At 46.1% G+C, this 122,076-nt stretch overlaps 2 protein-coding genes across 15 annotated transcripts; both read right to left on the reverse strand.

Moving 5' to 3' along the window:
* Positions 1–46,854: 46,854 nt before the first annotated feature.
* LOC114911892 (ras association domain-containing protein 10-like) lies at positions 46,855–49,147 on the reverse strand. The gene is given in 2 exon segments (XM_029256358.1): positions 46,855–47,890; positions 47,892–49,147. Coding segments are annotated over 2 exon segments (1,764 nt in total). The 5' UTR covers positions 49,094–49,147; the 3' UTR covers positions 46,855–47,328.
* A 4,239-nt stretch (positions 49,148–53,386) lies between these two features.
* On the reverse strand, positions 53,387–121,668 carry tead1b (TEA domain family member 1b). Of its 14 annotated transcripts, none has more exons than XM_029256420.1 (14): positions 121,413–121,668; positions 96,897–97,151; positions 71,292–71,356; positions 69,281–69,343; positions 69,128–69,190; positions 65,338–65,349; positions 64,069–64,203; positions 63,781–63,827; positions 63,509–63,570; positions 62,313–62,437; positions 61,616–61,789; positions 59,181–59,321; positions 58,876–59,028; positions 53,387–56,661 (listed from the first exon to the last, which is right to left on the reverse strand). In XM_029256420.1, the coding sequence occupies exons 2-14, from the start codon at positions 97,051–97,053 to the stop codon at positions 56,548–56,550; spliced, it is 1,311 nt and encodes a 436-aa protein (XP_029112253.1). In that variant the 5' UTR covers positions 97,054–97,151; positions 121,413–121,668; the 3' UTR covers positions 53,387–56,547. The 14 variants fall into 14 exon arrangements, with proteins under 14 accessions (XP_029112253.1, XP_029112260.1, XP_029112254.1 ...); XM_029256427.1 differs by having other exon boundaries at positions 96,897–97,137; positions 121,413–121,461; XM_029256421.1 differs by lacking the exon at positions 69,281–69,343.
* Between the last annotated feature and the right edge of the window lie 408 nt (positions 121,669–122,076).

A 122,076-nucleotide genomic window follows, 5' to 3' on the forward strand; every position in this document is an offset into this window, starting at 1 on the left:
GATTAACATGTACTCTTTTCCGGCAAATTTGACATGCTGGAAGAAAGCTGTTACGAGAACTTGGACAGTTAGTGGAAGTATTCAAAGTGCTAAAGGCAGGCAGACAATGAAATGGCAACCAGTGAAAGAAGCAGCTCGATCGTACATGTTAATGTAATGCACACATTGTATTTTCTCTGAGATGTACATCGCTTTGAAGAAAAGCATCTGCTAAATGAATAAATGTAAAGATAAATGTAACAGGGGGGTGGAGGGGCACAGCAGGCTTGGTCGGGTCCTGCTCTCTGGTGTGTCTGAGGTTCAAGTCCCGCTTGGGGTGCCTTGCAATGGACTGGCGTCCCGTCCTGGGTGTGTCCCCTCCCCCTCCAGCCCTTTGCCCTGTGTTGCCGGGTTAGGCTCCGGTTCCCCGCGACCCCACTTGGGACAGGCGGTTTCAGTCAATGTGTGTGTGTGTGAATGTAAATGTACACGAATGTAGTACACACACGTGCTGACTAAATGCACACCTCAGTTTAGCAGCACCAGTGTATGATGTTGGGCAGAGTCTCCAACAGTGACTGTCAGGGCTGCAGTGCAAAGGGGCTTAACTTACCCTCTGACTCATCATTTACTGGTGCTTATGAGATTTTAAAACCACCCAAAAATTAATCACACATCATGATCGTATCTTGCAAGCGTAACTGAACACATCGATCTTCCATTGTTACAAATCCCTTGCAAAAATGTGGAGGACAGAAAAATGTGGGTGTAATGCTTTGCATGTTGTAACTCCCCACTTTTGCGGAGGAAGAACAGAACCCTGCATTCTTCTCCAGATCTTAGAAGATGTATGATAACTGTACTGTATTAGGGAATTAAGTGGAATTAGCTTTCCTGCCATAGCTTCCCTTTCATTTGTGTACATAAAGGGGTATGTTCGACTGTTTTGGGCTTCGGTCTGAAAGTAACCCGAACCCCATTTATCTGTGTGGTCTTTGCAACCATTCCCACTATGCCTCACAGACCGTGTGGGGTGTGGGGGATCAACAACATACTCGACTTAGTTCCCAAGGTTGCAATTAGGACTTAATCCAAAGGTAAACCAAAGCGCTGGTAATTATTGATTTGGCCTTGCATGCACCTATCCATCACATATGTCACCGGCAACCATCTGTAAAATTGTCCACAGGTGTGGGGGCCCAGCCTGCTTGAGCACGCCCCGCTGTGGGTTTTTTCCTGCGGGCGTGTTGAGGTCTTCCGCCCTGGTTCTCCTTGCACGAGTGTGCACACATCTCAGTCCCGTCCGTAAACCGTCAGCTTTGTTGTAATTGGCAGCGCATGCATTTCACACCGGGAGCAACACTATGGCATCCCTGCAGAAGTCCACCTCTGTCTTTGTGAACTTGATCTTCACACTACTGGCTAATTACTAATCACAATTATATTAAACTTCCAGCCGTCAACAGCTGAACATTAGAGGGACATCACCACCAGGATCTCCAGCATTCAGGAATCGTGAGGTTAAAACATCACTGTAGGACCTGACTAACACTCCATAACTACTCACCATGTGGCTGGCTCCATGTGCCACCATTTGACAAATGTGGGGAGGGAATGTCTCTTCCAGTCCTGTCCGCTTGGTCAAAAAAGCATGTTATCTGCTGGAAACACTTATTTTAATGCAACTGCTGAAAAGCCAATGTTAAAATTCTGATTTTGTCCTTGTTTCACCCAAAGCAACCATCTCCCCCAGCATCGTGCCCTTGGGGTACTGAGCTGAGCATCACCTGTGAGCACCCCCATCCAGGTCACTAAAGTCTCCATTGAACCTTCGTCCTTCACAAAACATATACAGTGCCTGGCCTGTCTCCAGCATGTGAAAGATTAAATTACCCAAGAGATTAAGTCTTGCTAATATGCTAAGCCTAAATCCCATACTGGAGCAGAGGGCTTGGCAGCGGACGTAGAGGAAAATCCATCAGTTTTGATTTGGTTTAAATGAGGCCATTTCTCTGAGAGTTATTAGTCTTTATATTACTAAAATAAGCAGTGAAATACTTAGATTTGTTCATGTAGCTGATGCTTTGCTCTAAAGGAACTTACAATGTAGACTTTAGAATTATTTACCCGTTTATACAGCAGGGTAACTTTACTGGAGCAAGTTACAGTAAGTACCTTGCTCAGGGGTACTATAGCTGGAGGTGAGGCTCAAACCTGTAACCTTTGGGTGCCAAGACAGTAGCTCTAACCACTACATTACTAGCTGCCCCCACTACTTCCAACTTGATGTGTGCATATGACTGCAGGATGGGAAATGATACCAGGTAGAGAGATGGTTGAAGCCCTGTAATCATGACTTTGGGGTTGAGTTCAAAGAATGACCACTGATGTTGTAGCATTAAGCATGACACAACATGAAATTTCTATGGAACGAAGTTACTATTGATGCAGTTGTTTGCTAAAGAACAGAGCAGCTAAACATGGTTGTAACAGAACCTTCCAGAAATATCTAATTGTGTCTTTAACAGTGTTTTCAATGCATTTGATGCAATTGTTGGTATCTACCTTAAAAAGAGGTGCAATTCTTTGCCATCATTGTGGGAACAACCATTGCCTATCATCTCACCACATCGCTGAGCTCATCCCCCGAACTGGTTTTGCCCCAAGTTCCTCCTTTACCTTGTAATGTGTACACCTGGCATAGTGGGTAGTGTAGTAGTTAGACCTGTTGCTTTTAGACTCCAAGATCACAAGTTCAGACCCCACTTCCAGCTGTAGTACCCTTTAGCGAGGTACTTAGCCTAAGTTGCTCCAGTAAAATTACCTAGCTGTATAAATGGAAAAATAATTGTGAACACCTCAACATTGTAAGTGGCTTTGGAGACAAATGAATGTAAACTCCCTGTTGCACTAGGTCTTCGGTCTGTCCCACACAGTGCATTGCTCTCCCAATGTAAATAACTAAATAAGACTGTTTAATATCAGCTGAAAGGTATGATGATGCATTGCACTCAGTCTGAAGTGCGGAGGCCTTGCAAATCAGTAATGGCAGGAAAGCACTGCTTGGATGAGGGGGCTTACAGCTTGGTCAGGAGCTTCTGCTTAATCCTTAATGAAGGCAACCCATTTGGAATGAGACTTTCCACCACACACAGGAATGGTTTTCAATGGCTCCATATTCAGCCATGCAGCTAACAAACCCAAAAAGAAATCTTCTCTACCTGTGTGCGTTCCCCTCCCACTGGAAGGAAACCTCAAACCTGCTGCAAACCTCAGATTCAGCAGCTTTGCTAACAGCATCCACTGCTCTCATCGGGCAGTGGGAAAACGTCCCATTTAACCTCCGTCACCCGGAGTTTCTACTCTGAGATGCCATGGTACCAGCATGGTACCAGCATGCCAGACTGTAGAGTTTAAGTAAGTGCTACAAAGCAATGCATCCTTGGCAAGGGAGCTCAGTGTGCTTTTCCATTGTGATCCGGACACACACATGCTGTTGGCACCATTATAACGTTAACGAAATCTGTAGCATTTATTGACCCTTGTAACGGACACACTGTACCAGCACAGCAGTGGACAACGTACTCTCCATCAAGAAGAGCACTTCCACTTGATCCTGGACGCGGATTGGCTATTGATGCGGATGGATGCAGGCACACCAGCCGAGGAGTCGAGAACAGCTTGCTGGTCACCACAATGACTTTATTCATTGCTATGCATGAATATACAAATACTTTGAGTTTGTCATAAAAGAGCTTCCACCGCCTTTACGTCTACAGGCATGTAGAGGTCAAAGCAGGTTGTGGAATAAAGAAAATGGCCTTCGGAAAGCGATGAATGAGCTGAAAATATATCTATACCCTGGTAAATCTAATAGTTTCAGAGCAAAGGCAAAGTTCACAGGGGCAGGAAATTACCTCGGTAAAATAGAAATGTTTGTTATCAGCTTGCTGCATATTTTATGTGCTGAAGAGGTTTGCGGGAACACGACGCAGCTGGTGGCGAGGAGCACCGCGACAGCTCTCGTACGGCTTATGGAAGGCCTGTTCCAGTCTGTCTCTGAGCTTCCGAAAACAATACTGTATTTCAAGTACGTAGAACAACAAAACTTTTTCATGCGTAATATAAAATCTCATTTATATTAATTAAAGATTTCATTTAAATCCCATTAGTTAAAATTTGCAGATGAGATTCAGGCAACGTTGGCAGTGCCGTGTTTATATATATATGGATCTTATCTGCAATATTCTTCTCATTTAAATTTCTTTTTCAATAAGCCATTGTAGTTTATGCTGATGCTGCTCGATTTTAGGGCGACACAGTAATCTCAGATACGGTGTCCCTCCAGTTTATCCATCAAGCTAGTTATTCTGAAGAAGTTGGCAGGATGAAAGGGAACGAGACGCATTACGGCACAGCACAGACATGCAGAAAGCATTTTTATCAAAGGCCAAATAACCCTTCGCTGTTCTGCTGATTTGATCTTTCTTCAGGTCCCTTTCAGGCTGTTATATTAATGTGGTCGGCATATTGCTGCAATGGAAATATGAAAAGGCTGCTGGAACACGTGACGGGCAGCCATACCCGCACTGCCTCCAACAGGCACCCGCAGGAGCTTTGGTTGTGCGTCCTCCTGCATGGGACACAAACGAGGAGATGTGTGCATCCCTGTGCTGGATGGGCAGTGTCCTGCATGTAATATGAGCCTCAATGATCCTGGGTAAATGTTTGGTTAATTTATTATTATTATTATTATTATTATTATTATTATCACACAAACTTACACATTGTCCGAAAATGCTTGTCCTGAGCGGGGTCGCGATGAGCCGGAGCCTAACCCGGCAACACAGGGCATGAATTATTATTATTATTATTATTATTATTATTATTATTATTATTGTATTTGCAGAATGAGCACAATATCGCAGTAACATTCGCTTTCAGTACTGTGCTCTTTCGGGGCCTCGGGGGCAGGTTTCTGGCAGTCTGCACTGTTCGTGTTTGATGTGGGTACTTCAGTAGTTTAAAATATCAAGCCCATGAATCAGAGAGGTCTTTAAAACCATAACTGGAAAGTCGAAAAAAAAAAAAGAAAAAAGAAACCTCAACCAGCATATAATTTTTCACTAATGGTTACACGATTGTCAGTTTGGTTGTAATCTTAATTTAAACCAGGGACAGTCATACTGCGTTTATTTACCCCGGACAGAAAATGATGCCATTTTTACCAGTTAAAGTGCTGTTAATTACTGTTTCGCTGCTCAATTGGTGTTTTTTTAGTCCAAAATTACTTATAATTGTTAATTACTTACCATGTGTTAATTTTCCAGTAAAATTAGCACATGTTAAGTAATTGCTCAACGGTACAACAGAAGGACCCCTTCTAGGACTAACAGCCTGAAGGTTATCACTTAAAGTTTGTTTGGTGCTGCTGTTGGAAATATGGAAAAAAATGTATATTTTCATGTCTAAATTCAGCAATTCAGTGCAATAATCACTGTTCGAGACTATATTTAGGTAAACTCCCAAGCTGTCACTGGGGCTCAGCCTCATCTTGGGCTCATGTCCAGACTCGCTGCATCCTCACATTTGACTCATACGTCCACACTGTCCGTCCTCGCCGATGCATACACCTCTATGATTCATAACTCCGATGCAGCGGCTGCTACAACACAGAAGAAAGGCCTTGAACTTGTAAAGACATCAGTCCAGATGTAGTCATTTACATCAAAGTGTATGAGTTTTCATAAGGGCGACACCCACCATTCCCACCCGCGTTGCCCACTGTAGTGTGCCACGAAACCATCAAAATGACAATTATTGTTAATTATCAAGGTGAATTTACCTCAAATGTGTTGTGGGAGCACGTGTGCCAAGCACCCCGACAGCTCCGCAGCACGACACGCACATCAAAAGGCGAGCGTGTAATTTCAGCCGCGTGTCGGCAGAGTCACAGCAGCTCAGCCGCCCCCCCCAAAGTGTCTGAGTTAACCGTGGCTACCATAGAGCATCCAGACACGGGCCATGTGCCAGGTCTGCCTTTCAGCCACACCCCATTCCAGGCGTGCAAAAAAACTTATTACAGACACACCATTCCAACTGATCCCCAGATTTAGGGATTAGGCCTAATTTAAGCCTGAGACACAGTGAGCTAAAAAAAAAAAAAGAAATATTATGATTTTTTTAAATCTCTGCATGTTATCCTGACAGGTTGACATGCAGCAGCTCAACATGCTGTGCAAGTTTAAATGATGTACAGAGTCAATCAAATATAATTATCAGATTTAATTGACACTTGCAAAGACTGCGAGCAGTACCCTTCTGTATCTCTCTCTCACACACACACACACGCACGCACGCACGCACGCACGCACGCACGCACACACACACACACACACACGCAGATTCCTCCCACTCTTGGGAGCTGTAATGTCCAAGCCCAAACGATTCCTCACTTAACAGACATTTTTTTGTTCCGAATGTTACGCACAGGTTAGTGCCATAAAAACCTGTAAATGCATAAAATATTCATTTCAATGAAAAAAACTGAAACAACAAAGCAAAGCCTTGCTTCATATTGACATGTAGGCATTTAACTAATCCCTTTGTCGAAGGAGAGTTGCAATGTAAGGTTTGTAATCTAATGTTTTAAATTGATTTGCCCATAAATACAGCACAGTAATTTTTACATTATCAACTCAATAAGTATTGTGATCAAGCCAATAACATCGGGAGCAGGGATTCAAAACCAAGTCTTCTTGATTGCAGTGCAATGGCTCCAACACACACCTTTCATTCCACTATACACACACACCCACCCACAGGGTGAAACCGCTTGTCCCAAGTAGGGTTGCGGCAAACCGGAGCTTAACCCGGCAACACAGGGCACAAGGCTGGAGGGGGCACACCCAGGACGGGACGCCAGTCCATCACAAGGCACCCCAAGTGGGACTCGAACCCCAGACCCACCAGAGACCGGGATTCGGCCAACCCTGCTGCACCATCACCTCCACTCGACTTTATGCAAGAAATAAATATTTTATTCAAGTGGCAATAGGAAGCGCTGAGAATTTTAAGAGTAAAGTGAAGCCCTGCACCCTGCTGACACAGTTTTACAAACACAGCCACATATAACAAAACTCTCAGCGCTTCATTAATACTTAATACAACAGTGGCACTTACCTCAGCCTCCTTGCCTTGCCGAAGAGCGTAAGTGCCCAGGAAGTCAAAGTCTGACAGTCACCCACAGACAAAGTTTGCAAACCCAGATGCACACTGTATTAAACAAACATGATATGAGTCTGAAGGGACGTTCAGTCAGCGCGGTCGCCTCTCGCCACAACTCCTCGCCCTAAGAATAGGTCTGTGCTTCTCACCATTCTGTGTCAAAGAAGCCTCACGCCAATTCAGTTCAATTTCTTTTTATAGAGCGCTCTTCTCACGCGGTGACACAGAACAGTTGAACACAAGCATAAGGGCAAAGAAACAAAAATGACTGTTTACTACAGACTAGCGTAATACATTATAAGTGCTTTAATAGAGCTATAAGTATGTCTACTGGTCACGGAGGTAAGGTACAAAAACTCCCAATTGAAAGTCGAGGGAGGAAAAATCCTCTAGGGGTCCAAGTGCCAGTGGCTGCCCAACCCTCCTGGGCATTCTAGACTAAATAACAATTCTAAATCAGATTACAGGTAATAACAGCATTGTTGCTGTATGGTGGCTTGATTTCACAGTTCAGAAAGGTACATCTCGTCCATCCTGGCCATTGGTCATCATCTTCAGTCAGCATGGGGTGCTTCTGTAACGGCCGGCCGACCTTCTCGGGTCTTATTGTAGGGAAACAATGCTCAACAAGAAGAAATTGTTAGAAATTTATAGCTTAAAGAAATGTGGCCGTTCAGTTAAAGTCAAACCCTGTGTTTCAGAAGCCATGAGAGGCTGCAAAACACTCTGTGACAACAATAGATGGAGGACACCTTGAAGGAAGGAACCGGAGTGGATGCGATGGGGAAGGCAGCTAAGCCTCAGATCTTTTTTTGTCTTTACTGCTCTTTTATCCAAAAGTGACACCATTTATCCAAAGGGTCTCATACTTTTATAGCTAAAGATTATTGTGCAGCAATTCAGGTGAGACGGCGATGAAAACCGTTGCATTACAGTGCTATCCAGGACTCAGTCCGTGAAGCCTTCAGGTCACATGTTTTGACGCTACCCATTATTCTACACGCTTATCCTTAAGACAAATGACTAAAGATTTTACAGGCCCGTTTGAATGACACAAGGACCGTGAACAGCTGAGCTGCATTGAGATCCAACTAAGACATGACAAAGGCTTGAGCATGTTTAACAGGTCTGAAGAAAGTTATGACAGGTCTTCTAAATCCATTGACTCCTTGAATCTTCCAGAACTTTGCTAAGTCTGAGCTGTCATCATTAGATCGCAGAACATCCCTTCAACAATGTATTCCTGTCATCGTTCAATCCGAATGCCAGCTGCTCTTTTATTTGGCATTAGCCAGTCGGAACATGGGCTCCAGAGCTGTTAAACTGCAAAGGCACCCTTGCCAATAATGCGCATCCCCACAGCAAATTGCATCCCCGCAGTGGTTAATGTGCTATAAAAACTCCTCTTTAAGAGCGCTGATCCTCAAGGAGCTCTAAAACAAACGCCATAATGCTTTAATGCGTTTGCCCAGAGCCATGGAGAAAGTCAACACGGAGCCGAGTGCCAGAGTCTTCCCGAGGCCGGATATCAGGATCCAGCACCTACATATTTAATGGGAGACGAGTTGCTCCTCCGACTCCCCTGAAGCTCAGGATCAGACGTGGTGCACATGCTGCCACTTGAGATCTTCAGAAGTTCTCAGGCTGAAAGAAGAGTAAGGAGCAACTTCTGAGCTGCAACTTCAACGTCTGTACTTGTGTTGGACTTGGAGAATAAACAGCAATCTCAGGGCATTTTTCATAAGAGATAAACATGTAAGTTTCAGCATGTAGACATCATTTCTTCATGGTGTAAGAACAGGTATCCCAGTTCACCGTATCATCACATTTTTTGGTCTGGTGACCCAGTTCGACAATTTTATGTGAGACAGACTACTTTTTTATACACACTGTCTAAAACCACTTATCCCAAGCGGGATGGTGGTGAACCAGAGCCTGACCCAGGAACACGGGGCGCAAAGCTGGAGGGGGAGGGGACACACCCAAAACAGGACACCAGTCCACCGCAAGGCACCCAAGCAGGACTTGAACCCCAAACCCACCACAGAGCAGGACCTGGTCAAACCCGCTGCACCACCACACCTCCCTGACTACTTTTTTATGATTTATTAAATTATATAGAAATTATTTGTGAATTCTTATAATGCATTCACACATCTGTCTATCCAACCATTTGCTCAAAATGTAATCAGTAAAATGTAATCGTTTACAATACCAGCGTGACAAAAAGCCTGGTTTACGGGACAAGTTGACACCGACTCAGGGCTTCTGCACCCAGTAGTCTTTATTTTGGAACCCTCAGGTTGAATAAGGTATCGAGGAGGTGGGAATGGTCTTAGCCTCTAGTCCTTCACCATCTCACACCAGGAGAAGTCTCTTCTCACTGTCAAGCAGGGGTTCCAATAGGGGAGTCATGGCAACTAGATGTTTCTAAACAGTAACTGGGTGTATATGCTAGGGTGTCATGGTTAACAGCAAGCAGGTTGTAGATGCTGGTGTATAAGTTCATGATGTTGTCCATATGATAATAGTCATGTGTTATTCTCTATAGTGGGATGTTCATGTGTTTTTTCATACTGTATACATGTGTGTGTTTGGTTTTACCATCTACCACAAACAGTAAGTTCAACCCTCTGTGCATACAAAGATTATCATTGTAACTGTAATATCAACACCAAAATTAAAATCTTAGAAGTTTCAGAGAACAGTTGGTACAAGAAAGGCCATTTTTCTTTTTCATTTTTCATTTTCCTTCTTCACAAAAGGAAAATGTGTGTGTGTGTGTGTGTGTGTGTGTGTGTGTGTGTGTCTTCAGCTAAGGCTCCAATTGCTGAAAGGTAGGTGACATGCCCTGTGAGATGAAATGCAGCATATCAAGTAGTATGTGACATGTAACAAAGAGCACTGCTCTTACTGCCTCTAAGAATGGCAGTCACAAGTTGCTACAGGATTACTGCCACTCTGCCCTTGGACTAACAGGAGTGGAGCCCCTGGGGGAATTTATCACCACCTCTCCTTCCATTGTCTGAGGGCACTTCTACCTGGAGAGAAAGCCCTCCTTCACAGTCCATGCACAAATCAAATATCGCCCTTTGAATGGTACCCTAATTTATCTCCCTTGACTAAAGCTCTGATAAACCCATTGCTGTATTTAATTACCTTGAATTTTATTTGCCTTGACATGGTTCTTCCACAACATGGGTAGAAAATGAATTGAGAAGCAAGCTGCATAGGTATTTGAGGGTTAAACAAAAGACTTTGATCCCATGAATGTAGTAAATGGCCCATGATAGAGTGAAGGCAAGAGCGAGATTGATGTTCACTGCATCCTATGGGGCCAAAACCCTCAGACACATCTCAGCCAATTCTGTAGTCAATGAACGATCAACAGACAAGAGACAAGGTGCATCTCAGAAAGGTGAAGGATCTGCCCACACCACCCATGTAGAGCATGGCATTATCTTCTTCCTTGCACACCTTGCATTTTTCACCGCAGCTGTAGACAAGATAGCTGAAGTGTGATAATCACATGCAGCTGCACTCAGATATCCTTGTCACTGTGTGTGCTCTCCTCACTGCGTAAACAGGTCACTGTGAGGCTTCTCAAAGGTCAGGCCTCACTATACAAATGCTCCGTGACTTACGATGGGGTTTCGTTCCAATAAACCCATCGCAAGCGGAAAAAGAATGCAGTACCACACCTACCGAATATCAGAGCCTAGGCCAGTCTACCTTAAACGTGCTCATGACACCTATCATAGCCTACAGCTGGACAAATTTAAGCAGAGACACACATGGGCATTTAGTAAACATGATAGGATGCAAAAACATAAAATAAAAAAAAAAGCTTTCAACACAGTATCCGCTGTTTACACTTGCTGGCATGATCGCTACAGAGACTGCAAGTGTGGTTGAGTGGATGCTGCAGCTCCCTACCATTGCCCAGCACCAGGAGAGAGTATCGTATCGCATGTCGCAAGCGTGGGAACGGCTCGAAATTCAAAATTCAAAGTATGGATTCTACCGAATGCATACCTCTATCGTACCATCGTAACTTCGAAAAATCATAAGTCGAGGAGCATCTGTACTTCATTGGCTCCTCCAAATGGAGCAAAGAGCGGTGAAAAGTTGACACTCCTGGTCCTTTGAAGGTATTCACTTCAGCAGAGTTCAGGTAGCTACAGCAAAGATGGCTGAGAGGCTATACTGTGACTCCTCTGTGGCCAGTGGGAGACTGTCACCCTCATACATAAATATACCTAAATATACCCTCTTGTTTCCTTTGTTCTCTCCATTTCAAAGCTCTAGGAGGAAATATTTTGCCAGAATGCCCCAGTCCACATGCTTCTTCATACATCCTTGAGGGATATACCTTGACTCAGTGAACTGAATTCTTCCCGCACAAATTTATCAGAGCAGAGTCAGTCACCAGAACTCTGCATACGAGCTCGTATGAGACCATGCTGGTCATTTCTACTTTCAAGAAAATGTGCAATCGCCCCATTTTCACATCAACACATTTGTATTATCCTCCCACAATGTCAACCATCAAACGCATGGTATCTGACAGCGTAGCGGAGCAGGATTCCGATGTCAAGAATGTAGGGTTAATAGCTACTTTACTGCACTTATCACATCCATTTCGATATGGCGTCAGTTGAAACCTCAGTGCTTTCAGATATCATGACGTGCTGCACAAAACCAGCCAAGAAGAACGATCCAAAGAGGATCTTGTAATAACAAATCTACCGGGTTTTCTGGAAGCACGAATCCCAGCTGAATGGAAGTCAGAAGGCCTTTTGTGGCAGATCGACAGCACAGCACTGCGCTATTGTGCCAGATGATGGGTTCTCGCTCCCCGTTATGACAATAATTTCACTGAGGAATAACAACCAGATGCACAAACTCGCCTTCACAAGCACTGGGTCCCCATTCTTTTCTGTAAACGGATAACATGACAAAATGACTTGAGCAAGCCGGGAGGGTTTTGGCAGTCGGTTCTGAGATTTCATTGTGCGGAGCTATTTTTCACACTGGTTTCCTGGCTTGTGATGTTCGTGCATCAGCATGATGTGAGAACATTTGAGTTTTGTTTACACACCAAGAACGGCAAACTGTAGGGAAACTATTGAATGTAGTGTCGGCGGAATGACGGCACTCTTCCTGGGAACGGCGTGGGGGTCCGTGCCATTGGGCTTCTATGAATTGCCATGTGTGTTTACTGTAACAAGGCTGCGGGTATTTATCACGTGCCTGAAAACCAAACTGCCGTGACCCGGTTGTTTGAGGTGCTGTTACCATGTTCTGCCTCTGTTTTGATGCTCACCTTGAGAGTGCAAAAGGTACCTTTATAGGATTTAGCCGGTAAATGTAAAAAGTGTTTAATTTTTCAAATATAACACCTCGTCTGCCTAGAGGAAAATTTCAGACCTTGCCCCTGTGCAAACAAGTGCCAGCAGGTGGTGTAGTAATGAAAGAAATACTCACTAAATGTGAAGGCTGTTGGTTCAAATGCGGTGTTAGCCATGACTGCTGTACACTGCTCTGCTCTAGCAGCAACACTTAGCTGTACAAATAGGTCAAAGCTTTGGTTGAAAGTGTCAGCTGCGTAAGTAAGTAATACATGACAGTGTGCCAAAGAGAAACTGCCGGAAGACTGTAGGTATATCTGAGTTGAATTGTTTTCAGTATTATTAATATGGACCAATAGCATCCCTGAGTGAGTCCAGCCGGCTGTCTCTCATCTGCAGCACCCCCGTGAACTCATCGTAGCTTCTCTTCAAGAAACATGTAACTTCTTTTAGGAGGGTGAAGGAGCAAACTACATGACATTGTCCAGAGATGAGATTGCAGAGACACAGCGAATGGAAATGGGAAATGTCCATTTATCAGGAGGAACTTGAGTCCAGACAGCGCGTGATACCATAACGGAGAACGAAACGGTGCTGTGTTCTCAACCCGCTGCCGTAATGCGAGTTGACGGGAAGGAAAGTGTACAAATGGGAAGATGATAGCGAGACGTCGGTATGTCTCCCACAGGGCGTCTCTCCCACAGACTCTTACACTTGTTCAATATTGAACTGGCCCACATTTGTTACTTCTTAGCTCCCCTCTTTGCTTTCAATACACTTACAGAGTGAAACAGCAAAAAAAACACTAGATACAGTACATTCCATGAAGTACAGATAGATATCAGAACAATAACCGATATCACAATAATCACAAATGTTTGTTAATCACCAATGTCAACAGTCAGAAAGCTAAACTCCTAGGCCTAAAGTTATTTAAAACATTTTACAGCAAACCGGGGATGCGGTGGTGCAGTGGGTTTGACCGAGTCCTGCTCTCTGGCAGGTCTGAGGTTCAAGTCCTGCTTGGGGTGCCTTATGACAGACCGGTGTCTCGTCCTGGGTGTGTCCCCTACGCCCTGTGTTGCCGGGTTAGGCTCTGGCTCCCTGTGACCCCAGTTGGGACAAGCAGTTCAGACAGTGTGTGTGTCCAGTCATGGCCCCCATTCTTGTGGTAAGCTGTGTAAAATTCAGCATGGACAATATTTATGACATTGAAGTTTCCTTTGTCCTGGGGGGGGGTCACAGTTTGTGATATTTCTTTCAGTTTATAATCCATACCTTAGTAACGACATTTAACTTTAAAATACATTTTGTTGTTACATTATTATACCCGAGTTCTTTTTTTTTTTTACTGTTTATTTCATCTCATGCCTGAACATGCAAAATACTACAACTGCTGAAGTACCATTTTATCTAGTAAAATGTACTGTATTTTCTAAGCCACCTTTAAAAGCAGCAGCTGAAAAGTGCTTTAGAAATAAAAAGACAGACATATAAAACAATTAAAAAAAAACAACGTAAGTAAATTTTCTTTTAATAATATTTTCTTATATTGCACAGCAGACAGGAAAATATTATCAAAAGAAAACAGTAGAACAAATTATGAGAAAGAAAGGAAAAGTTAGCTGAAAGATAAGTTATGTGCAGGTGGTTGTAAACACACACACACTTTCAGAACCGCTTGTCCTATACAGGGTCACGGGGAACCGGAGCCTACCCGGCAACACAGGGCGTAAGGCCGGAGGGGGAGGGGACACACGCAGGACGGGACGCCAGTCCGTCACAAGGCACCCCAAGTGGGACTCGAACCCCAGACCCACCGGAGAGCAGGACTGTGGTCCAACCCACTGCGCCACCGCACTCCCCCTTGGTTGTAAACATGTAGGTCTTAAGCCTGGATTTAAAGATGCCTCCTGTTGTTGCTCTTGTTGCTGTTATATACCATCAATGTCAACCTTGATTCTCAGCCACCACATAAATAAGTGTCTCTAGAGCATTTTGTCCTCCCAGATGCTTAGAGAAGGAAAGTCTCCGACAGCCTTAGGAACAGAATTCCTCAGTTTGGGCTGCAGCAGGAGAAAACCCTGCACAAATAGCCTTCAACTGCTCCATTTATGGCATGAAGCTTTCCGTGAGAAAGCCATGTGACTCCTACAGAAACTCGAGATGCGTGCGTTAACCACCAAATACAGCACATACTGAAGAGTGCAGTGAATCAGGCAGACAAAGGACCTGTCACCCTGGACTGTCACCAGGGCTATTTCACACGTGTCCATCAGCTGACCCCATCCTGGTGGGAGGGGTTCCCACCTTTGTTACCCTGCTGTAGAGGCGAGGTGAGGGACGGTGTGGGAACTACCCCGCATGGGTCACCCTCCGCACCCACTGTGAAATCAACAGGCTTAGCTCGGGCAAACAAGCAAAAAGACAGAAAAGAATCCGACCACAAAGGTGAGGAAGGTGAACATTGGCGAGAACAGACCAGCACATCGGACGGGCACAGTGAGAGCAGACATGAGAACTGCTCCGCACACAGAAACACACCAAGCCCTGGATGCCAAAGCATCAGAAATATCTGAGTTCATCAGTATAAAATATCTGAGTTTATGAGTATAAAATCAAAAAATAAAATAATCCAAAAGTTTCCAATTGGTCTTGTCATAAAAAAAAAATTTGTCAATGTTCTTCCTTTCCTTTCCTACCTGTCAGCTTGCATTACAGCAGCGGGTTGAGAACACAGCACCATTTCGTTCTCCATTATGGTATCATGCACTGTCTGGACTCAAGTTCCTGATAAATGGACATTTCCATTACCATACCTACTATATTTATTTAGCTGACGCTTTTCTCAAATGCTCACGAGTGAGGGAAGAAGGGAGCGTGAGATCGGCCGCAGACTGGGAACAGCGGCAGCAGTAATGCGGTCGCCGTACCGGACTGTAGTGGCGAAGGGGGAGCTGAGCCATAAGGCAAAGCTCTCCATTTACTGGTCAATCTATGTCCCCACCCTCACCTATGGTCATGAACTTTGGGTGATGACCGAAAGAATAAGATCGCAGATACAAGCAGCTGAAATGAGTTTTCTCCGCAGGGTGTTGGGACTCACTCTCCGTGACGGTGAGGAGTTCGGACATCCGGGAGGAGCTCAGAGTAGAGCCGCTACTCCTCCGCATTGAGAGGAGCCAGTTGAGGTGGTTCGAGCATCTGATAAGGATGCCCCCCGGGCGCCTCCCTTTGGAGGTATACTAGGCACGGCCAACTGGGACGAAGCCCCGACGTCGGCCCAGGACCCGCTGGAGGGATTATATCTCACAGTTGGCCTGGGAGCGGCTGGGAATCACCAGGCTGAGCTGGAGGAAGTTGTGGGGGACAGGGATGGCTGGGCCTCTCTGCTTTCCCTACTGCCACCGCGACCCTACTAGGACAAGCGGGAAAGAAAATGAATGGATGGATTTTCTCAAATGCATTTTTCATTTCTGAAGCAGTCGAGGTCGAAAAAGGTTTACTACATTAAAGTGGGTATAGATATGAAATCCCAGTACTGACAGCAACACCTGTGTGTGTGTGTGTGTGTGTGTGTGTGTGTGTGTGTGTGTGTGTGTGTGTGTGTGTGGGTGTGGGTTGGTACTTACCAGGTCTTTTTCAATTGCCTCTGTTCCTGTAGCACTTGTATACTTCTAGTCTGAAAGTGGTTTTGGACAAAAGTCTCTGCAAAGGAAATAATTATAAGAAAACCACTGTTTAATGAAAACTCGTGATTTAGTCAATAGTTTAGTGAAGCATGAGACCCACTGTGCTAAAATATAAACACTGTGAAAACTTTCTGTAGCAGGATTGAGGGCACAGAAGTGTTTTTGCCTGTTTAAAATATTTTAAGTGACTTTATTTTCCTTTGGGGCTACGCAAGTCATTAGCACCAGGCTGTGGGAAGGTTAGAGGTCTAAGGGCAGAGCACAGAGGTCAGAGGTCAGTGTCTTCAGTATTAGCGTGTGCAGAAACAAAGACGAAAGATATTCTGTACTTCCAGTGTGAAAGTGCTGGACGTAGGTGGGAAAACATGCAGAAATTTCCGGATAATTGCACTCTAATGAGCAGTTCAGCACGACTAATCTGAACGCTCAAAGGTCCCTTTTTTCCACTTCAAGCAAACACGACAGGCAGGAGACTGAGAAAATCAAGGCAAAATCTATTAGTCAACAGGTGACGTAGCGGTCAGAGCAGCCCAAGGACTCGGGTTTGAATCCCCGCCCCTGTGGTAGTACCTTTCATCAAAGTACTTACCCTGAACTGGCGCAATAAATACATTAAATGGGTTTATTGTTAAGGGGGGTGCGGTGGCGCAGTGGTTTTGGACCAGGTCCTGCTTTCTGGAGGGTCTGGGGTTCAAGTCCCACTTGGGGTACCTTGCGACGGACTGGCGTCCCATCCTGGGTGTGTTCCCTCCCCTTCCAGCCCTACGCCCTGTGTTACCGGGTTGGGCTCCGGCTCCCCGCGACCCTGTACGGGACAAGCGGTTTCAAATTGTGTGTGTGTGTGTGTGTGTGTGTATGGGTGGGTTTATTGTTATAACCAGTTTACTATAAAAACCAGACAGTGTATGTTGCTCCGGCGAGGGAAAGATAAAGTGGTAAGGTATAAAATAAGAAGCGTTTCTCAAAGTGAAACTTCTCGAACAGGAGAGGGTCTTTCAAGGCAGTGTGTAGGCAATTTATTTATATTCTTAGAAGGCCATGTGTTATCAGTTTTGCTGTGCCTATCATTTCATCTCAAGGGAGCCTCTGGCCAAAAAAAACACCCCGTTGTTGTTCTCAACCTGCAGCTTGCAAGTCCGCGCTTGCCCGAGCGACTGCGTTCCCGCTGTTTTTCGACGAGAAAGAAAGCCAACAGTTGAGAACGTTCCAGTCATTGTTTATCACCTGCCAATATCGGCGCTCCATCCAGCCGCCACGCACCACTTGAAGGCATGTTTCCTCCGTACCCACACACGGAAGGGCAGCGCAAGGCACCGCAGAGCCGTTTGGCTGGGCTGCCGCCGCACCCCCCGCCGACTGTTTTGACAGCCCGTTTGCGAAACCACCCTGGCCTTACACATCTCACCCAAACAGTAAACTTCCTGTGGGGTGTTCGGAATCAGGTGAAGCAATCTACTGCATCTCCATCAGTCACTCCTTTATTGTGAATTATTGTTTTCTTTTGCAGATGACCTTTTGCTTGTGACCCTTCTCTGATTCTTCATGTAGGAGGACGCTTGAACTCCGGTGCGTGCTGAGCTCAAAGACGGGGTTTCTTTGAAAGATCACAGTACTGGAAGGTGCGGCGGGAAAAAGCAAAGCAGGAGGCAAGGACTCAAACTGAACCTGGAGCCTCTGGTCACTCTCTTTACACATCAGTCAGCGAACTGGACAATTAAACAGCCAACTGGGAGTCATGGCAACCAGAAGTTTGTTTTCGGTAGCTAGGTGCATGCATTACAAAGGCACGATCACCAGCTGTAGGTGTTGACATGTCCCACAAAGCAATGATCCACAATGTTTTTTAAAGAGATTTAAACAATTCTAACTGAAATTTAGACTAAATTTCTACGAGAACATTAACATTTACAGACTACAAAGAAGTGCATCCGGTCGCACTAACGGAGAACAGACTAAACAAGTAAAAAAAAAAATAAAAGATTCTCAGATCTATTCCTTGCCAAATTGTACTTGAATGCAACATCATATTATGTTTAATTAGCTTTCAGATTTATGACATTGTTCCTTCTTCTCAGTACATAACTGGTTTCATAACACAATTGATCTCTAATTTTGGAAAATTACAGCGGTTCTTAGAAAACGTTCTCCTGAAAATCAAAGACATTCATAGAGTGTGTTCTTTTGGGCCAGTGTGCATGTACAGTATGGAATGTGGGTTAGTACTTTGAGTCTCCGCAAATATAATATCCTTCTGATGTGCAGAATATGGTTAATAAAACATAACTTTGGGAAGTGGAATGAAGCGTCACTGAGTTGTGTGTTAATGTAGCTTTAGGCATGTTCTAGACCAGCGGGCACCCTTGAACCCGAGCCTAAGGCCGTCTGCGTGCTAATGTCTCGAGGAGCCGTGAGCATGAAGAAAAGCTTCAGAGAGCCCCCCCCCACGTGTCATTTCTGCACTGAAAAAAAAAAATCCGGCAGCAGTGACAGGCTTGTCTATTGTCTCCTCCGCACACAAACAAAGTGCATTCTGGGTTGTCAAGTGCACTGAATAGCGAGTCTATAAAAAACTGCATTCGCCAAATTCTGAGATCTTGTACTGCAGCCAGTATTGCTTAAATTCGTGAAGCTGGCCTCATGCACAAATTACTTAAACATCACTGTCGATCTTTATCATAAGAAAAGCTAACAGCCCTTTTCAATGTATTTTGCCACCTGCCAGAAGATAATGTCATCATGTGTCTCTGAAAGCTCACTTAAAACTGAAAGGCCTGCTGAATAAAGCTTTTCAAATTCCTCAGGCAACATAAACGCCCGACGGTGTGTTTGGTCTGGTTGCATCCAAAAGCAGTTCTGTTTGTGCGTTTCAAGGACAGTTAGTATATCTTGGATCACGCTCTCCTTTCCGGTTTTCAGGAAGCTGTGCTCTCAATCAGAACATGTCGCACGTCCTTGCATGCACACCAAATACCTTCGAGCGGATCGTTCCCGAACAGGTACATACCTGTCATTCCTCACCGTTGCAGTATTAGTGTCAAGAGGTGGAAATTGTCTGAATGAGGGCCAGGTCACTCGGGGTCACTGGGTGGATTAGGCTAATTTGATGCGAGATTACGAAAAAGAGGCTTTAACTCTTGCAGTTAGCACTGCTACCTTTGGACTCAGAGGCTGCAGGTTCAAACTCCACCTCCTGCTATAATTGCATTGAACAGGGTACCTGCCTGGAATTAATACAGTGAAAACTACCCAGCTGTATAAATGGGTATATTTTTGAAGCATCAGCTAAATATGTAACATACAATCTTGTCATATATATATATATACATATATATATATATGTAGACGGGGGATTAAATCAGTGCATCTGCTGAGCAAAATACTCACCCAGAACTGATACAGTAAAAATGGCTTTGCTGCATACATGCGTAAATGAGTGTAAGTAGCTTTATGTACAAACCACTTATTTACGTAATTTATTTTAGAGGAAAATGCTTGATGATGATAATAATAAAAATAATAATAATAATAACAGGAACAATACCAGAGTGAACTCAGAAAACAGGTAAGCTTCTCACTGTGTCCCTGTGACAGTACAGTAATGTTAATTAATGTTGTGTGTTACCAGGGACGGCCGTTTACTCAACAGATCCCTGAAGCGAAGTTACACGGATGATCTCCATGCAGTCTCTCCTCCTCTTCCTATTCACTTTGATGCCATTACTTTCTCTTCTTCAGACCCAAGTAATGACTTGTTAATTTCAGAATAAGACTGCATTATTCTCCCGATTTTTCAGTTAAGGCAGTTGTGCGCACTGGTTGTAATTAGAAGCCATACAACATTTTTTTCCCCCAAACACTTCTATGCTTTAGATACCAAGTGTTCCTGTAACAGAGTAAGAGGTTGTGAAGTTCTTAATTATCGAGATCAAGCAAATTGTCCTATTTAATTAGTTCCTCACTGAGCAATGATGCCAATGAAAGATGGATTTTTTTCAGGGGGGCGGGAAATGTGGAAAAATGCCATCTCGAGTGATCGGATGAAAAGGAGGTTCGACAAAAGTTTGAAGAATGTAGCCTTGGAGAGCTGCGTTCACAATGCGGTTCGCAGGCCACCATCTGCCCACCCGGCTGTGCGTTTGTTTCCAATCAGTCTAGACTTTGTGCAATTAAATAGCAAATGTTTATCTGACAACCCGCCTATAGTTTTCCACGACTAATTGGTTCAAAATGAAACGAAGCATCAGTAATCTCTTGGTGTGTTTCAAGCAGTGATATAAAGGACCCGCAGGAGCCTTGAAAAGCCTTGGATGCAATTAGGCCGAAGCTGCACCGTGAATAGGGCCACGGCACACCCAGGCATCTGTATAAGAGAAACTGTGTCCTAACTGAGGGCCAAGGCTCTACAACAAGTGGGGGAACTCGACCTGAAATCCATTCTCTGCCATCTATCACTAATTTTGTTGCACAGCTGACACTTATTCCAAGCCATTTATAGTATTTCATCCATTTGTACAGCAAGAGCCTGACAGCAAGACGAACCAGCCTTATGAGTTCTGTTATTCATAATCAAGAGAAAAGGGGATATTCCTACTACAGGTGGTCCTCAGATTATGAGGGGTTTTATTCTAACCGTCATAAGTCAACATCATATATTAAATAAAACATAACGATATACAGTACGAGCAAACATATGTGAATGCTGCATTGCACATAAGGGCTTTGTTATATTTTAACAAATTTAATTTCACACATGATTCATGTGATAATAATACTAATATAGAATAATAATTATACAAATACAAGAGGCTTTTGTGTTTTCATGCTGCACTGTTATTTTCACCGTCAATTCTAAATGTATCGTCTTCCGTTTTTTCTTTTCAGCACCACCAGAACACTCACTTCTTCACTTGCCAATCATTTTAAATAAAAAAGTAACTTGAAAGGAATCACAAATCCCAAATTAAGTTGTCTAAATAAAACACAGTCGCTGCTAGACACCCGAGCAGTGGCTGAGACCCAAACGGTAACACACATGGTACCTTTGCTACCACTGAAAGGTGAAAAGTAAACTTTACCAGCCTCTTTTGAGTTTTTATCAGATGTTTAAAATAATGTTGAAACAAGCTTTCCCTTAACTGTATGACCCATACCCTTGGCATTGCAGGCAATAAATTTAAGTGGGTAACACATGTAACCCTGCTGTAAAATAACAGTGTAACCGCGGTAATATAATATTTCATGTTAACAAAAGCAGTGCAGACACAAACATGTGATCCACCGAAACGGAACGCTGAACAGACATATCAATTGTTATGTTATCAACAAAACCCCAGCAACACACAGCCCTGCCCCTTCTCCAGCAAACCTGTGGATCACCTCCGACCCATTCCGACTTTCCAATATCAGTTTTTGACCCATTTGTACAACTGAGTACTTTACTGCATCAGGTCAGGGTAAGGACCCTGGTCAAGGGTAACGCAGCCGTAGTGTGTAATAGAGCAACATGCATGGAACAGATGTTAACCACCACACTACCGTTGCCCCTTATCCACCAATTGCACCAATTCACACAAAGATATAATGTGAAACACAGCAGGGGGGTTGTGAAAACATGGAATGCCCATGTATTTGAAGCTGCTGTACAGTAACACACAGTTTCTGGGGTTCAGAGGTCACACAGGGAGTCTTATCGAGTGACACATCAGCAAGAATGGTTTGTCACTTACTGGTGAGCGCTAATGAGTGTGACGGTCTTGGTATAACCCCAGCTGGCCATCACAGACCTGTCAGAGTTCATTTGGGCCCTTATATAACCAACCCGCAATGGATGTTATTGACATGAGCTCCAGGTTTCTGGGCGTTTGATGCATGCGGCTAACAGGGCCCATCGCAAGCCTGCGGTCCCCATTAAAGAGTGATCTCGACTAAGGGAACTACTGACGACGATTACAGCGTGCTGATTGGCGCCCTGCGGAACCCTGATCGGCCTGAATAAAAGGCAGTCCCTCCGAATTCCTGTCTTAATTAGTGGCAAAGCCACGGGGCTCTCCCTTCAATCAGGCAGCGAGTTAGCGCAACACAAAGTGACACATTCCAGGAGGTAAAGAGGGCTGCGCGACATAACACCTCCTGACATGCAAGAGAACTTAACTCGAGCTCCATCCGGCAAGAGAATGGAAGGACTGCAAACAGGAAAAGGTGAGGAGCGGCGCTTCGGTCGAGCTCTGTTTCCATTTCAGAGGCCTGTTCCCGTGTGCCGTCCACGACCCCACTGTTTGTCTAACCTTCGGTCCAGCCCAGGAAGGACACTCCCTGCAAGGTGTAAAAATAGCCATCAATCTACCCGTTCCAAGTGTTCACTTCCTGAGGCTTGTCGTAAGCCCAGGATCACATCTGTCGCTTGTCAGTTCTTTCATAAACCAGGCCCTTCCTTTCCAGTGTTCCAGAGTCATTATAGCTCCACGCTATTTGGATGCGTGTACATACTGTATATACAAAAGCATGTTTTAAAAATGTAAAAGTCAAAGTGTGTGTAGAAAAATCATGAGATCTTGCACAGGACTACCTCCTGCAAGGAATTTTAAATGAAAATATGGACTTTCTTCCTCCCTTTGCTGACAATGTCTACCATCTCGTTGATTGCTGGTCCCAAAAGGGAAGAGCTCAGTGGAACCAACAGCTCTTCCCTGACTGCCTCCCTCCAAGTAAAGTCAGGGGCTTGTGTTCATGGGTAAAGAGACGGGCACTTCCCGCTAAGTGAACTCGTGTCTTGGGTGGTTTTTGCTCATGACAACTAACAGCATGTTTAAAGGACGTTTTGAAGGATCATAAAAAGAGCGTGATGTTTGTTTGCAGCAGGCCACGTGCTGTCGGACTGTGTGGCTCGATCTGTGATCGTGCCCAGAGAGAACTGTTCATGTGCAACGGTCGAGTCCTGGAATCCCTGAGGGACTAGAGAGACAGCTCTTGCCGTGGAGGGTAAAACATGGTCACAGGGTGTCATTAGAGACCGACCTAAAGCATTGGTGATGAGAAGTGTCTGCAAAATCCCCCCTCGTCCCCATACCCTCGAGCACTGTCCTTTGTCTGGACAATGTTGACAGGACACTTGATACAGGGTCCTTGCACTGACATCACGACGCACGGCACCTAGGGCCTCCCTTCCCCCAAAACTCCCACCACAATGATCCATACTCTCCAAAGAGACTCACAATGTTCACCTACTTCATTATTTACCCATTTAACTATTGTGCTGCCTTCTTCCTCATTTACACCCTTCGTAATCCTTGTAGGACTCTACACTACATGTATAGTTATATAAGGCCACATAAGAATAGAAAAGCTTGGTTACCTACGAAAGAAAGAAGGAAACTAGAGGAAATGGCATTTCCATGCTATTCTTTAGCCAGTGAAACTCCTCCAGTCTCTGACCTGACCAACAAAAGCGATTATCCACAGAAACTGAGCAACTTTGACTTCGGTAAACAGTTCACTGGATGAAGGTCAACATTTCTCAATGGCAAAGCTTTTTGACTCCCAGACCTCTTTATTGGTAGAAGATATGAAGCAACATGGGGCCCAGTGAAAGGAAAACACAAGGATTTCTGTCATTAGAAGACACAGCTTCACACACATAGATCCACCTGCTATTTCCCCACCTTTTATAGGTTTCTTTCAAGCCGAGGGTTAGACGGGATTAGTGAAAGGTTGTGTGTTACATCAGTCTTGTTTCCATGAAGAGTCACTGAAACCGTGATGTGCGCAGAGACCTGAGGAACACCCCTGGGATTAGACCGTAAAGCCACGCTAAGAGGCCCTCCAGTCTGAGCTGTGGGTCACCCGATAAGCGCGATACTTGCAGACTGTTATGACTTGTGGGTGTTCATTTAGTCTAAGGTTTGCCGTTGTTTAGGGAGGCCCCGCTGAGTCATCATGGAGACGATGTGAAAAAATTACAAAACCTTAAGGGTGAAAAGTCCAAAGTTTTTCCCCATAAGAAAAATCTCTGTCCATAATTTGTTCACTATAAATTCAATCACTTTATCTTCCCAAGTACCAAGAAACTAATGCAGACTGTGAACGGGGTTAGGGGACCTTTTTACGTTACTTTGCCAAACAGAACAAAACCGAATTCTTAAAAACATTTGAGATTAAATCCTAGAAGACACATGCAAATATGTTAATCATATTAGCAATACACAAACTCTGAATATTATTAAGCTGGTCTTTGGTTCCTGTTTCTACTTAGTAGGAATATATTTACTGTCCGTTTTTTGTTATTGATTTATTTGGCTGATGCTTTTCTCCAAAAACTACTCAGAACATTAAGGTACTTAGTGTTATTTACCCCTTTATACAGCTGGAACAATTCCAGATAAGTGCCTGGGTCTAGGGTACTACAGCAGGAGGTGGGATTTGGACCAGGGACCTTCAAGTGCAAAGTGAGGGCCCTTCCCACTTCGCCATCTGCTGCGCTGGTCTATCGAGAAAGGTTATTCAGCTTGTGCAGCAGTCTTTCTTAAGTGATCTATGACATTCCCACTCACAGGGAAGCCTACACGTCACACAGCAAAATTTTTCTGCAGTCATCCCAAAGCAGCAGCCGTCAATGACATACCACAAAATGCAAACCCCCAAGGGATCATGCTCCTCCTGCAAATGTAAGCCCACCCGTTCCGTTTTTTTTGGAACAAGTGCTGACCTTCCTCCAGCCTCTGATGACCTCTCACATGATTCTTTCCATGTGATTGGAAGTTGGTCCATCCATTGTCAACAACCACTCATCCCAAGCGGGGTCACAGCGAGCGGGAGCCTAACTCAGCAGCACAAGGCACAAGGGCAAAGGGGGAGGGGACACACCCAGGACAGGATGCCAGTCCATCGCAAGGCACCCCAAGCAGGGCTCGAACCCCAGACCCACTGCACAGCAGGCACCAGCTGAACCCTAACGACCACCACACCCCCAAATTTGGTCCAGACAGGAGTCATTACCACAGATAAATGCAATCCTGATTTCGGTGATATCAGAACCAAATTTATGCTCCAGACATGGGAATTACCATTTACAAGCATTCATGTCCTATCATCTACTTAACCCACTCCATCAGTTGAGGACCTCTCCACCTTCAGCTTCTCTGGATCCCTTATTTCTAGAATGTTCTATGTTTCGTTGTACTTCTGCTTGGTTTGGCTATACCGGTTAGAAACACTACTTCTGCATAATGAGAAGCAAGCATTTTCCCCATCTATCCAAAGCAAGGGTGCACACGTGAGGTTGGGCAGCTGCCAGGGTTGTGTCCTGCTCAGGCATGCTGGGAGCGGGTGGGCTCTCCCTTGAGGCCCGCGGTACCTACCGGGGTGAGGGAAGGGGGACTGAGAGGCTCCCATTGTGCGAGCCGCGTGTTCTGCCGCAAAGGCCCCGCCTCTCAGGGAAGCCTGGCTAATTCGGCGTGGCTGAAGTTCTCAGGGTAATCTCTCACATCAAATGTGCACAATGGGGCCGGCAGCTGTTCCACGTACAGCGCAGCGGCGAGACGCAAACTTCACCCCAGGCCAAGCATTCATGACTTTATTAAAGGCCGATGGAGCTTGGAAAAAAGGGCTAAGCAGAGAGGGTTTATCTCCAAGACGCCACGCCTGGAGCATGCGGCATTTACACTTTGTTCTCTGCAAGGCTGCAGTAAGACGGTGGGCTGGCGTTAATAGCAGCCAACCTAGAAGTTCCATGTGAAATGTATGTATCAAACTGCCACGGCAAACATCTCCGAGGATCCTTGTGCATGGCCTGGATGTGACTGGACATGGGCAGCACTCGAAAAAACGTTAGATGGTGAAAATGTCCATCCAGCGTCTGTGCTGGACTTTAATCCGGCTCAGAGATCCTGTTGAGTGGCTCACAAAGACATGAAGAGGCACTTGTTCAACCCTTTCCAAAGGTCCATTGAGCCCTGAGCCAAGCTGGGAAGCCTGCGAGCTCCATCTGTGCTTCTTCCAACACTACAGACCAGGCGAGTCCTCAGTGGCTTTCCTCGCCAAAACCTCCCGCTCCAGGCCAAATGCATGCGCTGATTTGTATTCCTATTTTATCGCAACCACAATATTCATATTTCATAGTCATCTCATAATTTCAGAGCCTTGTATTGACCTTGGCTGATATACCCAAGAAGGATAGTGCCTTGTGTTGGATGAAGCTTTCAGGGTTGAATATATTTAGGTCTTGTCAGCATACTTGATTCAGGCGCCTGTAATCATGTTCAGTGTCCACATGACTGAGGCAGGAGAAATCTCGTAAATAGGAACGTCATTTCACTGGCCGTTTTTTGACTTCAAAAAGCTTCAAAAACCTTCCATACCTTCCAAACCTTTTTCCTCATAGTCACACCAATAAAAATCCATAAAAATTAACAGGCGTTAGTTTGAACTTTGAAGTGAGTTAGAACATTGATTTATTAAATATTACTATTGTTATGTAGTGTGGTGGCGCAGTGGGTTGGACCGGGTCCTGCTCTCTGGTGGGTCTGGGGTTCGAGTCCTGCTTGTGGTGCCTTGCAACGGACTGGCGTCCCGTCCTGGGTGTGTTCCCTCCAGCCTTGCGCCCGGTATTGCCGGGTTAGGCTCCGGCTCACCGCGACCCCTTTTGGGACAAGCGGTTGTAGACATTGTGGGTGTGTATTATTATTTAAGACCCTGGTTATGGCCAACAAATGTATCAGTAGAACTGCTCTTAGCCATTTACAAGACTTGATCATCCGCTACACCCCAACCAGACTGCTACGCTCTTCCACATCCGCCCGCTTGGTGGTCCCACGTACGAAAGGTAAAGCATGGAGGTTCTCAGTTCTGGCTCCATTGTGGTGGAAGGACCTCCCTCTCTCACTCAGAACTGCTGAATCTGTGTCCACATTTAAAAAGGGTCTTAAAATGCATCTCTTCCAGATTCACTTCGCCCATCATCTCTTAAGTTCATGTAAGGTGTAAATGTTCATGCTCTATAACTTTAAGATCATGCCCGGATAAACCTTTATGCAGCTACTCCTGCAATGTAACATAAATGTTTATACGTACCTCAAAAATATATGTATATGTTCTAGGAAGGTGATTTGGAATCGTGGATATTCGGGTAAAGTTTTATGCAGCTACTTGTGCGATGAACATTGGTTCATATGATGGAAAGAAACTAACTGCACTTAAGAATCATGTGTCGGCATCTACGTGTCCCTTCCTGCTAATGTAATGCACACATTGTATTTTCTATGAGATGTACGTCGCTGTGGAGAAAAGCGTCTGCGAAATGAATAAATGGAAATGTAAATATGCAGCAAATTCTAGATTCGTCAAACGTAAGAGATTAATGTGAAGAGGAACCTGGGAAGTAAGCTCCATTTAATCGGATGCGTTTTGTTTGCCTGGTGATTCTCCTCACCCTCTGTGTTTACCGTTTCTCCAGGCCTGTCTGAGATTTCAAGAGCGATGTCAACAGTGCACTCGGTGCGCATTCCATGACAGCGAAACAAAGAGAAAAAACACCTCCCTGGCGCCGCAGGAGAGCCCCGTCCATTCATGTGTGTGTTTGACAGCGGCTTCCCAGTGCGCAGTCAACAGAGCTGTTTGCACACTAATCGCCCTCCTTTGCGTGGGCCTGATGGGAGCCGTCGCAAAGTTGTCAAAGAACGATCCAAGACAAACAAGGCGCTGTAGAAAATTCCGGAAGAGGAGGACTTCCGAGAGCATTCCTGCATGTCAGCCGCTCGCAGCTCCTGCAAACCGCTGCACTGGTGCCTTTACCACGTCTGATCGCATTGCTGTAAAAGCAGACAGCTGCCCTTTTTGGACTCCAAAAAACAATCTGCATGTTTGTTTTATTATGCAATCATTTGCACATCTGATGCTTTTCTGTATGGTTGCGCGCTAAACTTCTCACAGTGATTTACCCACGTACACGGTCGTGTCATTTAAACTGCATCAATGCAGGGAAAGAACCTTGATCAAGGATACTGGAGCGGGAGGTGAGATTCAAGGCTGGATCCTTTCGCTGTAAGACGGTGGCCCGAACCACTACGCCACCTGCTGTACCACAACATCTATGAGTTTTATGCTCCGGCCTTGTTATCATTTCAATATGACTGTTACACAAAGCAGTATGAAGATTTCAATGAGTTCTAGGGACAGGCAAACAGCACAAGGTAAAGGGATTTAAAGGGCTACTGGAAATACCATAAATCTGGTGCTTTTGGGGACTAATTTTGCTGCAGCTGACGAAGGGTAAGGTGTCCAGTAATTTAAGGTAAACAGGAGGTGTGAAGGCCTTGGAGCTGCTCACGTTGAGCCAGTTTTCTCAGTGTCAAGGCATCCTCCAGAGATGTCTTCTCACTGGAACACACAGTTGTGCAGTAAGCTGTAGATGGCATTCTAGTTAAAACCCTTGCCTTTTACATTCAGAGGTCCCAGGTTTGAATTCCACCCCCTACTGCAGTTCCCTTAATCAAGATGCTTGCCCTCAACTGATATGGTAAAAATTACCCTGCGGCATGAACAAGTAAGTTACTAAGTGTCTTTGCAGAAAAGCATCAGCTGAATGAATAAATGCAAATGTAGACACAGTTTGTTGCGTAACCCTGAATGGTCATCTACCCCCAGCTGCATCGACACAGTACGTGGCGCAAAAATATTAGCAACTGTAGAAATCGTGTGCCGAAGGTCTAATCGAACCAGAAAATGGTCATTCATGCGAGTCACAGGCCCCATGAGCTCTGCGTTCCACGGTTTCCCGGCGTGAAGCAGCTGGCGGATGCCGTGCCATTGAATCATGGGCACCGTAGTAAAGTATTTGTGGCAGTACAATATGAAGTGAAAGCAATTGTTTTGTGGTAAAGGTCAAAGCTGGACTGAGGGTTCCCCTTTGCGTCTCATGCCATCTTGCCAATGAAGGTGGAACTAGTGACGTCCAGGTAAAGGACACTTGTGAGGGTCACAGGTTCGAACCCAGATGCACGGGCAGCACAGCGGAGAACAACCGGAGGCTGCTGAGCAAACCAATAAAAAATGCAATATGATGTGTTTTGGATAAAAGCGATGAAAGTACCCTTAAGTTCATATCAAGCTGAAGAGAAACAAATTAATTGGATTTTCCTGATATTGACAAAGTGCAAAAAAATTGTTATAAGTACAAACTTTGGGGAAAAAACCCTGCAGTGTTTCAGCAGCATAATAAATGAAGCACAAGAGAAAATGAGAGTTTTAAACCCTACACTGGTTCCCCCCCACTGCCGTGGCATGGCGGGTGTAGGATTCGAGCCCTGCTTGGGGTGCCTTGTGATGGACTGGCGTCCTGTCCTGGGTGTGTCCCCTCCCCCTCCAGCCCTGAGCCCTGTGTTGCCAGGTTAGGTTCCGACTCGCCACGACCTCGTATGGGACAAGTGGTTGTAGATGTTGGTTGGTCCCTCCCACCTGAGCAACCAGGCATCCACACCCATATGATGTGCTGGGGGGTTGCTGGATATATATATATATATATGATTACAGATATGTTATATATCCTGTATATATAATATTAGTGTGTATTACATACACGCTATATATACACACCACATATATGTGGATTCTGCTGCTGCACGAGTTGTGTTTGATTTGCTAAAGCGTTCCCATGTATCTCCTCTTCTCATTTCTCTGCACTGGCTTCCTATAGCTGCCCAGATCAAATTCAAGACCCTGGTTATTGTCTACAAATGCATCACTGAACTTATCCCAGCTATTTACAGGTCTTGATCAACCGCTACACCCCAGCTAGACCCCTTCACTCGTCTACTTCTGCTCGCTTGGTGGTCCCGCGCACGAAAAATAAAGCACGGAGGTTCTCGGTTCTGGCTCCATCGTGGTGGAACGACCTCCCCCTCTCACTCAGAACTGCTGAATCTCTGTCTACATTCAAGAAGGGTCTGAAAACCCACCTTTTCCGGACCCATTTCATCCAAGATCTCTCCAGCTCATGTACGGTGTAAATGTTCATGCACCGTAACTTCATCAGCATCACCAGACAAAGCCTTTAATCATCCACTATTCCGGCATTGTATTTGCTTGCTTGTGTATCTTATAATTTTTTTTTTAAAAAATGGTAGGAGGGTATTAGTTGTCTATCCTGTGTTTTATGCACCTACTTGAACGATGAACCTCAGTGCAGCAAGTGGTAGGTAACAAACTAGGTTTACTTGAGTCACATGTCTGCAGCTATGTCTCCTTCTCTTAATTTAATGCATAAATTGTACTTTTGCTGAGATGTACGTCGCTTTGGACAAAAGCGTCTGCTAAATGAATAAATGTAAATGTAAATATGAAAAATCCTGGTTACACTACCAGTGTGTTTCAAGTATTTTACTATTAAAACATCCAGCAAGTGGAAAAGAATACATGATGCACTGATGAAATAATTAGCAGTCACACTGAGCTGTTTTTAGGATCGCTTTAATCTCCCTTTATTTTTATTGCTTTGCTTAAGGGTGAGGTCTATTAAGGGTGTGAGGCGTGATGTAGGCTTCGTAGGTGCGACCACAAGTGGATCGTGTTGACAGAACGCACAGACAAACATTAACCGCGAGCTCAAGGCGACACGAGGATCACGTGGCAAGAACACGGCTGGGGGCGGGTTCAACGAGCAGCACCTTCTCGGGTGAAGGGAGCGTTCAGGGAGTCACCTTCAGCGAAGCACCACAGGAATCACGGAGGCAACGCTCTGCAGGTTCGCTGGAACTACCCCAGGGGCACCATTGGGGGTTCAAGGAGAAACTGGAATCGGTTCTTAAAAAACGTCGCTTTTACGCTGCCATGAACTCAACCTGGAATTATAACGCTCATCTGAATTCAGTCATTTAACTGCGAAAACACTTGTCATCCCTACTGTCATTTTTTTCGATTCATTACAGAACAGATTGCATCAAAATTCATATTTCACTCATGCAGATATTTAGGAGAATCTATAAACTCGAATCAGTGGCATAAAATCTAGGGACAAAAATATTGGCCATAGTGTGGAGTCATATAGAAAATTGTTTGAATATGGGGTCACACACCCCCACTACACCCATAATTCCACTTACTAACACATAATCAATTCACTTTTATGTAGATGTCTGTGTTGGAAACAACTCTGTTTCCTCGACTTTTTCGTCATTAAAAGAACGAAATAAATTAATGTGGAACACGAGGAACAAGACCAGCAGGTTCTGAACCGTCCCGGCTGGGTTCGTTTAATCAGCTTCGGATGACAGCGACGCATTAATATTCTAGTTGCTATAATAGTGGTGTGCAGAGGTAAGATGAGCTGCTTCCCGTCTCCAACCCCGAGGAGTGTTTCTGTGTGTGGGTGGTTTGGGGGGGGGGGGGGTGGACAGAGCTCATGTGGCCTTTCAAAATGTTTTTTCAGTCATCACAGTCATCGCATTTTCACGCCTGTCTTGATCCGGGAACCGTGAGGCTTTTCGACAGGGCCGTCCCTCTGCAGTGATTTAGTGTCTTTAACTACCTGCCACCCCAGGAGCAAACACAACCAACCGGAAAAACGGCCCAACTTCGGGACGCGTCTCTTCCTTGGGCTGGGGCGAGGGAGATTTCCTGGGACCCGTCACTCGCGTCACTGAACGCCATCAAGAAACAGCCTCTGAGGGACGATACCTGTAACACTTGTGAATTCAGCATTTTTTCACCTATAAATTATTCTGTTCGGCAAATAATAAAGTGTTTAAGAACCTAGACTTCTCAATAAAAGGCACATGGCCCAACAACCAGGATGGCTGCTCTCTACCCTTGAGCAAAGTTCTTGACCTGAATTCCTTCAGTAAGATGTATGGATGGCTGACACATACAGTTGTGGCCACTTTAACTAAAATCATTCATTAAAAAGCTAATGGAGCTGCTAAATGTATCATCTGTAAGTGAGCTGGTACAATACAACAGTGGGGGGCAGCTGGTAGTGTAGTGGTTCTAGTTGCTGCCTTTGGACCCAATGGTTACAGGTTCAATTCCTGCTTCCAGTTGTTGTACCCTCCAGCAAGGTACTTACTGTAAATTGCTCTATTAAAAATAGCACCCTATATACATGGGTAAATAAGTGTAAGCTGCTTTAGAGAAAAGGGTCAGGTAAATAAATGTAGGAGAGGCAGTACATTTGTGCTAATCCTTGTCTCAGAATTGAGAAGTTTCAATAGAAGTGTTCTTCACCTTATAGCCATGGGTGAACCTTGCAGCTGGAGCAAATAGAAAGCAGCCGTCATGGAAACCAGCAGATGTTCAGAGGCCATCGGTGAGAAAAGCGGAGCAGGTCTCACCCAGCGACCGAGCCGCCAACACCCCTTCAGCTATCCATTAGCATAGTAACCTATCAAGTGCTGGAATGCAGTGTGTGGACCTGACTGACCTCGCAACAACTGCCTTGGGATCAAAGGATGTGACCTGGGGGGCAGGGCTGGAAAAAGCTCCCTGATATCCCACCCCCCTAGCAAAAACATCCATAACCACAGGGCTTATGGGAGATCGATGCAGTTCAAACCATCCAACGCTTACATCCTGAACACAGGGTTCATGACATTAGAGTCCCAAGAAGCCCAGCAACTTATAATATCTGCAGTCATTTAGAATACATTTATATTTATTCACTGAGCAGACACACACTTCTCCAGAGTGACTTACACTGATTTACCCATTTACGCAGTTGGATCATTTTTACTGGAGCAATTCAAAGGAAGCATCTTGCTCAAGGGCACTAGAGCAGAAAGGAGACTCGAACCCGGGTTCTTCAAGTGGAAAGTAGCAGCTCGAACCACCATGCCATATACCGCCCGATGTGTGTCCGTGTTGTTGCGAGAGCGGTTCGGCTGCAATTTCCAGTGCATAGAGGAAGCACAGTGTCGCTAACTCAGCGGGCGCATACATTTGGACGGCTACATTTTCACGTCATAAACAGGCAGTTTCCTTCTGTCGTTCACAACATGACTGAATATTTCTAGTGTCTTTCTCACCCCATCACCATCATTTACTTTGGGACCTGGCAAATGAGCCAAGGCACATTTTCAGTGCCCTTATATATTGCCTGTCTCTGTGGTGCACATGCTCATTTGGAACTCAGTGGGAAAACCTAACCCTGGGGGAGTTTTTAATTACCTGGTTTTGATTAAGAAGTGTATTTTATTCCATAATAATGGTGGTTCGTAACAGTCGGTCATAAACCCACTGAAAGATCTTGACACATAAGATCATACATTATACTGAGGTCAATGTGTGTTTGGTTCAGACTTGTATTAGTGTGACACCCCTCTTGCTGTGGAATGGTTCAGTCCTTCCTAAAGGCAGGGGGCGGGTTTATGTGCTCTTTTTCAGAATGATGGTGTAGATGTGTGCCGATTGTGTAGCTGGTGACAGTACATACTTTTGTATTATGCACTACACATATTGTATAGTCATTTGAATGATATAATGTGTATATTATTTGTTAATTTCTCCTGACATTTTGGCACTTTAATAAATGCATTTCGCACTGAGTTTTTGCACCTTACCAACGGTTTTTAAAAAATCCCAGGAAGAAGTACACTGACCCTTCACCAAGACGCAAGGTGTGACAGTGGTGGGACATACTTTCTTTGGTAATCAGGCATTTGTTGTTGTTCTTATAATTATTATTATTATTATTGTTGTCAACAGCCAGTTGTCCAGCGCAGCTTTGTGGTGAAAGGAAGCCTCCCAGGAAGTATCACTGGGTGCTAGGCTGGGGAGTACACCTGGATGGGACACCAGTCCATCTCAGGGTAACACACACACACACACACACACACACACACACACACACACACACACACACACACACACACACCCATTCACATACTAATGGCCAATTTAGAGCAGCCATCTCACCTGTACTGCATGTGTTTGGATTATGGGAGGAAACCAGAGCACCCAGGGGAAACCCATGCAAACACAGGGACAACATCCAAACCCAGACGGATTTGAGCCCGCATCAACACCTCTGTGTCACCACACTGCTCTATTCCCACATGTCAGAAATACCACAGAACTCAGTAAGCTGGTTGACGTTCTTTTTAATATCAAAGTGAGACATGTACTCTGATATTAAAAAGAACTTCTACCAGCTTTGTGAGACATGTACTCGGTCAGCAGTGGGTAAACACAGATACCTCGCTGTTACCATGCTCCGTTCCCAGAAAAGAGTCATAACACTGGGCTCAAAACCACGGTAACTGTTATACCATATCAACATAAGAAAGACAAGGGCAGGATCACTTGCCAGCGTCTCTTGGACAGCTTCTGGCAAAAGGGTAAAGTACTGGAGTTTTTAATGGACACCTTCAGAGACAGAATAGTACTTAAAGTCGGGGTGTCGTGTATCAACAGTAGGAACTTCGGGTCCATGTGGCCAAATGCGCATGAGAACTCGAGGTGGCAGCGTTGGTCTCAACATCATTCCCAAAGCACCGCTGTCACCAGGGCCGGGGATCCGTCCGCCAGGAAGGGGGATGGGAACATCTGTTTCCGCGAAGCTGAATATCCTGCACATTTGAGGGGGAAAAAACCTCTCTCACACCTTTATTTTTAGTTGTGCGCTGCCCGGCCAGATGCGCTGAGCTCGACTGGAAAAAGGCCCCGACCGCGCCGACTGTGGCTTATCGTCTCCGAGCACCATGCGAACGCGGAATTGTTTGTTTCCAGAGCGGTGGCTTCGGATGGGCGAGACGGGACGCGACGCGACGCCCGTTGCCGCTCGCTCACGTGTCGAGCGGCTCGCGTTGTTACGGGTCGTGTTCCGACATCACAAAGCCCTCTCTGATCTCCAGCACAAAGGGAGGCGCTGGGGACGCATGGCCGCGCAGGGCCGCTTCACGACCGAGCGCTCTTCCGGCTCCAAACGCGTTCGCCGCTAATGTGTTTACACGTGTCGTGTAACAGCTCGGCCACGATAGCGAGCATGTAGCACGGATAAAGAGAAAGTCATGTTCCAGAACATTCTGTCGCACGGGGCATTCGTAACTCGTGACTATAGCTATTGTATCTATGGTAAACATACAGTACAAGCCTCTTCACACATTCATACCAGACTCAGCAGTTTAATGTGCACTTTAAAAGAGTGATTACAGGTGATACACTTGCATAGTGTGGTGGTGAGAGCTGCTGCCTTTGGACCTGAAGGTCATGGGTTTGAATCTCACCTCTGAGTAAGGTGTTTAGCCTAAAATCACCTGGCTCTACAAATAAGTAGAAGATAAATAGCTGAACATTATAAATTCTTTTTGAAGAAAAGAATCACATTGTTTTAGCTGACACTTTCTTCCAAAGTAACTTTCAGTGTTAAAAGATTATAATTACTGACCCCTTTATACAGCTGAATAATTTTACTGGAACAGCTTAGGGTAAATACATTGCTCAAGAGCACCACAGAGGGATTGAACCTGCGACCTTTGGATCTAAAGGCAGCAGCAGCTCTAACCACTGCGCTATCAAGTGTTCCAAATAAAGGTGATGAAAGATAAATGAATAAATTTGGTATGATTGTGGAAAAGCTGTAGGGCACCGAGTGCTCTGGGACACTACACTGCAGGAAAGAGTCTGAAGGAATAAACGTCACTGATCTGTAGTATGTAAACAAGAGGTAAAGGGTTAAATGCACTTCTAATATGTATAGTGAAATTCTAATAACAGTAATTCTAATAAACATATTCTTGAAACCCTGCGTTGTTTGCATTGGTGTCTTATAGCACCTAGTTGGTACAAGAGGACATGGGTTCAATCCCTTCTCAGTCTATATGGAGTTTGCATGTTCTCCCTGTGTCTGCATGGGTTTCCTCTGGGTGCTCTGGTTTCCTCCCACACTACAAAGACATGCTGTTCAGGTTCACCCATAGTGTGTGTGTGTGTGTGTGTGTTCCACTGAAGTACGGATGAGTGACCCAGTGTAAGTAGCGTATCTAGCAGTGTAAATCACCATGCTGAACAAGGTGTGTGGGCTGGTAACACTACATAGAGTTCATTGGAAGTCGCTTTGGAGAAAAGCATCCGCTAAATAAATGTAAGTTTGAACTTAAATATTGCACAGACACCAAGTGACAGGGTGAACTGCCTCTACATGTCAAATGAAACAGCAGACCTTATGGACTAGAGCGGTTCAACCTCAGCTCTCGATGCCTCTTTTGACATCTGTACCCTGTGCAGAAGGACAGCTGTAGCCCAGTGCAGGTTGACCACACAGTCTGCTGCTTCTGGGTAGCGTTTGGTCACTTTTTTTCCAGGTTTGTTCAGGTTCACTTGGAAATTTGGAAACCAAGCTCTGCCCAGTGAGGTACCTGCCTCACACACACTTTAAAACTCGCCTTCCGCATCTTTGGAAAGATACGCACAGCCGCACCGATTCACCCTGTTCAGGACCAAAGTGCTTCCTCTGTGCAGCGTTACCTTCCATGTGGACAGGTAGAGCAGAAAGGCCTGTTTGTCTCAGGCCGAACCCTTGGGTCCCCCATTGCCCCCCTCCCAATAAGCCCCCCTCCCGTGGGCCCGGTCTTTTCTCTGCTGCTTTTCCACATCCTCTGTGTACTTGGCATCCTGCACACAGGTTAGTGACCAGCAGCACTTATCAGATCTTTGTGTATCGGGTTCGCGGCACAGGGAGAACTTCCCACGGGACTTACATAACTCCCATGTACTGTAGTGCAAACACACTTCGGTCTGCGTGCCTCTCATCAACCCTCCCGGCTCCACCGACACTTTGCTTGCTGCACTGTATTTACAGAAGCCTTCTGTATAATATATATTTCTCTATTTTTTTATTCCGTTACCTAAACGTGAATTACATTCTAGGTTTGTACACTAGACTGAGCAACCAATCAACTAACTTCAAGAACCACTTGTTCCGATAAGATGGAGCTTCTCCGGGTGGCCTGGTGGCACAGCGAGTAGCACTGCTGTCTCACAGCGCCTGGGTGGTGTTAAAGAATGTGGGTTTGATCCCCACTCAGTCTGTGTGGTGTTCACATGTTCTCCCTGTGTCTGTGTCTGTGTGGGTTTACTCTGGGTGCTCTGGTTTCCTCCCACACTCCGAAGACATGCTATTCAGGTTCCTCATAGTGTGTGAGTCACAGAGAGAGTGTGTTCCACTGATGTATGGATGAGTAACCCATTCTAAGTAGTGTATCTAGCAGTGTAAATCACCTTGGTGAACAAGGTGTGTGGGCTGATAACACTACATACAACTCATTGTAAGCTGTTTTGGAGAAAAGTGTCTGCTAAATAAATAAATGTAAAATCCTTCAGACAGTGGGCACACACCTTGGATGGGATGCCAGTCCATTGCAGGGCCACAACTAGTTACCCAGGCACAGGTACTGGAGCAATTGCAGGGCAAGCACCTTACTCAAGGGCACCACAGCTGGAGACGGGGATCGAACCCACAACATCTTGAGCCGAAGGCAGCGGCTCCAACCACGACACCCCCAGCCGCCCCTCATGCTAGACTGCTTAAATTTATTAACCCTTTTCTACACAGTGAATTGCACTGTCAGGTTTGTACACTCCACTACATAGAAATTTTACCCATTTATACTACTAGATATTTTTTTCTTCTTTCTGTATCAGGTCAGTGAAAGCACCTTGTGCGTTACTACAGCAAGAACAGGGGTCTGAACCTGAACTCAGGTCCTTTGCAAGGCCACTGCTTTAACCACTGTGCCACCCGCTGCCTCCACATCTACATAATGACTCCAGGTAGATCATTGCAGTGGGGGTGCGGTGGTGCAGTGGGTTGGACCGGGTCCTGCTCACCAGTGGGTCCAGGGTTTGAGTCTCGCTTGGGGTGTCTTGTGACTGACTGGCATCCCGTCCTGGGTGTGTCCCTTCCCCCTCCTGCACTTCTCCCTGTGTTGCCGGGTTAGGCTCCGGCTCCCTGCGACCCTGTATGGGACAAGCGGTTCAGAAAGTGTGTGTGTGTGTGGATCATTGCATACAGGCGTGTTTCTCCCACAAACATCATGCCCACTGTGCAAAATAACGTTGTATTTCATGAGACCGCCCTTTTTATTAAGTGGTTTCGGAAGGTGCGCTGTTGAAAGTCGGAGGGGTGCGAAGAAAGGCCTTTTGGAAAAATGTGAGTGCGGAATCAAGTCTTCCGGGAGACGCTGAGATGCGACGCAGCGGTTCACCCGCCACCCTGATTAAAGCACACGGAGCACGATGGACACGTGGCCACGGTGAGCTAATAAGCCAACAAGCTTTTAAAACATGGCTTAGTTACTGTGTTAAATAATTCAGACAAGACATCTGCCGTAACATTTGCAGTGCATGCTGGGTAATGACAGATAACGCGACAAAAGGCGCGTCGGTTCCACGCTCCGCAGACACATCTCTGCTCACTTTTCTTACACCTTGTTGGAGCGTTTGCTGACTTATCTCTTGCTACCCCAGACGGAAAGGCTGTTTTGACTCGCGAAGCTTCGTTTCCGTGAATCACCGTCCTGTTTTGTCCACACACGCGCGAACACACATTCTCTGGGGCACGGAGCTCGCGGCCTTGACTGGCACCTGGGGCTTCGCCTGTGGTCACTGACTTGTGAATCATCCATCGAAGCTTTAAACATTTCGCTTCTGATAGCTGCTGTGCCACTGGAGAGTCCAGATCCAAAGGAAGAGAGCTGCGAGAAAGGGAGCGGCGCTTCCGCCCTGCCGACCGCGACCGTGCGGCCGGGAAGAGCGCCACACGTCTCCAAGTGAACTCCATCTGACCTCGGTCAATATTTGCCCGTAAACTTCAATGACCTTTTTTTTAGAAAAAAAAAAAAAAAAAAAGTAAGTTAAACTTATGAACATGTTGACCGTTGCCTCGGTTTGTACAATATGCAGTGTAAACAAGACCACCTGTCTCGGGTTCGACCGGCTACTGTGACCAACCCCCCCATCTACTGTTTATACACACTGGCCGAAGCCACTTGTTCTGAGGAGGGTCACAGCGAGCCAGAGCCTAACCCAGCAACACAGGGCACAAGGCTGGAAGGCGGCACACCTTGGACAGGATGCCAGTCTGCCGCAAGGCACCCCAAGCAGGATTCGAACCCTAGACCTATCAGAGAGCAGGCACAGGGCAAACCTGCTGCGCCATTGCACCATCCCGTCTACTGTTAATATTTTATTGGAGTCAGTTCACTGTACGGGTGCATGGCGGCACAGCGGGTTCCATCAGTGTCTCATACCGCTGGGCTGTAGGTTTGGCTTCGGTTCAAGTCCTGCTCAGTCTGTGCGGAGTTAGAAGCAACATAGAATATGAGCGAAAGTGCATGGCAGCACAGAGGCTACTTACATTCATACAGTCATCTCTTATTGAAGCACAGTCCAAAGACATGCATTTCCTGTTGAGCTGGTGACTCCAAATTGCCTCCTGTGTGTATAAATGTGTGTGTGTGACTGCTCTGCAATGGACTGGTGTCCCATCCACAGCGTACCCTGCCTCGCACCCTGTGCCTTGGGGACGGACTCAAGTGCCGCGACCCTCCGCTGGACAAGGGGTTACTGACGAGGGATGGACAGACGTGTCACGCGCTCCTGATCCGCAGCCAAACTGTAACTCAATCATCTTATGACAATGAATCGTGAATCCATATGTTCATTAGCACCAATATCACCCAGCATCACCTTGGTCTTGCAGCTTTTCGCAGCAGACAGGTCCAACATCCATATCCACTAGTGGAGCAGCTGGCACAGTGGTGCAGTGAGTAGTGCTGCTGAATCACAGTTCCTTGAGTGGTGTGAGAGGACATGGGTTCAATCTCCACTCAGGCTGTGTGGAGTTTGCATGTTCTCCCTGTGTCTGTGTGTGTTTCCTCTGGGTGCTCTGGTTTCCTCCCACACTCCAAAGACATGCTGTTCAGGTTCACCCATAGTATGTTCCACTGATGTATGGATGAGTGACGCAGTGTAAGTCACCGCGGTGAATAAGGTGCGTGGGCTGATAACACTACATAGAGTTCATTGGAAGTCACTTTGGAGAAAAGTGGCGGCTAAATAAATAGATGTAGAACCACTCATCCCAAGGGATTTCACTCTAGGACATTAGGCCTACCCAGCACACGTGCTTTCAACGCACAAACTCACACCACCACTCCATCTGATCACCTGTCTTAGAACAGCAGCAAGAAACCAGAGTGAAACAGGGGAAACATGCAGTAAACACCCCACCAAGAAAGACTCACAGTCAAGAATAAAACTAGGATCCAAACATTGTGAGGCTACAACATCAACACCACGCTGTCTGTAAAGAGCGATCCTTTGTAGCGGACCGAACCAAAACTCGGTATCACACGCTGTACTTCCACCAGGGTTATTCCTAACTGCTCACAATAATAATGATGATGATGATGATGATCATAATAATCTGACAAATTCACATGTGATTGAGCCTATTCCATCTGCCTTTCCTCCAGTCTGCCCTGTTGGGTACTGTCTGGTGTGTGTACTGTACTGTACTGTACACCACTGACTGTACACCCCTGCATTCACACAAAGCTATAAGCACTTGCAGTGCATGAAAAGGTACTGCATATTTTTCATATTCACTCTATTTAGTCTGAACACATGCGCATGTATGCACATACACTTATAATCTCAGCTCATTATTGGGATTTAGGCAGCTGTACAAATCCCAGGATACGCCCAGTGAACACTTGAGATTTCTTTCACCCTTCAAAGGAAAAAATGGCATGGAGGGTCCGGCAGGGCTTCCACGGACGGGTCACGCTGGCAGCGCGTGTGTCTCACACACGGGTCGTGATCTGACTTGACACACGGAAATAATGGCTCCTCTTCCAGAGACTGACCTTAACAAAGAATTGATGGGGTGGGCAGAGTCCATTAATAACTGCTGATGCCTTGTTTTATTAGTAATGAGTGGGTGACGGTGCACTGGGGACCCACTGGGGCTCGACCTCATTACAAATAGGATGTAACAGGTCTAGCATGGGGGGGGCGGGGGGACGGCTCGGGGGATGGGCGTGGCATGATATGGGAGGTATCGTGCCTACTTAATTATGTGGTTAAGAAATTGTTTAGAAACCCATGCTCTTCACATATCCCATTCCCAGCCTTGCGCCCAGTGCTTCTAGGATAGGCTCTGGACCACCGCGACCCTGATCAGAACAAGTGGTTAGCGAAAATGAATCAACAGTTCATATATCCCACTCTTCGCAAAACAGGTAGAGCACTGATTACATCACCCGGGTTCAAACCCCACGCCCTGCTGTGACACTCTTGAAGATACACACACACACACATTTTCAGAACCGCTTGTCCCATACGGGGTCGCGGGGAACCGGAGCCAACCCGGTATCACAGGGCGTAAGGCCAGAGGGGGAGGGGACACACCCAGGACGGGACACCAGTCCGTCGCAAGGTACCCCAAGCGGGACTCGAACCCCCGACCCACTGGACAGCAGGACTGTGGTCCAACCCACTGCACCACCGCACCCCTCCCCCCCGCTGAAGGTACTTAGCCTGAATTGATAGAGTAAAATGACCTTGCTCTATAAATCACTGTAGGTCATTTATAGAAAGAGAATTATAGACATAGAAATTTGTAGAAAAGCATCAGCTGTATAAATAGTAGAAATAATATAATAATTAATAATATATATACTATAAATAATAATAAAAGGTAGCTCTTCCTTCCTGATTGACATGTTCACTTTCATCACGTTTATTTATTTAGCTGACACTTTTTTCCAAAGCACTTACAATTATTACGCTTTTATACATCTTGGTAATTTTACCGGAGCAATGTAGGGTAAGTACCTTGCTCAAGGGTACTGCAGCTGGACGTGGGATTCAAACCTGCAACTTTTTGCTCCAACTGCTATGCTACCAGCCACCATCTTCACAGACCTTCTTCGAACACATACGTAAGCGATAGTTACGAAGCCGAGGTGACTACGTGTAATAAGCACGGACGTTATTTCAGAGACGCTAGTGGTGTCACGGCATGTGGCAACGGTGGCGAAGGCGAACATGCTGTGGTTTTTTGCTTCGGTGAAATTCGAACCCGTAGTCGAGGGTCAAGGGTTTCCCTCTGGAGCGGATTTCCCCCCTTGCGGTCCCAACGGGCGATCCGATCCGTCCTTCCTTAGAGCGCTCTGCTCTCCGACAGCCATGTCTACGGGCTCCAGGCCCCACCTCGAACCGCAGATGTCTCTGAGATGTCGAGCTCGGCGAGACCGGGGAAACAAAGAACGTTCCCCAGTCTGTCGCTGCAAAGGGAAGGCGAAAGGGAACAACGGGCCTTGGAGAGCGTGTCCGCACAGCTTCGTCCTCCCTCAAAACCCGCGTTCGCCGGCCCATCGGGGAAGGCCGTTCAGCGCGGTGACAGGTGGCATCGTACAGCCACACGGGAACCTTCTCCCCGACACATCCGTGCGTCTGTTTCAAAGAGCCCAGATGGCTCACGAGAGGTTTTTCCAGCCACCTCTCCGCCAGAAACGCTGACTCAGCAAACGGCTCCTAAGAAACGACGCGGACGATCCTCTGGTGGATTGAGAGGAGTCGCCATCTCTGGCGCCTGCCTCATCCCCCCCCCCCCCCGTCTGGAGTGGGAAAGAACATGATCGTGGCTTACAGTATGTCCATGAACAGCTGATTATTGTTAGTCTGTGCAATACTTTCTCCGTCTTATTTATTCCCTCCCTCATTATTGATTCGATCCCTCATTATTTATTTCATGATATATTATTATATATAATAATATAGAAAATATATTACTTTCTCTTATTCTCCGGCACTGTCAACGCATCTTTGCAGATGTTGTATGTATTTTGCGTTTTTATTTGTCTACTCTATACTATGAACCATTGGGAAGCGAAGCCAAATTCCCTGTATGTGCGTGCGCCCTTGGCCAAAAAAATCAGATTCTGATTCCGATACATGGCTGTGAGGGAGTGACGCTCCACGATCGAAGGCGTGCTCCACACAGCCTTGTGCCCTCTGCGTCCGGGATGGGCTCCGCTCCACCGAGACCCTGGGAGTGGTTAATGACACCGTTCTTATGCTTCGAAACTGACGAATATCAAGGGGGCGATGAACTCGGCACGATGTCACCGCAACCCCATGGCGTGTTACGCGCGCATGGATCTCACGCTACGAACAATTTTCTCCGACTCTCACTGACGCCTGCGTTTAAATCCAGAAAATTCCAGTCTGGTTTACAATGCCTGCTGTAGGAAAGGCGCGCATATGATGTGTGGGTATAAAAATGATACTCAATATTACAACAGAAAAAAACAGTATTGAATTTGGGACCTGTAGGGTTGGAGTGTTTTGAGCTCTTATCTGCCGCACGCAGAGCGCAGCCCTTCCTGAGACACAGAGACGGACGTGGAACGGACCCGAAATCGGAAAGTCCTGCGCTGGCAGCGGCGCTTTGGGTTTCACTCTCCCAAACTGCTTCTACTGTTACACCGAATGAATAATTTGTTATTGTGAGCCTTTCAAATCCTCTGCCGTGTTTATCCACCCCCGGCGAGGTACGTTCCGTCACACCGAGAAAGCGGGACGATATTTCACAGCACTGAATATATTTGTAACAGCACATGTAACATATTACTATTAATAACAATAATGTTTATCACATCAAAAGCGGGGAGGGGTGCGGTGGCGCAGTGGGTTGGTCCAGGTCCTGCTTTTCAGTGGGTCTGGGGTTCGAGTCCCGCTTGGGGTGCCTTGCGACGGACTGGCGTCCCGTCCTGGGTGTGTCCCCTCCCCCTTCGGCCTTACGCCCTGTGTGTTGGGTTAGGCTCCCGTGCCTCATATGGGGCGAGTGGTTTGGACAGACATCAAAATGACTTGCAATGCTAGATAAATTTGCAGTGATTTACCCATTTATACAGCTGGGTAATTCTTTGCTGTATCAGTTCAGGGTAAGAACCTTGTTCAAGCAGGATGTGGGATTTGAACCAAGAACCTTCAGATGATGATGAAGGCACTAAACATGACAGTCCCTGCACTCCCAGTTATACAACACCTTCCAAACAAACCGTTCCGCTGAGTGCTGGAAAGATGTTCTCCCTCTGGGGGCGGAGGTCCACCCAGACGAATCGGGGGATGGGGAACGAGAAGAGGGCCGCAGCAGCTGGGCACAGTCGCACGAGAGGCGCTGTAACCGCACAAGAACGACCGCAGCGGCTCCGTCTTCACCGGTCACGGATGACCACGCTGCCGCAGCACCTGGGTGTGTCTCAGATGCTCAGTGACAGGATCTCGGGACATTTTATCGATCACACGGTCACTTCAAAAACACTTTGAGCGGACCATGGTAAAATAGTTTATGGCTCACATTTACTGAGAGACAGGAAAACACACAGCAGGCGAGATAAGTTCTCAGCGCCACCTTTCACGTCACGAGCGTACAGTACACACTTGGAGCGGATTCGGTTATAATAATAGGAAGCCGTGCATAAAATCCATTCATGAATATTTTCGCTTCATTAATGAATAATTAACGAGCAATGAATTAATGAATAATATGTCCAATCAGAGGCCTTTGCTAAATCACAGGTTTGCACATCCAGCCCTAACCTGTGACGTTAAATTTCCACGCAGTGTGAGACGTATTATTACACTGGTGACATTAAACTAAGCGGTCGACACGATCTGTTAAGATTGAGTGTCTTCGCTAAGTGAAGCGGAGCTGAAATACATACGGGGGATTATGGGATGATTACCCTGGTACTGGCAAAGGATGAGGGTACACAGCTCTTTAAAGCCCAGTTGGCGATGCGCAGCACCCCCCCACCCCCGCCCCCGGTGAGATAATACTGCAAACATCTGGCGGGACGTTCCCGCCGGGCAGGTGCTGTTTGTCCTCATCGCACAGCCTCCCTTACAGTTGGGTCGCACCCGCAACCGTGGAGCAGATGCCCGTCCTCCGCGGACGACAGATGTGTGGATTTTCTGTGCGCAGCCATGAATCTACGTACACTGACTCACTTCTGCATTCCATAGTTTAAAACGAGGGCGGCACAGTGGGTAGCATTGGCTGCGGGTTCGAACGCGGCTCAGACCGTGTGGAGTTTCTTTACTGGACAACAGGATCCATCCTAGGAGGTTTGAGGACAAACACTGACGGAGACTATATTTCATAGGGCTCAGACGCAGCGGGACGGGCACCGTTCCTCCGCTGGCCTCGCCGTGCGTCCGGAGATTCCACCGTTGCGTTGAAAGAACTTCCTGGTGTCACCGCCGAGGTCCGGTGAAGAGCACCGTGCTGCAGGGTTCGAAAGTTCACCCAGGATGTGGTTCGATCCCGATCCTCGTCCCTGCGGCCTCCACCCCCCGCTGTTGCTATGATGCGGAGCGGTCGGCATGTGAGTGGACACCACCCAGTGGCCTTCAGCACCAGCGCTGTGAGTCAGAGGACTCAACGGGACCTTGGACTCCGCCCTATAAATGTGGCCCCAAGGCCACTCTCCCTTCCTGCAGACCCCACTTGGGGAATTATGTAAATGCATCCGCTTCTCGCACCGTGACTCCAGCGCCACGACAACCAGAGCCAACGCAGAAATCACTGCAGCCCATTTGTCACCTATATCCTACATTTTGTTAATGTCTATTTGAAGAGTCCCGTTTATTTCACAGAGACCACGAGGACAAAGACACACTGTCTCTGAGGTTTGTATTAATGACAGTTGCCTCTGTTTGTGCGCAGCTCCAAAACCGACAGATAACAAATGATCAACATTTGCCATTCCTTAATTCATAATCAGAACTGTCCTTGCTGCTCATCTTTTTTCATGTCTATTGAAGGTGATGTAATGTACACCAGCAAGCAGAGTCAGTGCAAACACACACACTTTCTGAACTGCTTGTCCCATGCAGGGTCACAGAGCCTACCTGGCAACACAGGGAATAAGGCTGAAGGGGGAGGGGACACGCCCAGGACGGGACACCAGTCCATCGCAAGGCACCCCAAGCGGGACTCGAACCCAAGACCCACCGGAGAGCAGGACCCGGTCCAACCCACTGCACCACTGCGCCACCACACCCCCTGCTTTGGTGCAAACACTTCATTAATTTTACCGACACAATTTCTGGTAAAACATCACATCCTCGAACACTGGAAGATATGAACTGATAGGAAATCACTGAGCGAATCACACAGTACACTGAGAGTAATTATTCATATTCACTAATTCCATTCCCAGCTTCAGTCCTCAATTACTGCCCACCCGACATTGTTCGTTACACGGTCCGTATGTGTGCAGTTATGATTTTGAGCCACAGAAAAGCATTTTTTAAAGTGTGGCATTTCTCATACGTTTTCAGACACACCTGTGTGTAGCACCGACCTGCTGGAGACCTTCACACATTTAAATCAACCGTCCCTCATTATTTAATATCCTTCTACATTTAGTTTGGATCAAACATTATTCACTCTGGTGCTTTTCACACACACACACACACACACACACACACACACACAACTCCTAGTTCTAAACAAAGCAGACAGGAAAGTGTATTTTTTGGACAATCCTGACAATGACAATAAATCACAGCGCAAAGTAAAGTGTTATTTACTATACAGATGACATTTATTGAGCTACTGAGTATGAACTATATGATAATAACAGTTGTACATTTTTTTCCCAAAATTCAGCCTGTCATGCGTTTCAGTTGAGTGTCCCGTGTGTGAATTATGAAATCAACAGAAAAGCAGTCATACGCAGCGATCTTATTTTCTCACTTTAAAATGTCGCTGCTCCTTCGACATCACACTGGATGCGAGCTTTTGAACATCTCCTGCTCGCACGTTCGACACTATGCACCATTTCCATATTTTGCCAAGTCAAGAACTTCAGTTTTTGTTGTTGTAACATATATTTAAATGTACAACTCAGGGATCTGTTTGCGGACAAGGAAGAAGGACCTGCAGATGGGGCCCATCAGACCGCCATTCCAAAGCGAACATATATCCTTATTAATAAATAAGTTTGATGAACTCTGGAGAAACACACTCTTCCCTGAGTTTGCTGGCGAAGCTCCAGCAGGGAAAGGTCCAGAAAGTGGACTCAGACGAGAGACTCGCAGACGGGCGGGTCCTCAGAGTCCTGGATGCAAGGTGAGCTCGAACCCGTGTCTTGCTCCAAGGTGCACGTCGGATTGGAACCCGAGTCCTGATCCCGGGTGCACGTCGGATTGGAACCCGAGTCCTGGTCCCGGGGGCATGTCGAATTGGAACGCGAGTCCTGGTCCCGGGTGCACGTCGGGCTCAAACCGGAGCCCTCGTGCTGGGCACACTTCGGGTCCGAACCCGAGTCCTGGTCCCGGGCGCACGTTGGGGCCAAACCCGAGCCCTCGTGCTGGGCACGCGTCGGGTCCGAACCCGAGCCCTGGTCCCGGTCCAGGGCGCACGTCGCGCCCAAACCCGAGCCCTCGTGCTGGGCACGCGTCGGGTCCGAACCCGAGTCCTGGTCCCGGGCGCGCGCCCCGCTTGAACCCGTGTCCGAGTCCTGGCTGTGCATGGAGCTCAAACCCGTGTCCGAGTCCTCGTCGTTAGCGTCCCTGGTTTTGGACAGACCCCTGGCCTGCTCCACCCAGCCGCCGGTGGCCTCCAAGGCCACCGGCCCAGGCCCCCCCCCCCTCGGGCTCCTCCTCGGGCTCCTCGGCCACTTGCTCCCCGTCCAAGGAGTCCACCTTCTGGAGCAGAATCCTGAGCTCCTTCTGCTTGGCGTCCCACAGCTGCTCGCTCAAGTCCAGGTCGCTCCGGACGGCCTCCAGGTCCGTGTTGAGGCGCAGGCCGATGTAGAGGCTCGCGTCCAGCTGCGTTCTCACCCTCTCCTCCTCCACGAGCAGCTCGCCGTCTGCACCCCCGGCCGCCCTGCCCCCTGCGTCCCGCTCGCCGCTCTCGGGCTCCCTGCCGGACAGCTCCTCCCGGCGCCGCCTCATCCACCTGTGGTTGAGCTCCTCCTGGATCTCGGCCGTGACGCTCTCCAGGAGAGCCTCCTGCTCGGCCAGCTCCTCCTGCAGCCTAACGAGCTCCTCGCACCTGCGCGTGTACTCCTCCAAGCGGGCCAGGCCCGGGGGTGCGCACGGCGGCTCCCGGGGGTCCGCGGCGTCGCCCTCGCCCTTCGAGTCCACCAGATAGGTGTCCTGCACGTAGTTGACTCCGTGTCTCTTGATGCGGTCAAAGTGCACCTTGGCCTCGTACCTGTCGATCTCGCGGTCGAGCTCCTTGATCCTCTGGATCTGCTGGCGGATCGTGTGGTCCTGCGAGACCACCAGGTGCACCAGGGTCTCCATCTTCTCCACGGAGGAGCTGCGCTCCTGGCACGAGCTCTGCGCGCGCCTCTTGTTGATCTTCTCCAGCTTCCTGAACGCCTTCCTCACGATCCTGCGCTGCTTCTCCTGCGAGAAAGCCATGGTGGTCCTGGCGGTGCCGCGCGCCGCGCGCAGACCCTCCTTGCTGAGCACGACGCGCGCCTCCGCGCTGCGCGGCCCCGCGCTCGCCAGGGACGCGTCGCTCTTGACGAGCACGAAGCGCACGTTCTCCTGCTCGTCGCCCCACGCGCTCCACAGGCGCAGGATCTTGGTCTTGTTGGGCAGGACCCGCTCGAACCCGCGCCACTTCTCCACGATGCAGTAGGACTGCGGGGGTCCGCACAGCGCGCTGGAGCCGGCGGCTGCGGCGGCGGCGGCGGCGGCGCGCCCGCGTGCGCTCTGCTCCTCCAGCAGGACCTTAACCACGTCGGCGCAGGTGGTTCTCCGGGAGAGGCCGGACACGAGCTTCTCCTCGCGGCACACCCACACGGAGATCTTGCTGTCCTCCGGCTCCATGGTCGCGGAGCGCGAAGAGGGCGCGTGCACGAGTTGTCCGGAGCGCTCGTGGACAGCGCGGGGAGGGGAAGGGAAGGAGAGGAGAGGAGATGAGGTGGGGGGGGGGGCTGTCCCAGCAGCAGTGGCACTCGAGCCCCTTCGGTCCGTTTCAGTCCATTTCAGCCCGAATATGAGTTTGGGCGCTGGAGGCGGGGGGGATCCCGGTCCCGGTAGGGGGTGTCCCGGGTCGCGCGCTGGAGCTCCGTCGCGAGGCGACGAGCCGCCGATGAGGAGCGTCCGTGTGGCGCGGAGTGTCGCGAGCCTGAGCGCCTCGCCGCTCGCATGACAACTGACAGCAAACTCTAGTAAAGGCACCAGTGACACCGCCCACTCTGAAAAAACACACACACACACACACACACACACACACACTTTCTCTCTCTCTCGTTCTCTCTCCCCAACAGGAACTTACAGTGATCATCAAAACTTTATTACTTTATTAGCATTATTTAATTATTCAGTTTATACATTCTCTTTTCTGCCATATGAAGGCATGATGATTAGCAAAAATCATGTACTGTACAAGCGCAGAATTTAACACGAAAGGCGCGGTTTACGACCCATTTTTCAACATTCAGGCAAATCTACCAAAATTATGTCAATATCTGACCTGCTGCACTCAGCGTTATTTATTATTAATATTTTTCTGATCTCTGACCCCCTCCCAAAAAAAAAAAAGCTTATCCTGTCCCCGTAAAGTGCCCTCGCGCTCTTCAGCCTGGTGTTTTTACGACGGGGTTTCTTATTGTCAGCACCCCTCCGCACTAGAGCAATAAAATAATAATAATGACTATAATAATGATAATAAGTGAGCGCCCTGTGCTTTTGGACCCGGCTCGAGATGCATGGTCATTGTCCGCACACGGACACACACACGTCGCGATCGCCCTCTGCTGAAACTTGTGTGACGAGTTACGCACCTTTTCTCTTTCTTTCGCTCCGAACGAGCTGCGCTCGGAATTTCTCCGCAGAGGCGACGGAGCGCTGAAAGCGCGCGCCCGCGTCTCGCGGACGAGCAGCGAAAAGAAACGTAGAAATAGAGAAATGATGGGTTTGAGAACTCGAACGGGGCTCGGAGGGGAACTGTAAACACCTCTTTGCTCAGAGTCAAAATAAAATTTCCATAAAGAGACAGCTATTAATGGTGGGGAGGGGGCCCTGAGCAAACCCCCTGCAACACAAGTTCAAGTTCTCTCCTATTCAAATATAAACTGTACTGTAATTAGGACTCCATCCAATCAATCAATTATCCGTCCAATCAATCAATCATCCATTCTTCAGCCGCCCTTCTATTAATCCATTACCGAGAGTTGCTTGTTCAGAGCAGTCGCGGTGGTCAGGAGTCTATCCCAGAAGCACAGGGTGAAGAAGGGTACATCCTGGACAGGACCCCATCAGAGGGCAATCTTGGGCAATCTCAGACACACACAGTCCTGTTTAGTCAGTCAGTACACGGGAAAGTCTCCCACATCCCAAGTCAGAGCACCTGGGTGACTGATTGATTGAACATAGGTTCAGTCAGTCAGCAATCAATCTCACAGCACTGAATACTGTGATTTATATTTTTAATAGTGACATTCGACACGACCGTGACCTTATGTGTGTGTGACATGAGTGCTGCGCTTTCCCCGTGTCTCAGTACTGGTGTGTTTTTGGATGCCCCACATACGGTGCCACAAAAAGACGGCGCCGACGTGCCCGGCGAGATGCAGCTGAGCGAGTAGTAAGCCCTGTAGCGGCGGCCTGGTGGGAAGGAGAAGTCTTTCTCAGATGAAATGACGAATTAAGCCGGGGGGGGCACAGCCCTCGCCCCTCACACGACACACATGGTGAGCACAGCAATATCGCGGAGAAGCAGATACCGCTGGTTCCTCCCATCTCCTGGGATACAGGTTCAGACATGGGTTCCGATCCTACTCGGCCTATGTGGAGCTTGCACATTCTTCCTCTGCTCGCATGGGTTTACTGCAGGTGCTCTGGTTTCCTTGCACACTCCAAAGACAGATTGAATGGTGACTGTAAAGTGCACGCATACTTGTGTGTTATGTTGCTCTGCTGTGTGGATGGCTGAACACTAACTCCATGACTCTAATGTATCTCTGACTGTAAGGCACCTTAGAAAAAAGCATCAGTAAAGACGAATGAATAAGTATCTTTCGAACTTGTGAGCGCAGAGTCACTGTGGCGCCCCCTACTGGCACCCTCTGGGGGTCACACATACTAAGCCTGTCTGCTCCTCAGAGATACATTCTGACCCCAGTTGACCCTCATTCCACTACTGGAAATATTTTGAGTGTTTACCCCCACTACAAGCAGCACGGGACAGTTTGCGTTGAAGGTTCGACCATCCTTTGGCTGAGCAACAGAACAGAGAGCAACAGGGCTCCCACCACAGCCACAGGCCTTCGCACCATCAACTCACACACAAACCCTGAGACAGAATGAGTATTTTTAGGCAACATGATGTAATTTAGGGACCTTTTCACACCCAGAGCCTTTACAGTGCTAATCCCCATCCCCCCCCCGCAAGGTGTGCAGGGACACACTCGACAGCCTCACACTTGGCCAGGTGTCATGGAGCACGAGAACGTATGGTCATATTTCAGCAGACTGACTCTAGAACAAGCTGCAGCCAACAGGTGAATCCTTCCAGAGGGGTGGCATTACCAGAGAGCCCCGTTAAGTGTGGTGTGGCGCCCCCTTGCGCTCACCCTGAGAAGCTCCACGTTTTCACATTACACGTGACGAGCAGCAGCGCGCACACTAATATACTGTAGATGTTTACATTAACACACTAGAAAGAATAAACTAAAAGTCATTTGGGGTCTGGGATTAAGACATAATTATGCAGCACATTCAAGATCAAATGTGTGTCATCCAACATTAGCTGTACTGTGCATATTTACACTAATTCATGGGCTACAGTAACAAAATTCAGTCTTTGGGCATTTCATATAGCAGCTGCATGTCAAAAATGTCCTCTAAATTCAGTGAAAACCAACAGAGTCATTGGGTTTTAAGTGAAACAATCCAGCCTTTGCCTGTTAAACAGGTTAAGAATCAATTTGGAGCTTTATTGCTCCAAACCAATTGTCCACACACTGTGTGTGAACTGAGCATGTTTGCGAAACTCACACTCCAATGTAAGGAAAAATTAATGACTAATTAAAACAACCCGTTGCTATAAATCTATTGATATTCCACCGCATATTTTAATTGCGAAACGCAGTGCTGAACACCTTCAAACATTTGTAGCAACTTGGCTGGCTTAACTTCCCTGAACCATTTCACCTTCCTTGTGTTATTGCATTTCTAGAAATATTCACGTCATGCGCTTTTAAGCGTGTGCCACATATCAAACACATTAAACGCCGACCTCAGCCCGCAATACATGACACAAAGTAGGGGACCCTGTGCAGGAGACACCCAGCTAGTGGGACGTTAACGGCCTTAACTAGTCACCGGAGGGCCCGGTAACTCCGGCTAATAAATAGATACGGAGCCAAGATACACGGCGCGATGATCACGCTCTGTAAGTGACCGCCTCGAGATTTCGACACGCGTTTCTTTTTATACGTCTATACTCTAACATGGTCCTTCTCACCTTCTACTCAGCCTTTATGCAAATCCACTTTAGTCTTTACAGAACACACTTCTTTTGGTAAAGTAATTCAGGTGAAGCAGAGGATTTCAGTGTAAAGGTACAGCACCAGCTTTTTCCCCACCCAGGGCTTCATCAAAATAATCTGTAAAAACACAGGGTTAGATGGGTTTGTACACATCTCACACACGAGAACACAAACACGCCGCACGCATTAATAACCACAAGGAGAAATTGTTTTATCCTTTATTTTCATTTGATATTATATGCATACAAATCTTCTAGAAAGCTACAAAATATCTACCACTTTATCAAGAAGGCATCAAAATGTTACGGAGCAAAAGACGAGACCATCTGCAGAAATGAACACGCGCGCACGCACACACACACTAAGCAGGCTACTCCTCAGTCCTCTTCTCCTCACCGACAAGGTGGATAGTAAAAGTATCACATATTTGTACCGAGACAAGCCAGGATACATGATTTCCTTTATACAAAGCACCTTTAAAACAAAATGTTCACACAAACCCAACAGTTCTCATGATACCATCCGAGCTCCAGGAAAAAAAGATCACTTTAAAGCCAACATTTAAAAATGGTAATTAACAAAAAGGAAAAAAAAAAAAAAAAAAAAAAAAAAAAAAAAAAAAAAAAAAGGTACCAGTACCTACAAACTGACAGAATACAAAACAAGTAACAAGAGCTGAGCTGCTGATTCGCTCGGCGTCGGCACTTCCTGCAGACGTCCAAGCGTTCCACATGGCCCAAGGCTCACGGCCTCTGGGTGGGCAAAGGGGGCCGCAGCCGACGCGTCCGAAGTACCAGCAGCGCAGCGGTAACAGCATCACCACCGACGTGACATCTCAATATAATGAAGTCGTCACAAGAACCGTCGCGCAGCACAACAGAAAACGGAACGGAGTCACAGGTACAGAGACAGTGCGAGACGGCCGTCGTACACCGTTCAAGGAGTAAAAATGAGGTTAACGAAACAAAGGCTATTAGACTGCAAATAATACAAACGTCCATCGTCTACTTCAGGCACGTAGCATCACAAAGGGTAGTTTTACTAACTCTGCTTGGATTTGTGTGTGTGTGTGTGTGTGTGTGTGTTTGGACCCCCCCCCCCATTTTCCTAGTGTGAGCTGTGACATCAGATGCATGAAACTGTTACCACAGGAGCTGGTGTGACAGTTTCAATAAAAGTTAAATAAAAACGGGGGGGACATCTGGCAATAAAAACAGCTTTTCTTCTTCTCCTAAAAGTGATGTTTAAGAGCAGCTCATGGGAATCAAGGTTTGTCTGTTAATTGTATGTCAGTTAGTGTGTATTCTAACAGTCACAGGACATTCATGGTAGTGTCGGTCCGGACGAGCAGAACGTGCAGGGCAGAAAACCCCCAAACAGTGTTCAGGTTATCAAGTTATGAACCAAATGCGGTTTATACACAGAAGAGGCAACTTTAGCAAGACCTCACCTACTTCTGAGGGAAAATTACAAGTCCAAGGCAGCTCATACAACTTAAAACCCATATTTAGTGTAGTTGTAGTTGAAACAATGATTTGAACAGCAGACTTTTTTTTTTTTTTTAAAAAAAAAAAGAGGAAAAAAGTATCAGTTTTGTTGAAAATATTTCCTGCTTAAGAAAGAAGGCCCTTAAGCAGGAGCTGTGATCACTCTGCTGTCTGTACAGTTATTTTATACATCACCCTCTGCATTGTTTGTGTATAATTGTAGGAAATCACATCTGCCTCCATGGCAACAGAAGGTGTCCCTCATTTTTTCTTTTTAACAAAACCTAAAAAAGGCAATGTGGTGATCCTTTTACGTATACTTTTTTGGTTTTGCTACAATTAGTGATTAAGATTTTTTTATTTTGTCTTTTCTAAGCTGGAGATGTCAAACCCAAGGCACCTTCACATGACAGTGCAGGAAACGATTTGAGATCCAGTACACTTTGACAACATATTTTTGGTCTTTCAGAATGTTAAAGGCAAAATCAGTTCAGCATACATTGTCTAACTCTGGAAAAATAAACCCAATGACAGTAACTATATGACCAGATCTTGAAAGAATTCATATCTCTATCGTCTTGTTTCTGTCACTGAAAGTATAATTAAAAGTTGGCATCTATATGTGAAAGATAAAGTCAAGCATATTTTTTCCCCTTATTCACACAAATTGATCGAAATGTCCTGGAAACGAAGAGAAAGGGAGCTCCAACGATAGAATGGTGGTCAGTGTTACGACATACACTAAGGCACTGTATGACTATTTAAACTTTGGCAGTTCTGTACTGTAAGGAGTTCCCACGACGTGATGACGACGACAAACGTCTTCCAGCTTAGGAAAGAGCTCACAGCTTTAATGGCATCTTTTGGAGTTCACACCACCACCGTGTTTTCTTTTTTAAGGCTCAGAGTTGTAGAAAACTTAACGTAGGCCACAGGTTTGCAGGAATCAGGTGTGTGTAGGCAGCGACCAGGCGACACGGGACACAGCTCTGTGTGCAAGTGTGTGTGTATATGAGTGTCTAATAAATGAATTGCGTGCGCACCTTTCTTGGGAGGTCACGCACTGCAGCAGAAAAGGCGCACAAAGGAGACGCCGTACAGCCACACACCCCCCCCACCCCACCCCACCCCACCCAACCCAACCCTACCAGCTCCCGACACGTACAATTCTTTCGTCTCTAATCTAGAAGGCAAACGTAACGGGCGACACCTCAGTAAGGCATGTTCTAGCAGAAGAACCAAGTGCTCAGGACAAGGTGACAATCAGCTCAGAAGTACTGCAGTGCTTTTCTTCCCAAAGTGATGCTTGTTTTTTTTTCTAAAATTTTTAAAAAACTCCGTTTTCCATTTACATAGTTGGAGAACATCTGCACAGCACAGGAGAATTTAAAGGGGTATCATTGATGGGTTTCTTATTGCGACGACACGGTTTGTCCAGGCTGAGGCCTCGATGGCAATTTATACGTGTGTCTATATATGTATATATGTACGTATATATAAACCACATGTGTAAATACGTGGTTCTCACAGTGCATTCACTCGTGTGTGTCACCTGACGCAGTGAAACTTTTTTTTTTTTTGTTTTAAACTGGACTGGAGTCTGTGCTCCCCGAACACTACAAACGCTTAAGTCATGTAGTGTCCTTGTAGTTACGATATCCACAAGCTTTTCATCTTCTAAATAGCTCTCATTTTTTCTTCTTAAATGTACTTATCCAAAATTATATATTTCAAATACTTTTTCTTTGGAAAATGTACATGTGTATGCGTGTGCATGTATATACATCTATACAAACACACGAGCGACCACATACATACACACTCAAATACATATTATGTAGTTTACATAAGCCATGAAACAAAGCTACTATCTTTGTAGTTCTTTTCCTTCTTACAAGACAACACAATGTGGAAACAAATTCAGAAAAAAAAGACGTTGTCTGCTGAATGAATGCAACCAACAGATAATTCTGTCTTATGTTATGCACTTCCACTTTATATGTACATCTTCCTACAAACATTGACTAGTCATTCATTAAAATGAACCTTTTTTGTATCAAAACATAATACAACTGTACCGCAATTCACAGCTGCAGTCATACACATATACATTAAGTAAGTCAAAGGAAGAAAAATAATAATATTAATAGGCTTCACCCAAATGTGACCGCAAAGCAATCTGGGTCTGATTTTCAATTTAGAGGCACTGCCACTTGCGTTGAGGTTGAGTCTGTGCGAAAGGTGTGTGTGTGCGTGTGTGTGTGTCTGTGTGTGTGAGCGCGCGGGTGGCCACCGTCCCTCACTCCTTCACCAGCCTGTAGATGTGATGCTGGGCTCCGTGCTCGCTGTTGGACACCTCGAACACACATGCCATGCACAGCAAGGTCTCTTGTGTGTCGCGGTTTGTCACCACCTGCGGGCAGAGGAACACGGGCCTGTCAGTGTCACAGGCTGCTCGCCAGACAAGGCGTGGAACAAGGTGAGCGAAGAGCAGCAGATTCTCCTTCACAGCATCAAGGTACTTTAAACAGATGTCGGGTTCATTTTGCTTTTGAGACAACAGAGAAAGCACTAATTTTTCTACTCGTGCCTTTTACTGCATACATGCAACCTTCCATACATTATGGGACTGCTCTAGACCTTGAGAAGGGGGTGGCGTGGTGGTTTGGGCTCCTACCCTACATTCAAAAAATCCCTACTCCTGCCATAGCACCTGTGACCAAGATACTTACCCAGAACTAATACAGTAAAAATTTGTCAGCTGTATATATGTGCAAATCCTTATCAGTAGTTTATTGTACAAAACAAACAGTGTATATTGCTTGGGAGAAAAACGAGAGCAGACCTAAGCAGTTTACCTCCCAAGTTCCAGGTCTAAAAACAGGAAACACTGGCTCCTCATGTTAACACTGCTGGACTTATCAGTTTAGGATGCCACTATTTTTCAGCATATTACTATTACTAATACCTGTCTACAGTCCTTTATCGATAATTCAGGCAGCCAAAAAAAGTTCTGAAAACCAACGTTTTTCCCAAGTTTAGCAACGAACATGTAAAAACAAAACCCGACGACGATGACGGATGTACTCTCCTCCAAGGTCTTCAAGCAACCACAGGTGATGAACATGTATGTGTTTTATATGTACAGGTATTTACCTTAGTTTGAAACTGTATTTGTGAAGTTTTGCTGAAAGTTTTCCTTAGAGATGCTACAGTACTTACTGTCTATATCTCAGTTTCATTTACCAGTTTATTACTATACAAATTAACTATATAAAAAACTAATACTGTTTAATGTCTGTATATATCATAATGTAAATGTTCATACTTTCGCTGCAGAAAAAGTCGTGTGAGTGATAACAGGGTACTGCCCTGGACCCACTGGTGGGTGTTGCATAATATATGGTATATGCAACGTGTTATCTTTCATGTTTCCTAAAATTAAAAAAAATTGAATTCCGAAACATCTGGCCACAATGGTTTTGGATAAGTGATTGAGGACCTGTGTTATCTAAAATTTTTGTCTTTTGCAGAGCACATGCAAGTCCATTAACTAGTAAAAGGAAAAACAGAATAGTGCAGGGCCACCTAGCTCATTTTCGGTTATGCTCATCTGACTGTGAAAAGTACTGCACTATTGGAACTCCATACCCATGCTTCATCTGCATTCTGCTCCTCTGTGGTCTTGCCTGTGTGTTCACGTGTTTGCATTCTCCATTTTCAACCACTGCTTTATTTCTAATTATTCATTCATTTGTATGTGACAAAGCCATCATTTTCATAAGGCTGAGTCTATGCATACTTAACATAAGTTTACATTGATTTTATAGAAAATTTATATACAGTAAACTTATCGCCTTTCATCAAAATGAAATTTCAGCAAATAGCTTTCCTTTGCCCTACAAACCCTGTAAACCTTAAAAATAGCAAGCATAAAATAATCCAAACTAATTTCTGTATTTATTGATGAAGCAGAAATGGCAAAAAAAAAAGGACATAAAATTAGTTGCTACCTGTGCTCTGAATGTAGGCTTTTAATTGTCAGACGTAGAGGCTCATGTTTGCTACTGCAACCACGTGCAATTCAAAAAAGCTCCAGACACATGCAGAGCTCAAAAAAAAAAAAAGGTGAGGACAATCAAATTGGGGGGAAAAAAGAAATTGTTGGGCATCATTTACAGTGGTTTTCGGGTGAACTTGGCACAAATTGGAATTTCCCTCCATTAGAAGTAATGGAAGGAATTTCATTATGCAGTTTTTCCATATTCCATTCTTGATAATAAATTAGGATTGGTTAACAGGATTGGGGTAGTTTTAATTTTATGCTGCTAAAGTTAATAAAACAATGAAATAAGTCTTATACGATCTTGCAGAGTATTTTTCTATTTCAGAATGAGTTTCTACAGAACGTAACCAGTGTAATAAATCAAGGGATAGCTGGACTATTGAGCTTTTACTGATTTAAAACATGGTGGTAAAAGTGAACTGGGACTTTAAAATCGAGCTAAAGACAGACTTCTCCTCTCAGCTCATAAGGTGAGGAGCCAGGATATACTTCCCCCTGGTAAACTTCAGCAATGGACATTTCCAAAAAGACTTTGCGGTAAGGGGAAGGGTGGGGACATACCAGCAGGATGGTGAAGTTCTCCAGGACACTGTTCATCATGTACTTCTCCGGCAGGTGTTTCAGCTTGTGGATGAAGTTGATCATGTACTCGCACATGGGCGACCGACTTATCCTGTACACAAAGCGTCCGTTCTCGAATCGCGCATACTCGGTCTGAGAAGAGAGGGTAAAACACACCAGATGCACAACACTGCAGACATACACACAGACCTTTCAGAAAAAAAAAGTGGAAAGGGGGAAATGTTTTAGTTATAGCTAGCACCGTCACAACCATGTCAAAGCCCCACTTGCACTGAGATGCTCACCTCCACTTTCTCCACCACTTGCTTGCCAAAAGAGCACACCTTCGTAGAGCAGGTGATTGTCATGTTCTCCGAACTCTCGTACTGGCTGGTGACCCCGTAGAAGGCTCCTGCATCGTCCTGGATGTTGCAGTTGAGGTCAGCCTGCAGTGCCAGCAGCACAGAATTGATGGGCTGTGCAGCGAACAGCATTCTTTGTCCTTTCTTGTCTTTAAAGCTGACCATTTTCCCAGCTTTCCCATAGTCTTTCGAGCATGCAGCGAGTAGTATAACACTTACAGCTGCGGCCTTGCGACCAAAAACCGCTGCTTCGAATCCCACATTCTAATGCAGTACCCTTGATTCCCCCCCATAAAAATTACATAGCTCATCAAATCGTTACGACGCAAGTAGCCCAGTGCACAAAACCTGTTCCTGTGAGTCTCGTTGAAGGAGGCATCGGCTGAATGAATTACTACAATATTACTCAGCCTTGCATGTGTTTAAGGCCACGGGAGAAACTGGTCCCTCTAGCGGCCACTCGGAGAAACAGCACATACGAAAATGTTAGGACCACGAGAACAAGTCCAGGCTTGACGGTGAAATTGACCACTGGCAAACAGAATTAGTTCTAGCACAGAAATGAAAGTCACTAGGCCAAGATTATATTGCTGCACTCCTGCCAAAATTAAGAATAGCTCAAGTGAGAATTTCAAAGCAATTTTGGAGGGAAAACATTTCCTTTCTCCATTTTAAAGGTGCACTGATGTCCACCCTTCAGGTCCCACCCCAATGTGATAACGTCCAAATATTATAAACAACACCTTTTCCAGCCATTTTCAAACTTCTCCCCCTCAAAGTTAATGCAGAAAAAGAATCTGAAGTGCAGACTGAATGAGAATCTGTTAAAAGGTCATTTTGTACTTATTAAAATTAAAAAAAATAAAAAAGTACTCATATCAGAGAGCCTCAGCAGCAAGAACACGATGTTCATTACCTCTATGATAACAGCAAATATCTGCGTCTTGCATTCTCCTCCTTCATTAAGACAGGCAGTCATATTTTGATATAATATTCCGAGGGGTATTATTGTGCGGATTCTGCGTTTCATTTGAAATTCAGATCTGCACAGCACTTCAAAAGAATCTGAAAGGCCTTGTTCCGAGCGCCGGGGCCCACTTTGTCAGGCGCTGCTAGTTAGCATTTCGCATTCGACCAAACGGCCATGATGCTTGAACAGCCATTAGGGGGCTGCCGGGTCACCCCATTGTTTTGAAATATTAAACAGAATTAGTGGGGGGCTTTGATCGCACGTCCTTGTGCCGAGCGACGCCAAACATGGCGACCCGCGTTTCACGGATGCACGGTAAAGCACACCTGAACATTCTCCAGTTCGGGTTTCTACATTCGCACAAAGACAAAACGAGGCAGTCATCGTTCACACTACATCCGCAAAAACTAAAAAAAAAAAAAAAAAAAAAAAAACACACCTTAATATCCATCTGTCTGACAGGTGGTGCAAAGACTAAAGCTCATGCTGAAGAACGCTCTCACATGATACACATGTGGACACTCCAGTACTCTGAACACTTTTCTTTGTGCAAACTGTTTCTTTTTCCCATAGACAGACAGAGATAGACACTGACTCAAAGTTTCGAGGACATGATGGAATAAAATTAAAAAAAAAAAAAAAAAAAAAAAACATTTTTTAATACAGGTGTTTGATAAAAAAAAAAAAATCACTTCTGAAAAAGAATTCCCCTATTAATAAAAAAACAAGTTTTCACATAGAATAAATATCAGTGAACTTCCAGTCTCACTAAAACTGAAAGCGGGGTGGGGGGGAGAGAGAAGAGAAAATGTAGCCACACAACGCCATGAAAATAGATCCAGTCCAAAAATGTGCAGAAGTGCGCTTGAAAAGCCCCAGAGCGGCATTATTCCAGCGCATTGTACAGTAAACAGTGAAACCCCAGAGAGGAAGAAAGGTGCTAACAGCGCCGCACGCCTCTATCAGCAGAGGGCAACAGGCGCTCCCTTTCTCCCATAATCCCTTGCACCTTTCAGACAGCAGGCAGGTGTTCAAACAAAGCCTCAATAAAGCCTGAACAGCTCAAAGAGCCAAGCCCGGTGAGGCCTGCGCTGGGGCCTTTCAGGCCTGTCTGAGCATCTCTCTCTCTCGCTCTCTCTCACAGACACACACAGTCCCAGAAGCTAGTCAGACCAGTCTCACCATTACACACACACACACACACACACACACACACACACACACACACACACACACACACACACACAGTGTGTCTTCTTAAAGGTCCACACACACAAGCAGGGTGCATGCTCACGTGTGTGCGTGCACGCATGTGTGCACGCGTTGGCTTCTCAGAAGAGCACAGGTCACTCGCCAAACTGGTTTGGCATTCCCACAACATTTAAAAAAAAAAAAAAAAAAAACTCACCCAAAACTTTATAAGGAAGAAGGAATTCTGCGGCCCTTTGCCAAAGAGCTCCTTGAGACCCCCCTTCTTCTCGGGGAATTTGTCATAAATCTGCCGAATGTCCACCGACTCCAGCAAGGCGTCATTGTAGGAGTGATTTGTCTGTCCGATGTGCACAAAGAGATGCTTGTTGTACTGCAGGGGTAGAGGAAATTGCGTTAGATTCAAACTCATTCAATCTGCAACAATTCCGCAGAATCATTCCGGGGATATGGAACTCGTTTGATTTCGTTATCAGCCTTATTTCAAACTCATTGTTGCACTTTAGTTCGGTTGTCACCCAGCATCTTTGGCAGACACCGGACACACACACACACACACACACACACACACACACACACACACACACACACACACACATTTAGCAAACAATGCAAGACAAACGACCGCTGTCATGCAATATCAATAGAAAGATAAAATCAGTTAGGAATGCTGACAAACCATGACAGATCACCCATGTCCATGGCAAATAATAAAAGATGTGTAAGCACTTCTCAAAAAATTAGTTCAGGGCTGCTGATGTATGACACGTTCTCCAGAGACAGTGAAAGCGTTCTCTTCCCCCCTGACTAACTTTCGCTGGATACATAAAAGGTTTCGAAGGATGGAAGTGAAGGAGTGACCAAGAAGGTGCCGGAGGAGCAGGGCGAGAACTCACAGAGTCCGGGTCCCGCTGCTGCTCCAGGAAGGCCGAGAACTCCACCAGCCGGAGCTTGGTGGTCCCGATGGAGCGGCCCTGCCAGGCTGGCACAGTGGGAGCTGGGGCTGTAGGGGGCTCATACCCTGCGGGTCCCAAAAGAAAAACTCTTCACAGCACCGCTTCATTCTCAAATACTCTCCTGCACCATGGTGGCTGCACAGACACCAAACGTGACGGTACATCACAAACATTGTCATTCAATGTCACTTAACCATTTACCCCCCTCCCCAAAGTGACTCAGTGTTTGGTTTGTACATTAAGCTGCGAACAACGATTTACCCATTTACTCAGCTGGGAACTTTTTACTGCATCTATTCAGGGTAAGTACCCTGATCTAGGGTACTACAACAGGAATAAGATGGAAATTCAAACCCTATTTTACAGTGATGCTCTTAACCACTATGCCACTTTCTGCCCCATGGTGACAGTACACCCTCATGATTACCATCATTAACAACAGCATCATTATTAACTTGCTAAAGCAACTTACAATGTTACACTGCACCCTCATCTATTTCCTTATTTATATGGCTTACACTTACACAGCTGGATATTGTTGTTTTTTTCTTTTTATACATAAAAGCAGGGAATGAAATCAGCATTGCAAGGTCTATTATTCACCAAGTTGATTTTTCCCTATAATATATTTATTCATTTAGCTGACGCTTTTCTCCAAAGCGACTTACAATGTTAAGATGACAATTATTTACCGATTTATACAGCTGGGTAATTTTACTGGACCAATTTAGGGTAAGTACCTTGCTCAAGGGTACTACAATGGGAGGTAGGGATCGAACGTGCAACCTTTGGGTCCAAAGGTAGCAGCTCTAACCAGTACGTTACCAGCTGGGCCCAAGCTGGTAGCATAGGTTATAATACAATACTAGGTTTGTACACTAAGCTATTTACACTGATTTACCCATTTGGAAAAGGGTAAACGTACTATATCAGTTCAGGGTAAGAACCTCGATCAAGGGTACTGCCGTGGGAAGTGGGATTCAAACCCGAGTCCTTGGACTCCAAGGTGATGGCTGTAAGCACTACAGTAACGTTAAGTTGCCAAATTGTATTTTTACACTAAACTGAAAACACTGACATTAAACAGGACACTTATGTGTTCTACGTCGCCACCCAGGCAGACAGGAAGTGTGTACCTGAAATGGGTGTGGTGACTGTCGGCTGAATGGGGTACGCCTGCTGGGCGAAAGGCTTGATGCTGCAAGAAATGGCACACACAGACAGACGATCTGAGAAAAATGTGCTGCTCTGGACGGCCACACACAAGGAATAAAATTAATGAAAAACAACAGTGCAGGAGGACCACAATGCAGAGGGGGAGGAAACAACCCTCTGAGGTCCCGTCTCTGGGTTTGCGACCCAACGCACATGGGAAACAGCCGCTGCTGCAGGATCGAGCAGTACTCACTCTTGCGACGATCCAGGCTGGCTTGTCGATATCATCCCCTGCCAAAACTGGAGAAAAGACGTGTACGTATAAACGGACACCTGAAATAAGCTCGTGCACATCTGTCTGAAGAGCCTGCTGTGGTACTTCATAAATAACTGTCAACGTGACACGAAGCGCACAAGCGAGGAAAGCAGCGCCCTTATCTCGGCCGGCATTCGCACTCCCCGTGCACCTATCAGATAAGGGTGGCTGTGTGTAAAATGGGATTTGGACGCCGCGTGAATGCTGGCGTGGCGGCACTCTTACCCCGGCCGCTCCTGGGAAGGCAGGGCGCGGGATGCCCGGCAAACCAAGCTTGTTGTGGATGGCCGTGGCGGAGACGATCTGGGCCGACGACATGGACGCCATGCTCTGGAGGGCCTTGTCCTTCACTGTCTGGTCCTTCAATGGGGGGGGGGGGTCACAGGGAGGGCTCAGCGCTGGGGGGGGGGTGTCACGGGGGAGGGGGAGCATGCACACAGCAAAGCAGCAGGCAAACGGGGAAAAAGCCACCATGCTGGAGAGCGAGCCCATCGAGCTGGAGGAGGACATGGCTGCAGCATAAAGCGGCGTTCTTACACTTCATTATTCTTAATTCTATCCTTCCTTGCACGTAACGCTCATTCAGCCAAAGTGTGTTACAATGATTTACCCATTTAGGATACCCATCGGGGTACTACAGCAGGTGGGATTCGAACCCACATCCTGCAAGTGGAAGGTACTCCCCTCCAACTACAAACCAACTCTGAAACAGGAGAGGAAGGATGATGGCTAAAAAAAGCCACAGCAGTTTTAATTGCTTTTACTGGACTTTGAAATTAAGCAATCAAGTCCACTTTTGGTGAGTTCTGGCTGACACCCGAGCAAAAATTAGTTAAATTTAACTCCCTTAATAGTCCCGTCACCAAGGCTGATTGTGTCCGTCTGTCTTGACCGAGTATTTTTACCCATACAGCTGGATTGTCAGAATGCAGCACGAAGGCCACGGACCGCAGTAAAGCAGAACACTTTCAAAGGCATTTCAATGGCATCCATTGTCAGTCTCCATCCTTACTTTGGTGCCACACACACAGCGAATTCGCTAAATTACTTTCAGCTTCATGTTAAAACAGGTGAACTACGCCGGCTGCTGAATTAACTCAAAGCCGTGACCATACATAGTAAGTTTAACGGAATTTAACATTCCCCCTGGGCACAGAAGTTCTCTAGTGAGGAGCTCTTTTGGACATGGCCGTTCTGCCGCGTCCCCCCCCAAGCCTCGTGTTAGTGGCGTGCGGTGACACACGGAGCCAAGCAGGGCAGGGCGGAGCGGCTTTCAGGGCTTCTGTAAACATTTAGCCAAGGTGTCAGAGCGCCACGCTTACAAAGAGCAGCTGCCGAGAGGTCATCGGCGGGCAAACCCATGCTAAATCAAACACCGGAGCCGAGGGCATGCTGGAAAAGGGCAGGGAGGGCGGGGCGCAGTGCAAAGGGGCGTGGCTACCAGGCATCCAGACGGCAGGATGGCACCCAAGCACGGATGGAGCCCATACTTACCATGCTTGTGACCTGAGTGCAAACAAACAAGGTTCATCGTCAGTGTACAGTGCCGACCCCTACAGCAGCACAGAGGTGTGCAGTTGCAGCGAAAACGAACACACACACGACGATGCCAACAAGGGATGACGGTGTGTGAGGGCACCAGACTGCTGGAACAGCAAATGTCGCCATTATTAACACTAATACTACATTACAACAACACTAACTGACAATAGTAACTACAAATTATTGTTTCAGTGATACATACAGTACACTGAACTCCCTATTGTGATCTACCCATCTGACAGCTCAACAATGAAAAACACACACACAGCAATTTAGTGTTGCCAATTCACCTGAAACACGACTTGGAACTATGGTAGGAAACCCACATGAATATGGGAAGAACACACAAACTCCACACAGACCAGGCCAGGTTCGAACCCCCAGCCCAAGAGCTGCAAGGCACCAGCGCTACCTGCTGTGCCACCATGCTGGTCTTCCCTCAGCACTTAGAGAGGGGTATAAATGGGCTGTGTGTGATGGGTAGCTCATGGGAGTTGCCATGAACAAATCTGCCAGTGACCCCACGAAGTACTGGTGCCCCACTCTTGCACGTGTGTGTGTGTATGCTGTAAGTTCACATGACACTGCAACCTAAAACATCGCGCATCATCAATATAAACAGTTTCGCTCCAAGGCATAAACGGTGACGTAGTTAAGGACATTCACAGCAAATGATGATGCTGCTAGAGCGCAATGACCCGGCTCTTGTCAATGTAGTGCAGAAATTTGATTTGCTCAACAAATATTATTAGGGTTACCGCGAACAACACTGCCAACTACCATAACACTCAAATTGGTGATAAATTGGCTTATATTTGCAGTAACACCCAAAACATTACTAAAATTTCACAAAGAGCTGGCCAATCGTGTGAACTTACAGCATGCGACCGTAATCCAGAAAATGATTTGTAAGCTGATTGAATGTCGCGAGGAACCCCAGCTGCAGGTTTTAACATGGAATCATTTTCAGGGCTCAAGGATCATTCATGTCAGGAAATTACTAATATCAGCCAGCCGCTTCCACCAAACCATATGATCCCTAATAGAAAACTTAATTTGTGCTCTACACTCTATTGACTGTGTGCCCAAAAACATGTCTGAAGGGGAGGGGACACACACAGCTCAGATATCTCCAGACTAAATGTATTTTCATTCCCTGCACTTATTGAAGTCGCTCGACTGCAGTGATGCTGCATCGTGATCTGTTCCTGTACGCGTGTGCAAGCGCCACGGACAAGAGCGCCGTGTACTTCACTGACAGCTCAGTATACAAACTCTGTCGGTGTACCGCATTTACTGTGGCACTGTACTGCTTACAGTCCCATGAAATCCAAAGCCCCTTTTCCCAGAGCAGCACCTTATTACCACCTTAATATGTAAAGAGAAAAATGCAGTTATGGAATTCTGTCCCTTTTCAGGTAGCACATAAACTCAGTGTGGAACATAGTATTTTTTTAGTGTCTCAGAGTGATCTGCTCTTATTGGTCAGCAAATCTTGTCAGTTATGCACAATTATCTTTTTTATTATTTATTCATTCACACACCTTGAAACATCAGACTTGTAATCTAAGATACAGTGATTTACCCACATATATAGCTAAGCCTTTTTTTACTGTATTAATTCAGGGTAAGCACCGTGATCTAGGGTTCTACAGCAGGAAGTGATAGGGACAGCTAGTAATGCAGTGGTTAGAGCTGCTGCCTTTGGACCCGAAGGTCCCAGGTTTGATCCCCACCTCCAGCTGTAGTACCCTTGAGCAAGGTACTTATCCTAAATTGCCCCAGTAAAATTACCCAGCTGTATAAATGGGTAAATGATTGTAAGTTGCTTTGGAGAAGAGCGGCAGCTAAATGAATAAATTTCAATGTAAGTGGGCTCTGAGGCCAGGTCCTCCGAGGGAACGCCAACAGCTATGCTGTGCCACCTATACTGTGTGCTGCCCTACGCTCAGACACACACCAGTGTGAGAGAAGTTGCACACCACCCATGTAATCATTGTTCATCACCCTCCCCCAGTACCCAGCATGCAATGCATCTTCCTATAAGTTGGCGCAGATCACCGCTGGCGCCCTTAATTTGAGAGCACGCAGAATATGGAGCCGTAATGGCTGTCATTTCACTTAACACACACGAGATAAGAGGGAGAGGGTTTACAATGGTGCTCAGTGCAAATAGAGGTGCGGAGCGCGAATCCTCCATCCCCGATGCCTAATTCTCCTCAGATGAGGGGAGACGGTAACATATACAAAAGGCTGGCTGTTTTACCCCATCGGCCGCGGGTGTCCCTGAAAGGCCGGCCATTCACAGGTGGCAGGGCATGGGCTAATGAACAACCGCTGATCCATCAGCCATAGCAGGCGAAAGTTGGAAAGCATGCCAATCCGAGAACTCACAACCTGCTTGGTTTTTTTTTTTTCTTTTTAAATGAAGAACAGCAGCACACCTTTGGTCTTGGAGTCAAGATACACACACTCTCACAGATGCACATATATAGAGTCCAGGAGCAGGAAGCCTCTCCCGCAGACGAGGCCTCGGTAAAAGGGTAGACATTTTGGGGAAAGGCAACATGCTCCCCAAATTTCACTGCACATCTTCATGAACCACTGCAGGGAAAAATGACGTGGAATATTTCCGATGTGTTCCACTAAATGCAGCATGAGAGGAGCAATATCCAGCCAGAGTGTTATTTGAAGGCGAGAAAGTACAAGAGCTGCAGAGATGCTGTGTTGCTCCGTGACGAAAGACACGGGAGGAACGTGGCAACACACAAACGCGGGATTAAAAGAAGAGCAGGAAGGACGAGCGAGCAGAGCGGCCCTTTCTCTGGGTGCCTGCCCCAAAGGCATCAAGCGCACAGCGAGGGGGCGAGCGCGTCTCAATGCAGTGTGCGCGCCGCGGCCTTTGACAGACGACCCCTGACCCCGGCTCACAGCAACTCGCCGCCAGCCCATGCGTGTCGCCAGCATGCGGCCCCATTTACACGGAGCCCACGCCCCGCCTGACTCCGAGGAGTTAGTTACCGCTAGCTAACACAGACACACACAGACTTTGTTAGAGCATCGTGCCGACCAACATGGATGCAAGACGCTGCACCGAAATACCAAGTGCCATTTGTTTTGGGCTGTTCACCTTCCATCTATTTATTTCTAGATTTATTTTTTCCACTTCACTTAATAATTATTATTATTATTATTATTATTTTCAGTTTTGTTTGGAAGCATTAAAAAAATGGCAGAATATGACAAGCACAACGACCAACGGACAATTTCCTGATAAGTGAAAGTTTAAACAGGGATTCCAAAGATGCCTTATTTAATTAAGTTCTCCAATTTCATACTCTATGGCACAGTGGCACGATTCAATTACCTCTCACGCATTTTCAAATATTTACTTGCTTAAATACAAATGTATTTGCTTGAACACAGAATTTTGAATATATATTTTTAGCGTGGCAACATTAAACACGTAGCGTGGGACACACTTCTACCGAAAGCAAATGCACTTGTTGAAAGGCACAGAAACAAGAAAGGGATTGTTTTACAGAGATGCTGTTTGTGTGTGTGTTTGGGGGTGTGATGACTGATGCAAGACAGCGGTTATAGTACAAATGCTAAACAGAGGGCCACATGCAAGGAATCTGGGTTAGAGGGATCACTGCAGCAGGCATTCATTCCGTCACCACGGGAAACAGGAAGTGGGAGCGCATAGCAACCACAGGCCCGAAAGCAGAAAAGCGCATACCTTTAGCTTGGAATGAAACTCACGAGATTTCCTTCTGGCAAGAACCTGAATGTGACTAGACACCTGCAGGGTAGGGGGAGGGAGGAAAACAAAGGAACAACCTGTAACCATGGCGATGAAAGGCCCCCCGCTACTGGGCAAAGCCAGACGTACCTTGATGGCAGCTTGGATTTCTCGAACTTTCTTTCTTGCTAAGACCTGTATGTGACTAGACACCTTCATTTTTGTAAAGAAATCATGGAAAGGAAATTAAATTTTAAAGAGACAAACAAAAACAGAAAACAAACAAAAAAAGGAAAGGCAGAACATGGTGAAAATGACACACGTGTATAGGTGGAGCACACTCGAGGAGGCCGACTCGGGGGACAGGAAGCTCCTCAGCCGCACCCCAAGCTCCCAGCAGCCCAAGCATTGTGTTCCTGGACACAGGGGGTGCTCCATGGCACCCTTGTGTAACAGACTGGGGGTGATGTTTTCGATGCAGCAAGACACTCACAAGGAATGTGGGCTCATACTACAGGATGCTTAACTAGTTCCCCTAGCAAAGCTATTTTTATTATCAACATTAATAATAATGTCACGGGAGGGACGGAAACAAGCGGGAGGAGTGACGACCGCCAGGTGGATTTTTTTTTTTTTTGAGAAACGGTAGATTACATCTCATTCGGCACACCTCTCGCACTCCCACTTTTAATCAGACCAATCACACACAAGTGGCTGTTGAAGCGACTCATCTAGGGTGGATGGCCATTTGAGAGCAACGTGTTAATGGAAGCAAGAGGCAGTTGCGTGTACGCTCTGCCCAGCGTGCTGCCCCCTCTCCCTGTCGCAAGACCACGGCGACTCAGTACCTCCTGCTGGGTGACACGTCAAACATGGTCGCGAATTTCTCATTTTGAACCCATTGGCGACGGTATGGGCCACTCTAGGAAGAGTCTTCAGGGTGTTACGTACGCACGTGAACGAGAGTAAAACGCCGACCGCCATCAATTACATGCCCATCAGCTGTGGGGTTATAGAGAGCGAAACGTGTCAGGAGCGTTGTCTGAACACAGAGAACAAGCTAACAAGAAAACGGGTTTCCAGTGGATCTCTTTGACCTATAAAAGAATGAATTACACAATAACACGGAGCATGTGACCTTTCCTCAGCTAGCTAATCAATTCGGAGCCTTCTTTGAGTGTCGCTCTTGACATTCGGGCATTTATCACGAACCTGGGAGCCACCGGTCATGAGGACGGCTGTGGATGAGGGGGATTACAGCAGCCCGGCGGCCTCCTCTCCTTTGTTCACCATTTATCACGGGAAAAGCATTTTAATACAACGTAACAGGTCACGTAGATGTGTCCTCATCCTGCCTCCGCGACTATCAAGCGGGATTCACAACTAGGAGCTCTTGAGCGTGATAAATACACATTGCGGTGAAACACTTGCAACTCTGCACATCTTAAACCGTTGGAACTAAGGTCATCTGATTATAGTCATTAGGGTGTTTATTTTTCATAGTTTCACTTGCAAATAGTGTTTGTTTTAAAATTGCTCATTAAAACCCAATTAGTGTTTTTCTCTAAAATAAATTGTACACTTTTTGTGTGATCCAAGGATAATCTTATGTTTACACGCGTGCATGCAGAAATTATTATTTTTTTTTTTTAATAGTGTTTTATATAGCATGCACATCAGGATATGGCCCATACCAATACTGCAGAGTCCTTGGCCAAAAGGAACATTTGCTAAATTCTGACTTTCGGTAGACACATATATCTCTAAGCAACGTGTGTTTTAGGCAGTTGTGCTTCTCATTTGTACGTGTAGTTGAGAGCGTGACTGTGTGTTTGTGTGTATCTGCGAACGCTGAGCATGACTCCCATGCGGGGCACAGACTGCGACATGCAGGATGACAGGGCGATGCACGGCGGTGCACGGCGGAGCAGAGCAGGGCACAGGCAGCTCAAACAGCCGAGGCGTGCCAGGCAGACGAGGTGCTCTCCCCAACATGCAACGCAAACAGCCTCGAGGCTGCGGCCAAGGCACCCGAGTGCTCGTTAGCGGTCTGCGCATGACAGCTGTTAGTGAGGGTACGCAGACACGTGGTGTGTGTGGGGGGGGGGGGGGGGGTCCTTTCTTCGCACATCATGCAGGCATTCCTGCTGGCAAGACTCACCTGCTTCCTCGTCCTCGTCTTCCCAGTCCGCAGTTTGATGTACCTGGCTATCAATTCATTCCTCCCTATGGGGGTGGGGGGGGGGATAAAAATACGGCAAGGTCATAAATGACAAGCAAAGAAACACTTTATTTCACTCGTCGGCGTGCTACCAGTAAGCACAAAAAAGGGGCAGTGCATCTGACAGAAAACAGTGGACGGACCTTGTAAACCTATGAGATCAAGGCGTATACATTTCAGCGAACGCAATGCGTTTCAACACAAAAGCAACAAGTGGCATTACCATTAAAAAAGCGTGTGCGTTCAGCCTTTCACATCAAACCTAATTCAATCACCGCTTCTTCAAAGTCGCCCTCGGCGAAAGGGAACAGACCTGACCTTCATACTGTTACAGGAAAGAATAGCGGTGGAAATGTATTCATTTCATACTCGCTAAAATATAATTAAACCATAGCTTTGTAGTGATTTCCAATTAATGCCAGCCAGAAACATTCTTCTGCCCTCGGCATCCCCCTAATTACCAAAGCATAGCACAATGACCTCTGCGTAGCCTTTTCATATGTTAATAACATACCGCCACCGAAAACTATTACAATAATTATAGGTAAGGAGGCATTCTAATTACATGGCCAGCTGTAAGCTACGGTCGTCATAGAGCCTCGTGTTTCCCTTCGCTACGATGGAACGGGCCCAAGACAAATGTGTATGACCGAGCAGTGATGACTTTAACACACACACACGGGCGCAGTTCTGACTTAGACAGCATCGTATGATTTCTGCGCAAACAGCGAGGCTCTCACACCACAGGACACCGATTATCCCAGCTAAAACGAGTAACTGAATTGCCGCGGGGAGATTAAAGTTCTCGGATCTGAACCGACACATTAGATTAAACGGGGAGGGACAAAAACAGGAGCGCAGTGTTACAAATGCCTGCGTGACAAAGAAAAAAGTGGATGAACAGTAACATATAATTCTTGGTTCTTGTGGATCAATTCATGAGCAAACTGTTCATTTTCATCATCTGTAAGGATTATTTCACTTGCTTTTCATTTTTCAGTCTGAGTGCAGCAGCAGCAGCAGGCATGGGCCAGGCGGGCTAGTGCATCGGTGGCCTGGCAAAAGGGGGCACCTGCCGTGTGCCGCGAGTGGGCGTGTCGGGTGAAAAGCGCGGGAGTCGGCAGAAGGCTCCCCATGTTACCGCCATCGGCCACAGCGGGAAAGGCGGCCACGCCACCCCCTCCCAGGGGGTATTATTTCACATCTCGGCAGCTTCACTGAACCCAAAATCCTCAGCAACCATTTCAGAGGTTTCTGTACATATATCACAGCTCCCAAAGCTGAACTGTTCCCCAGATGTGGCAAACATTAAGATATCAAATGTTACTTATGTTTACTTGTTATTTATTACAAGGCAGGTAATGCAGAAAGAGGCGTAGTGCTTACATCTGCCTGCTTGAACTTGAAGGACCCAGGTTCGAATAGGACCCAGCTTTCTAAACAGGTACATCATTGTAAGTAGCTCATTGGAGAAAAGCATCAGCTAAATTAATGCATAAATGCATTATTCAATAATTTATCCATTACTATTACTTAGATGACACTTGTCTAATGCAACTCCACGTTAGGAAACAAAATGATTTACCTATTTTTGCAGCTGGATAGTTTTTACTATATTAATACAGGGTGATTATTTTGATCAAGGATACTACAGCAGGATGTGGGATTTGAACTCAGATCATTTGGACGCAAGTACTACGAGCCCTGCTGGCCCCATCGCGCAACACCCACCCATTTCTTCTCTGTGTACGCGCACACACACACACACACACACACACACACACACACACACACACACACACACACAGAAAGCAAACAGAGAGTGTTAAGCAGCATTTTGTCCCTGCCAAGTTCTCCACCCAGACAGGTGGCACAGCCACGGCGACAGGGCCGAGCCAGGGGCCAGCTCCTTGCTTCCTTGGCGGGGAGCATTTTGTTAAGGGCACGGCGGCGGCAGGAGATCATGTGACCCCAGGCAAATAAACAGCATCTGGGGATTTTCAATTACAGCCCTCCACCCAGCATGCCTGCACTGTAATCTCTACCAGATGAGGCTGGAGCCCTCGCTATTTTCAATAATTCACACACTGTGTACACATAACATGACAATAAGGGCATTCATGCAGACGCCTGATTCTGAGATCAAAGCTAGCAAATGGCCAGCTGTAAGCATGCTTACTGCTGAATAATTCATTCTTTTCACAGGCTTGGGGGGGGCAAGAAAAAAACGCTCGGCAGGACTTGGCAAATGTGCTTTCTTTCCTGTGTGCTGTGCAAAACAACATTTCCAAACTGGAGCAGGACGCATTTAGAACACGGAATACCCAAAACACACACAGGGGGGAGGGGGGAAAGGAAAAAAAAAAAAAAAAAGCTCTCACGTGAATTGCTAGGGTAAATTCTAAAGGGGAAACTTAGCTTCTAATAATGTGAAGGCATACGGCAGAGATAAAGAACAAACTTTCATTGCATTTTTTCTTGTTAATGATGAGCTGACCTTAGCAGTGTAAAAACCAGGCTGACTCTACCTTAACACCCTCACCGCTATACTCCAACTCAACTCATGGATAAAAGTCCCCCAAGGAGATTTAAAGCCATTAACATTTATTCATTTAGCTGACACTTTTCTCCAAAGCACCTTACAATGTTAAGATACCTATGATTATTTACCCTTTTGCACCGCTGAGATTTTTTTTTTTTTTTTTTTAAATGGACAGTGCAGAGGGACTTCACCATTCATATAGGACGTGAGCTTGTTAGATGTCTTATTCCTCGACCCCGGTACGTTTGGATGTGAAACGTGCTCAGCCACATTGCTTCCACGTGTACGCTTTAAATAGATGCGGCCCGACTGCATTATCGCAGATGCCTATTCCAGCACGGAGGGTGGTAAGCGGGCCTGCGCAGGCTGCCGGCGTTAATCTTGTTTGCAAGAGCGGCGATGGGCGATAAATTACTGTCCCTCCAGACACCGATGCTGTCACCCGGTGACCTTTTCGGTACTCGTGTTTAAAGCCTCCGTCTGTCACCGCTTCTCCCACACCTCCTGCTAAGGGGGGAGCTAGCTAGATAGGAGATGGGCGGGGCCTTATCCGGCACCCTCCACTCCACACCTCTGCCAATTCCGGGCAGGAATATGGGGGGGCTCGTCACAGCAGACGACAGCCTTTGAGGTGAGGAGGAGGCACGGAGCTCGCACCCCTGCAGCTGACCAGGCGGCCAGCCGGCGAGGACGGCTGAAACCCACCACGGGATGCTCCTGCTCCTCTTTGGTGGCTCTGTGTGAGAAGGAAAGAGGAGCCCAAGTGATGAAGAAAATTTATGGCTGGGGGGGCCATCTTTAAACTCCCCCCCCCCGTATTTGGGACAGCTCCGAGTCAGCGTGGAAACCACCACCGTCGTGCATCCGCTTTCAGACACTGTATAACAATTTGTTCTGCTCTGATTGAGCTCAGCCTCACCGCTAGCCAGGAAAGAGGGAGAATAATGAAAGAAAGACAGAATGAGAGAGAGAGTGAGAGTGTGTGTGTGTGTGTGTGTGTGTGTGTGTGTGTGTGTGTGTGTGTGTGTGTGTTTGCTTGTGTTTGACGCGCGGGGGCTGGGGGGGGTGCCCCGATTGTTTAGAGCAGTTTTAACTCTTTCAAGGAGTGCCCCGCTGTCACTCAGAGCAGCAGGAGGAGGATTAGATATTTATGCACTGACGCCGGAGGAGCCACATGCTGCTGGATGCCCGAGAGCCCGTGTGCACCGTGGCCCCCCGCCCCGGACTCTCTGACAACCACCCACCATCCTACACAGAAAGAATGGTAAGAATGGCCTCCCCTGAATCTCAAAGGCCCCTGGCGCTCCCCAGGCATATCAATGGAAGCCCAGCGGCTGCCCAGAGAGAGGCAGCCGGCCCACTTCCCCGTGACGGCTCCTGCAGCACCAGATTCCTCATCCGATTAAAAACTCAATTTGGGGCGTGCAAGCGACACATCCCCCAGAGAGGGACCACGGGGGCTCCACCTGCCCCGACTGTCAGTGCACACCAGGGAGACATGAAGCTTCGCACCCCGTTACCAGGTAGACATGGATCTGTTCTCTGCTTTAAGCTGCCAGCGTTTGCAGGTAAACCATCAAACTGCAGGCAGCATGTTTGCTACAGAGCCCAATGTGGCAGCAAGACACTCCTCTCCTCAGCTTCCACCTTATGGACCACCGCCTGCACACCCTCTTGGAGTCCCCACGTCCACCACATCCCGATGGTCCAGCCAGGGGTGTTCCCACCTGAACAGCGATCTCTCCAACAACCGGTTACCATGTTCCACTGCAGTTACACCAGCACTAGCAGCAAGTGTTTTAGTCTCCCATTCGGCACACATCCTCTCAAATTTCCTTTCTCTGACTTAAGCAGCAAACTTTATGCATTGCTCTTGAATTTGCTAAGTCATGGCTAATTTGTATAAAATTGACCAGCAGGTGGCGTGGTGGTTAGAGCCATCGCCTTGGAGTCAAAGGACAAGTCAAGCGTGTCAGTGAAAGTGTGTGTTCCACTGACGTATGGATGAGTGACCCATTGTAAGTAGTCTATCTAGCAGTGTAAGTCACCTTGGTGAATAAGGTGTGTGGGCTGGTAACAGTGCATAAAGTTCATTGGAAGTTGCTTTGGAAAAAAGCACCTGCTAAATAAATAAATGTAAGTTTGAATGGCCATGCCCGAGGCAGTTGCTCTAAATAAAGGTGCATACCCTGAATTGACAAAGTGAAAATTACTCAGCTACTCAGTGTACAAAACTAACATTTTAATTTGCCAGAGAAGTCAGATGACAGATGGCACAGTGGCTAGAGGTGTTTCCATTGGACTCGAACGCAGGATCAAATCCCTAGCACCACTGAACAGGCTACTTACCCAGAACAGGTACAGTATAAATTACAGTCATGTAAATAGCTGAGGGAGCAAAGTTTACACACCCAACTTTGTAATGTCCAACCCTATTACATTTCTAATAATATAATATATATGTATGTGTGCATATGTATATATACACACATACACTTTTTGTTTTTTTTTTTTTTTTTTTTTTAAACTGTGACCAGAGTGGCTCCTCCATAATCACTGGGGGGGCAGCAACATTTCATATTTGCAGAAGTTGACTTACACAGCACAGCATGTCCTACTACTGACCCACAGCTGACACACATTGTGAAGGCCATGCTCACACACGTCACACTATATTAAATGTTTCGGCTGCCTTGGTTACGTCCTGTGATTAGTAATAACACAGAACTTAACTACAGTTCTTTCTAAAAAAGGAAGGGGGGGGGGAGTGCATCTCATTTCCTGTAAGTGCACCGCAGCTCAACCGCACTCACATCTGGCTTTGCGGTGCACAGTGATGTCAATGGACCGCAGGAAAAGAGCGGGGTCTGGCTGGCCGTCAGGCGGCCGCTCGCTCTGCACGCAACGCTCCATTCATGTGGCTTCCAGGCTCGGCGCGACCCCCCGCACGCGGCGCCTTTCACACGCCGCAGGTCCGAACCCAGAACAGGCAAACATTGCCTGGCCTGTGAAAGGAGCACAAGGACAGTTTCGGAGCAGGGCCACAAAGGGTTAATCTCGAAACCTTGTTAAAAGGCCCAACCCTTTTAAGGCAGTCCAGACTGCTTGCTTACATGCAGTTGGTATCCCTCTACAGCCTCCATTGTTGTTTTTTTGGGGGAGGTGGGAGGCTTGATAATGCCATATTTACATAGCAACAGCGACCATAATCCTTTCCGCTCCTTTCTTCTCCCATAATGCAGCGGGGCCAGTCCCAGCTCCTGAGTGGGGTAAAAAAGTAGAGTAGCGCTGCTTGGCAGGCCGGGACAATAGCCTGACTGTCCTGTCATGCGTGATGGATGACTCGAGGCTCTCCAGCTCGAATTAGCATCACAATAGACAAAACCAACTATATGGGGCTTCATTGCTAGGAGGTCCCCCGCTTCGGGGAGGGGTGCAGGAAGCCTTTAGCTCACGAGAACAACGGCATCCTGGGAAACACAGTGTGCCAAGTTAAGACCCCATTTTGCACAAGGGAGGAAGAGAAAGGAGGGGGAGAAAAAAAAAAAAAAAAAAAAAAAAAAGAGTGGCTTGGAAGTTGTACAGGTGACATCTGACGGTGCCGATTCCACTGGTCGTGCAGCAGAAATTTCCAGAAATGGCGACGGAAGCAAATAAGAAAATGCACTTGGTTCATCTTGTTAATTTTTAACTTGTGACATGAAAATATAGATGCAGGCCATAGGAATGCATTATCTTGCAAACTGTAAATGGCCATAAAGCGATGCCGGTTTTCACTAAGTGGGGCAACCCAGACTGCTGCGATTGAAGAACCGGGACCCTCCATTCCCCAAGGTGGAACAGACCCTTGCGAGAGGGGTGGGTGCGCTGGGCAAATTTGCAAAGTGCAGGCCTTTCGCAGTGTTTTCAGTCCATCTCCTAGCAACAGGCTAGTCAACAACCCGGGGGTCCACGCAAATCACCAACGTGGCACTTCTTATTTGTCCGGATGGCCAACGGGTAAACTTCATTCACACACAGGGTAAACAGAGTGAGGAACTCCACACACATACCACAAGTACAAGTTCCTTCGCACTGGCTTCATATCCTTTAGTCTGCTCTAGGTTCAACCTGGGGACAGAAATTGCTCCATCAGCACTCACCACCCTTTAGATACGCACATTTTAAATGTAATCTTAAAATTAAGTGTAAAAGGACCTCTAACTCTGACTAAATTCCAGTGTATGTCCTGTGTTTTGCGAAGAAAACAATGAACTCATTTAAAATCCACAGTGAATCTAATTTTATTCTCAATTTAATGCAACGTCTGTAAAACTCAGAGCGCCAGCTTTAAAAAGGAAGAGGGAAAAGCAATGCCAAAAGCAACACAGAAGAACCAAAGATGTCCTTTGCTTTAATTCTGATCCATTTCCAAGGAACAGGGAGCCCAGCAAGGACACCTACATGGGGAAGCTGTCCTGTTGAAGACAGCGGGTCCCCAGAAGCGACCCCTATACCGGGCTCCTGGACACAAACCCGGGGCCGGTGTTGCAGGTGTCTCCCCCAGAAGAAACGAGTGTCGAAGGTCAGCGCTACTGCAGCACAGTGTCCGCTGCCAGCGAAATCCATTTAAACAGACAGAGGATCACGTCTGCTGATCCCAACATCTGACAGCCGGCGATCTGATGCCAACATGTGATAACCGGCCAAACGGCAGCCCATTGTGTTGGGCTTAACTCCCCGCTCCATGGGCCCCCTGGATTTAGAGCCAGGACCAATGAGAGCCTTCGAGGCCAGAGTCGGAGCATCTGCGGCCACAGCGAACAAGCCCTCGTGGGGTCTCCCTAGTGACACAACGGCCCTCTTGGTGGGTTTCACCTTCTGAACGGAGGCGGCAAATAGCCGTAGTGAGAGGGGATCTCTAATTAGTAGTTTTTGGAAACAGGATCGTGGCAGCGTTGACTTCCGCTGCCCACTGTGCTTTAAAGTCAACTGTTTAAAGGTCCGGCAGCCAAACCAACAGGCTAACATGAAGGACAGGTGGCATTTGGCAAGGCGGCGGAGTTTACACCACAAGTTGAGGCCAACCCATGATGCACGTTCCTTTCTTTGACCGAACCAGGAACTGTGCTCGCGTGGTCTATGCTTTTATATTAAATTGTGTGCTTATGGTATGTTTTTAATGACCGCATTACACCACCCATTCATAATCAATAACTACTTGTCCAATGCAGGGTCACGGTGGTCAAGAGTCTACCCTGGAAGCATAGGGCATGAAGCACGGTACACGCTGGACAAGATGCAAATCTATTGCAGGGCGCACGCATGCATGCATGCATACACAGTGGGCAATTTAGAGTGACCGATTCTCCTGAAACATGGCTTTGGACTGTGGAAAGAAACCAGAGCAGCTGGAGGAAACCCATGTGGACACAGGGAGAACATGCAGACTCCAAGCAGACTGAGCCAGATTTGAACCTACAGCTGAGACCACCAGTTCTACCCGCTGTGCCATCATATCATTATAGTATAAATATACATAAAATGAGAACAGCGTACTTTTAAAATTGTCTGGTTTCTTTCACCACAACTCTTTGTTCCAGGGTGATTTTTTGATTGCCAAAAATGCAACTAATAAACAAGGCTTGTTTTAAGACTGTGGATTTAATGAGAGCAATTGGCCGTGCTTCCTGTGAAAACAGCCGCTTGGTCGAGCAGCGGGCAGTACTAAAACTGCACCACGGTGAAACCTACCTTTGGGAACAAAAAGTCCTTGGGTGACCCCCTCCACCTATTTCCAGCAGGATGCTACAGAAACACATTTGCTTTCAAAAGCAACGGTTAAACTTTGTGTGATGGTTGGCTTAGAATTATACCAAAGAATGATGTAAGCTTAATCAAGGCTCCTTTAATTAAAATTCATGCAATATTGTTTCCATGTATCTCCTCTTCTCATCTCTCTCGCTTGTAGCTGCCCTGTATCAATCTCCTGCCTATGGTTACAGCCTACCAGAACATCAATGATTGTGCTCCCCAGTACTTGCTGGACATGATCGAGCACTACATCTTGACGAGACTGCTGCGGGACCAACAAGTAGCCAAAGGTGGAGGAGCAAACACAAGAGGTCCCAAAAATCAAAAATGCCAAAGATTCCTCTTTTAGCTCCAACGTGGTGGAATGAGCAACCTCTCAACATTCAGGAAAAACCTCAAAACACTTACCTTTTGAACTCACTTTCTCCAGATCTCCTATATTTTTGGTTCTGGCTCCAATGTGGTGGAACAACCTCCCCTCTCACTCAGAAGTGCTGAATATCTCTCTACATTTAAGAAGGGTCTTAAAACTCACCTCTTCCAGACTCACTTCTCCCATGATCTCTTAAGTTCATGTAAGGTATAAATGTTCATGCTCAATAACTTTGAGATAACTGCTGAACAATAGATAACCTTCACGCAGCTACTCGTGTAATGCAACCGTTTTAAAAAAGAAAAATTAGGAAGGCGATTAGGAATTGTTAAGTTGGATAAACCTTTATGCAGCTACTCGTGATATACATTGGTTCATACGGTAGAAAGCAAACTAACTGTACTTAATCATGTGTCTCCATCTAAGCGTCTCTCTCCTAATGTAATGCACACATTGTATTTTCTATGAGATGTATGCCGCTTTGGAGAAAAGTGTCTGCTAAATGAATACATCTATCTGCTCCACAAACCTTTACTAAGGTGGTAAAAAATGCCCCTTAACAGCTTTATATACAGCTACATATATAATACATTTATCTGGGGACCCACTGTCTTGCGTGCTGGCAAAAGCAGTGGTATTAGACTGACTGACTGTACTTAGAGAGTCTCTGCATCTGCATTTCTCATCTGTGGTGACATCTACTTTTGTTTACTCCAAGTTGTGCCCTTTTGGAGAAAAGCAAAGGGACAAATAAGTTTGTAAACGTGTCAAAGGGGCAAAATTTGGAGGCCCCCCAGCCGATATTTTTTCCAGCAGAAGTTGTAGCAAGCCAACTACCTGCCCTTACATTTCCATCTCAAAACAAACATCTTACAACAACACATGTGGGATTCAAACATTCTTCTGATAGCTAATTTAAAACCGAAATAAAACAGACTCTTGGCCTTCACTGAGCTCCCCTGCCGCTGGAGAAAGTCCACATGCATGACTTCCCTCAAGCAGGAGGCACGTGATGAGGTCCTCGGCCGACTCGTCCCACGTTGCAGGACCAGACAGCTTTGCCATAAAGGCTGCCATGAAGAACAAGGTCAGCAGAGGGACAACGGACATCCAGCCTTACTAGAGCATCGCATTGACAGGTGGATGCCGGAGAAGACCGTGGCCATTTCCGCTCGCTCAAGCAGCGCTGAGCCCCACCATCTCATCCCAGAGTAGCTCACAAGCATGCTCCATAGGTGGGTCACATTATGGGCTCCGGCGCTGTGGTTCTGTCTGAGAATAGTGGTTGCACGCAAAGATTTAAGAGTCACGTATGGGGTCGATTAATACATCAAGGGTCCCCTTACAAGGCCTGATCTATTAAAAGGTCCTAATCACCACCTATAAATTAATTAATACCTCTTTCAAAATCAATCGTCTGCGCGAACGATGATGCAAAATCAATAACGCGTGCTTAACGACCGTACCTGGGCGGAAGATAAAAGCTTTTCTTGCAGCGAGGAAGCGCTCCAAACAATTGAGGTAATGAGCAGCAGAGGGCTCATGAGATTAACGGCCTCGGTACTTTCCCGACGCGCTGCTGACACGCTGGACCTGCAGGCCTTGTGGGAAACCTGGCAGAGGCGCCACAGGGAGCCAGGGGAATGACTGGCGGTGGGGAGGAGGGGGGACAGGGACAGAGGGCCCTATCCTTCGGAGATGCTTAGCTGGGCCTCATGGTCTCCTACTGCAGGCCGATCCAGCCAAGAGGGGTTCGGGCAGCAAACGTGCACTCACCCGGGGCCAATTAACACTGCACATTCTTGAGTGAGTCACCCTTAATTAAGGGCGCCTAACTGTATCACTGCCATTATTACCAGCAGGGGCCTCACTGCCTGCCGAGAGACTAGATGCAGGGGTGAGGGGGGCGTTGACTTGGGGAGGCGGAGCTTAACAGCAGCAATCATGAGGGGAGGGGCTAGACAGCTGCAGGGAGAATCCAGACGGACAAACGGAGCGATGAACACGAGTCCTCTGAGGAACGGCAGCTGATGGATGGGGGGGTTGCGGTGCGGGAGCACGGTTCAGCCAGGGCCCGCAGTCAGACACAGGGTTAAATCAATACTTTCAATTTCTCAGGATCAATCCGCCATCTGAACATGAAGAAAACTTGTTAGCGGTGACCGATACGTGTAAATGAAAAGTCAAACTTCATGACTGTGTTGCGCGCCTCCCCCCAGCACTCTCAATCACTCCCTCGCCAAACTGGTGCGGCCGACGGTTCCGTGGCAGCCGTAGGCTTTTCGCGCCACCAAATGTTCGCGGGGGACTCCGTAGACCGCCGCATGCATCAACAAAAGATTGTAAACATTTACATTTATTCATATAGCTGACGCTCTTCTTCATAGCGACTTAGTGTTAGTCTACCTACAATTATTTACTCATTTATACAGCTGCGCAATGTTACTGGAGCAATTTTAGGGTAAGTACTTTGCTCAAGGGTACTACAGCTGAATGGGGGGGATCGAACCTGCAACCTTTGGGTCCAAAGGCAGGAGCTCTAACCATTATGGTACCAGCTGTCCCGTGGTAAAATGCTGATGTAGCGCAGCTGTGTTTCACTCTTTTCCAATTAAAAATGCCACCTCACTGCACATCGTGCAACCCCTCCTATTGCCACTGCAAATTTCCCCCTCAGAAGAGGCACAGATCTACAATGAAGATGATGCCGAGGGCAACGGTTCACAAGCTTACAATGCATTTTTACCGCTCGGCTTTGCTGTAATCCTAGAACATGTGGCTTTTTGCCCCAGTCACACCCTAACAGAGGGGCTGTGGCATCTTCTGCAGTTAAATAAGCCGACACAGAAACTAACCATGTCATAATAATCCAACCCAAAAGGGTTGCTTCTATAGTGCTGGGGGGGTTCTCAGTATTAAAGCTATGAAACAGGTCACAGTGGGGTCTCCCTGATGCAGATCCTAGAGAATTTGAAGAGATGGGCACCTGCGCTCACCTACTTCACCTTCCCTCGATGCCAGCCTAAGTGGAATCCAGAGACGGGGAGCAGCCCATAGTTCGCATTACCACGGAAACGCCCCCAATCTGGCTCCTCCCACACAGGAAATGGGCACCTTCAGCAGCACATGGGTTCTCACATTATGCCTGCCAACGCAGCTCTGAGCAATGAGGTCCTTCCGCTCAAATCCGCCTCTTACGTTCTTACGTCTATCAACTGGCATGTATTTGCATTATCACGTGCTTTGACCTACAGGGAGCGTGCACACACACTTGCGAAACGTTTGCACAAACAGAAGTTAGACTGCCACAAAAAACAGCAAATAATTCAATGTTTAATAAATGTGTATGGATTAATGTACAAGCTAGCCAAGTGCTGTCAGCAGCACCGTTTGTTTTCTGACGAAGCTGAACCAAGAAACGTGCTCATGCAGGAACAGAGGGCGGAAAGGGGGGTGGGGCCTGACGTGCCGGTCTGGTGCGTGAACAGAGATGCCCAGAATTCCACATTGCATTCCCTGGGGCAACACACAGTTACGGTCAATGTTCAGGAAGCAAACAAGGGCGCGCACGCGGAAGTCGAAAGCCGATCCAAAATAAAGGTAATGCAAATGAAGAACCCCAATGATATTTGTACAGAACCATCGTGGCGGAAGAGGAAAAACAATAAACAAGGCGCATCTGTCACCGCGGCATCACTAACTAGCAACGCTCCTGTTGCAGCCCCCAAAACATAGTAAAACACACTGAAGTTATAGCTGTCCCTCAACTGTTAGTGATTCGCACAAACTGAACTCGTGTTAATAGCGTCACGCGGAGCACCGGCCGGGACCACAGCCATACGCGTCTGGGTTGGGGGTGAGGGTTGGGCTACCTGAGGGCCCGCTTAATCCGGCGAGCGGGAGGTGGGCATCAGACAAGTGCCGACACGCCGAGAGCGGTCACACCTAGCAGCGTGAGGTCACGGCTCAACCCGCCAACACCTTCCCCACCTCCCCCACCGCCCCATTGCTAGCACGTTACGGCAGGTCCGAATGCTGGCGGCCGCACGCAGGGGATCTTGCTTTCAGACACCTCACGCCGGCCTATAAACATACAGCAGGTAGCGCCTGGCTGTGAGTTCAACCCCCACTCAGTCTGTGTGGAGTCTGCATGTTCTCCCTGTGTCCATGTGGGTTTCCTCCCACAGTGCACAGACATGTGCTACAGGAGACTCCAAATGCCCGTGTGGGTTACGTCAATCTACTGTGTAGAGGAGGTCCGAAGATGGCTGGTTCGAGTCTCACCTACTCCCTCTAGTGCCCTCGATCAATGTACTTACCCTAAATTGATCCAGTAAAACTTACCCAGCAGTACAAATGAAAAGAACGAGACAAATACAAACGGGCAGATAATTGTAAGCACATCAGCTCCGTGTACCACTATGTGAGGTTGGACAAAGGCGTGGGTTAAATACCAGCTAATAAACACAAGTGAATAATAGTAATAACCGCTCTGTAAACTAAGTGTTAAACACTGTAGCAGCAGTACAGCGATGTGTTTTTCAGGGTATCGCTTCTTTGCACACAACACCGAGGGCCAAGTACACATCTCTACAATTGTTCTTGGAGGGGTGAAAAAAGAATACAACAGGTGCAGACAAGCATGACCTGAACGGACAGCCTTCTGTATCGAGAGAAGCAGTCCCACCATGAACCCGAACATTCCCGCCACCTCCATGACGCAGAGAGCTTCGGAACAGAGAGGGGGGTTTCAAACCCAGACAGGGAAACATTGCCTGCTTACTAACAGGAGTGTCGTACCTTCCTGGTTAAACATAGGAGCTGAACAAACTGACTGTGCATACAGCTTCCAGAGAGGCAGGAGGACGACGGGGAACGTGGGAAATGCAGTACTGAACGAGGCATGGTGATACAGCCCCGTTCGCGATCTGTCATTCTTGTTTCGTTTCCACACCCAGCTGGAAAACAAATCTCCTGCTTGCCAGAGCAGGTGTCCCAGTACCAACGGCAACCTTGGGCTTTGATCCCCTCCGTGCAGAACACCGCTCATCTCCATGGTGCAGGTCCACAGGCCCTGTAACCAACGCTGGGTAGGAGAGCCGCCCTGGGAAGCTCACCTGTGTCCCTTCCTCTTCTGGCCTCCCAAAAACCCTGACCACGCATACTTTTCCAAGCCAAGGCACTCATACACGGCAATAAGTTAACACACCCCGTTGCGTTTCATTTCTCTGCAGGCGGCTGTGCAGACATCGCAGCGCCACCCGTAATCTCACTTGGGCTCCATTGAACAATGAGGATTCAGGTCATATCTTCGCAGGCCTTCGTACCGTAGGAGCACCTCCGGAAAAACAACGGCAACTGCGAAATGGCTCATTCGAGAGCACAAGGCGAGTTGGAGCGCAGGGGCAGCCAAAGGGCCGCCTCTCAGCGGGCTTGATCAGGGAAGACACGTCTCAGCTTTAGGGAGGCCACCTCTGCAATTCTCAAAACATGTCAGTTTAAAAGAACGGTATGAACAATAATGCGGATCTTGACGTTTGCATCGTAAACAAGGGATTACAAAAGTAAAAAGGCCATGGAGAGAAAGATGATGATGGGGAATAAAAACCCAACACGTGAAAGATGGCCAATTCAAGCTTTTTGAATTATTATGATTTGAGTTACTAATAAAACCCCAAACAAACTGACCTACATATAGCCTCAATGACATACTGTATGTAAAAGCTAATATCCCTCTTCCTTTTTCAGGATCATTTTCATTTCCAAATACACAGTATTTATTAGTAAGTAATATAGAAACATTGTGATTCACATTTCCCATATTTTAACTGTAGTTCTGCATGTCCAGATATTGTCATGATGCCGTGGATAACTAAATGAGTGACACTGACACGACTGGCTCTTATGCAATTGTACATACATTTACTACACAGCACCTTTTTTAAACAAAATTCACTTGATATGCTGGTAGAAAAGCACTGTTGGCAGAGGGAGCGGGGAGGGTTTTTGGGTTATTTTTGTGTGTTTGGATGGTTAAATAACTGTGTCCCTTTCCGCATCCTTCAAACTGCCAACACCTCCCAACAATAACTACACGCTGTCCTTTGTCATTAAGCTGATACTATTAAAGAGGAAATTGTTCTTGCATTTATTTCTGTGCCAATAACTCGAAAAGGACACCTTGGGTCTGTTGGTGAAATAAATTTCCTGTACCATGACATTGGATGTGTGAATATCAGCCGGTCAGATATTGCAAGAACCTTGAACTTCATTTAAAAAATACAAGGCGAGGAAAACACAGTGCAGCTCCTGCAACACACCCTGCAGTGTGAAGACAGGAAAAATGGCAATTAGGACAAAAGAAAACCTTCTCCCATGAGGAACGAATGTCTTAAAATAAAATTTCAGCAAATAATCCTGCAAGCTTCCTTCCTGATTTTCCATACTGCACTGTCATTCTGACTCCGATAAATCATGACAATGCAATGTGTACCATGCTCATAACCTGCAAAAAAATGACCAAATACACAATAATTAAAAACATTAACAAAGGCTAAATGTAAGGCGTATGTTGCACATCACAGCCTTCTTTAAGACCAAGCGGCAGCTCGGTGAGGGAGGTGCTATGAAGTCCTGAAACCCTGCCGTTCCTTTAATCAGATCTCTCATAACTATCTGTCACACAAATTGTGACTATGGTCAACATCGCAAAAGAAGATGCCATTTCGTTCATATTATGATTTTAATATGATAAGGGAAAATTGTTCTGGTGCTGCTTAATAACAGGGAGTGGTGCACAAGTGAAAGCAGGTTGTTATGATATCCTATAAGCCTATGGAAATATCCGAGTTACTGCTCATTCTATGAAATATGGCGTGAGAGTGAATGAAGAAAAAATAGGTAATTTCTTTGCGCATGAGATTCAGGTGGCAACTCGGGTGTTTCCACATTTCACTGTGGACGATAATTGTAAATTAGGTGCGCAGCACAGTGACTAAGGCTGTCACTCTACAAGCAAAGCACCTGGGTTATAATCCCACTCCCACTGTAGTACCCTTGATCAAGGTTCCTACCTTGAACTGGCAGTACAAATGGGTAAATCACAGGCAGTAGCTTAGTCTACAAATCACATATTGTAAGATGCTTAGTAATAATAAATAAAAACGTATGTACCTGTGATGCTCAGGACCCATCCATGCTCCTGTCCTTTTGGGTTCCGTAATCACTAAAACACCGTGCCCGCTCTGACTCATACATCCAGACTACATGTGTCCTAATACCCAGAAAGCCTGCGTGTCAGAAGTTGTCGTCGAAAATTGTGTGCGTGGCACAAATGTTTGCAGGAGTGGGGCTGCTGTGCACAGCCAAGTAGAACCAGTGGGGAACAACTCTCTTTGCAGGAAAGCGGCAACCACCTTAATTGAGGCACCCTAGTTGAGGAAAGAACTGATGGGTCGCGTGCAATTAATTATGTTCAGATATTTGCAACTGCTGCAGGGATGCAAATGGATCTTGAGGACTGCTGGTGAGGACTCCCACAGCCTTCCCTCTCCCCCCCGCAGACGGCCGAGGCACAGCTCCACTCTTCCTCGGCTACCCAAGTAATACTTAATGCCAGCGACGATGGCTGGCTCTCGGACCCCTGGCAGGGAGAGAGCGGCGCATCTGTGACACAAAACAGCCCTTCGGTCAAAACAGCTGATGAGCCAAAGGCAGGAGGCAGGGAGGAGAAGCCCGTCTAGAGTGCTGCAAGGCTCCACGCGTTGCTAATCCTACAACAAACGCTGGGTGTACAGAGTACTCTTTGTCACACTGAAGCGTTCCCCGTGGGCAAACCGTCCCTAAGGAACCCCCAGATCAGTTCCACTGAGCATTGCCCTGGTAGATGGTCACATCATACTTAGGCATGAAGACCAGGTGTAGAGGGGCAAGGTGGGAGTTGGCTTCATTCCATCAGATCATCCAGGTGAAACGGGTAAGAGCACCATGTTAAGAAAATTGCAGACAGTGACTCCGCTTTAACAGCTATTTATTCGGGGATTCACTGTCGTCATTATTCATTCATTTACAGCAAGGTGTCTATTGCACCTTTAGTTATTTGACATTCTGGAATGTCCGACATGTCTGGCACACCACGTGACATCTACTTCAAGGGAAACGAGCGTTCGCTCTGACAGGAGTGCAGCGTCACAAAGGATGAGATAACAATTAGATCACAGATTGATTGCTTATCGATATAGGAGAGAAAAAAATACAACAGTTTAGGATTTAGAGAGAAACAGATTGTTTACTTATTTTCAGGTGCTACTTCTTAAGGATCTTACTACTAAATAAGTGCAGCTGTTAAAAGCACCATGAAGTTCTAGGTTTGGCTACTTGTCAGATTTGAAATATTGTGCACTTTAGGGCATTCACCAAATCTGGCATTATGAGATTTTGATGTTTCACTTTGTATGACTAAACGAAGAGAGAAAATTAATAAAGTCCTTTTTTTTTTTGTGTGTGTGCGCTCAAAAACCAAAGCCATTTGTCCGCAGACCTAATTTGCATTTTATTTTTCAATTTTGAATTAAAAAAAAAGCAAACGCAACATACACAAACCAAACTAGCTTTAATCATTAATTTTACTACACTTTGTTAATATATTGTACACTTAATACAACTTTTTTAATTTTCAAACTTATAGCGGAATTCCTTCTATTTTGTCCTGCAAACAACTTTTCTATATTATCGGTTACCTGACCTAGCATCTGTCCCGTTTAAATCGGATAATCATTCTTCATAAAGAATAGATAATTATTTTCATTTATTTAAATTGGGGGGTAGCTGATACAGCACTAGTTAGACCTGCTGCCTCTGGATCAAAAGGTCACAGGTTTGAACCGTTGAGCAAAGTATTTATATTTAATTGCTCCAGCAAAAATTATCCAGCTGTACAAACGGGTAATAACTGTAGGTGGTTTAACGTTTAAAGTCATTTTGGGGAAAAAAGCACCAGATAAATGTAAACGGACAAGTAATCGTAAGCACGTCAATACAGTTTATCACCGAGTTGGACTGGACAAATGCGTCAGCTAAATACCAGCTAATATGAGTAATAATAATAACCACTATGTAAACGAACAGCTCTCTTAAGCTCATTTGTCTTCCTTGAAGAGTGTTAAACACTGTAGTAGGAGTACTAGGATGTGCATCTTTAAAGGTATCTTGGAAATAAATGAATAAGTATAAATTTAACTGACACTTCTCTCCAAAGAGACTTACTTTATTACCCTACTTACAGTGATTTACTCATTCATACAGCTTGGGAATTTTCACCGGAGCAACTTAAGATAAGTACGTTAATGAAGGGTACTGTAGCGGGGATTTGAACCAGTCTGTTGAATACAAGGCCGTTGATCTAATCACTATGCTACCTGCCTGTTGAGCAACGGTGGAAAAAAATCATTTTTAAAAATATCAGAAATATGTATTTTTTTTCCCAAATGGAGGTTCGAAAAATCCAAAGTGCAGCCAAAAGGAGTGGAAGGGACCCAAAGGCGGGCGACAATGTCAGCAGCAGCAGCACCTGAGCTCTTCCTGCTAACAGAGCTGGCGCCGAGCTAGTCTCGCACGTTTGCTCATGTTCACCATTTAATTTTTGTAGCAATTATTGGTGCTCCTTTGACTTAAATGACCAATGGCAATGGAGGCTTTGCCAAAGACCAAGAGCACTCAACAGGTCTTCAGGCACCGTATGTGACCTAGTCCCAGGGACGACCGGTCATCGGAAGCAAAAGGGAACATTTAATTTTATCATCATTCGCTGATTTAGCCGACACTGTTCTGCAAAGTCGGTTACAGTCTGTAGTCTGTATAATAAGCGACTTAATTTACCCACCTATACAGGTGGGCAATTTCTACCGTGGCAATCCAGGGTGACTACTTTGACAAAAGGGTACTCTGACACCAAGAGGAAGGGATTCAAAGCTGGATCTTCAGTCTCAAAGACAATGGCTCTAACCAGTAGGCAACCTGTTGCCCCATTGAAGACCACACCTCAGCAGCATGACACGAGTAGACAATAGACGGAACCCTCGTGGGAAGAAATATTTTTGCCAGTCAGGAAAGTTATGGCCCACTTATCAAAACAACGCACGACAGAACCAGTTGCATTCTGTCCAATTATACATTATTAATTTTTTCCCTCCCGAGTACAAAAGTGTTTGTGAAAAATCGCGCATAAGCAATCATCCAAACAACGCGAGAGCTCAAGATACGCACCTCAAGATCAAGATGCTGTTAAGGTAGGGACTCGACAAACAGTGACCAGCTCACCTGACACTCCGCGGATGCATTATAAAAGGCATCTCTTTGGAGGCTCTCCCTCGTGCCAAGGAGTGGATCTAGCGCGCGCACACGCACACGCGCACACACACACACCCATTAACAGCGATAGGGGCTGTGCGCGAAGGGCCCCCCGCGGTAAAGCGAAAGGTCACTCGGCGCATACGGAGCGGCTGCACATGACAGGGAGCTGCGCGGCCCCTCGATCCCTCGTATATCAGCGTGCCGAGCGCAGCGCTGTAACCCACGTATGTGCGCAAATACAGTCTGGGGGGGATTTCATTACGCGAATAGGACAAAGGGGTCCGGGCGGGCCAGGTGATTTATGCACATAATCAGAATCGGGCCTTTCTGCTGCCTCCTCCTGCTCCTCAGGTCAGGTCCTCCATGGCGAAGAGCTCCGCAGTCAGCCGGCCCTTGCCGTGTCTCCGCTGCATTGTTTTCTCGCACCCCCCACCGTTCTTTTTTCCACCCGACGCACAATGGGCCTCCAAGACCAGGCGCGGCGCCAGCCGCAATGAGACTCAAAGCACCAAAACGCTCTTCAGGTAAACAGTGTGATAAGCTAAGCTGCAAAAATTAGACATTGTTTTGAACCGGGAAGCCGTTGCTATAGAGACAGTTGCTAATTAGCTGCATTCAGCCATGAGAACAAAGGGCTTAAGGGCACTCTGGAGTCCGTGTCTCGTGGCGAGCTGTGTGTGGCGCCCTGCGCACCGCCCGAACCTTTCACCACGCAAATGCCTCCGCTTCCGAGCTCCTCGCGGATGCCCTAAGAATGATGCCCGTGCCTGCGAGGTACACCTCAACCCCAGCACTTAAGGTTACACCTGTAACTCACCGCGGTACGACTGCACACTCCCCAAGTCCGCGTGCGCCTTTTCGCGCGCGAAACGCAATGGGGCGCGGCGCCCGGCTCGCGATGTAAACAAAGAGCTCCGCGTGATGCAGAGGTGCAACAGGTGTGTAATACCTGTGGGAGTCACTAATGCCAAGAAGAAGCTGCGGAGAAAACTACGGAAAAAAGCACACGAGGAGTAATCTGCTGAAACAATGATAAGGATAGTACTTTGGATTAAACGTGAACTTCAACATATACTTATACCCTATTGCTACGGCCCACCTACAAATACGTGGCTGATTTGAGTATCAATTTATTCCACAACAAAAGGTAATATTTGACCTGCATCAATGAATTTTGGAAGAGCTGCTCACCTTTTTGGAATGTCTTACATAGCTACATGTTCTGTTAATTGCTGCACTTTATTTTCTTTGTATCTGTAGCTATTTGTACTTTCTCAGTAGTGTTTTTGCAAAACAATTCTCATTAAAAAAGGAATTAAAGCAGATGTAAAAGTTAGACACAAATGGTGTGTGCGTGTAGTTTATATAGCACTAAGCTACAGCTACTTTAATGTTACAGTTGCCTGACAGCAGTCAGTCAACAACCTCATTTAAAGACTCAAAAGCAATGCATACATTGCCTTAGAATGTAATATATACAAGAGTGAAAATATGGTATGCAAAGCCCTGCATTATTTTAAGGTTGCATCACTTTGCAGTAATACGAATAAAACGAGGGGTTTGGCACATGTCCACTTTTTGTATAAAAATGCAATTTTATTGCTGACCAAAAATAAAACTGTTTTTAAAAAAAAAAAAAAAAAAAAAAAAAAAAGCTCTACCAAACTACAGGGGCCCGTGCCAAATACTCTCACTCAAACAATTTGGTGAGCGTGCAAGGCCTGATTGCTCAACTGCCGTGTAAATTGCTTTATTTCATCTCTTCCGCTCAATGTTTACACTGTGTCCTTTTCGGGAAACTTCTTGCGAATAAAGACGCGCCTCATAATCGGCTCTCTTCCAGGCGTAATCAAGAGAACATCAATAATCAACAGCGTTTCACGGCAAATTCACAAAAGCAAGCCGAGCAAAAACGGCAATCAAGCAGCTTTTACGTCTATATTTAATATACTGCTACCCTGTACCCCGTACTATGTAATAAAAACATAGGTTTATGGACAGAAATCGAAATAGTACTTTCGACCCAGAAAACCTCACCAAGCGGATGTTTAGCCAACCTGCACACAATAAGGATAACTTGAAGTCTATCTGTAATGTGTTTTTAATAGCATAATGAATCATGCGGGGTTATAAATACTATGAAATCCATGTTAAATGGCTACTAGGGACCTGGCTGAACGTAGCATCACAAAATTCATCGTTAAAATAATTAAACTGCTTTTTTAACCATCTAACAGTTACATAAGAGTTTGGAACTGAGCTACCCAAAATGACGTGCCAGTAAGGGAACAAGTGACTACTTATTAATTTGTCCTGACAGAGCTGCATTTTGATGAAGGAATAGGTCTAATTTTAGCTTAATTCAAGGAAACTGCCCTTTACTTGCACAGAAGGAAGTGGGGGGTGTAACGAAAAGGATTAGCTGACACCCCCCCCAATAAAATAAATAAATATATTGAAAAAAAAAAAAAAAAAAAACATTTTTTGCAGATGGAACTTGCAAAGCGCAGCGCCCTGAATAATTGAAGCAATTCGAGAGAGCCCGTATGGACGGCTCTCCGACCGCGTCGGCTCCAGCTCTTTGTGGAGCCGTTTGGCACTAGGACCCAGTGACAGCTGGTGTGCTCAAAAACCAGGCCGGCCTTCCAGTCGCGTGGCGCCGCACTCCAATCTGCCCCGCACTGTGCTCCTGCCTTGCCGAACTTCAGTGCTCCGCAGTCGGGTCCGTCCACCGTGCCTCTTCCTACACCACTCCGTGCCTGACAAACAGGCATATAAACACTGCCCGTGGACTCAGACCCGGGTTCACATCTCACTCCTGCTGCAGCTCTCTAGATCAACCCCCTTATTCTGAATCGCTCCAGTGGAGAGAGAGAGGGGAGGGGGGAAAAAAAAAAAAAAAAAAAAAGTTACCCAGCTGTATAAAGGGGTGAATCACTGTTAGCATCTCAACACTAACTTGCTTTGGAGGAAAGCATCAGCTATAGGGAAAAATATCAATATGTGTGTGTGTAAAACCTCCTCATGCCAGAGCAGCACCATAAACTGCACCATTTGTACATTTCAGAGAATGAGATGTTACATGCTTACAACAAAAGGAATTATGTTAATTAAAATAAGGGAGGGGGGGCAACAGGTAGCATACTGGTTAGAGCCATGGCCTTGCACTTGAAGGACCCAAGTTCAAATACCACCTCCTGCTGTAATACCCTTGGGTAAGATACTTACCCTGAATTGATAGTGAAAATAACCCAGCTATATAAATGGATAAATCAGTCTAAGTAGCTTAATGTACAAATCTTACATTGTAAGTCACTTTGGAGAAATGTATCAAATCGATAATTCACAGATTAGTTTAATCCCAAATGTCTGTGTCCCATTGGATCAATGGCATTTGACTCCTCTAAGTAGAAATGTTGATGGCTTTGGGTTTCCGCTGCTATGAAGGGTCGCTCACCATCACACCGGGGACCACAAGGGCAGCAGAAGAGAGGTGCAACCTGACACTTCGCTCGAATGGCGAGATTGATGGGTGACTGTGAGCGACGCCTGAGCAGGTGCTCAGCACAATCATAAACCAGAGGACTGATGTCGTACGCGAGCTGTTCGTTAGCACCAGTGGAGAGCTCCGATGCCTATGGTGTCCACATACAGCGTCGGCAGTATACTCTGTAGGTTACAAAATGCAAATTGTAACTGCTATTTTGTCATTACAGGTGACCCTCAAGTTATGACGTGCAACTTTTATTAAAAAAAAAAAAAAAGTATTCTGGTGGTTTAGGAAAGGAAAAGCAAAACATTTATGAACTGAAAATAGCACAGCATGAAAAATACTGTACTGTATTCTGTATTAGTGTGATTTTAACTTGAATATGTGAAATTAGTGGAAAAAAATCTATTATGCAACCTATTTATGCATGTTTATATATCCTTATAATTTCTATGATACAATATGGGGACATGGGACTAATGACCAAGTCCATTTACAACAAGGTTGTCAAAACAGAACCCTGTCAGAAGTCAAGAATTACCTGTATTGCCATCATTTTAAACCTTAACAAAAAAATAGTGAGTTCCTGATTGGGGTGCAACTTAAGGAGCAGATTTGCTCCAGACACACAGGTAAGGTGAGGCCCTTCAGCAAAGCAGTGACAGCCCACAGCAAACAGCAGATGGAGGACCCCAAAACACCCTCCATCAATCAAATGAATGCGATACTTTAGATTAAAATTCTGACTACTTCCTAAATACAGTCAGATGTGGTGACAGTAAAATCAAAGGTATTAGTACTTATTGATTTAGCAGATGCTTGGATGGATTTTCTACAAAGTGACTTACAAACGTTCATGTACTTGCAGTCCTTTATTTAAGCAACTGGGTAATTATTACTGAATCAATTCAGGGTAAGTACGTTGATCAAAGGCACAAGAACAAGTATGGGATTTGACCCTGTTCCTTTTGGGTGCAATGCAGCACCCTTAACCACTGTGCCACAGACCAATATGAACTGAAATTATACTTCATTAAAAAAAGCTTTTATCGGTATCCTAGATATTTACAAGAATACAACATGACAGTACAGCAGTTTGTTTTTCTAGTCTTGTTCAAAAAAAAAAAAAAAAAAAAAAAAAAAATACTTCAAATTTTACACATATTTCTTCAAGTCTGTGAACCATCCTGTTATACCTGACCCTTGCCCCCAAGCCCAGTAAGGCAGCAGCAGTGCTTTGCGGTCATGGGACCCGGGCGCGAGAAAGGGGGGGGCTTTCCTGAGCCTGGCGCTCAAATCCATCACTTAAAACTCACAAAGCAAGCTGGTTTAAAGCACTTTAATCTGGGGGGTGCAGTACGCACCGTCGGCGTTTCCCTCCCGTCCGAGGGAGCTGCGTGTGTGCATGTGCACCAGCTGGGGGGGGTTAGTTCTTGAATCCCTTTGTAGCAGCAGCTGAGGAGCCTCGCTGCACGTCCCAGACTTTACATTTCGTTTGGCCAGAGGGGTCACATGACAGCTGCAAATGAAATGCCCGCAGGGCTCCTTCTGCTTTCATTTGACACTGACAGCCTGTGAGAGACTCCAACGCCACAGAAAGAAAATATTCCTTGTTTCCATTACATCACCCAGCCAGGATGGGGGGGCGGGCACAGCTGGTGGCGTCCGCTGCACCATCTGCTCCCGACTAATAGTTCACGCTGGTTTACTTATAGACTCCTAGTACTGCAAAGCGAGGCATTAATGTTCAGCTCCCGGCGGCACTCGCTCACAGGCCGCGCCTTAGCCATGAATTCCTGATTGGCAATTTCACCGACATTATCGCCCTCAACATACAGCACTTTTTTCCCCCCTTCTCAGGTCTTGTTTTTCCACCCATGATTCTCTGCTCCTCCCTCCAGTGAAACAGAAGCGCTGCATCTGTTCAGTCGAGGTAGTCTAGAACCCGGGTCCATCATCGGCATGCGTCCATGCTTGGAGAAAAGCTTCCGAGCTACTGCTATGTTTTCATTATTCTATTATTTCAGTTTATATTTATTTTATCAACACTCATACTCCATAATAGGTACATCTGCAACCTGGATTTTCATTTATCTGCAGGACAAATATCATACCATCTTCCTTTATCCATGTAAAAAAATTTTCAGTTATAGAAGCACCCGGTCTGTGTGAGCCGAGACCCCAATTAAAGACTGTGACAAGCAGCTGTGAGACACACTGCCTGATGGGTAACACACATCCACTCAGTCTCCTACTGGCTTTCAAAGTTGTCTGCGTACTCACATTTGTTCTCTCTGCCTTTCAATTTTTTTATGCATTGACTGTGTAAATTTTTGTGAATGTTGGTCCTAAAGGGTGGGGAAAAAACTAATGGGAAAGGTGGAAAAATGGGTGAAACGTTGGGTTTATTATAGTTTGTAACGAAAGCTTGCTGTCCTCAAGCACGCTGAATATGGCAAAGGACGAGGGGAGACATCTCTTGTTTTAGGGTTACCAAAATCCACAGGGATTACCGACAGGTAATCTATGCATCAAGAGAAGAAATGCACTTGGTGGCAATAACCCTTTTCCCATTACCTTACTGATATATGTTATAATGAACTGTTCTTTATTCCATCTTATTGTCCCACACAACTTTTTCCCTCATGTCTTAAGCACTGAAGGTGATTTGAGGGGGGAATTTGGAACAGAGTTGAATTCCTCCCATTTCATTTTACACAACTGTTCCCGTTAGCCTGAATTTCATCATTTTCAGGAACAAATTAGGTACCGATAACAAGGGATGAGTGTCAAAACACAAGTTTGGGGTAAAAATGGAGAGGAAACATTGCTTATTTTGACAATGGGCAACATTGTGCAGGTTACACAAGAGCATTCTTGTTCGAGATTGTGATGCCACTGGGGTCGAAGAGGCGACACTTGTGCATTTGCACATTGGTGGCGGCGCTCAGCCCAGATGGGCTTGCAGAGTCGCCCTGTGTTCTGCCCCGCACTCACCGTACATCTTGCCCTCGTCAGAGAGAATGATCTTCCGGCGACCGCAGGGCGGATAGATGGCCAGAGCTTCCTGGAAGCTTTGCTCGATATCGGGACTCCACACACCCTCAGCGTCGTTGTCCATGGGCTTGTCCGCCGAGTCACTCATCCTCTCCATGTCCTCGGCAGGACTCTCGCTGCCGCTCCAGCTGCTGGGATCAATGGTGGCGGTTGGGTCCTCCAAGCCGCAGCCTGGAGCCGACTAGGGGGAAAAACCTGGATGAGACAATAGACAAACGAGGAGGACGTCACTCGCCAGGAGTCGGACATCTGCTCGCAAAACTGGAGCACTCTGCTGGCCTCCGACGGTCAACAGCAAGCGGGGGGGGGGGGGGGGGGGGTTGGAGAGGGGTGGACCAGGAGCAGAAGAGGAAACAGGAAATCCCAGGCTGGTCCTACATGTTTAATTCATTTGTGGGGGGCACAAGATAAAGCAGAGAGATGTGGAACACAGACTACGCAGCTCAAACGGTCAGCACGACTGCTGCTACCGAGCAGAAGCGCACTAATTCCCAGGAAATGGCATATTTTGCAGCAAAAAGAATCCCACAAAAATCCTGGTCAGCCTCCAAACAAACTAATTTGCTATTCCCACAGAATATTTTGGCTGAAGGTCTGTAAATTTTTTTTGAACCTCTATGTAACCATCAAATGCATTTTTACGCACCCGATCACAGAAGGGTTCAGAAACGAGACCGAGGCAACGAGACTGCGAAACGGACTGCCAGGTACGTGAATGCGAACAGCGAGGCGAGGACTAATGTGGGAACGGCCTTAAATCGTTAATCCGAAACAGCTGGTATTTCCGACATCGCTCTGCTATAAAACGGCGAGTGTCCGTTCGGCAGACTCCAGAGCGGCCTGTCAGAGCTGTCAAACAGCCTCTTAAATGTGGACGGATTCGTGTTTGTGAGATGGCTGGACAAAGGTTTTTATGGAGGACAATGAGAGTGGCAGCCCCCTTGCTGAAACATCCGGCGCGGCTTCTGAATCCGAAACGCCCCCTTGTCATCCGTTCTGCTCTGGCAAAAGCCTCAAACCTGCAACTGTTTCCCTTCCTGCACTAACCTTCAAAGAAAACTACGCGCAAGCGGTCCAACGCGATGCCTTGTACAACGTGTGGATCGGCTTTTACAAGGAGACCTCCCTTTGGCAGAGTGTGCGTCAAATATGCAAGGGGGGAAAGAAGAAAGAAAAAAAAAAAACAAAAGACAAAAACAACTGCACTAAGTTCTCGGAGTCCCTCCCTCATCCTCCATCATCGCCCCACCCGGTCCCCCCAGCCCTCGCTCTCTTACACACGCACACACACATACACAACCCCTTCCTCTCTAGGCGGACCCCTATTCACACAGCACAAGCTGTTGAAGAGAGGGACCAGCAGCATATGTTTCTTCTAGAATGTCAGTTCGTGAGGGGGAGGGGAGGGGAGCAAGCTGTTTGGAAAAGGACTCCCAGAGAGTGGGGGCTGGGGGGGGCAGAGGGCGCTTTTACTGAATTCCGTTTTTGTGTGCTGAATGCTGACACTGCAGAACTTGCTCGCTGACTGATGGGGGGAGGGGGGGGTGGGAGAGGAAAGGGGGGAGAGAAAAAAAAAAAAAAAACTTCCATTCCAACCACCAAAGAGCTCCATCCCCTTTCCTCTTCAGCTGAATAATGAACTGCACTGGTAATCACTGGTAATCACTTCCAGCACAGGGATGTGTGTGTGCGCACGCACACACGCAAAATGGGCTCAACTGGGCCAAGCCATGCATCCCGGAACACACAGACCTCTCTTTCCTTTCAGTAGCATTAACTATTTGATGTGGGAAGGTGTAGGAATACTTGGGAAGATTCCCTAAGACCACCTGTTCTTAACCTGGGGCCCATGTACTCCTTTGTGTGTCTGTGAAGAAGCAATATTTTTAATGTATTTAAAAATATATCAGTAAATTACCATTTATTAAGTCTGAGTGGTAATAAGGGTTTACTGTCACTATAGAACAGCAGGTGGCACAGTGGTTAGAGTCACATCCCTTGAATTCAAACATCCTAGGTTTGAATGCCACTTCTTGCTGCAGTATCCTTGATCAAGGTACTTTCCCTGAGCTAATACAGTAAAAATTGCCCAGCTGTATAAACAAGTAAACATTAAGTCAATTTGGAGAAAATCTGTCCAATTTCAAAAACCTCTTGTCCCAAGCAGAGTCATGGTGATTGAGAGCCTATCCCACAAGCAATGGGTGCACCGCAGTGGGGGGGGGTTTAAACCCTGGGTGGGATACCAGTCCATCAGAGGATAGCCCCACACACACAGTCAGTCACCCATTCATATACTAAGGGCTGAGGACAACCACCAGTTTACCTGGACTCTGTGTCTTTGGACTGTGGGAGGAAAGTCAGGCAGACAAGGAGAGAGAAAACATGCAAACTCCATGCACACTGAGCAGGCATCGTACCCAAGTTCTCCTGCTCCACACAGGCACTGTGAGGTAACACCTGCTGCACCACCATGCAGCCTTTAGAGAAAAGCAAGACCTAAATCAATTTTTCAAACCAATGAGTGCAAAGCTTATTAAAAAAATGGACATTTATAGGAGGGGTCCTTAACTGTCATCATATTCTTAAAGGGGCTTGTGGCCTACAAAGAGGAGTCCCCAGCAGATAAACATGTTTGTACCAAGATGTCACTTTGGATCTGAGGTCAGAGTTGGGCTTCAGGAGAATTTCTTGTTTGTTTGCTTGCAAAAGGTGGCAAGAGCTTCTTCCTGGCATTCATTACCTTGGCCGGCATCACTGTCTGGATGCCCTCAGTTCCCGCAATCAGGTAGTTCGACTCACGCTGAGGCAACTCGGCCTCCAGCTCTGCTCCTCCCCTGAGGTTGCTGGGAGCAGCTGACATTTATTAGCTCCTCCCACAGGTGGTTTCTCCCTCCAATCACACGTGACCAGGGAGCAGCCTTCAGTCCCGTGAAGAATAATTAAACAATGTGTCAGACACCACCCCCCACACACATACGCTCAGACAGCGCACTCAGCCTTGACGGCCGTTCACAGGCACACCGGAGTGACATTTCCGCAGTGAAACACTCCACGTCCTCAACTGTCTCCACTGGCTTCATGGGAGAAATGAAATTACTGGGTCGTGAAACGACTGCATGGAAATTCTGAATACAAACACAAAAAAAAAAAAAAAAAAAAAAGCACGACACCATGTGCGCATGTTGCCATTTGTTTGAGCCATTGTTCCTCTTTGCTGTTCGTGCATTAACCGTGGTATGTGCTGACAGGTTTGTCCCACCCAAGGAGACACCGCACCTTTTGTATAGTGGCTCCGTCACCCACAGCAAAGGGAAGAGGGACGGGGGGCGGTGGTGGGGACCATTTTTGCATTGCGGGTGTCAATGGAGAAGTAAATTGTACAGTGTCGGGGAACAGGGAGTCCACCTGGGCCACACCTGTGTGGGACAAACTGGACAGAAGAGTGACACCAAGGCACCACACAGGTGTCCTGCATCTCTGGGAAGTGCTGCAGGAGAGCTGGAAAGACACAGCACCTACTCATACCCTCAAATCTGCTAGCACAAACCTCGCAAAGGGAAACTAGCTGCCCCCAAATGTACTCACTTTACACTGGTACTATTCAACCTTTACAAGTAAACATTTCTTTAAAGTGGGGACCATGCTCTATAGGTCTTGAAGGCTGCTCTCCTTTCATAATCAATGAACCTACTGACCGACCCTTGGGTACCAAGAAATGTCGGCAATACGGCGTACGGTACGTGAGCCCCTTCCCATGCTGACAGGTCAGCAGGAGGTAGAGAAGATACTTCGGTAAAAAGGCAGCTCCCATTCTTTAGGATTCTGTCGTCATCCCCCCCCCCCCCAATAACTACATGCACAAGCGCCAATGTGCCAAAACGTCCAGCCCCACCGTTGGGAGGCTGCAGTCACCCGCAAGCTTAAGGGCATCTGAAACAACGACACCCAGCAAACCAGTTAATCACTGAACGCGGCTGAAATCACTCCGGAGTAATTTACCACGGAGTAAATTACCTTAAATAATTCACTACTGTCAGTATATTCCACACAAGTCCTCTCAGGAGGGCCCTTCTTCAGGAGCAGATCAATGTTACCCAACGCGCAGCAATGACGACCATTTCCTTACAAAAGACTGCGGGGAGAACCCAATTTCATTAGCGTGTTGTAGGCGGGCACAGACGCTGCCTTGTACTCTCCTTCTGCATTGACCTTTTTTTAATTAAAAAAAATTTAAATCTCAAATATTTCTCAATTGCCCTGAACAGGTTGGTCTCTATTTTGGTAACAAATGGCTTCAAAGTTGTCCATTTCTCAGCATAACCGCATTTTTGCATCCAGTTCATCTTTCTGTTGCACAAGTAGAGCAACACAAGAATGTGGAGAAATAACTAAAGGAGGGAAATGCACAGGAAAGCTGGCTGGTACATAAATGACAATAAAACAGATCATGAAAACAGCAAAATTCCCTTCCTTCTACAGCAACAACTTTTTTAAAACTCTTTAAACATTTAGTGTTCAGCTGTCAATAACACATCTGAGGAATATGAGGGGGGGAGACAACATTTCCTGCGCTGCCAAAAAGCAGGGTGCACAACCTGAGATGAATGAAACTGCAAGAAAACCCATGTTATGAAGCCAAGGAGAGAAGCAAAGACCATTTGTGGCAAAAATAAACCCAAGGCGAGTTCTGCAGAAACGACTATGTAAACACTCGAGATAAGAAACGCACTGAGTCACAGTTTTATTAAGAAGTGGAATGGCGATCAGATGGGCTTTGAGCTGACATTTGGGCAGTGCTCTCCGCATCATGTATAAATATGCGCTGAACACGGAGCGATGCTACGGCCATCGTCGCCAACCTGCCGCAACGCGTTGGCATCGGCGATAGAGGGGAGCCAAAATATTGTGATGGGTGCAATATGGCTCCAGATGACGCCGGAGCGGAGCTGTTTGTCCAGACCTACGCAGCAGATGGGAGAGAGAGATTAGTCATGCAACAATATACTGTGGCTACGCATAGCCTGCACTCTGTGCTCCAGGCAAGGATGCTGGTCCAAGCAAACGCGCGGCGGAGGTCCGGTTGTGTTGATGCAGGGCTGGGTGGGTTTGGCACGCTCCCGTGCCGCCAGCCGATGCAAGTTACTGTGCTATGCGGACGTATGGAAATGGAGGGGTCCGGCTTGTTTAATTACATATACAGAGGTGCAGTTGAGTCCCAATTATCTGGACTTTATGTGCACAAAGATTTTTGTCTTTTTTATGCCGGACGTTTGGACAAATACTTTTCTTTGCATCCAGTTTAGAACTGTGTATAAGAAACAAGCAATGATGTTCAGCCCTCTAAACACCTTACTCCACAGAGACTTATTTTGAGAGTCTTTTTTTTAACCTGTCACAGTTCAGCACACAACAAGCAATGTAATAACTGATTCAATTGCATTTCATTTTAAAAACATAGAAATAACTATTTTTGCCTAGGGATGAAAATGGACTGGTTCTACGGGAGCATTCTGACAGCCTGCCAGCAAGGCCCAGGAGAAGCATGGCACCAGATACAAGACAGGGCACTAACAGAGGGCAGGAAAGGTGACCAACTGGGGAAGGGGGGGAAGCTGTACCTCCACCTTTCCAGGTGGGTCTCAACATGTAGCGTGATGGACAAATCAAACTGAGCACTGCTCTGTGCCCAAACACTGCAGATCCTTGAATGTAAAGATGAGAGAATACAAATGTGGCTCAAATCAGAACCACTAAGGACACCAACCAAAGACGGGGCACAAGTCTTTAAAAAAACATCCATGAGATATGAGGTAAATTTAAATGGCCTTTTCACACTGCAGTTATGACTGTCATTAACAAATTGGATACTGTGATGGACAAAACTGCTGCTGTACTCGATATATATATAGAGAGAGAAAAAATACACACACACACACATACACACACACACACACACACACACACAACCTCAGTGATTAACCCTAAAACAGCAATAAAACAAAATGGGGAAAAGCAGACAAATATACCGGATGAATTTCTTAAAAACAGATTCACGGTTGACTGCAGCCTTCCCATTTGCGGACCTAATGCCATGAAAAAACAACAGTTTCCAGGGAATGTTGCATCACGCCTGGTTTAATTCAAGGAGCAACAGGAAATAGCAACAGCTGATCACAATAACTGCAACATATTCCTCCGCTGTGAAATGCCCAGAGGGCCACGCTGCACTGCAGCAAAGCAATGCTCCTTCGTGTTAAAGGAACCTGAGCTGAAATACCACTAAAGACAGAACAAGTCCTCTTTTTCCACACCGCACAGGGGGTCTGTCAGACAGCGTCACCAGGCGCAGGATGTTCTACTCATCTCAGCTGGCCCCGCGGCGGGTTCAAGTCTTTCAGAGCCTCTGCTCTGGTTTCTAGGTTACCCCCCCCTTCTGTCCCTGCGGACAGACACAGAGCACACACGGCCACATCATTGTCGAGGAATAAGACAACACACCGCTAAAGTGGAATCTCCATAATATTTTCGGAATTTAGAAAAAAAATAGTATTTACAATTACTTCACTTAGGTGACACTTCAACAAAGGGGCTTCCAATATTAAGACTGTACACTAAGCTACTTACAATGATTAGCCTAATTATGACAGCATAACATGTTAAATGCATCAGTCCAGGGTAAGTGATCAAATCCCACTTCTAACACCAGGTTCTGGTCACGTCTTCATGTTTAAAGCAGCAGATAAAGAGTAACGGATTGTGTTATAAATAGATAATACCGCCACCTGGATGCAAGACTCTTTCTTCAGCATCGTACATCACTTCCTATATAGCCCTGCTATGCAAGTAGCAACATGATACGGTATACAGTCTCACAACTTTCTGTACTGAATACTAACAGCACAGGAAATGGATCAGGAGGTAAGATTCAAACCTGGCTCTTTTGACTGCAAGACATCAGCTCTAACAGCTACGCCACCTGCTGCCCCGATCACAGGATGTAGAACTTATGCTAGATGAGTGAGCCAACCACATCACGCTCCAAGTACCTGCCTGGACCAATCCCTACGACAACCACGGTGTAATCCTGCCAGGACAGGCCCCAACAAGTCACCAACCCCCTAGCCACACACATCAGTGCTCTCTCGATTTAGGGCATGTATCTGCGCAGACCGCAGGGGCTTAGCAGGATACATCTCGGAACCCAAGCTTGATGAGCAGATTTCTAAAGGTTATGATTTCTTGCACAAATCTTCATAGGAAAGGGGTTGGGAGTTGAAGACAAGTGTAACAAATGGGCCTTTCAGCATGTCACTACAGCCAGGTGTGTAGGGTGATGACATTTCAACTTGTTCCTAAGGGGAGCCATCTTTCAGTGTTACTATTCAAAATCCATTATGAAAATTACGATTTCAGAGACGGTCGGTAAGAACAAGCAGCAGAGCAGCAATTCCATCTAATTTACCCTCATCTGCTAAAGTAAATGGGATTGGAAATTATTTCCAAGAATATTTTTCCCTCCGTAATAGACAATCGCTCTGTTGTTCATTAGTTATAATACGTTTCTTGTAATCATTGATTAAAAGTGGAAAAATAAACCCCCCCCAAGAGATAAAAGACATCTCTATGCAGAAAGACAAAGCAGTGGATGGGCAGGGATAAGAGGATTAACTTTCAGACAATACAGATGTCACAAACATCTCATTCCAGCATCAACCAGACACACAATTCCGTTTACCTTTCCATCAGGCCCTGAAAAGAGGAGAAAAAAAAAACACACCAGTACCTGTCAATTTTACATTAGAGCTCCATTGCCTTCTTTCTTTGAAGGTCAATTGTTTTATATTAAAAAAATTTTGTGAGAAAGCATACTACATATCAGAATAATATAATGTCGTAGAATTTTCCTAGATTTATCACCAAAGGATGGCATGTTAACTACAAATTAGACATCAGTAACTGAACAGCTCAATATCAAATTGATGGATTGACTGGGGGGGGGGGGGGGGCTCCTGAAAACGAAGAGCAAGAGACTAACACTTTTACACACAAAGTGTAGACAAGGTAAACTTACCATTTAATGCACAACTCAAATAACATTAGTGCCCTCACTGGACTTTAAGATAATTAGGCAAACGGGAAACTAGAGGTGTAGTAAAATGTTTTCCCTGTATTTGAGCATTTAATGTTAGCAGAACTACTGCTTAAAAATAGAATGGAACAATACAGTTGCTCCTCCACTTACGATGGTTCGACTTACCATTTTTTCGACTTTACAATGGTGAGCTAGCAATAGACATTCAGTAGAAACCATACTCCGAATTCTGATCCCCCCCGGCAGGCGATAGGGGGAGCGACACTCTCTCACGATGCTGGGCAGCGGTCCGCATCTCCCAGTCTATTACGCAGAGGTGTGTATTAAGCGTATTAAATGCATTTGACTTACGATGGGTTTTGCGGAACGTAACCCCATCATAAGTCAGGGACCACCTATATTTATTCAGAGATTAAGAATGTACACAGTCACCAAAACCGCTGAAAGGTTAAAAAAAAAAGAAACCTGAATACATCGAGCTATGTTTTCACCATTACAGGTATCTTATGACTAAGTCATTGTAAGCCTCCACTAACTTGAAGGTTGCTGGTTTCAGACCCACCCACCCACTATCACTGCTGCAATGCCCTTGAATATGGTGCCGAAATGCTCCGGTAAACTGCCCTACTGTGTCATTTCTTTTGGGATAAAGTCCTCCGCAAAGCAACAAGTAAAAAACACTTCAGTGGTTAAAACACAGGACAAAACAGTGCACATGTTCAATGCACATATGTCAGCAATCACCACATTACAAACAATCACTGATTTACATAGAAACATAGCAAACTTTACAGTCAAAAAAAGCAAGTCGTCTTGTTATGAATTTCTTGGTCTAGCTGAAGATGTCTGAAGTAATTTTGTCTAATTTTTCCATGGTGGGGGGGCTCACAAAGTCCTGGTGTAATTGGTACATTCATTACTGGTATTGTAACACTGTACTACTTTGATCATATCTACAACTGGAGATTAGCTATGATTTTTAATTCCACCCTGGATAGTTTCATTGAGTGCAATTTACAGCATTTTTACCAATTTATACATCTGCCTTTTTTTTTTTTTTTTTTTACTACAGCAAGACAAACTAAAGAACTGCAGCAACAGTGAGGAATGGGATTCAATCCAGTAACATTCAGAGTAGAAGTTCATGTACTAAAGCACAGCATAATCTGATTGCTGTGTGATCTAAATAATGTAGACATTATGCAATACACGTAATTAAAATGTTAAACTACAATATACTTTATTAGAAAAGGTATATCTCTATTACTTCTGCACCTTAATATCACTGGGCAAGATGCTCAAGCTGCAATGCACCACTTATTCAGTTGCTTCATGTTACTACATTGATGTAATTTTGAAGCCTATGAATGTCAAGAGGAAAATGGTAATAATATTGACAAATCAATTACCACTACGATTATTTAAGGGAAGTACTACAAGAACTGAATAGACAATTACATGCTATACACCCCCTATGAGGGTGATTAGTCTTAAATATGTTAACACATTGTTTTCATTCCAAATGTATTTGCTTTAGTTGCCAACCCTGAGGCCTTTTAACAAACAACTGGTCAGCACATCTTTAAAAGCATCGCATGAAGAAACACAAATATATAATTCCTGTAGTGGATTGCGTTATGCCTAGAATCATGAAAACTTCAACAGCAATGAATGTAACTGATTGAAGAAGGTCAAAATATTCATGCAGAATTTCAATTTTACCTCCACAGACAATATTCCACGTTCGCTAATTTACAAGGGCCCTGCCATACTATCCTACAACAAAACCCACAGCATTTCACATTTAAAGGGGTCACGTGGTACACAAGTTCACCTGAACACAACAAAGCTCTTACACCTGAGGCTGCTGTGCACCCAAATCAATGAGCTTCACCGAAGAACGTGCCCACCAAAATCCTAGAGAATACCGCACAACATCTGAACACGGGGATGGAAAGACTGAATGCCTTTTTTGTTGTTCGCGCTGTAAATCTATTACTCCATAATGGATCTGTGACAGAGGTAGCTGAAGCACACGTCCCATTGTTCTTTTCACTTTATTCACTCACTGGTTGAGGATGCGCAAAACAATGACAGCAGCAACACCGCAAAACGTACCCGTGCAACATCACGCTTTTATATTTTCAAGAAAAGCCAAGACTCTGATTGGCATTGGTTCTCTTTCTCTCTCTCTTTTTTTTTTTTTTTTTTTTTTTTAAGCAGCCTGTATAACTGATTACCGAGACACTACTGCCCCGCTTTTTCGGCACATTTATATTAAAAACATTAAATACTCACATGACTGCAGTCTATCATCAGGCAGAGAATTCAATTAACAATGACCTAAAAATGATTCCTTTCATGCTTTTCTCTGCTTGTTGCTTTACATCTCAATGGTATTCATGTGGGAGGGAGCGTGCACATCTTGTACCGCAGTCACCGCAGAGCCACTCAGCTATGTGGGACAAGGTCCCTTTATTCCCCTGGAGTGGACTCCGCTGCCGAGGGAATCATTATCACCCTATCAAACGGCCTGCGACGGAACAGGCCTATTTACCAGCTAATTTGTAATATTCCTCTTCCTGTGCTCGTCGATGGCATGTTTACATCCCTCTCCCGTTAGGCAGAAATTGCGGAAATGCAGTAAAAACATTTTTTGTTTCTCTAATTAAAGACGGATATCTTTCAGCGCACACCAACACAAATTTTGACTTGCACGTTTAAATCTTGCACGCATTTGCCGCTGAACCATTTGGCGTAGCCCACTTCGTACACAACGCTCTCAAACGGCACTGCTGGATAACCCCAGACGGCTACTAGATGAGCTTCAATTTCCAACCTGACAAAACTGTTGTCCATACGCAGTGCAGCTGCTAGTCGACAACTTCTACTTTTACACTCAGAACATCGCATTCTCAAAGTTAACGGTTCGGATTCAAGAGTTAGTTTCTCCAACCACGGTGGAACGCGTTCAGCTCACACTGACTGTCTCTGCCCTAGCTTGGTGGGATGGCGTTCCGTTTAACACCCCTCATTTAATCAAGTGCAGTAGTTCTGCAAATTTTAAGCATTCGGGGAAAACTGAGAACACCTTGTCGGTCCAGCTTGCACCGTCAGCTTTATAAGTGGCATTCCTCCCTTTTCAAAGAAAAGGGAAAAGACTTCTTTGCCATTGACTTCTGAAGAGACAAGGCACTTTACCCCAAAAAAATTAAGCAATCTTCTGTTTTATATTTAATTTTAACCTTTAAAAAAAAAAAAAAAAAAGGAAGGAAAAACTAAATCAGGGATGATTATTCAAGCGAACATGTTATTTTTCCACAAATCCTCCATTTAATCCCACGTGAAAAACACTGGGCGATTCAGTGGTGTGGTGCAACGATCCGATAGTATTCAAATTTGGCCGCTAGGTTTTGTTGGTTTGATTTCGTGGTGCTCCCTAGCAATTGAGTCCAGTCTCCCAGCATCCACAAATTTTCACCTTTAATCACGAGAGCCCAGACTAGCCTAACAGGCTAATAAGAAAAGTAATTATCGCAGCCTGTGAGGGGTAAGAATGTCACCTGTGCGGCAGTTCCTGAAGCCTTAACAGATAATTACATTCTGCCGTTCCCCTCACTTGGCACTATGGAAATGTTCTTATTAGCAAGGTCTTTTTTAAGGCAGGGTGGTGGACAACAAGTGAATTCCTGGATAAGAGTGGGCCGTAGCCATGAGAGGTATAAAAGGACACGACACTTACCGAAACGTTACATAAACCGCTCTCATTTGTGCCAGGTTGGAATCTAGATCCTTAAATTAAGAGAACCAATTTCGCCGGCCTTACAACACCAGTGTAACAAAACAGCAGACGAGCGGGCCGAAATGTAATTTTCTGTGTGGAGTCTTTCATGCAGTTCATCTCAGAATGTACGATAATGACTTTGTGAATGTCTTTCGCAAATCCATAATGACCCAAAGTAATTCAGGCCTGGCTGTTGAGTACTATAATTGCCATATAATCACCAAACACAATGTTCAAGGTATTCTTTAAAGGTGGACCATCGCCTCTGGTTAATTATTTCAGAAATGCAGACAATATTTCAATGTCTAATTACTTGGAAACAATTACGCAATTATGCATATTTACAACTGCAGAACATTACTGAAATTCCATTTGCAGTTTTCCTCATTAAAAACTGTAATTTTCAAAAACAGTTCCATTTTTCGGTGGCATATTCCAAAAAGAGAAAGGGGCTAGTTATCCCTTCATAGAGATACAGTAAATCTGCACTTTTTGAAAGGATTTTCAGAATAATGTGGTCCTTGAAAAGTAATCTGACAAAGAATTTACACTTTTAATGTAAAATGCACATTTGCCACTTTTTTAGACACGTGTTGGTTTATAGTATGTACTATTTATGTGTGACTCATGCTAAAATAAGAATTCAAAAGCCAATTACAGTAGTCTACAGGACTACATTATCAATTCTGTTACTTAAAAAATAGTTTGTTGCTCATTTAATGATGAAAAATGTCAGTCAAGTGAAATATATGCCTGAACGTCAAGTTAAATACTATCACTATGGATGCTGTGTGGTACGGAAACCTACTATGAATTTCAAAAAAGACTCAGAGTGGCAATGCAACATTCCTAGAATTCTGGCAAAGCTTTCAGTGCTTGACATTTTTTTTTCCCCTTAAGCATCTTTGATAAATAGTTTCGTGAGAACAAACGGGCTTTCTGATACGCATCTTGCAACGTGCCGTGCCAGGATGCAGGGGAGCGCTCCGTAAAACGCCCCTCCCTCCTGTACTGGCAAGGACCTGGCGTTTATTTCATGCCTCTTTAAACCAGTGGGAACGGGCACGGCAAATGTGTCTAATAATACCAACGTCAAACCTGCATCCTGCGGCCTCGCTTCTCCACGCTGACCCTGTTCACCGCTCGGGGATCAATTTCTGTTCACCAGTGAGCGATTGATTTACAAAGGCTTCAACAAAGCAGAACTCTGCACCTGCTTCTGATGAGCAAGGGTACCCTTGAACCCCCAGTTTCTGAGAATATCACACTCCATCTGCATTTATGCCTCAGAATTTCAAAAAAAAAAAAAAAAAACTTCCAGAACCTAAGCAAAAAAACATGGTTTAAGGACTTGGGTTTGGTAAGAACTCAGTAGTGCTGGAAGTTAGAAAGATGAAACAATGCATATAAAAAATTGTTTCACGTGAGGAATTGTTTAAATTTCATTCTGATTTATAAAACGGATCCTTAAAGTCTACACGTGCATGCCTTCAGCAGTGTGAGCAAGGGAGGTGTTCAATTCTGGAAATGAAATGTGCAAATTACTCAGGGCAGTAGGTGGTGCAATGGTTAGAGCTGTCAGCATGTAAGTGAAGAACTCTGGTTTCAGTCCTGCTCCTGCTGTAGTACACTTGACCAAAGTACTTACTCTGAATTCATAAAATGACTAAGATGTATAAATGGGTAAAAAATTAGCTTAGCGTATCTACCTCTCGTTGTAAGCCATTTTGGTTAAATATTCACTCCGATGTAAATCCCGATAGTCAGAACCCCCCAAAAATGCTAGTGTCATGTTGATGAGGACTAAAAGGACTAAAGCAGGTTTGCCACAAGCCACTGCCATCACTGGTTGTGCCGAAAGCCGCTCCATTTGCCGTCTGTGGGCAGCTCTCACATGCTGCCTTTCTCACCCCAGCCTGAGGTTATGTTCCAGGATGCACAGAGCGACGCTGCAGTATTTCCATACCTTGTCACGCGCCAATCAAAACAGCTGTCCTGCAAAATGTTTCCCCAGTAGCTGCTCAGCTAGAAATAAACTTACCAAGATATAAAACTGGGTTGATTTTGAAAACAAACAAAAATGCAAAAAACCAAATTCAAAAATTGACAAAATTTCAAGGGGGGGTATTCCGGCATGTTGCGTGATGCTCTCAAACAGAACGATACAGTCCACCTTTCCAAGCATTCTCGGTGTGCGTTGGGTGCGAGGGACCTGGCCGCGGTGCAAATGGCCATTTCCCGCAGCACAATCAAAGAGCAGGTCTTTATTAAAGAGCAGTGTGTCGTGAACCAGGGCGATCCGAACGCGGCGGGAGAGCAGACAAGATGTATTCTTTCAGCTGCCGTGGGCCTCACCACTGCACCACTGGCTTACACCTTTCATATAGGTTTCCCCGATGTGAGACATGCTCAAAAGCATCACTCCTTCCCGCTATCATGTTCCAAGGACCAGAGACGGCCAGAGATTTACGGCCAAAAAAAAAGAAGAAGAAAAAGATCCTGACATTCTCGGATCGCCATCTCTTTCACCGTGCATCTTCACACGGTCGCCCATGTTCCTCAGCCACAGTATTACCATGGGGACAGTCAGTCCTGTGCCTTGCAGACACACAAAGGACATAAACACTGCTAGAAAAGTACAAGGAGGTCATTCTGGCTGCACCCTGCCTGACAGCACCTGAAACGCACAGGGTAGCACACTTCACTGTGGTTAAGAACTATGGACTTGTTAGCAGAAGGCTGCCGGTTCAAGTCCTAAAAGAAGTGATGCTACTGTACCTTTGAGAACCTCAACCTTAATTTCCACAGTAAAAAAAAAAAAATCCAGCCATAGAGATTTATGAAAATAAAAATCAATGCATGAGCTAGGCGAAACACTTGCATGTTAACTTTTGACAAGAAATTAACCCGATCTAGCAGCCCCCTTTCAAAGCTAAAAAAGGAAAAAAAATTCACCCTGGCATAAATCAATTTCATTCTCAAAGCAGCACTGAAACAAAAACGGCCAAAAATTTCAAATTAAAATGTCATCTAAGGTCGCCTGTGCATCCATTCTGCCAGGGAGCAAATGCTCAAGACCTCCTTCTGAACTAATTATATTTCCAATGAAAGTCCAATAAGCCCACCAGCATTGCTCGACGTACACTTAGACAAAATTGCCCCTAAACAGGATGTATTACTAACCGACGGCAGACTCGAACTGTTTATATAATACAATCATATTATGTATCCACGAGGCCCAGTGAAAAGTTCATGTATTTACACATGCCGTCCAGTAAGCAGTTATGTTTACAGGGATGCGCCGTGGCGGACGATGAAGCCCTGTCGACTAGGATGAAGGTCTGGCGCGAAGTCCTGCCGCATACCCGGCATACTAACGCACAAGGCCGCTCGAGAAAGCGCCGCGGAGCCAGGCTTGTCCAAAACAGCAACGCCACATCATGCCAGAGTGCCCGCTCTGAGCTCCCGTGGCCATGATAACAAGGGCTCCGCCACGGGCGGCCTCGCTTGCATTTACTGCTGTGGACGGGCGCGGCGCGCGGGGTCCGAGAGCCGAAAGCCAGCACAGCGGGCGTTTCGAGGCAGACCGCAAATTACAAACAGTTTCAGCAAATGAAGTGACTGAGTGCCTTTGTTTCGTAGACGTGTATCTTCCTATTGCAACGCAGCCACAGCAGGAAAAAGGGAGGGGAAAAAAGAAAGGAAAAAAGGGGAGCACACACTAACCGCTACTGTTGCCGTAGCCAGCACTGGGAAAGGAAGTCATCGAAGCCTGGATTTCCTGTGTTCGGCTGCGGCCAAGAACTCTGAGGTTTATAGTGGTTTCAGGAACTGACTCATCTAATGATTCATGGATTAGATATTGCTTTTCATGTGTGTCTGGTCATGGGATTTCTTCCTTCGTCTAAACAACTGTTGAGGGGTAGAAAAAAAATAAAGTAGCAAAAACAGAACACAAAACTTTCAATAATATGCTCAAATCATTGCTTTTCTAACAAGAGGTCATTAGGAAGCCATTTGTATCTATATTATTGTTCCCTGGGAAATAGATTGAGCCTGACATATGGTTTGAATTACGAGGCCATTACATAAAAGTGCTGAAGCAGTGGTTTGTATGACTGCGCGAGGGCCACAAGCAAAAACCGAGAATATTTTCTCTCGTACTTCTGAAGGATGACGAACAGATGTAGAACTACGACAGCGATTTGTCTGGTCTGGCTACAGACATTTCTGTATCTTCTTGCACAGTCCGGTGGCCGTCATGCTCAGAAGGACTCTGGTTCGAATCCCACCTCCTGCTCCACTGCCCTAGACCGAGTTACTCACCTGGAAGTGGCACAGAGAAAAAGTTACTCAGCTGTACAGAGGGGCAAATCAGTGCAAGTAACTTAACACCAAGAGACACTTGGGAGGAAAGTGTCAGAAAACAAATAAACAAGGACCTACTTACTAAAGAAGTCAAATAATTACAATAAAAACTGTTACCTTAGACAGGAAACTATGACCCATATGGATAACGGCATCTGACTTTGCCACTGTACATCATCCGTATGAACATATGAAATAATGCAAATATAAAACTGGGCCTGATTAAATTAGAACTTTGAATATGATCCAAATGCAGAGATATTAAATGGGATTTCAGAATAACTCACATCTTAAAGAAGAGGTCAAAAACATGAGGCTGGGAATACGCCTAAACGCAGGAAGAAAGTGTGCGGCATGTACAACTCGTGATCAGCTCAGGTCATCAACATCACAACACTCCATATGCATCTTTTACCCAGCAGATAAAGGGCTTTTGTCCATCACTGCCGCTTCAACAGTTTAACTGCAAATGACAATACTTGTACAACTGGACAATGCACCCCCTCCAAGCTGTTCCCTGGAAACAATGGGGTGAGACCAGCTCTCATTTACCCTTACAATGAAATGTAAGAATTAATATACTCAGAGACTGGACAGGTCACAGCATCGTTTGCAACTAGCAGAGCCCCATGTCAACAAACAGGCAAGGAAAGCATCACACCCCTAAGGTCCTAAACAATTATTTTGTGCTTTTCATATCCACCAGTACTTTGTTTCAAGTTTTTAAAAAAAAAAAAAAAAAAAAAAAAAAAAAGACGACACTGAAACGGGTGAAGCAGGAATGAAAGCGAGTGGCAGCAAAGAGAGGAGAATACGAGCGTGAGCCCGAATCGTGCGTCTCGATCATGCGTTCTTTAAAAATAAACGGCGCTCACAAAGGCGGTGGACAAGGCCAAAGTGCACTCGGTGGCTGGCAGTTGTTCGGTGGCGGCGCTCCTCGGGCAGATTTGCTCAGATGACGTCAGTGGCTCAGAGCCAGCTTTCCATTTTTTTTTGAGACACTCACCATTTGCCTGCAGGAGCCTTCGGCAAAGCCGCCGTGCAGGAGACTGCACAAAAAAAAAAAAAAAAGAACCCTTTTGTGGCAAAGGGCTTACCCTGGGACACACCGCTTTCTGTACCTCAACCGCAGAGGATGCTGGGTGTGTTCTTCTCCCCCCCCCTTTAAAAGTAAAGCTGCCCCTTGCTCTGCTAGAACTCAGCCCATTATCCCATTGTAAGAAGCCTGCTCCCAAATTTAATTATAGATCACTTTCCCCTTTTCGCCAGCTCCTGCTTTGTGTTCACCAAAATCCAGCATATCTTTATTCTGTTTATTTCTCTTCCTCTGTCAGATACAGGAATGCCACTCAAATTCCCTGCAGGGACTCAGAGACCCTCATTCCTTTTATTGATAACTGGGCATCTTCAACAGATGTTTTCGCTTCTTAAACAATACTTCAGAATGAAGAGTAGGGAGGGGGATTTAAACGTATAAATCAAAGCTCTCAAAAGCAAAATGCCCCATCCCTCATTTTCATCAAAACCCAATAATGTTTGCATTACTCCGGCATTACAGCCACCACAGCCACATCTGACGCACATGCACCCCGAGGACATGGCCAGACATCCCATAGTTTCCATAGCATCCATGGCCTGGTCTGTTTCTATGATAACGCCAGGATTCTGACCACACTGGAGATTTTCACTAAAAACGACGTTCCGGACTGAGTAAGAAAAAGATGGAAACGTGCATTATTTGTGCTGGACGCCCCCCCCTTCCCTCTTACGCTATTTGAAAGTTCACTCTGTACCCTGGAGAGAAGAAGAGGACACGAGCTAGCAGGTTCAAGACTGGCAAAGGTACCGGCGTGCGCTTCAGTCACAGCTGATGAGGTCTTGTCGAGGTATGCCTGTTTAAGAGCGCATGGAAATTATAAACCCATTCAGCATCTGTGCTCCTCCTGGCAGGGGAAGACGATTAATCAATACCGAGCAAAACCTGCGGTGTTGAGAAAGATCAGACCCAGAAATCTATTGGCGCATCTTCCGAATGCATTCTGTCAATCAATCCGGCAGATTTTTAAATTTAGATCTTCCGCAGCAACAGGTTTTGCCTTTTAATAATTTTATTTAGATTCTGGATTTAAGATGACATTTCCCCAATATTGCTCCCAGGAGATACGGGATACAATATGATATTTTAAATGAAAGGATCATCATTCCCCTTTTCCCCGCTCAGTGAAACTACAGTAAAACACCCAGCCAGAATGACAAAGTTATGAAACAGTTGCACAGCATGGAGCTGCCTTGTTCTTTCACTGCACATTGCAAGACTGACGCCTTGTCTGTATTATCCAGAAAGACTGATCCTGTTATTTAGCGCTGCATTAGTAAGACTACCCAAAGTACAGACGAGCTGAAGACCTGACGGCAGCTCCAAACACGAGGGCACAGGGACCATGGTAAGTTCCTGACTTCACGTGTCCAAGCCAAGATTGTTAACCAACAAGAATTAAATACAAAGCAGCAAAAAGAGTGAAGGTGACGTACTTTTTGTTGTTTTGTTGATATTTCGATGTTTGTAGCAGTAGCCACAGTAAGACTACCTCCAGGGGCCACCGAGGTGTGGACAAAGCAGAGTGGAACCAAAGAACCTCAACTGCCAGAGGTTCCAGTTATTACCATTATTACTACTATTATTGATTCATAGAGGGGCAGCATTCAAACCCAGGTAGTTTGAAGGCAATATAGCTGTAACCACTATGCCACCTGCTGGCTTTGTTGATGGATGTTGAGCCACGTAGATTTTGCAGCAGATCTCTGCGGCTCCAGCGGCCACAGAAAAAAACCACTCACACACGTTGTACTGAAAAGCATAAATACAGTGACACGTACAAATTGAGAAGTGCCAAATCACAGCCAGTATGGCAGTACTGTCATTACTTCTTTTCGCATGTGCTTTAGAATTAAACAAGAAAAATATCTTAACCAAGAGCATTAGCTGGACACAACATACACCTTTAGCTTTAGCCACAAAAATGTGAACCCATCACAAGGAACGTTTTTCCCTGCTGCTGTAAGCCAGTCTGCTTCCCAGCGAGACTTTAATTCTTCTACAAGCTATAATATAATATACGAGTCTGAAAATTGGACATGCTAGGACTTTGTCTCGAACGGACGGTGTAAGATTACAAGCAAACATTCAGTGGGGCTTGCTATGCAGAACAAACTGCCTGCATATGATCTCGCTGATGAAATTACTGCAAACTGCTCCATTTTGCAAAGTACAATTTTTTTTTAAATGTCTTTTCATTTTTCTTGAAACTCTTATAAAACAGACTGTAATATAAGGTATTAAAAAAGAATATAACAGCATGTTTCCCCAGAAAGCCCTCCTTCTCCCCTTTCCATGACAAAAACTGACTGCTTTTCACAGTAGCACTACAATCCTTGGCTTGTAAGATGGGGGGGGGGCGGAATAAAAATATTGCAAAACACAATGTTTTCTCCACAAGAAAAACAATTTGTAATTGTTGAATTTTTTATTACACAGTTTGAGAGCTCCTTATTGAGCTAAATGCCTTTGGCCAAAGTATACGTATTTATGAGAATGTGCTTGAGTCATTTGTAGGACCTAATTCATTTGAGCATAAATATTGTGCTTAAAACAGCAGTGGCCATATCAGATAAATATTTCTCTAACACATATTCAGATATCCAAAAAAAAGTTACATCACAAGCTGTTGGGTACTTGAGCTACAAGGCACAACAACTGAAGTGATGCCACTTTGCTCGAAATAAAGGAACTGAATGGAATCCAACAGCAGCCCAAGATTCCATCGAAGAAACAAACCCCCCCCCCCACACACACACACACACACACACACACACACACACACACACAAAAAGAAGCTGAAGCAGTTGGGGACTCAAATATGAAGCATATTAAAATGCTATTGATAAGCTAAATTAACAGATAGCTTATCTGAAGCATACACAAGCCATATGGCGCCATGGACACTGCCGCCTGTTGCTGCCACAACAATAGGTCGGGCCAGACAGAGAGTGGCAGGCACAGTTAGACAAACGGTCGTTAGCCTGGATTCCCGGGTCCGCAAGCGCATGAGCAAACGCTCCTATTTGCATGCTCCCCCTACAGGTGCGGGGTGGGGGGGGGGGGGGCGAGAGAGCGAGCCAGATGTCAGCTTGAGACAGCGGCTGCAGCCTCATGCGTTTCAGAGGTACCGCGTACTCTCAGTCCCCACAAGAGCAAAGACAATGAGTCGCGCTCTCCCTCTCCCCTACCTCCCCCGTTTTCCCACAATCCTCCATTCCCAGAAGTAACCCAATCCACTGGGCACCTGAGCAAAGCACCTAGTTCCCCCCCGATTTCACCACTGAGGGAATGGCATTCTTTTTCAAATCCAGTTTTAAAAAAAAAAAAGAAAAAAAAGGAAGAGAAAGTAGCATTAATATGAATAAATCTGACAATCTTTCTTTACAGCTCCCAGAAATCCCAGACCTGTTGGCCTTAAAAGGAACATAGCGGTTAATCGACAGGGGAGCTATGGAAAAGACCGCAAAGCAAGTGTGCTAGTAATTTAGTAATAAAAAAAGCACTCTCTTTTTAACTTGACTTAAAAGTGCTCACATGTCACGTGCAACATGTACAGCCATTAGAAAGGAGTCATATTTTGCCAAGATGTGATAACCTTGCCTCCAGTGAGTTATCAGGACTAAATCAATGCGACGAGCACCGATAGGCTGCCTCCAGCATATGGCACATGGGGACATTGCGCTGGGCCTGGGGGAACTTACCCAGCAACACAGGTCCACCGTGGAGCTGCCACATACACATTAAATGTGTTGTTCACAAATTATCTTAGCTGCTGTAAAGTTCTGTGTAAGCTTTTTGGGATCAACCCCCCCAGGACTGGAAGAGAAGCACTCCCCAGACAGACAAGCGAGTTCTACGTCTACAAAAAGATGCTCCTCTTAGAGCTCCCATTAGCGACCTGGGGAAAAGATCGCGATGACCCTCAAGACCTGTTCAGATACGAGCCCGTAACCTGCGTCCAGCTTCGCTTCAAGTACGTTTTCCAGCCCGCCTAAATATTTAGCCCCGTACAAAGGGGTATTTTCTTACACTTGTACCCAGGGGAAGGAAAACAATCCCTGCTCTATAGCTGGAACAAAGTGCAGAGGTTAACTTTTGCCGAATGACAAGAACACAAGCATTTCCTAATAAATCAATGAGGGCAACAAAACTGTCAGCAAACTGTCTCCCGCAATCAGAATAATAACCGTTTCTACCATAACTCTCTGAAATAAAAATGGAAAAACGTACATGCAGAAGTTCTGCCAAAGTATGCAGGTTTGCATTGTTTGACAGAATTAACAGCGAGGCAGCCAACGCATGGATGTCCACATTACTCCTTGTTTATAATGAGCAGATGAGGCATTTCTTGGAGACAAGGCAAATTCATTTGTGCCACACAGCGAATAAATTCAGAGTAAGTGAAGTATTAGAATCTTTTAGCTAAAACCCTAAGTGTTACCATCCCCAAGAAAGGCAAAAGGAATTTAAATTATTTTTACATTGTGTCCTGGCGTTTAATAGGTATAGGAAAAACAGATGTGAGCAAACAAAAAAAAAAAAAAAAAAGGTGACCTATACTCTTTTCCAATCTAACATGCAACATTTGCTTCTGCTAGAAAAAAGTAACCTGAAAGGACTGTTTCAATTTTCCACTTCTCCATTAGAAATGAGCGTATCAAAAATTAGAAGCATGGCATATCTGAATAGAGGTATTATCCCATGGTAGGTCTGACTGCATTAAAACTCTTGAAAGCACCACATGCAGGTCACAGGAGTCAGACAAACAGGAATTAATCTCCAGCAATATTATCTGGCTGCAAACTTCCATTTCATCTTGTAATAAAAATAATATAATAATAGGCCTGCACAAATCTGCTCGGCCTCCTTCCCCCCCCATCTTTTTAATAACGCACTCGCTGTCACAAGCCATTTTAAAGAGGGGAGGCAGACTCCGAATCGGAGGAAGACAATGTTCTATTCTTGCACTTGTAAATGCGATGCAGGCCACGGTCCAACAGGTCTGCCAGTTGCATAAGCCCAAACAAAGCAACTATTGCTGCCCCTGGCACTTTTTTCCCCTCCGCCCCCCCTCAGCAAACAGATTTACTTCTCGCCATCGTGACATGTCAGGGGTTAAGTCTCTTAGGAGTCAATATGTTTACTGTAGTAAAAAGATAATGGCCCAGTTAGAGGAATCAACAAACAGCACACTGTGCCTCAACTGTCGCTCACTTTAAAAAGGGCTGCAGTGAAAATGCAACACGGTGACAACGTGGTAGAAAGTGAGCAAGTGTGTGTGTGTGTGTGTGTGAGCACGCGCCCCTCAAAAATAACACAACTGCGCTACTTGATTGCGGAGAAATTCCACTCCTGAGCACAGAGAGGGCTTGAGAGCCACAGCACAGGCCCAAGGCAGATGTCCCACAATGCTTTGGCATTTTTTTTTTCTGGACAATCGGAACAAAACCCGGTCGCCACTTTTGTAAAATATATGGTTTTCATTAATTCCTTCGGTTTGTTTTCCGCTCTCAGTCTTGGCACTACAGGAAACATGTTTACAGTTAATAAAATGTCCCAGCATTGAACATCAGTGTTTTTCAGAGACAAGGCAATGAAATGTAAGCGCACAGGGTGGGAGGCAGTGAAAGTGGACAGAGGGTGTGTGAAACACTGGGTCGCGGCCCCCCCCCTCCCCCGTCCCGTGCAGTTCACGTCAGGACAGCCAGGCCTACACTCATATTTCACCTTTTTCCGCGTTTAAAGGGGCTTCAGCGAGTTTCAAAGCGGTTTGGGGGTTAATCGTGATCAAAGGCGCGCTGCGCGCGCGCGCGCGCTCCCGAAGCCAAGCGCGGAAATGTACACATTCGCACATCTGATTCGGAAGCAGAACGCTTCAAAACCATGAAACCAATTAAAGTTTTTTATATTATTAGTTACACAGTTAAAACTAAATGGGTAGCGCGAAACAAAGCCGCAAACATGGATAATAAGTGCTCGGAGCACATTTACAGATGTGAACGCAGATTTGGTTTATTTTACGACGATATTATTTAACAAAGTGCCGCGGTTCGATAAAGAGGTTTTAAAAAAAAAAAAAAAAAAAAAAAACAAACAAGTGCCTGCAGAGAAGAGCGGTCCAGAAGTCTTCAATAGTTCGGACAATAACTGACAGGATCTTGGTGTTGTTCGCGGTCAATTATTGACAGTGTCCCCCACATCCCCACCCAAACCCGGACTTCACGCACTTCACTGTCGGCTCACTGCGTTTTACCAGCGAACCCGAGAGACGTAGACAGGGAAGGAGGAGAACCGCGATCACTTACTTCGAAAGAGGGATTAAAAAAAACAAAAAAAAACACAACAACAACAACAACAACAATACTACTTCGGGAACAAACAGCGCGCCTGATCGACCACAGAAACAGCAGCAGCGCGCGCTCCGGCTCCACCGGGAGGCGGACGGCGGGTGAAAACACTTCTTACATCACAGGAAATCGCGTGTTCCGTGTCTAAATAGGATTTAAATGTAGTAATATATGTAAATGTGTTTCGATAATATGTCCGAGACGTGTATAAATGAGTGCATTTACTCACAGGAGTCACCCCGAAGGCTGAGGCGGGGGTTCGAGTCCCGGAGGAGCAACAAGTCCCGCCGGAGAGGCGCGTTTCGTGCGGAGTTTTTTTTCGGGGGAGCGCCTGGCTGGCGCTCGGCTCCCCGGCTCGGAGAAGACGAACATTTTCAACCGTCGTCCTTCCCTCAACACCGCCATTTAAGTAATAATATTAATAATCGCAAAACGGGCGTCCAGGAGCCGCTCCCCGAGCGCCGGGTGCCACTTCTCGGCGGAAAAGGGAAAAAATGTGAGAAATGCAGGAGATTTGCGCGCGGCGCGCGGAGGAGCGAGCGAGGGAGAGGTTGCGCGAGCGAGCAGGCAGGGAGCGGAAACAATCATGTATCCAAACGGAGCAGCACACAAGCCTCCTCCACCGGCCCCGCGCTCCTCTCACGCGCTGTCCCCTCACTCACAGACGACCAACGCACTAGACACGTATGAAAACACACACGCAAAGTGGGCGCTCACCTGCGACCATCTAACACACCCGCAACTACAGCACAGGCAAACTTACCTCAGATACCCTTCTTCTGACGGGGGCTGCTGCTGGTGGTGCTGTGTTGTTTTATTATTTTTTGTGTTTTTTATTTTTTTTTATTCGCCCGTTTTATGTGTGTTTCGCCGGTTGTTGGTAAACTGTGTGAAGTTTATTTCTTGGGCTTTCTCGGCGTGCACGAGCTCCGCGTTCCTCCGGCAGCGCGCGGCCAGGGATGCGAGGAATGCGCGGAATGAGAGGAGGAATGAAATGAACGCGAGGAGCGAGCTCGGACTCCGGGAGGGGGGTGGGCGGAGTCAGAGTGACGTCACCTTGAATTCCCCCCCCCCTCGCGCGGCCCGGCCGGGAAAGGACGAGAGCGCGCATTCGGCGATGTGACCTCACTGCAGCAGGGCGGTAGGGAAGGCGCGTGCGGGGCCGTCGTCGCTCGAAAAAAATGTCCATTCCCTCCGTTTTCTGGAAACTGTTTATGGCACCAGGTTCCCAGTGGACACCTCCCATATTTCGTCCAAATGCATTATGGAGACGCTTATGAAAGAAAAACTACATTCTTATTTTTAAAGCCTGTTGCACAGCTCGCGCGTCGAGTGAGAAACTTACGAAATCAATGACTCTGTCAGGTGTGTTTATGAGCTGTTCACATCACATTTCAGAGAAGTGCTGTTGAGTTTTTATTTTTTCG

The sequence above is a fragment of the Scleropages formosus genome, chromosome 11, assembly GCF_900964775.1.
Source record: "Scleropages formosus chromosome 11, fSclFor1.1, whole genome shotgun sequence".
Classification (NCBI taxonomy): domain Eukaryota; kingdom Metazoa; phylum Chordata; class Actinopteri; order Osteoglossiformes; family Osteoglossidae; genus Scleropages; species Scleropages formosus.

Bases quoted from the DNA above. Each gene is read 5' to 3' on its own strand.
- tead1b (XM_029256417.1), bottom strand. From the start codon at position 97,053: ATGGAGAGGATGAGTGACTCGGCGGACAAGCCCATGGACAACGACGCT. The intron at 61,790-62,312 runs GTGAGTTCTCGC...CTACCCCTGCAG, and splicing joins AGCAGCGGGACCCGGACTCT to TACAACAAGCATCTCTTTGT. The intron at 59,029-59,180 runs GTGAGCATCTCA...CTCTCTTCTCAG, and splicing joins AAGTGGTGGAGAAAGTGGAG to ACCGAGTATGCGCGATTCGA.